Source organism: Cyprinus carpio, chromosome B8 (assembly GCF_018340385.1).
Source record: "Cyprinus carpio isolate SPL01 chromosome B8, ASM1834038v1, whole genome shotgun sequence".
NCBI lineage: Eukaryota > Metazoa > Chordata > Actinopteri > Cypriniformes > Cyprinidae > Cyprinus > Cyprinus carpio.
In genome coordinates this window covers 18,445,656-18,589,834 of record NC_056604.1, presented here as the reverse complement: position 1 = coordinate 18,589,834, position 144,179 = coordinate 18,445,656, and the positions used below count along the sequence as shown (strand labels likewise).

At 37.0% G+C, this 144,179-nt stretch overlaps 2 protein-coding genes, 1 long non-coding RNA gene and 3 pseudogenes across 5 annotated transcripts; 3 read left to right on the top strand and 3 right to left on the bottom strand.

Moving 5' to 3' along the window:
- Nucleotides 1-11,140: 11,140 nt before the first annotated feature.
- Nucleotides 11,141-26,047, bottom strand: LOC109046995 (annotated as a pseudogene).
- A 6,325-nt stretch (nucleotides 26,048-32,372) lies between these two features.
- Nucleotides 32,373-35,311, bottom strand: LOC122138150 (annotated as a pseudogene).
- Nucleotides 35,312-35,437: 126 nt separating this feature from the next.
- LOC122138149 lies at nucleotides 35,438-43,878 on the top strand (annotated as a pseudogene).
- Nucleotides 43,879-47,435: 3,557 nt separating this feature from the next.
- On the top strand, nucleotides 47,436-49,071 carry LOC122138148 (beta-crystallin B2-like). The gene is made up of 5 exons (XM_042729097.1): nucleotides 47,436-47,439; nucleotides 47,471-47,522; nucleotides 48,039-48,171; nucleotides 48,495-48,637; nucleotides 48,771-49,071. Exons 1-5 carry the CDS (start codon nucleotides 47,436-47,438, stop codon nucleotides 48,937-48,939), a joined length of 501 nt encoding a protein of 166 aa, XP_042585031.1. The 3' UTR covers nucleotides 48,940-49,071.
- Nucleotides 49,072-50,754: 1,683 nt separating this feature from the next.
- On the bottom strand, nucleotides 50,755-87,401 carry LOC109092105 (calponin homology domain-containing protein DDB_G0272472-like). 3 transcript variants are annotated; one of them, XM_042728975.1, is made up of 13 exons: nucleotides 87,040-87,401; nucleotides 83,117-83,210; nucleotides 80,551-81,859; nucleotides 79,950-80,028; nucleotides 75,155-78,562; nucleotides 74,785-74,907; nucleotides 57,938-58,053; nucleotides 56,234-56,387; nucleotides 54,514-54,682; nucleotides 54,202-54,341; nucleotides 53,214-53,350; nucleotides 53,006-53,095; nucleotides 50,755-51,544 (listed from the first exon to the last, which is right to left on the bottom strand). In XM_042728975.1, exons 3-12 carry the CDS (start codon nucleotides 81,849-81,851, stop codon nucleotides 53,014-53,016), a joined length of 5,709 nt encoding a protein of 1,902 aa, XP_042584909.1. In that variant the 5' UTR covers nucleotides 81,852-81,859; nucleotides 83,117-83,210; nucleotides 87,040-87,401; the 3' UTR covers nucleotides 50,755-51,544; nucleotides 53,006-53,013. The 3 variants fall into 3 exon arrangements, with proteins under 3 accessions (XP_042584909.1, XP_042584908.1, XP_042584910.1); XM_042728974.1 differs by having other exon boundaries at nucleotides 87,078-87,401; XM_042728976.1 differs by lacking the exon at nucleotides 87,040-87,401 and adding an exon at nucleotides 83,530-83,633.
- A 9,114-nt stretch (nucleotides 87,402-96,515) lies between these two features.
- LOC122138136 lies at nucleotides 96,516-98,450 on the top strand. Its single transcript, XR_006155338.1, has 4 exons — nucleotides 96,516-97,171; nucleotides 97,508-97,573; nucleotides 97,706-97,777; nucleotides 97,956-98,450. It is a non-coding gene; the product is annotated as an uncharacterized LOC122138136 (long non-coding RNA).
- Nucleotides 98,451-144,179: the final 45,729 nt, after the last annotated feature.

Sequence of the window (144,179 nt, the reverse complement as noted above, 5' to 3'; positions counted from 1 at the left end):
TGTCATTTTGTTGAACGAGAAGGATAACAAGTCAATGCTAAAGATGACAGGCCCAGTCACCACGCAAACGCCGATGCTGGAACTGCTAGCTCTGTGCTAAGAGTCTCGACGACTGAGCAAAGGCCATGAGTCTGAAACGGCCACGTGAAACCGGAAAGTTATCAGTTGCTGTCATGAAGGATCTGTCTCTGACTCGTGAGTGAGTTGTGGTCTGGTCTTTTACTGTAGACTCCTCATCCAGATGAGTGTCTATGGCGCGCATATGAGCGAGTGAGCAAAAGCCTGAGGGGATGGATTTAAACAGATGCTACAGAATGCAGATGGCAGCTGGGGATGAATTGTCTTGAATTGCTTGTTGGATGGGCATAGTCGGCCACGCGGTTTAGATATGTCTTTTCTACTTTTCTTTTGTGTATCATGGGCTAATGTTCTCTCTTTCTGCCCTCTATCAAGTCTTTCATGACTAATACTGTATACTTCAGCTGCACATAAATGGAACAAAAGATAATATAAATAAATAAACTGAACAGAAATAAATAAATAAATAAATAAATAAAGCATTTTTCTTGACAACAACAAGTAAACCATCTGTTGGTTGACTTCCTTGGAAAGTGTAAACACTGTAACCTTTGACCTAGTAATGTCAATGTGAATTCTCATTGCAACAATACCAACATTTCAGTGCTTGGAATTCTGCCTTCGATTTTTTTCTCCCTTCGAACTTGCAACTCAACATTTTTCTAACTTTGTGCACAAACTGATGCAAATCCTTCAGTTACTTCCCCATGCTTGCCCCAAAACATCTTCTGTCTAAATGTCAAGTCTATGTAAGTTTAGTGAGCAGATACGAATTTCCTCAACAAGGGCGGATTGCTTTACTGCAGCAATAAATGCAAGTGTACAGCAATAGATGGTCTTAAAGGGATAGTTCACCCAAAATTGTAAATTCTGTCATTAATTACTCACCCTTATGTTGTTCCAAACCTGTGAGACCTTCATTCATCTTCAGAACACCAACTGAGATCTTATAGATGAAATCTATGTAATTTATTTTATGTAGCTACGAGAATACATTTTGTGCACAAAGAAAACAAAAATAACAACTTTATTCAATTACTTATTTAATTAGTCACAGAATTTTCAATTTTGGGTGAACTTTGCTTATCATTTTTGTTTTATATTATGTCATTACTATATTATTATAATTTGAAAGAGCATTTGGGTCAGGTTTGTTTTGTTTTGAATGAATGGTTTGATTTAATTTATTTTGTTTTGCGTGACAGTCAGATACAGTTTGCAGTTGCTATACTGAATCTTACCCATCACAAAATTGTCTCACTTTTCTTACAAAACAGCATTTTTTTCAGTGTAAAGTCTAAAAATAGATCAATTTGAGATGAATATTTAATGGAAAACATGTTGAAGATTAGCTGATTAGGCTGTTGGTTAACTGAAACTACATTAAATGATACAAAAGCAGTTTATTGAGTGAAGAGAAGCTTTTCCTCCACTGACCCTCCATTTAAAAAGGCCTCTGGTCTTCCTGTGGGTACAGGTTAACGGCGTTTGCTGGTAATCCTTTTGGGTTTTGTTGGGGTTTTTTTTTTTGTTTTTTTTGTGTTTTTTGTTGTTGGTTTGTTTTTTTTTTTTGGTTGTTTTTTTTTTTGTTAAATAAATAAGGCAGTGCAATTACCACAGTGATAAATTCAACTCACTTAACTGTAGGGGGCTCCAAAGTCACAAAAACACACAAAATTGCAACTACACCATTGCTTTAAAGGGATAGTTCACCCCAAAAAAGAAAATTCTATATCATCATTTACTCAAGTTGTTCCAAACCTGTATGAGTTTCTTTCTTCTGTTGAGCACAATGATTTTGAAGAATGTCGGGTAACCAAACAGTTGCGGAACCATGACTTCTAGAGTATGGAATAAAATACTATGGAAGTCATGGGCTTCCGTAGCGCTGTTTGGTTATGCCAGAATTTTTTTTTTTTTTTTATTATCCCCTAACTGTAGAATTCTATTGCTTCATTCCAAAAAACTTAATGCCATATGGCAGGGAAGCAGCACTTAGGATAAACCGAGAAATGCACTACACTACTAAGGAGTGCTATTTGTATGACGCATTGATTTTGCACAACAAATCAGTCCTTTATGACATAGGCACTAGTGAGGCAGCTTACTAGGTTTTGGAACAGAGCTCATGTCTTTGCAGATGCACTGAATGTTATTCACATCCTCCCTACACGGTAACCATCACTGCGTGCTGCCCACAGGGCATCGCCGAGGCACTGTGCAGAATACAAAAAGTCCCGTGCTCGGTCACCGAGCATGAAATACTAATCAATTTGGCATTCCGGTAGGGCTGCTAGAGTTTGGCTGTGGGGAGCAGACTGCCACACACAGGCAACAGGTGCAAACTGACCACCTGTTCTGTGTTGTTATGATGGACAAGCCTCAAGCAAGGAGGGAGGGGTGAATACCTGTATTTTTCACCTCAGCCTTCCGTTCCCTCGCTTTCCTCACTTTTCTTCATTTCCCGAAGGTGGGTGCGGATGAAAGGGGAACGAAGACGTGCCAATGTGGCCAGTGCAGCCAAATCCATCCTATGGTTTCATCTTTTCAGTCACGTGCAACATTCTTCAGTGGCTAGATTGGCAGATTTAGCACTTAGTCAGTCATTGGTCTAGTCAAGCGTGTTGGCAAAAAATGGCCTTGATACCATTACACACACGAGGGGGTTATGCAAAACAAGCGCGCTGTAGCTCCAGTCGTGTTGTTGTAGAGCGCACCAGTACTAGTCGAGTCATGGGCAGAGCTGACGTGGGCTGGTGCAGTGGGGTAATAGATTGCAGGTGTCACGCAAAACCGTTTGCTGGCACTTTCCTCCTGTGCTCATGCTAGCTGGATAGACGTCTTAGCAAAAGGTAGGAGGATGGGGGTGAGACTGAAAAATGGGGATAATTGTTCTCAGCTGCGTGGGTTCTGAATTGTGGCCATTGCTCTCAGCACAATGCCTTTCTTCTTTTTTCTCCTCTTGCTTTTTTCCTCTCTTTCTGTCATGCAGCCAGTGTGGCACTCGACGTTGACCTGTCAGTCTACAGAACTTGTCACAATGCCGTTGGCCACAGAATTGTGGATGTATTGCATAGGGGTGTTGAGTGGTAAGTGCGCTTGAATCGGGTTTGGCGTGTTTTGTAACGCGAGAATGGGGGAGTTGGCAGCGTGGCCCAGTGGCCCTTTTACGGTCAACATTTGCACAGGGTCGAGGTTCGGTAGCCTTATTGCCGTCCATCTGAAGGCCTGGGACTTAAAACTATGCATAATTTTGATCTTTTGTTAAAATTTTTGTATGCACAAATGGCAGATTTTGTTTAATACAGTGAGCGTATTAATGAAGTAGACGATACAGGCTATAAACTTCATTCAACAACCATCTAAATCTAAAAGTAACCATTGACATCATATTTACACATGTGACGGTTGCGTCTAGTGTTTTACATGATGACAGACAAACAACTTATTGGTCATTAAAACATGCTTTCTGTAGAATGTCTGTGAGGTCTTTTTTCCCAAGGATCAGCGCATCAATTATCAAAATCTTTTATTTTTTCATAGCTTATGGTTGTAATGCATTAGATATATAAGGGATGGATGTACAGCTGGGTATACTGCCAAAATAAACCTAGACAGGAGAGCAGGTCCTCGTTGTGTCAGCAGGGTCTTGGTTTATTAGAGATAATGGACTGACCTGACTGACTGAACTGACTGACTGTATGAAAAATTGGCCTGCCTATTAGACAGCGACCTTAGCAGATAAACACAATACATGGACATGAGAAATTGATTTGATCTTACTTGTTAATTGTCCTGAATCTCTCTCAAAACAAAAACGTAACGAAAAAAATAGTCTGTTGCTACATTTAAAAAACTATGAGCCCAGCAAGCAACAAGACAATGGAACGATATTAGTTATAAATTGCTGTTGGCTAATCTGCATTCAAAGTCTTACTCTATTTTTAAGATCTCTGTCATTCAGTGCTATGTCATTGTCTCGCGTACTGGTCCATACAAGGGATGTTTTCATTTTCTTGCTACTGGAGACTCCTGAGCTTCCGTCCAACTATTAAAAGGTTTTATGCGTTATTAAAATTTATACTGTGGTTAATACTGTGGTTAAATCAATATTTTTGTGTCAGTCAGCTAGTTTAGGGTCTCTTCTGGTTTTATGAAGGCAAATTTAAGCCTTTTTAAAGACCATGTCTCACATGGTACTGTATGAAGAGGATTGAGTGAGTAAAGACCTTTTTTTAGATCAAGTAAAGAATATTTAAGGAATAAATTGAAGGAAACATAATATATAAAAAATTTAATGTAAATGGGAGCACACAATCACTTCAGAGTTTGAAAATACACTTCTTCCTACCAATCTCAATTACTTAGGTCAATGGGTCAGAAAACAAGGGCTTGTGGAAGAGGCGAATTAAGACCCTCACTCAAACTGTGTAGTTGTAACCAACGTTTTTGGGTTTCACGGAAGATGCACTAATCAGCTTTAACAACTTGCATTGGTATGAAAAGACGACCAAAGGATACAAATGAGCAGCCATTATAAAAATATTTGATTGCTCAATGATTGACCAGTTTTGAAATCTGACTAGGGTGGCAATTTGCTGTATTCGGTTCAGTTTCTTACATAGGTGTTAACACTTTTAAATAAATACTGATGGGGTGTGCATGAGCTGGAATATGCATTCATTTTCCCTCGGTAGTACCTACACACACACTGTAGATCTGCGCTCTGTGTGTTTTATGTGCTGCTATTCACCTCTGCACAGCAGTTAATCATATGGGGCAGGTCTAGCAAGTGTAGTCTGCGGCAGCATGTGGTTATTTGGCTTTAGATGTAATTTAAAAAAAGCTGATGAGATGGGCAGCACCAATTCCCGAAGGACAGAGCGCTCCCTTTCTGTGACCTCATATTAGAGTCTATAAACACATGAGAACATGTGATTTTTCTTAACAGTATAACACCATTCCAGCTGAGCTAATCAAGATGTGAAAAGTTACCTCAGATATAGGCTGTTATAACTCTAATCACCATATATAACCTCAAAGATTGCACAGAGCAAGATCAATCTACCATGGCGCTGCTGTCCAGTTTTGATGTTATTGATGTTATTCACGTCTTGACTGCGAGTCAAGTACTGCAAGAATTACTGTAGATCATGTTCATTTGAAGAGATAAAATAAAAAATATTCAAGCCCAGCATCATATCATAGGGCGTTTCTAACACTCAGTGCACTTTTTTTTTAAATATATATGCAAATGCAACACAATACATCTTTAAAGTGACAGTGACCCCTACTTTGGCTGTCATCCTGCATGACGACACAGTGAGCACAGGCTAGAAGTGATTTGGTGGAATGCCTGGAATGCCAGACAGTAAGCCAGGGGAGAGGCACGATCGGTCCTGGATGCGCCGGGCTGAGGCCTGCAAGCTGTGAGCTCGTACCCTAGAAGCATACACAACCACGAGAACAAGCTAATCAAGGGTCGGCAGGATTTTTACAGAAGGCTACAGACAAGTGAGTGTTTGTTGGGTTGCAGGGTGACTAATAAACTCTGCAGGACATCGGGCCACTCCAGGAACCGGGACGTGCCTACCCCTGGATTAAGCTATCAGAAACAGCCCCCCCCCCCCCCCCCCCCCCACATTGGGCCCCATTCCCAGGGTGTTGGAAAAGAAATTCGTTCCATTTTCTGATGTCACTGCATCCAGCCGTGCACGAGAGGCAGGTGAAATAGAGCAACGGACACGTGATATGTATAACAAACGGTCCACTGGAAGGCGAGTTGTGATGAAACCCAAGTGCAGCTTTTATTTTAAAGTAATCCAAACAAATGAAAGAAAGTCTGACTTTGCCACGAACACAGACGTGACAAACTCAACCAGCAGTAGGTTTCACGGATACAATACATAGACAAAGGACAAAGCAACATGAGGCTTAGTTTATATCAAACAATATTTCAGGTCACTGAACAAGAACCAACCAATGAGAGACAAGACACATGAACCAAAGAACTAATAGCAGGATAACATGAGAGTTGCGTTCGACTTCATGCAGCGCCGCGCAAACTGATCGCAATCTGACTTGAAGCAGTGCGGCTGGTTAGAAATTTGGTCGGCACTTGAGCCGGTTGCCGGACGCCACATGACTGTCACGTGTTGGCATCAAGCTACCGCGAGAGGGTTTCCAGAGCAGCCAGCCGACTCAGCTCGCCACAGTTTCTCCAGAGCGACTGCTAGGAAGCGCTTGATGACGACACAGCTTGTTTCACAAATTGGCCAATTTCACCACATGAGACAACGAGCACGTGTGTTTCAGAGTTTAGTTCTAAATAAAAACTATAATAATGGCCACAAATCTGTGTTTTGTAGAAACTTTTTTTACTGTAGTCACACTGTTTATTGCGTCACGTTTATCATACAACCCTGATAAAAGCACATATGTCCCCCACTGTGATTAGGATTTAAATAGTATGTTGAACTTTACTATGTTGAACTTTAGTCTTGGAAACGATGGCGCTGTATTAAGCAGTATATAAAAACTGTGCTCTTGTGCTCATGAAAACATTTCTATACACATCGGTGGTATTTGACAAATATGCATGGTATTCACATTCATCTGTAATAAAAGTGATGCATCACATGACTAGACAGGGACCATGACTAAACTAAAAACATGAAAACATAACAAACGAAAACAAACCCAAAAAACCCACCTTACAATATGAAGGTGCAGTGGAGTCAGAAACTATTGGAGGCGATCACTCATCTCACTCATGAAAAAACAACAACACTCAAGTTTAAATAAAAGCACATAGGGCGCATGACAACCCCACTGTGGCATAGATATCTTTATACGGTGCATTAGAAAATGCAGAGGGACGAATTGGAATTTAAAAGGCGGGCCGCTGAAATATGAAAACGACTGTTTAAGTTTGGCCCGCTCTGGTTAAGTTAGGTGCTCTGATCGATAGAAAGTGTCACTGGGGAAATTGGATCCACTGGAGCCAATAACCACCCGATAGACGCTGAACGCTGTGCATTCCTCATGTATTTTATTGATCAGACCACAATTGCTTTCAAAGTGGGGTTCAACGCTGTAAGGTTATGCTTCCTCGCTTTCACCAACACATGTACTAACCATGCTAATACTGGTTAAGTAACTAAAGAATTTGGTTTGTACTTACATTGAAAAAAACAAAGCTCTTATTTTGCATCTGGAAGCAGATTATATATCCAGATAGATTTTAATGTCCATTTAAGCAGATGGCTTTTTCATGTAGAGTGCCTACATCTTGCTCTAATTGGAGCAAACAATGCCGGTGGGATAATCTGGGTGTGAAGTATTTTGCTCAAGGGCACATAATATGGACAGGACAGTAAACTCAGTACCTAAACACTTCAACTGACTGGGATGAACATGGAACCTTTATTTTAGCTTCATGGTTTACCTTCACTACTAGCACCTTGAGCACAAAGTCTTCAAATATATACTATATTATATAATATATATATATTATATATATTTATGATATATATATATATATGATATTTGAAATTTGATCATTCTATTTGATTTCCCCCATGGCACCACCAGTGGGTTATAAAGACACAAAGAAAACAATGTTGTTTTGATCTGTATGATTCGATAGGTCCAACAGGTAGGTTTTTTTTTATTGATTTTGTTATATATATCATTAAAAGGAAGGGTATATATTTATTATTTAGATATAGTCGGGTTAAGGACGACCTAAGGACATTTTAGTTTGGGTTTTTACCATTAATATCCAGGTATATAAGATCTTATTGTAGACAGTGTCATATGGTGGCCATGTGGTTGTATTACTTTACATCGTTAACATCTGAAAAAAAAAAAAAAACTATCAGTACTATCTATTTTTTCAGAGTTTCCCCACATTAAGACTCGCGTCTGCTTAGATGTCAAGTCCTGGTTTAAAGAAATCGGGGCATTAACAACTTTTGGCATGACGGCTCATGGCTCTCTATCTAAAATAAGCTTGCAGGCACTATTATTTAGTTCAGTAAAGGAACACTAAGGCACATTTCAGGTACATTTCAGTTGTGAGTTTTTTTTCCATTAATAATTTCAGGAGCATACCACTGAATACATCCATGTCGATTTCTGTGCAACAATAAGAGAGAAAATATTTTTTTATATAACAAAAACCAACACACCCTGAAGCTTCGACTCTCTCACAACGGGACCCACACCATGGGGGGGGGGGGGGGACCCCCCACTCCACACCTCGCAAGTGTTTTTTGGCTCCCTACCTGAGGAGAAACAGGTGCCCCCTGTGTTTACCAACCTATTTGTACACAACAAGGAACTAGGCCACAGAGTCGTGCTTAGCAAGCTTTCATCTTTTTCAGCATTTATGCAGAGCTACATCTCACACCAGACTCCCAAAGCTGGAATAAGTGCATGCAGTGCGAACTTTATTGACGTCTTTAAAGTCTGTACCAGTTGACCTCCGTTAATGAGTTGCAAAACTATGCTAAAAGTTTCCAGTATGCAGATTGCCACCACACTCTCTCTTCAGTCTGATGGCAGCAGATAGCTTTAAATTGCCCTCACGTATGGTTTGAACCACATCCAGTCTAATTATCAATGATGAGCAATATGCTGTGTGCATTTAAAACATGGTCAATGTACCGTAAAATACGTTCAAAATCTGTTCACATTCATGTGCAATGCAGTTTAATATTCCTGGAATGCTCTGAAAGAGTAAAGAGACTGAATTGATAAGGAGCTGTAAAGTGTTTTTCAGACTTTTAAAAGTCTCAAGACTGTGTGGGGCTCATGAACCGTGGCGCAGGGAGCCCAGCAGCATCCTAACAGTGGCCCCAGGTTTCCCTCTGCAAGTCAAGTTATTATTATTCATGTCCTCCTCAAAATAGGAAGCCAGTAAGAGGGAAAGTCAGAGTCTGGCCTGAATAGTACAATGACACTCGCTGGAATTCCCTTGTCCCATTCATTAGCGAGCGAGGATTAGGTGATAGTTAGGGCGCCGTCCATTTTGGGAGAGATCTGCAGGACTTTAATTACCTGTGTGAGCTCTCGTCACAGTCCAAAAAAAGACAGAGAAGAAGGGCTATTAGGGCCCTGTGTTCAACCGAAGCTAAATTACTCTTGATTTACTACCGGATAAAATCAACTTCGCCTTGTGGGATAGTGAAGGTCATAGTAGATACGCTCGTGTGGTATTCGGACACTTAATGGGAAGTTCACTAAGAATGCACTGTGCCTGCTGATAGCACTGGTGTCTTTAGCAGATTTTGGTGTATGCAAATCAGTTAAGTGGCAAACACGTTTACAGAAGTTTGTGCTGAATGCAAATGCAGATCTTAAGGGTGGTTCTAAGCGGACTACAACACATTCTGGCTATACTTTCGCAGATTCAGACACCTCAATTGTTTCTTTAAATGCGAAGGTTTGGCTAAATAAAACGTTTATTCTATAATAAACTTAATTTACCATAGTAAGGAGACATGAATTTTAAAAAAAAAAAGAATATTCACTGTGCATTGCTACTTCAGTGCATTTAGCGACTGGCTAAACCAACCGACTGGTTAAATAATGCAATCTAACTGCCCTGGCAAAATTGTAAAAAGAAAGGTAGTCTATAATAGGCCTAAATGACGTAAAATAAGCATGCTTGCGCTCAATTTTTATATATATTTTTAATTAACTGCGCATTGCTATTTTAGCACATTTAGCTACTTGTTAAATTGGATTGGGCAGGTGATCATCGAAAACCCAAAAGTGGGCTTGTCTAAAGAAATCCAATCTGATGATAAACGATTAATATCACGCGGCGATGATCGCAATGGCAAACAGCGATACAATTGTGAATACGGTGCAGTCTAATTTATATAAAAGAAGTGTTTGCACATCACATAAATATTCTGCACATCGCTACGATGCATTTAGCTGGGTCTTATCTGCTAGGCTTTAGCTCATTAAAAACTAAAAGTGTGAATAAATGGCAACTTTTGACAAATATATGTTTTAGATCAATACAGCACAATGTAAATGCTCCGACAAATAGCTTGGTCTGTTGTGAATAAGGTGCAATCTTGCATAATCCTAATTTACAGTCTCAAGACACAGTCTTATTTTATTAAATAACTGGTTTGTGGGTGGTTGTGTTTTTTTGGCCAAAAGTTGACAACAACTGTTTTGCATCACTTTTACTTTTAGAGCATTTAGGTAGACGTTTGCCAAGAGTGGGCTCATCTAAATAAATAAAACTTTATGAATAAATATTCGTTATAAATATAATGCAACGATAATCGCAATGGCAAATAGCGATGCAAGTTGTGAAGAAGGTGGAGGTCTATGAGCCTAATTTACTTAAAAAGTGGCAAATAAAATGAACATAAACATTCTCTGTGCATCGCTAACGTTTTTACATGTTTAATTATAAGTTTAGTTAGTTAGTTTGAGTTTTAGTTTAGTTTTAGTTTACACTAGATAAACAGGCATTCTTTAAAAATCCAACAGTGTGCTCTATATTAAATAAAGTTTTTACAAATAAATGTTCACCCTGATCAAGAATAGATGCAAAGGTTAATTGCGCTGGGGAAAAAAGCAATGTTGTGAATAAGGTGTCATCTATAATTAGCCTAATTTACACAAAAAGACGAGTGTTTGCACTTAAAGAATATACACTGTGTATGGCTATTTTAGTGCATTTAGATGATTATGGATTTGGGGTGCACTTAAACAGCCAAAATTGTGCTTGTTTGAGATAAACTGTGATTATTTCACACTTACCATCATTTGAAGAATAAACATTTACATGATCAATATAGCACAATTTAATAACACGTCAAATAATGATGCATGTCCTAAAACAAGCCTAATTTACATAAAAAGTGTGTGTCTGTTATTCAAATAATGACAAAAACAATTGCCAGTGCAATTTTAGCGCATTTGGGTTTTAAGGTAGGCTACAGTGATTCACCCCCAGAGAGGAACTGGGAACTATGCACACTCACTTATATTTAACTTCATTGTCCTATTTGAATGATGAAAGCAGTCCTTAGTTATTCTTTTGCACTCCTTTCACCATAATGTTATGCAGCGGGCAACACTGTCCTCTGGCCTCTTCCTCATTGTCCTTCTGCTTTGAAAGCAAGGCCCTCCTGGGGGAGGTTTAGGAACTGCATAGTCGGCAGCAGAAGAAGCAGTGTATGGATACTCATGCCCGCTCGGATCCATTACTGTGCCCAACATCTTCCAAAGCATGACCTTTGACCTCCGCCGTGTTCATCATAGAGTGATGGAGGCACACTTGGAGCCACACCACAACCCTCTGTGTCATCATAAATGTGCTCCACTCTTTTGTAAGGATGTGGTTTTCTGTTTGAGAAACGGGTTTCTGATTGCAGCCGGTTTCATCTATAATGTCATAAAGTGGTTCCTGTGTTTTCCTATATTGCCTTCTTGTGCATTTTCACAACTGGGTTCTACAAACATGGGGTGAAGAGTTTGATGCAGACAAAAAATATGAGTTCCCATAACGTTCTTGGAAATGTTTGTCAAAGGGCAGCGAGTAAGTCAGAGTCCTCAGGGTTGGAGCATGGGGAACATCTATCTTTTGGTTCTCTCTTCTCCCCTGGACTTCCCCGATCTGGATCAGGGGCCATGGCCCGGGAATACAGTTCTTCAGCATCCTCACTGTTGACCAAGGGACAGCTGCGGAAGTTTTTGACCTGGCTCTTTCGTGTGGGCGGGGGCCTGGCGTCCAGGGTCTTAGTTAGGCTCTTGACTCCGGGTCAGAAGTTTCTCTGCAGGGGCTTCAAGTCTGGTTTGCTGGGGGTTCCGGGGGGTTGTTTGGATCCATCTCTGATTGCTCCGTCAGTCACCACAACTGTAGATCCATGCCATCTCCTGCCACAGCTCTCATTTGAGGTGAAGGGGCACGGTATCTCGCTCCCCACCGGTGGACCAGTGATATTTGCTTCTGAGGTAAACTGACTCTGTGTCGAGATTGTGATGGCGGCCTCTACAGATTGGAAGATGCTGTTTCCCTTGCTTTGTGTCGAACTCAAAGTTGCCTTCCCCCGAGTCGCATCTTCGCCCAGCCTCAAGGAGAAAGTTGCCTGTTTGTTGAGAAAGGATAATGATACATTTATTAGTAGTAAGTAGTAAAACGATTGGCTATAAGACCACTAGACAGCTCTTTCAATTTAATCTTCAAAAAACAATGATGTAGAATACCATCCATCATCCCGGGTAAGTTGGGTTGGGGTCCGTACGACATTATACGCCGTAAATTATTTTGAAAATGGTCCACGTACCAGGCTGAATTTAGTTTGATTGAAATATGGTAAAATGGTAGCTAAGCCTGCACATTTTGAAGGATTACATCAGAAACAAGTAATGGAAATGCCTAATTATCGCGCATAGTTAGGAGAAAAAATTCCATAATTCTGAAAAAATTTTTATAGTGCTCACTTGAGGTGGTGGTTTTTGACGTGAACAACAGAGTTAATGTAAAAAATGGCAGATAGAAATGCATTTTGCTGATAAATCCTGACATACAGTAGCAAACATTAAAGCCACGTGTAACTAATCATCTGTTTCCCCTGATGGGTGTCTTTCCAGTTTTGTTTGTTTGGATTTTGTTTTTTACTTGTTAAGGTTGTAAGGTTAATTACGAATTACTAGACCTAACACGTTATGTTTGTCAACTGCTTAAAACTCAATAATTGTGGAGCACCCCCTAATTCGCTTTTTTTCGTCTTTTTTTGTTTTTTTTTCTTGCGCAGCAAACGGGGGGGGGGGGGGGCATAAGGGGTCTTTTTTGTTTTGATTAAAGACGTATACATAATCTGAAAGCTGAATAAACAGGCTTTCAATTGAATGTATCGTTGTGTTATGATAGGACAATATTTGGCCAAGATACAACTATTTTGAAATAAAAATGTAATCAAATATTGAAAAATCGCCTTTAAAAAAGTTGTCAAATGAAGGTACTAGGCAGCGATCTGCAATTACTTAATCAAAAATTAAGTGTTTAATACATTTATGGTAGGAAACACTTTTACTAAATATTTTCATGGAATATGATCTTTACGTAATATCCTAATGATTCTTGGCAGAAAGAAAAATCATATAAATGTTTGACCCACACAATGTAAGCTTGATTGTCTATTGCCACACCCGCTACTTATGATGACTTTTTTGTGGTCCAGGGTCCAATTTATCCCTGTGATGGCAAATCTGCATTACTCCAGTTTTAAATGTCACATGAGCCTTTGAAAAGAAACTGGTATATCAATGTGGAAACAGGTGTCTATATTTAACATTTATGTTGAAACCAATGACAATTACATTTGTTGCAGTCCTAGACCACAATGGATAAAAGTGTAACGCTTTTAGGCGGGTGTTATTATTTATTTTATTTAACCGTTAAGTTTAGGCGAGTGTAGAATGTCGTTTTATAGTACTATGTGGTATCAGGTTCGTGTTCAACCAGTTCAGTCCTAACAAAATGAGTTATACAGTATACTGTATATGATAACTGCTAAACGTGATAACTTCTGCCTTGGGCATTCTCCTAACCTTTTGGGGCAACATTCTTTCTGACATTTGTTTTTTTTATTTTTTTTTCACAAGGGAGTCTGTGCGTATTAAAAATAGACAATCTCATTCAAATGACAATGTTTTTTAACCAGTGCAATATCCCCATCACTCTACTGGGGCATTATGAATGACAGAGACAGAGCACACACCCTCCCTAGCATTACTGAATGACTGCCGATCAATGTCAAAGCCATACCTTGTCTCGTCCGAACCTGCGGAGGAAGCGGTAGGGCCAGGAGTACGAGAACCTCTCCCGTCTTCGTGTTCCTTCGAAGAAGGCTATCAAACTCATGTTCCGTAACAGCACTGTTCCTTTCAGGCCACATCTCTCAGAAGCCTCTGTACGCCTCACCGTCACCTTAAAGTCTTTCATGAATTCCTTGCTGAAAGACAACAGTCAAGGAAAAGCTTTACATAAAACAATGTGCCAAAAGAACACAACATATATTCAACCACTTGACACTTTTACTTTCAGATAAAAATAACAGTGGATTCAGCGCACTTGCGGCCTTCTGAAGGCTAATGAGTGTCTTTGCGGTTATATCTTTCAAAACATTTTTTAAAAACTCTTATTAGCGAAACTATATCTGATGGATAAACCCAAATCGGGTGTTCTCATAATCATAAAAAATGTGTAACTGTACTAAAACGTCATGTAATATTTACACAGCTTTTTCTGGTGAATGAATTGGAATATACTGATTCAACTCTTTTTGGATCAGCAGATGGTACGTATCAGAGGTCATTGTCAGATATGTACAATATTTCATAAGCAGATTTCTTTTGATCGAAATGTCGCAATATTAATTATTTTTACAGAAGTGGTACAGATTTAGCACATGCACTGCCTGGGAACGAAGCGTCTTATTAGATGTTTTCTCGGTAGAAAGAAAGGTCAACCACCGCCCATTCATCTACTGCTGAACCCGCAGGGTGAACTGTGTGGTGCATAGGATTCTCGCATCTGCCAGCTGCTGCTCCAGAGGGATTGTCTATGTAAGCGCTCACCATGCAGATGTTTTTTTTTTCCGCATGAAAGCAGACATGGGTGATGAAAACTCTAGTTCGATTTTCCTGAGGTGAAGTGTCAGAAAGAGATTTTTGCTGCATTTCATTCAGTCCAAAAACAGTCGAACCCCCCCCTGATGTAACACTGGGCGTCTATTAATTCAGCGCTTTGCTTAAATTTTATGTAAAATGTGAATGTTTCTTCACAAAGTCTGTATAGCCCAGGAATTTAAAATTACTCTGAAATATTATTTTTCATTATTCTCCTTCAGAATTAAAAATAAATAAATAAAATACAAAAACTATAGTTTTGGGTGATATTTGTAGGATTTTCCAGAATTATATTAAAAAGATTCAACGAGTTTCCTTATATTTAAATATTTCTACCTTTATATATATAAAATAGTGTAAAAATGTAATAGTATTTTAATTTACGCATAAGTTTGATTTGGAATTGTACACAAAATATTACCTTGTCACTGCAATATTTAAATACTTTTAAATATTTTTAATGGATTATTTCATATGTCTGTTTAGATGCTTTATCTAAATGTAATGCCCTGATTTTTTCATATACTTTAAAAAAAACTCGCTTATTATGAAAAAATTGTTGAAAATTGAAAGTGTTGGTCTGGAATGAGGAGATAACAACCAAAGCTATAAACATATGGTTAAAAGGCGAGGCAGAAAAGAAATTTAACCAAAAACACAACACCAAGGCGTAAACAACAACAACAAAAAAAAGAAGGAGATATATGAATATTAGTTTAGCTACTTTTATAGTTTTTATTAATATTTTTAATTAACATATATAACACCAGTTTATTCAGTTGTCATTAGAAATTTTTTTTTTGTTGTATTATTATTTTGTTTATTAGTATTTTAATACAGTTTAATTTAGTTGTTGTTGTTGTTGTTTTTTCTCCAACTTATTTTAGTGTTATTTTAGTATTTCAACTTCAGGCAAGGGTTAGTCTACCAGGGCATACATATTTCTAAATTTAATTTAGTTTAGGTGTTGTTCTTCTGCAACAGTTTATATGCGTTATTTTATTTAATGTTTTATTTTATTTCAGCTCTATTTCAACTATTCAACTAACAAAACAGGTCTTTAACAGTTTTATAGTTACAAATAATAACCCAGGAAATAACACCCATTTGCATGGATTAGGTAGACATGTTTTGTAAAAATCATTCATTCATGTTACGGGTATTTTGGCTTTTAATAAATAGAACACCCGTTTTGAGACAAGAGAGGGAAACAACACTAAGAAGAGAGGAGGACGAGGAATCAGCAAGAGGGACCGGAGCTGGGGCTTGACCTCGGGTCGCGAGGTGCAGCTCTCGCATGTCATTTGCTTCAGGCCATGCATCGGCATAGTTATGTGAAACTATTTTGCAAATTGTGCCAATAATCATACCAGAAAGGGGAAAGAGAAGAAGAGACAAAAGACAAATGTCTGCGATGTTGTTTGGAGGTATCTTTTTTTTTGTTCGTTTGAAACGTGGGCTCCTACCAGCCACAGTTAAACTTCATTGAGAGGAAGTATGTACCCTTTTCAGAAAACAATGCTAGCATTCTGTTTGCAGCCTGTCATAATATAAGCACAGCCTAAAATCACCCCCTCTAAAATGAACGTCACTTCTCTAAAAACACCATCCGTCATCTAAGGCGAAAAACATGGCAAACTTCCTGCAAAATGTAACAAAAAAGGCACACTATATACAGACTAGTGTAAAAATGCGACTACATTTCCATATTTTACATTTTACACCTGTTGTCACTGAGCGACAAGTGGTAAGTTGTCAAATGCAAAGATTCTCTCACGTACTGCTCTACATTTTGGCGATGCCACCAATTCACAGCACTGTTTTGTGGTCGTAACCCCCCCATTTCCACAGACGACCTCATTTGGCATAACACACTCTCACACTTTTATCTCTGTCCCTCCAGGTGTGTGTTGTGTTCAGGGAAGTTGTAAAATCTAAAAGGTACTTTGATGCAAACAGTGCATTTGATGTAGACATGAATAGAATGGGGTATATAGTCTGCAGAGCTCTTTCATTGAAAGATGCACAGCCCCCGGCCCTGCTGTGTTACAGGATAAGACAGAGGATTTGGCGTCCTGATCAGTTTGCTAGCAGGAGGTCACTATCTGTTCAAGCATAAGGTTCCAGTCATCCAGAGAAACCCTGATCTCTTCCACAATTTAGTCCTTTTAGTCAAAAAATAATCGTTCTTGAGTTATCAGAGCAAAGCTTTATCATTATTTTGAATGCAAAGTAAATCATGTCTTTGTGGTTTTGACACTGACAGATATTTTTTTAGACACAAATGATAGTCCGAACTGTTTTGGTTTTTTTTTATTATTAATATACATTATTCCTTGTTGTTAAGGATACATTAAATTAATTAAATGACTCACATTGTATAATGTTTACCCAGTAGGTTTCTATTTCAAATAAAAAGCTGTTCCTTTTGCACTTTCTTTTAATAAAAAATAAAAAGAAAAATTCAACACAAATGTTTTCAACACTTATAATACTAATAAATGTTTCTTGAGCAACAAATCAGCATATTTAAAAAAAAATAAAAAATCAATGAGATTGATATACAATGATTTCTGAGGAATCTGTGATACTGAAGACTGGATTAATGAATTAAATTAAATTAAAATTTTAAAAGTAATTTAAATAACACATAGTTTTTAAACTGTCATAATATTCCCAATATTTACTGTACTTTTGTTTCAATAAAAGCAGCCTTGGTGACCATAAATAGAACTTTTAAAAAACATAAAAAAAAAATCTGCTTTTAAACTATAAGTGTCAATCTGGCATCGAGAAATAAATTGGCTGATTCAAGATGAGTGATGCTTTTCTACCTCCTAACACTAATGTTTTTAAAAAAAAATCTGGCAAGTGGTTTCATATACTACGCGATTTTGCTGTTATTTGATGGTGGTTTACAGCTTTTTTAGTATCAACTAATTTTCGCCATAAGGGGTGTTGATTCATGGACGATTTTGTGTTGGTTGTGTGAAATGTTGCATCCTGGTGTAATATCTGTATTGTGCTGTAAATAATGCCAGGTAGGGTTTTACAGCCTTACAGTTCCCCTCTGGCTCGCTGAATTCCTCGCGCACTCACCCCGTTTACCCTGCTGTCGCTTCGACAGAACCAGGCCTTTCATGTGATATTTAAATTGAAACAGATGGATTTGATAAACCGTCTGAATGTGAAACTCCCCCAAGCCCGACAACATCATAGCAGGACACGACAGCAACAGAATTGCTGAAGCTCACACAGGACAAATGGCCAACTTTTTGCAGACTGAAATTAAGTCAATTAGTTGTTTTTGACATGAGATCATTTAAATGCCCGTTTCTGAATGCGGGGCAATTATCAGGAACATAAATCACGCCATGAATTAAAACAGTCATGGTTTGTGTTCAAATGCCCAGTGAAGTTTGACTGGCTGGGGCCTATTGCCTGGCATCTTCGACTTCCGTGTTTTTTTTTGTGCTGCACTTCATTGACTGTCATCTTTGTCTGAAAGCACAATGTTTTGAGGACTTCCATCTTCTCTTAACTGTCATCTGTGCTGTGCTGTTAAAAGTCTGTTTCGCCTCTTTTTTCACAGTGTAATACCAGAATGAAACATGTCCAATGAGAGACTTCCTATATATATTACATATAAATATCAAAGGAATTCCATTACTTTTTATGTTTGAAGAATATATATATATATTGATATATTAACCAATGACATACTTTTAGATCTATTAAATTGAAAAACACAAATATTTTTTAACATTACAAATGTTTTATCTAAATAAATGCTGTTCTTATGATCTTTGTATTCATCAAAGAATCCCCCAAAAAATGCATCACACTCTCCACAAAAAAAAAAAAAATTAATGAGCACACCTGGTTTTCAACATGACAATAATAACTAAAATTATTTGATTATTCTTCAATTAGATTAGCAGCAATTATATCCAGCATATAAAATGATTTATGAAGGATCCTGGTGGACACTGAAGGCTGGAGTAATGGAAAAAAAATTCAGCTTTGCCATCACAGAAAGAAAATTACAAAAATGAGTGAGCATAAGAACATAAAACTTTCAAAAAAAAAAAAAAAAAGCCAAAATTTTTGAATGGTTGTGTGTGTGTGTGTGTATATATACACATAATTCCAATGCAGAGTTATCTGTATTAACTCTCCATTTTGCATTTACCAATAGGTCAGAATTTGATTGATGAGATCAGATACAGCTTTGACGTACAAGAACCTGTCTGAATGAGAAATATGTGCATGGTCTGTTAAGATATACACACAGCTCTTTATCATTATTTCACATAATTGCAAAAGAGCCCACTACACTCCCTCGTGAAATAATGTTCTCAAATACTTGCAGCATTTGATGAAATGAAATGAAAGATGAGTTGAAATGAAAGTATCTGGTGTTACAAAGAACAGTACACTATACCAACCATAAAAAACAGCACTTACCCAGCATTAATGAAGACATTAAAATAAAAATGGATGAAAAGGAAGTCAACGGGGCACTGAACACTCTTGAGAACTGCAGGATATTGCGCATTTACACAGATAGTGGTCAATCTGCAAAACAAGGCGGACACTTGGTGATATTTTTTTCCACCACAAGAGAACTAAGATGAGCCACAACTTTTCCACTACGTAACAGAGGAATGTTAAGAAGTTAGCTGTTGGTTTACAATATTTTCACAGCACAAAATTAACTAGAGGGTGTCAGCCTATCTCAGCAAAAGCTGGTCAGCTAGAGACGGTGTACCAATTGGTTAGTATCTACATCTACTCCTGCCATGAGGTCTATTTTTTGAATATGTTTCCACAGAAACTGCCAGTAACTGGCCGTGACCTTTGTAAAGTACTTTACCCAGATCTCTGAACCAACTCATCCATCAGAACAGCTCCACAAGCAACTCCTCTTGTGTGCATGCATTCATATTAGTGGTTTTGGAATGATTTTGTTGTAATTTTATGGGTTTGTAACACTGTACACTTCCTTACCAGTTCTCTCGCTGCAGTAGAGAGTGTTGTCCGCCATCGTGACGTCATCAGATTCAGCATGTAAACTGTTTCCTCTCACTGCTCCTCTCTCCGTCCGCTCATCTACAATTAACAAAAACATACAGCAGTTTAAACCACACAACACAAACTTTAAAAATGCAGTTTTGGCTTACCATGTTGATTCACTTGGCCTATAATAAACATACAGCAAAAATAAACACACACACATACACACATTATATATGTTTGTGTGTATATGTATATATATGGTTTTTTTTTTGGGGGGGGGGGGGGGGGTACAATGACAAATTAGCTCCACAGTTGCTATTGTTAACAGCTCTGATATGGTGATCACAGGCAACCACGGGTACAGTATACCTCAAACCATTAGATTCACCTTCATGCATAACTTTGAGATCCACAGTTCTAAAAAACGCTCACATTTGTTACAGCACAAAACACAATTATAGCAAAACAATACCTCAGCAAAATAGCACTTTTTTCACACTGTTTAGTCCCTCTAACCAGCAAGTGTCAGATCATTTTCACTGGTATGGTAGATGGAAATTCTCTTTGCAACTTCTTTATTTTTCGCACCAGCTGAAATGCTGTTTAATCTTCACCACAAGGCTTTGGACAAACGGCCTGTTGTTGAGGAACCACATTCCTGAGCCAACAAATTTTCTCCAAAACTGAGCCCAAGTGATCATATTATGTTGCACACAGCAAGCCCTTCTCAACATAAAGCCCCTATTCATTTTCCCCCAGTGCATTACATCAAGCTCTTCCATTCCACAGCGTTCCTCATCATCAACAGCCACAACACAGCTTCCACTGTTGGCTTTCTGTAGCAGCCCACTCCAGTTTCAAATTCTCAAAGACAGCAGCCTTTTTTTAGGCAAAAGCTAAAAGCTGGAGGAACCTGAGACATCAGCACTGTACGTAATCTCAACATTCCCATTGGTCTATGCCAAGCATGTTCAAATCCATAGCTGAATGATTCAATTCCATATCTGGCAAGCAGCACTCTTGCGGGTTTCTCATTCTAAGGTGTGGGGATTTGAAACAAACCTCTAAGCGCAAGTTTAAAAAAGTTTTGGTGTGTAAACTCGTCTCACATTGTTTATGCTACAGACATGATTGATAGATTTCCAATCAAAGAGAAGCCAATTTCTCATCTGGCAGACAGAGCTGAAAATTCTGACTGAAGAATTGGCTCCCATTCTACTCATGATTTGGAGTATGAATCTACAGTATCTATCTACAGTATCTGTATTTATCTGTCTATCCATCCATCTATCAATCCATCCATTCATCATTTACCTGTCTGTCTTATCTATAGTATATAACTATAGCAAGCCAGGCTCATTCAAAATACATGCCTCTAAATGCATTTCTGCAGCACTGTTATTACGTACCTAGGCACGTCTTGCTGTGTTGCACTATAGTCTCTATGTATCTTTCTGTCTATCTATCTGTACATCTATCAGGCCATCCATTGTGTTTATTTACCTATCTGTCTGTTTATCTATAGTATCTAATTACAATATCTAGGTATCCATCCATTCCATCCATCAACCTATCCATTTGTCTGTCTCTCCATCTACAGTATCTAAATACAATATCTATCTATCCATTCCATCCATCTCTATTAATTTTTCCTATCTGCTTGTCCTTCAATCAATCCTTCTCTCTTCAATTAAAAATTTTAATTTAATTCCATTTAATGACTGATACATAAGTAGTAATTAAATGGGGAGGTTTAGAGGCAATTTCATTCAATTCTGAAAGGTGCACAATTCTTGCTGGCAGGCAATCCCCACAGGAGGAAAAGCCATTCATATCTAGGGACCAAAAACACTTAGGAACCACTCACATCTATTTCAAAAGGTGTTCAAATTGTAGTTAAGGTGGATATGAAACTAAAGAGAATATAAAAAAGTGTTAGCAGTATCAAAAAAGTGTGAGGTTAAACCACTATAGTACAGTAGGTACTGCTGGAGTGTTAAAATGAGAAGTTTTAATTAGAGAAGCTTTCATAAGGGCGGACCCTTTGGGTACAGGCCCCTTTACGCAGAACATACTTCTTAGCCCATGTAATGTTACAAAGCATTACTTTAACCCGTGGCCAGAACAGAGCGCAAGGAGTGAAGCTTAAATGTTGCAACCGCTGAAAGAGAGCTTACGTACCTCTAAACATCCATTAAGTCAATGTTACTTGACAGTTACTTCCTTTATTGAACTATAACCGTTACTCACAACACAATATATACGGTACAATGAGATATGAAAACAACTTCCCTTCTTTAAAGACAGAAAGAAAGAAAAAACACATTCAATGGAAACAGAAGCTCTTCTTTGTACAACAAAAGCAGCATGAGAAGCTCCATGAGTCACACAAGCAAGTTTCTGATCAGCTTTGAAGGGCTTTTACATCTGCTGAGATGACAAAAAATCTTGGCAAGCTGCTGCAGTTTGAATCCTCACATATGCCAGAAATTTTAGCATAAGCAGCTGACAAGCTTTCAGCAAAGACAACCTCTATAGTCTTAGCTGATGGCAGAAGTAAACAAATGTCTGTTAAACTGGCATGCAACAGGACTCAGGAGCTTCAAAAACATTAAACTGAGGTTACAAAGCCTGAAACAAAAGACAGGACCAAACCTGGAAACTTTGAAATAACCGCTATACACTTTTGCAATCAGGTGTCAAATGAGGTGTTGCACCATAATATTCCAAAACAGAAAAAAGACAAAAGCAGTGTTAAACACTGGAAAGAAACCATCGCACAATTTTAAAAACAGTGTTAAATACCGGAAAGGGCGATTTCACACAGTTTCTGGATCCGAGTCTTCAAGTTCAGCAATCTCAACAGCAAAAATAAATGTCTTTTCAGTTGTCTCCCCACCCAAAAAAGGTCCACACCAAAAAGGTCCACAGTGTCAATCCCGTGGACAGCCTTCAACATCAGCCTCCGATGGCGTCAGGAGCCCGGCCACGAATGCCAGTCATTCATTTTTACGGCGGCACCTATAATAAAAAACACAAAAATTGAGATTTTATTAAAAATGTCAAAAAATTGTTTTGAAATGTTTGCCAAAAAATATAACTACACATCAAGCATTTAAATATGCTTCCAAGATTTGCAAATTGTGTGGGTTGTATGATGCATGAACATTTTTTTTTTTTCCAGGTCTGATCATTCTCCATATGCATTTAATTGTCAGAAGATAGCTTTTTTGTGAAAATCCTAATTTGTATGGAAAAGGGGATTTTTGTTTGTCATATTTCGTAGCAGAAATGGGAAAAAATTTAATGGCACCTCCTGCAAAGTGTTTGTACCATGTCTGCCCACACATCCTGTGCATAAACCATGTGCATGACTCCCCACCGAGTTTGATTGTTCATGTACCGTGGCACATCAATGATCTACATCACTCTCCTCAGATACTCCACATCTTATTTGTTATGTTCTCACTTGAGCCAATCTGAGCTACACGGTTTCTTGCTTACCTTTTTGTTTTCCTGTTTACGGCTGGCTTTCTCCAGTGTGTTGCCTGCTCCGTCTTTAAACTCAAAAAACTCAAGACGAGAGATGGAGCAGGAGCTCTCTCGGTACAGCACGGACCAGACCTTACGCCATTTCTGAAACAGAGAGGAGATAAATTGCTGAAAGTGATGTAAACTGTCACACTTTATTATATTTCAGGATGTCTAATATAAAATAACATTAGAAGAAAGCACCTTACATCTGTAAAACTTATTAAAGCCATAAAATATCATCTTGGGACAAAACCTGACTCATATATTGATGGGTAGGCTGAATCACTGGGTTGTATGATTTACATTTGCAAAAGTCCAACTTGCCCCCCCCCCCCCCAAAAAAAAAATTACTCATCCTGTTTTATAATCTCTTATAATCACATCTCGTGTATATATATTCCGAAAACATATATGAGACACATATATATATCGTGTATAGATATAATCATTTAGAGTATATATATATATATATACACATATCTATAGATATATTACATGTATATATATACATATACATATATATGTATCACATGAACATATATATATATATATATATATTATATATATATAGTTATATATATCTATATATATATATATATATCCTATGTATGTGTACTATATATATATGGTATATATTATACTAATATATTACTGTATGTTGATATTCGTTTTGATTCTCCTTCATGGGTATTTAGAAAAAGTTACTTTTGACATGCCAAAACGTTACTCACATGCACTACACATGCATCTATAAATCACATATGATGATCCCTTCTGGTTATTTGACAAAAAGAATAGATTAAAAGGGTGAGATATCTTACCCATTGACAAACCCTACTCTTCCCCACAGTAAAACAAAGTTTTCATAATGTCAGTGATATTACCAACAATTCTGCACTTGTTTTTGACCTTAAAACGGGAAGTGGTTCATGTAACAATCCTTCCCATAATGTTTTTTAAACTAAAAGTCACTAAACAGTCCAATGGGTAAAATGTGTACACTTCAATAAGAAACACATGTAGAATGCCAATTAAGGTAATGACAACTTATTCAATTGGCTGGTAGGATGGTAGGATCATATGAGCATCAACTGATAGCATTTAAAGTGTGAGATTCCGGAAATACCCGTAATAAGATGAAGAGTTTAAAGAATCTCGGTGGTACGGAGATTACCTACTATTTCAGAGAGATTCATGGCCTCAAACAGCACATAATCTATTACAGATGCAACACACACCTTCTGGTTTCCTAAAGAGACAGCCCTGATCCTATTGCTAATATTAACCCACTTTAATGGACTCCAGCAGCCCATAAGTCCTCTAAATTATGCCAACAGGCTATTCCTCTACTGCAGTCCCATATGGTGGAACCAATAATTAATATTATCAGCAGCATCTACAATCACCCCAAAATGAAGTGAGAAAATGGTTTTAACAAATGAGAATATGGACAAGTTAAATTGTGATCATGTTCACAGTTCAGGAAGTTTGTTCATGACAACTGCGCCAGTGTGCTTAATATGATTCATGAATTCCTCTCTTATTGTAATAGCTCAATAGACATGGAGTATTTGTCCACAAACATGTGGTTCAAATTAGGAAAAGTGAAGGCTGCTAATTGAAATTCATAAGCCCAGCAAGCTGCACACAAATTTATAATGCAGAAGTATTTTTTCCCCAATGATATTTATCTTTTTCATTCACTTGTGAGTGCAAATATAATTTCTGTCACACAAACTATTACTAATTCAACTAATTAATTAAGTTCCCCACACTGTAAAAATGTCATACTTTTAATGGCAAAAGACTGTAAAAATGCTACCTGTTAATTATAGTTAACGATAAGCTATTGCATTATGATTTTAATGTTAACATGGAGTTTTATATGTGTGTGCATGACCCTGTGTGTACCTTTATATTATAATATACTTCATCTTGTGGGAAAGCTCATTGCAATGAGCTGTGATTCTACTGAACATGTGGCTTTTTTTTTTCATGACCACCTGTGTCTTTTGGTGGTTGTCAGTGTATTATGGTAAAGTTCATAACTGATTTTAATACTTCAGTTGGCTGTTATTTTAACATTATATCAGTTAATGAAATAATTTTTAACTGTAAATGAATGCAAACCGAATTGCAAAATGGTTGATTTACAGTCCACATTAAAGAGAAACAACTGAAGTGATATATGCTTGGAGTACTGCTCAACATCACGGGTACATTAGTGATTCCTTTAGGCCTTAATGTTTGGACAGATACTTATTAACTGTAAATAGAATAAAAACAAAATCAAATACAATAAAATTATCTATCTGTCTGAAATATGAACAGCTGCGCTGCAATATTACAGACAAACGCAAGCAAAATTATAGGTGTTATACAGGAACTAAAGAAGGGCCAAATGTCCAGTATTTTGCAACAAAACATTTTGCAATTATTTGAGATAAAAATAAAAAAAGACAACAGCCATCAAAAGTGTTTTTTTTACGATATTCATGGATTTCACCATTTAATGTAATTTATGAAATGGAGCAGCTACAACCTACGGTCCCAGGCCAAATGAGTCCTTTTTAAGTACAGCCTTCATTTTTGTTCTATGACAGTAGTTCCACACACATTACTACCGTAAAAGAACACGATTGTTCATTGATATAAGCCCCCTGGTGAGTAAAGCAATCTGTCTTACCTTCCCAAACCGCTGCTGTTGTAATACAGCATCCCCTTCTTTCTAAATATCCTCCTCCATTTCTCTCGGTTCTTGTCTCCGAGGGGACCCAGCTCCTTAAGACTGTCTCGTCTAATATATCATACTACTTCTGCTAAACTTGCTTGTGACGCAAACAGCATCTCCAAGTTCCGCCATATCTACTTCCTGTATAGCCCAAAAGAGTTTACACTTTCTTTGCAGAACTGTGCAAGAGCATCTGTAAGAGCCAAAGCCACAATGATTACTCAAGATCGAATGAGTTTCCTCATGTTATTTTGCACCCAAATGAGAAAGGAAACAGCATTTGTACTTTAAATTGAAAACATCACAAAACGTTTTTAAACCCAGAAAATTAGGCAGATTATATTAAATGAAACATGTTTTTGCATCATTACATGAGGCCTGAGCGTTTCCATATTGTCTCTCATATTATTTTGTTGAGAATTTAAGCAGTAAATATTGCGATATAAGAAATATGTTTGTGTGTGTGTGTGTGTGTGTGTGTGTGTGGTGTGTTGTGTGTGTGTGTGTAGTGTGTGTGTGTGTGTGTTTGTTGTGTGCGTGTTGGTAGTATACACTTTGTAAAGGCCTGAGATACAAAATGTATTTAAATAAATGTATTCAATCATCATGTAATAACGACCCAATGCCAAAGTTCTATATTAAGCCTCTGCCTTTTGGATTGCAGCATTAATGCAACACAGCTGTCAGACCTACAAACAAACAAACAAACCCCTTTTTTCCAAAGGAAGTCTGCATTTAGTTAAACCGAATCAAACAGAATTCTGTCCACGCAAATATTTTCTGAAGAAAATGAGCTGCACGAATGTGCTAAAATTTGCCTCCGCGACGATACACTGTTGTGGGTGTTTTCCAAGTCATCGTTACATACAGTGTTTTATGAAATGCTTTTAAAATCTTTAATAGGCTATATAGTTATAGGTTTTTCTGGTGGTAGCTTACTGGTCCTAAAGTAAATATCCTAACTCTCTATAATATTCAAATCTCTTCGTTAATGCAAGTTTGACTCATTCAATGGCAAAAATAAGCCATACAGTGGGGGATGAAATCTATGTCGAGGTTTAATGCTTAAGGGTTCGTTTATACCTCAAATCAAAAATATGAACAGCAATAAATAGACTACATGCTTCCAAGTAGTATCTTCTCACTGCCCTCTAGGGCCTCCAAAAGCAGTACTGCACATGATCTAAGCATCACAGAACCGCTCACACTTCATGAAAGATCACTCTCTGCGGCACATAAATATGTTTGACCGGGTATACCATCACAACTTTTCTGTAAAGTGCCATTTAACAACGAGATGATTAAATTGTAAAAGAGTACAATGAACAATAATAAACAACTGGCAAACAAGGCAGAAAAGTAAAAGCAAGAGAGACTTTTTTTATGAACATTTGTTTGTCATTACCCCTTCTGATGTTGTTTTGCTCCACCTAACAGATCTCTCTGTTAGTACTTCAACTTATATTGCAACTAATGCAACACGTAACCAATGACGGCAGAAACTGTCAGCTTTGTATTTTTGCCTCATAAGCTCATTAGTCTGTTATTCTTCCTCAGTCATGAACATGAACTCTTCCTGTTGTCTTTCACGCTCACTTTATTGATTACACTAAATCCACTCACAAGACTGATGATCTTTCACACAGCACATGGATCTCATTTTTTCAACAAGACTGGTAGGAAAAACAGGAAAACTGGAAATGACTTTAAGAGTCTGGAACTACTTTTCTTTATTTAAATCAGACAGAGGCAGCTCTTTGGGGAGCGGAGAGGCCTTTTTTAAAGTGGCTATCATGGTTTAGTCGGTTAGCCGTACAATGAATGCTGCCGGGGGATTTGAGTGCCTGTGGTGACTGAGCTTGATGAAGACCAAAAAGAGACAAATGAACAAAGAACATTTTGTTATTTTTGTGTTCTTCGCCTCAGAAACTATGCTTTCCCAACCAGCATTAACTTAGCTATATGAATTTATCTGCATGTCTTTGTTTTTGGTTGTCTACTGCATTTCTTAAAGCTATTTGTTTGAATTTCAAGCCTTTTTCGTCCTCCATCTCTGTGCCAGTAATGTCTTTTCATGACACAGGATATTAGCGGAATTCTTGGGCAGAGAAGGGAAGCCCCTCGCTGCTGGCTCTGGAAGTTCACCACGATCCCCTGAATATTTCTACAGTTTTCCCATAGAATTTGTGGGAAAAGAAAAATAACTGGTTGCAATGAAATTGAAACCGACAACTCCCTCAAACTACTGGAAACTATAGATTTTTGTCTTGTGAACCAGTGGCGGCTCGTTTTGAGGTGAAAATGGGAGGAAGACTATTTAATGTTAATAAAATTAACAGTTTATTTCAGTTCATGTCTCAGAATGTGTATTTTTTTTTTTTTTTTTTTTTTTTTTAATTTCACAGTTGTAACAACCATAAATTGCTAATGAGGCTGGAAAGCGCTGCAATTCTATTGCAAATGTGCCAAATGTGCGGGATAAAAATGTAGATTTGTAGAATCGGTTGGCGTGGTTAAACAGGCAGCGATGTAGAATCGGTGGTCAGGGTTAAATATGCAGATATTATATTCATTCATTTACACACAGACTGATATATTTCAAATGTTTATTTCTTTTAATCTTGATGATTATAACTGACAACTAAGGAAAATTCAAATTCAGGATCTCAGAAAATTAGAATATTACTTAAGACCAATACAAAGAAAGGGTTTTTAGAAATCTTGGCCAACTGAAAAGTATGAACATGAAAAGTATGAGCATGTACAGCACTCATACTTAGTTGGGACTCCTTTGCCTGAATTACTGCAGCAATGCGGCGTGGCATGGAGTCGATCAGTCTGTGGCTCAGGTCGGTTATGAGAGCTGCCAGGTTGCTTGATAGTGGCCTTCAGCTCTTCTTGCATTCTTGGGGGTCTGGCATATCACCGTCTTCCTCTTCACAAATACCCATGAGATTTTTCTATGGGGTAGGGCGAGGTCAGGCGAACGTTTGCTGGCCAATTTTGAATGGAATTAGTGAAATAAATTAACTTTGGTGATGAGATTCTAATTATATGACCAGCAGCCCTGTAATGTACAACCGCTAGGTGATAGAGAAGGGGAGGCAGAGGAGGCCGGGGGCAGAGTGGGTTCTCGTGCCTCCATTGGTAAAAAAAAATTTGCCAATCAGCATCGAGTGTATTTCAGTTTCAGCCGCTGATGAGTGTTGAGAAAAGAAAACCTCGCAGAGGATGGCTAGCCTCCCTTCTGGTATCAACCAGCTCATCATAGAGACGTACTTATGTGCTATTAGTTTGAGGTTTGAATGTCTCAACGCTGCACTGATAAGTGCACAAAGTACTTATGATGAGTAGCGATATTGAATATTTGATCGCCATCAGATTTACCAAGCTGTCATTCAAACAGTATATATACAATTTACAAAAGGGGAAAAAACATCTTCCGCTGGATATTGCTACAGCAGTCGGCTTAATTAAATGGCACCACCGGCAGCTTTCTTTCAACACACGGACTTTTAAGAAGGGATGGATGTTTGCTTCAAGTGATAGGACAGGTAAGTGATATTATATTATCTTGTTGTACAGTATGTGTGTCGTTTTCTTTACATTTTCTGACTAAAAGCAAACAAAAAAGCCATTTTAAACAAACCGGTTAAGCAAATAATAATAATAATCGGCAGGGATCCCAGACCAATACAATTAGTGTGCCTCCTCTATTTTAAAACCCACGAGCCGCCACTGTTGGGGAACTGTCATTCCGACAAAAATCACAAAGCATCAGGATGTAAAAAACTTAGAGGAATAGTTCACCCAAAATTAAACATTTGTTGAAAATGTAGTCGTCCTCAGGCCATCCAAGAAGTAGATGAGTTTGTTTCTTCATAAAACATTACATCACTACTCAGTTGGTAAACATCTTGTGAAGTGAAATCAGTGTGTTTGGATAATCCAATAAATCCATCATTAAGGCATTTGAACTTTACATTTAAATCTTGGATGGCCTGAGAGTGAGTAGTGAAGAGAGTGACAAGGGGCCCAATGGAGATCCTATTTGATATATCCTACCCATAAAGTCAAAAAACTTAAGCGACGTCCAGTAGAGGTGTTTTGAGTTTTTCAGAGTGTTTGGTTGTATAAGGCAAGAGGAAAACGGCTCTGTCCCAGGGTGCTCTCAGTCTGAAATGATTTTAGACCATACTACAGGCTAATTGCTTTAAAACAGTTGACTGCTGGGTGGAAATCATGCAAAATGGACCCTTAAACCACATGTTGCTTTACATTTGGTTGTGTTATGCACACTGTTTTTTGGTGTTTTCACAGAACTATTGTACAGTACATTAATGTAAAATACCATAAAAAGTTCTCCAATCCTCTGATTAGAGGTTGAAACAACCATAGTGTCAAAATGTGAATCTTTTACACATTTTACATACTGGGGTAGCATCTAAAATGTACCCTAAAATTACAGGCAGAGCTGTTACATAATTATTTGAGTTAAAGCGCACCAGAAAACATCACTGAGAGGGCATGTATACCATGACCGGTTCTGTTAAGGTACAGGTCTCTGACCACTAAAAGGTGAAATTGATTGGTTAAGAGATGTTTACTGTTATCAATAGTCGCCTGATAGTGTTTGTTGTATTTTCATCAAAAGAACGTCCAACCTGTATGCAAATGTACCAAATAATAGGATCCCTGGGCTTTGTGTCCTAAGACAGGAGATCATAAAGATATAATTCAAGCCAGCCTGTGTGCTCGAACTGCCTCACCCAGATCTGACCTACACACACACACACACACACAAAGAGAAATACACACACACACACACACACACCACTGTGGAAACATACATAAACTCAGCAGCTGATACACATTCTGCTTTGAGTAGAACCGGATGGATGGATTGTGAAGAACTTTGCACAAGAGTTTGCACAAATGTCCAAGCACATATTAGACAGCAGCAAGTTCTTTCAAACAACAGCGGCCTTTCAGAGAAGATAAGACTATGCATTTTAGTGATAGGGCCAGCAAGTGAAGGTCTGAACTGATTCATTCAGGAATTAAACTATGGTTGCATCTCAAATGAATACTCCTTTTGAATAAGTATTACTTGCGACTGTGTGAAAATTCTATAGCATGAATGTGTGTACGTATGAATGTCTGGATGTACTACATTCGTCATGTTTTTATTGTCCTGTGACCTACCAGCATCAGTTGGTGTTTGCTTCAGTGCTATTCAAAAATCCTCTCCCATGCTTCATGGGATAGAAAAGTGTGAATGGATACTCTAAATTCAGACATATTACTCACCACACTGTTTTTCACCTACTATATAGTAGGGACCTATGCATATGATTGAGTCATTGAATCATTCATTCAGCAAATAAAAAAAAAAATCGCTGATTCATTCAGGACAGCAAATGTTGTTTAGAAATGTATAACAATAATTTTTCTGTGGCGTTGTTTGAACTATTTTAGTATTTATTTTACTTTTTAAATGGACAATGTAACTAATACTGTTGTGTACCTAATGTATAAGTTTACTCAATTGAATTCTTTTATTGAGCTTTTGTATAAAGAGTTATACTTTTTTATAAATACAATTACAGCTTCTGCAATTAACTATTTGTGAAATGGTCAGTTATAGCATTCCAGTTCAGTATATTCAAAATGTTTATATTTATAACACACTAAAAAAGTAAGGTTTAGAACTGCAATTATAATATGAAATTATCAAAAAAAATGTATTTTTCATGATCGTGCAGCTCACATTCAAATTTCACAGTCTTCATGGTTTTGTCATGTGAAAACAAAGAGGACATTCAGCTCCATTAAGCGACGCTCTGTACGGATGTCAGAGCTTCGAGCCAGCTTCCAAACTACTCCCGTCTCTCATTGTGTGTTTTCATCCCTGTCTAGAGAGCTGTGCCCTTGGGGAATTGATTTAAGATTTCTGCATAGACGGCCTCCCTGTGTGATAACCAGATGTGAGAAAAAGATCTGGCGGGCCCCGCGATGTTTGTTGTTACAGGCTTACTTGTTTGTTTTTCAGAGGCATGCTTGAGGTGTCTTCGGGCCATGTCTCAAATTGAATGGCTAAAAGTAAAAAACCTTGTTTTTTTTCTTGTGGGATCGAAAAGATTTAGGTACTAATCCCTGTCACGTCCTGCAGTCCGTCATGAGCTCCTCGATTTCATTAAAGTTTTGTTCCCAATAGGGAGGTACATCTCATCTGGGTAACAAAAAAAACAAAAAAATTAAAAAGATTATAAAAATAACGAGAGTGTCTATAATGTATGTAACGCTCATGGAACAAGAAATATTACGGTAGCCCATTAGCTCAATGTCGACTGTGAACTGGTGGCAGGAATCCTAAAATTGCTGGGTCTGAGACGAGGCCAAGCTCATGTCGAGCGACTAGCACTGCGGTATGTGCCAGAATCCATCTGACTGGCCTCTTCGATCGGCTGCCCACTGGTAAAGTGCATATTTCTGAGGGCCACCTCGTGGACTACAGGGAAAACGACCACAAATGGAAAGAGGCGGATGTAGATGCTGCACATACGTTTTCCTATCTACTAAACAACAAATTCTTTGCCAAAGCTTCATTACTAACTTACCAGTCGCCAATCGTAACCATAACACTTCAGTAACATTCGACTGAATTGCCTATGAAAAGCTGGCTGACTTTCTTCCACATTTTTTGCACTACTGGTGAAAATCTGTGTATTCTTGATAGATGGCGCTGTATCATTTGGGCCAAATATAGCAAAATTAAAATGTACTTGCTCAGCGCACCATCCAGAGGTATCCTAAGAGTTTGTTGCGTCATCACAAAAGATTGGGAAAAAAGAGCATTATATCACTCGACATAGCGGCCCTGGCAGTCAAGGGGTGCCCTCAGAATGAAACAGCTGATACAAGCAACACAATAATCCACAATTACTCGACATGACTCCAGTTCATCATTTAAAGAGCTTATAAGATGCATGTATTCGTAATAAAACAAAGCCAGCAGGACATCTTTTGACTTCAAGACTAAATATTTCCGCCGAGCTATCCATAATATTGCCTTTCCTTCTCCTGATGGAAAAACTCGTCTTGTCTAAACAGAAGAAATATGCCAAACAATCATCAACAAACAAGTTCAAAACAGTTCTAACAATATGTCATTGGATTTTATGTGGGAGGACAACAGATGGAAGAAGGAATTGTTATAGGGGATTATTGAACTTGTATTTTTGACCAAGCAACAATTAAATGCCTTAATGTTTGATGGACTGGAGTCATGTGGATTATTGTTGATTATTGTGAAGGTTTCTTTTTTTTTTGTCTTTTTTTCAGCTGTTTGGACTCTCATTCTGACGGCACCCATTCACAGCAAAGGATCCATTGATATGCAAGTTATGTGATGCTAAATTTCTCTAAATCAGTTCTGATGAAGAAACAAACTCATCTACATCTGTGAGGCCCTAATCAAGGTTATATATCACTTTAGAGAGTTTATGTTAGAAGTACTTTACCTGAACAGATATGTGGGGATCATCACCAGGTAAAATGACCTCTTTTCCATCTTTCCTCCATTCTACTAGCGCCATGGGAAATGCAAACACTTCACAGAGAAATGCTATACTGCTGCCCGTTACATTTACCAGATTATGCGGCGGCACCTTGATGATGGGGACTTATCAGAAAAATAGAGAGAAAGGGAAGAAAAAGTCATATCAGGGATCACATTCAGAAACCACTTCCCATGTCAGTCCAACTTAAAGAGCTGTTTAAAGGTCATAAATCTCATCTTTAAAGTCACTGGGAAAATTATAGGGGCCAGGTCCAAAATTCCCAAGTGCTGGCCCAGCCAGAGAGAGAAAAAACACTCTTGAGATAACACTTCAAATCACTTGTGAAAAGAAAATAAAGAATAAGAAAGAGACAAACAAAACAAACAAACAAGTAAAAAATGATATAAAGATGCTGATTAGAGGAAGAAAAACATTTGTGACATCCCTGATTATGAAAAACAAATAAATAAATATTTGTTTTAAGATAAAAGTTTTGAGATAATGTTTATTCCATGCATTAAATAATAATAATAATAAATATTAGTTTGAAAAACACTTGGGATACTCCATGTAAATAATTACATAAAAAAAAAATGTTGGGTGAAAACATTTATGTTCTATTTATTAAAGAATGAAAATTAATTGATATATAAATAAATACTGTTTAGAAAAACACTACTTAACCATGTCTATTCCATGTATTAATGAAAGAATGACAAAATTTATTTCAATATCAAATTAAATTAAATAGTGTAATGGACAAAAACACTTAATATAACATAACATAAAACGTAACATAACATAAGGTATGTTGAACATAATTCCACTATAAATAAATAAATAAATGCTGCTTAGAAGGGGAAAACATTTGAGACACCTCTCTGATTAAATAAATAAATATTTGTTTAAAAAAATGATGTTTATTCCATAGAAGTAAATACTGGAGATAGCTACTTTTACTCCATGCAAATAAATAAATGTTGGAAAAAACACTTTTAAAACATTAGTAAAAGTATGCATTTATTAAAGATAAAATACTTGTTGGGGATAACATTTCCATGTATTTAAGAAAGAAAGTGAAATAAAGAAACACCTAAATAAATACTGGTTGGAAAAAAAAGCTTGTAGGCCATTCATACCTGTCCTGCACGGCCCGTCGCTCACATTGAGTCCAGGATTAGAATAAGCCGCTTCTTTATATTTGCAGATATTCATGTAAAAGTCTGTCCGTCTGAGCCACACAGAGGTTTCTGGAACAAACACACACACTGAGCTTCTGCCTCCTCTGCGTCTGCTCCATCCGATCGGTCCAGTTTGCACTCCAGGTTCTCTCCGCACAGTCCATAATAGATGTTTTCTCTGGCCGAGGTCACAGGTCTGTCCCTCAGGTTGGCGCACTGAGAGCAGCAGCCGCAGCTGTCCCGCACCAGCCCGCTCTACAGCCCAGCGGCAGCGCGGCACAGCTCCGGCACACACTCCTCACAATGCTGCGTCCTGTTCCCCTCGTCAAACTCACCCGTGTCTTTGTAATAGTCAAAGGTGGCCAGATCCTCGTCCATGTAGTCATCTTTGTAATTTGGGGAAACCGTCTGCAGGTCTGATGCTCAGAACCAAAACGGCAAAACATAATTATGTGCATTAACATCGTGAGAGCTTATGTCTCGTGGCCAGGCTATGCATGCAATAAATGCAACTCTTTCCCAAAAGCTGCGGCGTCATCCCCCGACTGTCGTTCTGCGTGTCTCTACTTCAGCCTCTCAGCCTCTGAAACCATCTGTGGCTAAAGAAAATAAACACAGCTATCCTCCCCCACTCCCGCGAACTCACCGCTTCGTCCTATTGGATGCCAGAGGAGCAGGAAAAAATCATGGTGAATTTTTGGAGTTTATTAGAGGTTTACGAAACAATAATTTTTTTAACGAGTTTAAGAGTGTATTTAGTACAGTGTTAAGGTGTAGATACTACATATGGTCCTTAATACTACATATGAGTTATGAAATAATCGCATTATCCAGGCGCATGTAATCCGAAGTAAGTCAGGTCGGTCATTGGTGTGGAAACTAACCTATAGTTACTGTTGGTTATTTTTATAGTTCGTTCTTGGAGTGAACCGGCTTTAAGTGTGCCACACCCAAGCTACTGGGTCCACATTTACTTTATTATTAGCTTTCTGGCGTTTTACAGGTGACTATGACTCCCTCTGTTAATATGGCGTCTATAATTAATTAATAATAAAAGTAAATAATTAATTACACAAATTAAACAATACCACAATGCATTGAAATATTAATATGCACTAAGTTCAAAATATTGGTCAATGCTAAATAAAACCATTACCATGAACGACAAAACATCTACTTCAGCTTATATTGCAGGCAATTAAATGGTGACCTATTTCAAACAGTGAACTTGTCCAGTAAAGTTAATCACAATAATTCACAACATCTATTTATATAAATAAATAAAATCTAACAATAAAAGTTTTTTGTTTTGTTTGTTTGTTTATTTTTTTTTCACTGAATGACATGTTTTTTGTAAGAGCTACATTTACCACCCCAAAGGGTAGAATTATCAAGCATTTCAGAGCAAAAAAACTCACTTTTCTGCAGCACCACGCGGTCTTCCAGGAGCCATTTGATGATATCACAAACTGCTAAATAACTATCAGTTTTTTATATGATTTCAGAATAACTTCTTATTCCTGTGAAACTGAATGACCTCAGACAAACTGCATTTTTTGGGACAAAAAAGTCCCCTGGTTATTTAAATACAAAAATAAATTAATTAATTAAAATTAAATTAAAATAAGCATAGTTCCTTTTAATATAAAGGACTATATTGTTTAAACTTGGCATTTTATATGTTTATGGTAAAATCAAAGAACATTATTTCCCCCATATTTTGACATTTTATTGTCACAAAAGTTTTTTGAAATATGAAATTAGACAATTTACTTCTATTTAAGATGTTTTTACATATTTAAAAAAGACTTTTGTAAATGTAATTTCTAATTTGATGCAGACACCAAAATGGTGACATCTCACCTTTGACCCATACTTAAATTATTCCTAACATAAACAATGGATATATGCATAAGAGCCATGAGCAGAAAACTTTTTTTACTTTATGATTCACACACATGCAATAACCAAGAATCATCAACAAACCAAAGAAGACTCCCCTTTCACAACTACAGGAAAAATCCGCCCGCGCCCCACACACACCCTTTTGTCCTTTTAATATTTGGTTTTCATTGTATATTTTTCAATGGTTTTCAAAGGCAGTCATAAGCAGCACAGGTATATTTGTAGCAAGTGCCAAAAATACATTGTATGGGTCAAAATTATAGAGTTTTCTTTTATGCAAAACCATTAGGTAAAGTAAAGATCATGTTCCATGAAGATATTTTTGTAAATTTCCTACTGTTAATATATTAAAACTTAATTTTGATTAGTAATATATGCAATGTAAGAACTTCATTTGGATCATTTTAAAAGCGATTTTCTCAATATTTTGATTTATTTGCACCCTCAGATTCCAGATTTCCAAACTGTTTTATCTCGACCAAATATCGTCCTATCATAACAAACCATACATCAACTGAAAAGCTTATTTATTCGGCTTGCGAGTATAAACCAATAGTCAAAAGAATGTGACCCCTTATGAGCTGGTTTTGTGGTCTACGAGTCACAAATCGTAGCTCCAGTCCACCTGACCTCTGCTCCTTTGATGTAGAAGATACTGAAAGGGGCAAAATATAATTATTTACTTTAGCTTATGTAACATCATTAAGCGTAATCCATCTCTGTCATAGTCATAAATGTAGTAAATTCTACTATTCTGTGTTTTCTGTTCATTACAGCTCTAAAATAAATATTTGTTTCATAAAGATTAATTTTTGGTTCACCAGACCAGAGTGAGAGGGAGGAGAACAGACTCAGGTGAGGAGGGGTTACAGAGGGGCTGTTAAAGTGACTGCTGGGAGAGCAGTTTCCGCGTCCACTGCCTTCTCAAAGCATCTTACAAAGACACTGTCTGACAGATTTTGAAAAGGAAACATGGTCACATTATCTGCTTGTCCTACTCTTGCTTTCCAGTCCAGTGGTCCTGGGCTCCAGGAAGACCCTCTTCTGCCTTTCTCTGAGCACACCTGGACTCTAGAGCACAAAGGTGCTCGCTGACTGAAGTGGGGATTTGATGAGATCAAAGGGTACCATCTTGTTCGAGAGCTTCACAGTCAACACCAACGGCTGGGTCGGTTTTGGCTTCAGCCCCAAAGGAGGAATGACTGGAGCCGATGTTGTCATTGGAGGAGTTGGACCACGGATGGCAGTTACTTTACGGTAAGACTGATAAATTTCACAGTGATTTTACAACTCATTTAATATTCTTTTGTATTCAATTTGATATTTTGTTCTTTATGTTCTTGATTTTTATTTATATTTCCAAATTTTGTATTTTTTTTAGAGTGGGTCTCCTATTCTTTCATCATCAAGACAGACTGATAACTGACAATAAGTCCTTAGGGGCTGCAAATGCAAATGAAAATCAAAATATCAAGGTCGGTTGGGATTCAGGAAATGTGACTGTCAGTTCCGATGTCTTCCTCCATCAGCGTCTCCGCGCAGCACAGCAGTGTAGCTTTTACATTGTTGATCCAGCACATGCGCATTACTGACAGCTACAGAAGTGAAGCCCTCCATCTCTTTCAGTTATGTTTGTCTTCTTTCACTTGCATGCAGTTCAGTTTATTAAAATGCATTTGATCACAAAAGTACCGCAAGATATGAGGCAGAAATATATATAGTTAATCAGTGTCATGCAAAGAGATTTTTCACCAAAAAGCAGCATGATTACAAATGTGATATTCATTTTTATAAAAGCAGTTCAATAATCCAAAATTTAATATTAAGACGCACTTATATTTTTAGACACAATATTGACAATATTGCATTTGTAACTGCAAGATATTAAATACATTCATGTCCACCATTAAACAGTGCATAAAAATGTCCCTTTTAATGCAGCTTCTGTGTTTTCTCTGCATTGCAAAAGATTCATTTTGTCAATACTGATTTCACTGCTTGGTAAAAAGCCCAAATGATTTATTATTCTAATTGACTGATTCAGTTTAGAATTTGACTGAAAAGATGATGCACACTTTAGAATAAATGGCTTTATAAAGGGTAAAAATGCCAATAAAAGGAAAAATCAATTTAAACTGATTGGAAAAGATTAATTTCTGTCACTGCTGTGAACTGAAAGATTAATTTCTATCACTGTTGTGAACTGAATCCAAATCCAAAAACTGAAAGAGATATCAGCACAATAACACTCAACAAAATATCCTCTAATTATCGTTATCAATAAAATCCTAGAAAATATTGATTGAAATATTTTGTCAGTATCACACACCCCTAATATATTTATAATGTTTTTGTTTGGAAAGAAAATTAAAATAAATATGAGAAGTGCCCTTTTTTCCACTTGAGCCCCTGCTCCTCAAAATGTCTGTGCACGTACCTGAGTCACATTTAATTAATAGGGATGTGGGCCCAACGGTATTATCAATATTCAAAGTATCGTGACATGTTTATCAATTATCACTTGGTCTTGATATCATAGGTGGTCACATGGCCCGATATGAAACAATAGCAAAAAAGAGTAGTTTAAAGCAAAAAATGATATACCTATGAAATATTAATTTTCATTTATTTTACAGTAAAATAGTTTTACTATTACTGTCATATAATATAAAATTGTTGTTGATGTTATTATATTCAAATTTGTTTGGCTTCCTAAAACACCATTGTGAATGTAATTTTTTATTATTATTATTATTATTAGACCAATAAACTGGATTTTTTTTTACTAGATATTCTAACATATGCAGATGCTGGTAACATTAACCTGATATTAATGTAAGATCTCGAGAGTCAAAGTGTTAAACTGATAGCCCCAGATTGGAAACTGCAACTAAAACTGTAACTACAGCATTACAAAAACACCTGTTGCTACGCATGCATACATGCTACATTTCTCTTTCCTGTTTTTTGGTATTCAGGACCGTCATGCTGGGGGGAATTCAATGCCTGTGGTTGACCAGCAACAGAACTACAAACTTCTGTCTCTGACTGAGTCTGATGGGAAAACAGTCATGAAGTTTCAAAGGTCTATCGATTCCTGTGATAAAGATGATCTACCCATCACTGTGAGGCTGTTTAACCATTTTTCTTTTTAACTATTCTTTACAAAGTAAAAAGTAATTCAACACCAGCATGTATCCATCCCCATTCATTGTTTGTTAGATGTACTCTGCAGTTTTATTCAGAAAACAATGGCCGGTGGAACCAGTATGAGAGATTTTGACATATGACATATGAAACATATTTGCTAATAATAATATCAAATGCTATAAAATCGATTATTGTTATTTTTAGTGTTTATGCACATATAGAATAAGATTTTTTTATTTAGAATTAGATTCTATAATTTTTAAAATTTAAGCAAAAACAGAAAGAAAAAAACTTTCATAGCTTTGTAAAGCTTTTTCATTTAGCTTTGTAAAATTATGCTCCAATATGTACAAGAAACAGAAACATCAGTCTAAATGAGAACGCAAATTCACTCTCTGCCAGTGGGTGGCGCTTATGGTGCAATGGCGTTTAGCATTTCCTGGGTTACAGATGTAAACCTTTTTCTTTCCGGAAAGGCCATTGTACACTTCAAGGTCCTTGCACACTGATTCGAAATTTTTGGTTTGCGTTTTTTCTTTTCTTTTCCATATTCGTCATCTTTTCCTATCAAAATGCTTGCTGTGGATGCGAAAATGCAGAAAATCGAAACTGATTAAATTTTTTTATGACAGACGAAAGTTTCGGAAGCCCCAGAAACTTTCATCCGTCATACAAATAAAATAAATACAAAATATATTGGACCAGGTTAAATTTTCTGCATTTTCGCACCTGTAGCAAGCATTTTGATAGGAAAGGATAACGAAAACGAAAAGTACAAAGAACGCAAAAATTTTGAAAAATTTAACATTTTGGACTCAGTGTGCAAGGACCTTAAGAGTGGCTTCTGTCTCATCCGCATTCAGCTATTTTTAGCTATACAAAAGCACTCGATTTGCTGCTTGATTTTGCAAATTGGTGTGTATTATCTTAATTATGAACACACTGGTTTGTAGTGCAAATTTCCATTTACTGGACGTTGTTATTCTATGTACATATGTACAGATCTATGGTCAGTTCTCTTCAGAGATACATATAAATATAATAATACAAACCTCCACCCCCAATTAAATATTTAGCATTTTCTTCCAGTAGTATTTCACTAATAGTGAACAGAGCTGCTCTGCCTGCTGCCTCTTTGTGTTAAGATCTCTTTAAAAATTGTATTGATTTTGAAAGTGCCATATAGCCCACCATGAAACTGGTAATCAGCCCATGCCTTATGGCACTGCAAAACAAAACCAGCAATGTAAAGGAATCCACACAATGTTAGGCCCACTGGGATCAGGGCATTTCTAAGAACTCCTACATTACTAAGTATCTGTAACTAAGTAACACACTGTTGACCTTGTTTGTCAAGGAGCTCTCAGCTGCACTTCAGAAACACTCCCTAAACTGAAAACATGGACTGTCTTTTTAAACTTAAAAATCCTGAAATTCTAGATCAAAAATAGCTAAAAAAAAAAAAAAAAAAATATATATATATATATATATATATATATATATATATATATATATATATATATATTTATTTATTTATTTATCAGTGGCATTTAGCTGCAGTGTCCATGTTGCCAAAGAGCTTCTCATTTCATGTAAATGATCAAGTAAAAGTGATTATTATTGCATGATCAGGATCTCGCCATGAAGCTGATCTATGCGTACGGACAGACTGATGACATCCACGTACCACAGTAACCGAAGAGGCACCAAAGGAGTTGAACCTGTTGAAGTACATGCCTCACGTCAACCCTCCAAACAGCAGCTTTTTTGACATAACAATGGTCAATGTAAGAAAGATTTTTACTTTGTTGTTTTGCTGTTCTGTCTGTAAAACCAATTTTTGTTTCTGACATTTCATGAACAGCATTTAAAACTATTTGAACATATTTTAAAATGTAATATATTCAGGTGAAGCAAAGCTGAATTTTCATCAGCCATTATTCCAGTCTCAGTGTCACATGATCCTTCAGAAATCATTCTAATATGCTGATTTGGTGCTCAATAAACATTTATTATCATTTTAAAATGTAATATGATGAATGAGTTGGTGCTCAATAAACATTTATTATCAATGTTGAAATTTATTGTTTCCTTGTTGAAGAAAAGTTGTTGAAATTCTTACTGTTTCATAGCCTACTTTGAATAACCTAGTAGTTTACAAAGATTATCTTAATGATTTCTCTCAATTAAGGAAAGAAAACCTTTTCGAAGTGCTAGTAAACGTGTACTTTCACTTTACATGTTGCTTACATTTACAATCATTTCAGTTCACTGTACCAGCCAAGCAAACCTACTATCACTGCAAGATCATGAAAGCCCCGACGTTTGGTCCCAAACAGCACATTTACCGCGTGAGTTTATGAACTTAACACACACATTATCTATCCAATGATCTGTCAATCATCTTCATCTCTGACTTTCTTTCATTATTTCCAGATTGAGCCAGTGATCGAAAACTTTGACCTTGTGCATCATCTGCTGCTGTACCGCTGCCCTCCGACTGTGTGAGCCGCTTGAGGCGGAATGTTATACTGGAGTGGATGGGGAGTGCATGGAGGTCGTGGCTGTGTGGGGAGTCGGTGGAGGGGTTAGTCTCACCTTTGACTAAGGTTTAAATCATTTTTATGTGAAAAATAATTTTATCATTTTTAATAATAATAAGTCATGAATTACTTGAAGAAATGTTCGTTAACCGCTTCCGACCACATCGTTTAAAATCAAGAATCGGATCAGTTTGGTTCTTAAAGGGGTCATCGGATGCAAAATTCACTTTTACGTGTTGTTTGAACATAAATGTGTGTTGTCAATGTTTCTACACATCCACCCTATAATGATAAAAAGTCCACTCAGTGTTTTTTTTTTTTTTATCCCTATAAATAATATCCCCCTTTCTCAAATCAAGCCGTTTCTCAGCTTCTTGGCTGTGTGATGTCACACAGACCTAGGCCCCTTCCACAATTTTTGACTGACACCAGCATTTTACCTTAGACCTGTCCTGAGTGAACTGTCATCAGTCTGCCATTGTTTTGACACCAGAGAAGGAGTAGACAAGAATGTCTCCTAAGTGATTGAGATGTTCTGTTGTTGAATGTAATAATGAACATAGCAGTCGTCATTTACTTCCGACATCTGAGCCGCTGAAGAAGCAGTGGGTTACGTTTGTTTTTGAAGGGAATGCACCCCAGGACTATGTCTCCTAAGGTTTATGGTTCACCACTATCGTTCGTGATCCAGGCTCACCTCCAGAGAAGTGAGGTATAACGGTTAATGGAATCTTTGCAAATCACCTTTTTCCTAATTAGGTGTCTAGTTAGCAAGTTTCCGCTTGGTTAAAGTAAAACCGTCTAATGAGAACGGTCTCCTCAACCCCTCCAGCGCGGCGGGGGGGTTCACCAGAGCTCATTAGCATTTAAAGGAACATGCACTGCAATGGGTTGTGTGTAAACAGAGCAAAAATTTTATTGTTTTACACTACTTTTGAGAAAATTATAACCAAAGTAAATTGGCTATAGACTTTTCTACTAAGCCCTTAAAGACTCAACAAGAGGGTGTCTCTCAAACTTGACCTCGATGGACCTCCGACAGATACAGTTTTTCTGTAATTGATTCTACTGAAATAGGATGATATCATTGTCTGCGCGATTTTGGGGCCTTTTTCTTGTCACACAGTTAGTATTATGGCAAACGTTGAATCAATTATGTCTTTGTGTTTCATTCCGTTCTAATTTTTTTCAAAGGCTATTTGAATTTATTTGATTGGTTTGGGGGTATGACATCTGCCACTTGGCGGAATATCGTGGCGATTTTTTCTACAGGCTTGAGTGCCTTAACAACAACCCCAATAAAAGTGCCAGGTCAGTCAGTTCATTTTACAAGGTGAACATAACACCCTTTTATGAATTTTCAGATCTTTGACGTGAGTAACTCAGAATTCCCGATGTTGCTGTCCTGGGCACAGGTCGAGCTTGATAAATCTAGGTCTGCCGGTTCTACTACACCATCTATGAAACTTACCGGCTTGTTCTGCAGCACGAGGTCCTTGAGGTAGCATCATCCTGAGGGATCCGGGCTTGCGGTGGCACCTGGGTATGCCCACGCCAACCAAAAGCCAAATCCTTCCTCACGTCTAGCATGTGTGACCTTGCTAATTATTCCAAGGTGTAGTAGTTACAGCTTCTCTTCTTTACTCCCTATTCATCCTGATCAGTAGTTTCAGACACGATCCGGTGTGTTCTGTGCTAAGACAGGTGCCTGGAGCGACATGCTATTCAGTTTTCCCCCCTCCCCCGCGATTCTGTCACACCATTCAGTCAATGCGTGGCGGACCGAAGGCTGCGAGTCGGAACTATTCAGGTAGACGTTGTTAACCTAATAAATAGTTAACCTTACTTATATAACTGTGTTGCATTTCTTTCTTCAGTGATTCATGCCATAAAGTTTACTGCACCCAATTAATGTTTTATTTGTATCTTTCTCACTCCCTCCCTTTTTTTTTATTTTTGAGCGTAATTTGACTAGTGGGCTGACGCCTTCTAGCGCAAAGACCGATCTATCTCACGCTGCGCGGATGAAATCTATGATATTTGACTATCAGAAGGTGACAAACTTAGGTAAAACTAATACAGTGAAGTTGGTAAGAGCTTTATAAGGTTTCCAGGGATTTTCAAAGCATAATTATCAAAATATATCCCATGCACAACTCCACATTGCCACATTTTAGAGACGGTAATAGTCTATCTTTTAGTATGTAATTATTGTGCAATAAGTAAAATAAAGTAACCTCTCGCCGACGTCTTTTCAGTGCTGTACTAAACTTTGCTGGGTTGGAGTGCACCCCCTAATCCTGTCAACTACCTAAAAACCGAGGACATCATCTCACATGGTGTTGGTCTTGCATTTACACGCCGACGCTCATATGGTTTTTTCTTGTGTAATGGCATTTGTCTTTAAATTAAATCCAACTGCTTCTCATTATTACACAGTTTCAGAGCCTACGTGGATGCAAGGAATTTGTTTATTATGTTCCTTGATTATGTGTATGAGTGCGTCTTGCCTTTTTTCAAGACCAGTGAAAGCTGTTTAAAAAAAAATAAATACCCAAATAAAAAATAAAAAGCATTTTCAACTGATGTCTTTTATTATTTGTAGAATACGTAAAACTTCAGCCTAGACCCTATTTCCGGCCCTTGCACCCCTATCCTCCTCCCTAAATATCCTTCCTCCAATTCATTTTACTTTCTTTGACTTTCAGAAAAAACAGAAAACCTCTTCCAGATACAACATCCTTCATATAGTGCTCTATTTATCTCCTCCATCTAACATAGAATGAGAAAGACTATTCTGGCTGTGTAAAACATCTCCCTTTCTCTTCTGGCTGCCCTCCGGTGTGCTGGTTCTCAAACCATACAGTCGCAGAATGTGTTTGGTGGCATTCATCTTTACCGCTCCAGAGCCCTATGACTCTGAAGCGCGCTGTGCGACGCTTCCCCCCCTGATTTAACGTCTTCCAATCCGCGTGAGGGAGCAACAGATATCGTCCCTCCCTCTACCTGCCCCCCCCCCCCCATAATCGAATTGAAAACCCTATCTTTATAATTACATTTAGCTTTTTTAAAATGTGCCCTACATGATTAAAATGGGTCCTTACTCGCGCGCTTCATTTTCGCACGTTATTCGTCTCAATATACTGTTTTTACCAAGACTTTGGAAATGGCACGGGACTATCAGCTGAATACCAACAAACACTGAACGAGTACTCGTGACCAGTTCAGCACAGTTGTGAAAATCACTGTAAGTGCCTCGGAAACACCCTCCAAAATCTCTGCTTCCTGTTCAGACCACAATCTGCATTTACCTGACACACTGTTCCATTTGTATTTCCCGAACAATGCTGCTTCATATAAAGGGACACTTTCCTGATCTTAAAGGTCATCCAACCTGCACCCTGCATAGTGGCCTGGGTGACCAAAAATCTTGCTTGTTCTACCGCTGCTGCACATGTTTGGACCAGTGCCGTGGGCTTCCCTTTTGAAACAGCTAATGCAACATAGCAACTGATGTAATCTCGTCTGAACGTCTGAATCATTAAAGAGAGAAAAAAACCCTGGCTCACAGTGACTGAACGATGAGCAGCTATATGTAACTTCTTCCTTTTTTTTTTTTTATAAATCATTAAAAGGAAATGGACTTTACACTTTACTTTCATTGGTTTACCTTGGCGCCTTATTACATTCTTACAATATATAAAACTTTAAATATAGGGTGGCGGGATATGTCTTTGCACTTTAAACTCAATGTTTGGTCGTCACATAAACCTTGAAAAAATAATTACCATTTTTGAAGCCAGGATATTCTCACATTTTATTTTTTTATTTGTTCTTCTCTTTTACTTCCTTATTATTTTATATATATATATATATATCTATATATATATATATATATACCCTATTACCCTACTATCCTATAACTCTATATATATATAATTCATATTCGAGGTTTCGATTTATTAGTAAAATAATGTCTGCGGGAAAACAAACAATATAACTTTTACTGTATATTTGAACAGCTGTATTTTTCAGTATTTTTTTTATTTATTTTTTTTGGTTAGGAAACATTTTGTGTTTAATCCTGTACAACCGTTTATAAGTGATGCATGTCTTTGATAACCGCAAAGGTGACCCTCCAAGCCAGCATGTTCCTCAAAAAAAATATATTCATTGATGAAAACCATAATATGATTTGGATTGTGAAACACATTTAGTGCACAAACAAGAGTCTGAAACTCTCACAGGATTTCAGAGTATGGAACATTACAAGATTGCATCAGCCTCTCTCTTTCAGTTGTTAACTCTTGTTCCAGGTCCTGGACTCTTGGCACAGGTTGTGCTGAATCATGGGATATGAAACAAAGCCTGGCTGGGCGAAAACTGACAACTAATGAAATAACTTTGTGGGGTATCAAAAGAAAAGGGAGGGTAGGAAAGCCAGGTGAGGATGTTTGGCTGGTATTCTTCACAGCCCTCAGTGCCGCGGTCAGCCTCTTAGCGACCTGACTATGAGAAAAACATGTTTTGGCCAGTGTTTCCGCCCCTGAGCTGAGGTATATATTACAGCTGCTGATGACACCCACCGGATGGCACACCCGGAGTGGTAAGATAGCATAGATTGATTTATTATTATTACTAGTTTGTGTTCTTTTCATATTTTCAGATATTTTAGCTACTTAATTGTGAATGCAAATCTACACATCAACATTGTCAAGTCATGCACTCTGATGCTTTTGCGATATTTAATATTACCCCACAACTGACACTAATAATTATTGTTGTGCTCCTATTTTATTACATAATGTTATCTCCGAACAAAGCTCATCACACACTCCATATGGTTCACTAGGCAACTGATCACCAGAACCCTGCAACCAAGCAAAAACAACCAGTTGCCAGCAACTTCAAGGTACAAACACGTTCCCAGAGTATGTGTGGTGTGAATAACTCATCAGTTACTCTTGCTTATCTTCCTTAATACTTTCTCTCCCGTCTTTTGATTCATAGTTGGTCATCTACGAACAGGAAAACTTTCAAGGCCTCGCCCTGCGTCCCCAAAATGAGCTGACTGAGCCCTGTCAGACCAACATCCAGGAGGCGGCGACGTGGCGGAACGTGGGGCTCAAATACTGGTGCTGTGTGGAACGTGCGTGTTGTGTGTGAAGACACAGGAAAAATACGCACGTTTGCGGGGGTTTTATTGCGTTACATTCAATAAATAAGAAGTGAATATTGAATAATGTACATTTCAAACATAAATTGTTTAATTTGTACGGATATTTTGTTTCCTCTGCCAAGGATTAACAATTCTAAAAGACAGCGACGAACAGCCTTAAGGCTTTTGCTTTGATGTCAAGCAACACAATTACAATGCATAATTGTGACTGTAAAATATATATATTTTAGGTATGGGAGTATATATTTTATTAGCCAATTTGATTATTACACAGATCTGGCAACCCTGTTTCAGACACACTGAAACAACTCCATACCACTCACATAATCTGTCAACACAGACAAGTGGACTGATACAAACAGTGAAATGTATCAGTTCTGCTGGACTGTTATGTCAGTTTTCTTGGTCTTATCAGATTGGAGAACTGTTATGTAAAGGAAAGTGAATGAGCAAGCAAAGTAAAGACTTATACATCTTTTGTTCCAGGTGGGTGGGATATGAGCAGCCCGGCTGTAAGGGGGAACAGTATGTGTTTGAGAAGGGTGAGTATCCTCGCTGGGACGCCTGGACCAACAGCAGACGCAGTGACTGCATCGTCGCCTTCCGCCCCATCAAAGTGGTAACTAACAGCTATCTCCAGGATTATAAAATTGTCTAATATATACAGTACCTGTCAAAAGTTGGGATTCATACTTAATTATGACTTATTTTACATATATGAAAATAATAGTTATTGTCATAATCAAACTATAAAATTGAATTATGGAATTATATAGTGACAAAGGAAAACTAATTATTAGCTTCCCCAAGTCCTCTGGACATTCTCTCACCAGCATATCATAAAACTTTTGAGTCAGGTGTGGTCCAAATGTGTATATTAATGAATATTTCCCAATGAGGGGCTCTTAATATTCTGTTCTGCACTTCCTATGTCCTTGCAGGGACAGCCAGGAACACAAGATCGTACTCTATGAGAACCCAAGCTTCGCTGGGAAGAAGATTGAGATCACAGATGATGATGTTCCCAGCTTCCACGCTCATGGATACCATGAGAAAGTCTCTTCAGTTCGTGTGCAGAGTGGCACGTGAGTAAAACGCTGACACGAGTATAGTGAACTCACATTTAAGACCATTTCTGACACTTTCCAGGCTAACCTTTAAATGTTCTCCTGCATAGTAATTGTTTTAGCTCATTTCTTGTTGTTATCTTGGTTCCAGCTGGGTGGCCTATCATTACCCAGGATATAGAGGCTACCAGTACTTGTTTGAGAAAGGAGAATTTAAGGATTGTGCTGAGTTTGGGGCCGTGCTGCCTCAGATCCAGTCCGTGAGGCGCATCCGTGACATGCAGTATCACCCAAGAGGGGCCTTCCAACCCTCCACCTGAGTTCCCAGCACTTCTCCTCAAACCCTAAAGATTTCCTTACTCTTCACCTCTGAATGCTTATCTTTGACTCTTTCAGTTGCGTCAGTGATTCTGTTTGCTACTGCTGAGAAATAAATAAGTGATTTTGCGTTATGAATGTTTCTGAGCTTTTATTTGGGCATTCACTGTTTTATAAGTAAATTTGACTTTTTGAAATCTATAGCTGATTGATTCTTTTAATTGCTCCATGATTAAAATATTGCATTCAGTGTATTACATTTGAAACTGACATCTGAACCTGCCTCATATCAAAGATTCAAGATTATTCACAATTCAAAACACGTTCATATTTTTTAGCTAGGAAATCCCATTGAGATCAATAATCTTTTTTGAAAGTCTCTTTACTCATGTCTCATTGAAGACCATTTATTTGATCAAAAATATAGTAAAACAAAAAAAAAAAAAAAAAAAACAAAAAAAAAAAAAAAAAAAAAAAAAAAAAAACCAGTAACTTGTGAAATTATTACAATTGAAAATAGTTTTCTATAATAATATATTTGAAAATATCATTTATTCCTGTGATGGTAAAGCTGAATTCTTCGCAGCCATTGCACCATTCTTCAGTGTCACATGATCCTTACTGAACCCCTGCTGAATAAAAGTTTCTGACCCTCAACGTCTGAAAAGTAATATACATTTAAAAATGTATGTCCATAATAAATTAGCAGAGTTTGCATGTCTTGGTGTATTTGGAATATTCTGATTATATGTTTAATAGGAATATTCCAATAGCTGTGAACCATGTTAATGTCTTTTCAGAATGAGCTTTAATCAGAATTTGGACTATTATGTGCACATTAACACAGAGTTTTCTGGCAAAGATGGTGTTAATGGATGAGCTCTTCCCAGTGGCTTTATAGCCTTGGAAAAAAAAAAAAAATTTTTTTTTAAAGGCTCTAAAAACACACTTTTTTTTTTGTTTACAAGAATTAAAATAAATTTTTAGTCAATTTTTATTATGTATTTACAGTATTGGACACTGGCATTACAACAGTGCAATAAACATATTTACAGTCAAATTTAAAATAAAAAGGACAAATTACCCTTAAACAGACTATAACAACTATAGGCAGACAATGAAAAGAAGCTGATAATAGAAAAAAACAAAACAAAAAACAACAACAACTATAGGACACATTACTCACATACCATCAGCATACCAACATCACAACATTGACATCACGTGTGAAGACACATGCGTAACAAACGTGACTACTGGTCAGAACCGCTGTTCATTAACAGGTGAAAAGTGCTTGTTAGGTGGGAGTGGCACAACGGCCCAGCGTTTTTTAAAACACGGTAACAACAAGTGTGCAATGTAATGTGAAAAATCAATGTTTACAGTACTTTGACATTTCAAATTTCCCATAGCAAACTAGTAAACAAACAAACAAAAGAATTCATGATGTATGTAACCAAGAGTGAGGGACACAAATGAAACTTTTCTCTTCTGTATTAATTCATTATCTTATAAGGGAAGAAAAACCAGATTTTTATGCTCATTGTGCAATTTCCCATCAACATTTTTAGCCCATTGTTTAAGCAAGTAAAGTATTGGGATAAAAAGAAGAGCGTAAAGTGGAATGACTGATTGTACATGCGCAATTTTTCCAATCATGATATTATTATGGATTCAAACATGATGGAAGATATGATGGAATGGTGAAAGCTAGACAAACTGAGGCAGCACACAGAGCTTTGCATGTCTGAATGTCTCAAATCTGAACAACAACAACAAAAAAAAGAAATTAGTTATTAAGAGTGAAGACGTGAAAACAAATGATGAACTAAATTCATTCAGTGGCGCATCCAAACAGGTTCCCACACGCACATCAACACACATACAGGACCGCTGTTCTTAAATGAATTTTAACTCCATTTTTGATCATTAAAAATTAACCATTTCCTTTCAAACTAACATTCATACAAATATAACATTCTGTGTTTTACATTTCATCATAACTAAATACACTTTCTATACAGACAGCTCAGCTTTGATTTGTCGACTATTAAAGTTTAGAAATAAAATTGTGATCGTCTATGGAAATGCATGTGCAACTGATAACTAAAACCATCAACTGAAAAGAAAAAAAAAATTAGAATATGACAAACAAACAAAAAAAATAAAAAATAGCATGAAAACTGTACTAATATGAACATACAAGGGTAAACCAACATCATACTCCAGTTATATGAAGCACTTCAGGTTACTCGTAGGTGCATGTGGTCCCACAGTTCTGCTATAAGGTGTTATCTCGCTCACTAGTGGCTCTATGCAAAAATAATTATCTCGAATGACGGAGAGCTGACGAGAAACTTGACAACGCATAGATTGACACACACTTCACACACAGATCTCTGCTTTGCCCTTTAAGTCAGTCAGAAATCTTTTAGAAAGGCACCATGCACATGTACATGACTCAGGCTGAAGAGGAAGGCTTGAAAAACCAACGAAACAGAAAGATGTTGTAGTCAGCAGCAGCAGCAGACTTCCCGTCAACTCCAGGTCAAAGGTTAAGGCTTCTGTCACAAGTTACAGCTACAGATACTGCAGTTATAAGGCATCCTGAAATGATGGGGAAAACACACGGGACATGTGGTTTGTGTTAGAGGACACCGAAGTAAGAGACTCTGTAATAATTAACAATAAGTAACAATACAAGTTACAATTTTCCTCCAATACAAGTAGTACAACTTCATTATGTCTTACTGATTTTTAATACAAACACAAAAAATTATGCTTTACTAGCCTGACAATATGTCATGTAAATGCCTTACTCTATGCATTTTTAAGGGGTCAAAAAGGTCATGAATTGTTTAAACAAACTTGGTAATCATGCATAAATTTCCTTGATTTGTTTATTTGTGTTCTGGTGGCTTATTTAATGACAATTCACAGAAAACGCAAGTCATATGATTGGCTTTTGTAGTTCTAGGAACTAGCCAGCATGATGTTTCCTAGAGAACCGATTTCTCCCTCGGGCCGTTTTCCTGTTGCATTCTCACTGGCAGTAGGAACTCTGAAGCAGCCGATGGTGACATCTGGTTACACTTTATTTTAAAGTGTCCTTGTCACAGTGTAATTAAACATTTAAGTACTGAGTAATATTAATTAACTATATGAACTTACTATATGGTTAGGGTTAGGATTAGGGTTGTGTGCATGTAATTATGCATAATTTATTGTTATTATAATAGTAAAGTACATGTAACGTGTAACAAGGACACCTTCGAATAAAGTGTTACCCGACATCTTTATTCACAACTGGTGAATGGAGGACGCCGTGATCGGAGCTGTTTCTGTTGTGTGTCATGGGTTTCGTGATTACAGAGATGGAATGTGAACGCACGATTTATGCAATTGATAAAAAGCATGAAAATCTGACTAAATATCCTATGACAACTTGCAATGTAACATATCATGGAGGCTGAGAAAAGAACACAATGCTCCAGACAACAGGAAGCTAAGTGCCATTAGCGCTGCAGCATGGAGTTACTATTTTTACATGGCTTTTTAAAAATGACTACTCTGAAGTAGGAGCTAAATTAGTTCCCCCAAATGGAGTCCCTAGAACTAAATACATTTAGTGGAAACTTCCACCAATAGTTCTAGGAACTATGAAAGGGTTCCTCCATTGCGAAAGCCCCTATAGGTTTAAAACAACATAAGGGTGTCCTTTTTTGACTGAACTATTCTAAATGAATGTATTGTATCTAATAATCATGCCAATAATTTAAGTGGAATCATTTTTAGCTAGCATGTAGGGAATCATTTGTATTACTCTACTTTAACATTAAATGTTGCTGTCAAATATTCAAAGCCCTTAAAGGAATCTTTATTTGATCTATTGCTTGCAATTAAAAAAAAAAAGAAAAGAAAAGAAAAGAAAAATGTAACATTTTTTAATAAAGTGTCAATTTGTTTTTGCTATGGTATCAAAAATTGGGTTTAAAAAAAAACAACTACAGAAATTGTGACTAGCCTAGTTATAATGTAATTGCACATACAGATAGATAGACCATTTACCTGCTTGTTCAGGCTGTACTGTCGTTTTCATACTGACTCAAACGTTTTTTAGTCTTTAGTTCTTTCAGCCACTGAGGTGAGGACTCTTCTCTGTGAGGGGATGAAGAGAGAAAACATATCAAAAACATGCCACACCATGATAGTCAGTACTGCCAAACAAGAGACGATTCTGAGACTTCCTGATGTCTATTGAGCTAAAAGCACTCACCCATTCTCTTTGCCGCCAGCAGGAGGCAGCACACGGGCGGCTCGAGGCAAGAATGGAGATTTGGGTGAGCGTGAGAGCTGAGAGGGTGAAGGGCCGTCTGTCTGATTGTCCGACTCTCCTCTCTTCTTTAGCTGATTCTGAAATGAATGACCGAATCTCACGTCAAACAAGCTCCAAACAAATTCATACAATTATAGCCTGTAAGACCTAAAACAAACATTGTCAGGAAGGTGTTTAATCACCAAGATTTATATATTTTTCTTAATAAAAAGTTATGAACTGCAGCCATGTATATCATATTTGATATGCAAATTTCAGTCTTCAACATGATCAAAACTTCACTGAATTTTCTACATTCCTTCTGTCGTCTGATTTGACAGTTCATACTGTTTTAGTAAGTAAAAATGATAAATATAACCTTCAGGTCATAATATTCACCTTTTTGCCCCAACTAAGTATTGAGTGCTGTACATGCTCATACTTTTTATGTTCATACTTTTCAGTTGGCCAAGATTTCTTAAAATCCTTTCTTTGTATTGGTTTTTATTAATTTTTATTAATTTTTTGTGATATTGTGTTTTTGGTTTTTTTTTTTTTTGTGTTTTATATATATAAATTTTAAGAGAAAAAATTTTTGATATATATGTGTGTGTGTGTAAAATGTATATAATTGAATTGTTTAATTTTTTTTTTGGTTTTTGTGTGGTGTTTGTGATTTTTGTTGATTTTTTGATTATATGACCAGCACCTGTATATATATACCTCCTCATTTTAAAACACCACCGCACGCCACTGACGTATATATACACATTTGTCTGTTATACTGTATATCACTGATTAACATTACAAGCTTTCAGATTTTGTCTAAAGTTTCAATAAACGGTTACATTTCCAAAAATGAGATTTTCCAGACTTTTATTTAATTTGTCAGGCTTTACAAGGTTATGGAAATGGAAACAGGTGGAAAAAATCCCCAAAAACCCCTCACCTTGAGAGCAGATGGGTCCATGCCAGGGAAGAGCGCCACTCTCTGAGGCTGAGACATGGAGGAAGTACGGGATTCAATTCCCTTGGCCTGCTCCTCAGAGTCTGACTCCTCACCCTGCTTAGAAGAGCCTGTCTTCTCCTCTACATACAGAGAGAAAGACTGGCGTAAATGCAGAGGACTAGATTTTATTGACTTTGCGACAGTACAAAGACAATTATGATCTAAAGAGGACTTGTGTCCTACAAAAACCCAACCTCATGGGATGAGCTGTGCAGGCACACATGCGTCTCACTGCAAAGATGTGCGTAATACCTGTTGAGTCCTTATAGCGCCATTCATCATCTGCTCCGGTTCCCTCGGGTACTTGTGATAAGAGGGCACTGTGACGGTTGGCTCGAGAGGGTGGGGCTCTGCGAGTGCTCTTCTTGTTCAAACTGACCCTGGCGCGTAGTGCGCTAGAGTCTAACAGTGTTGTGGGGGTCTACAGACAAAGACAGCGACATGTCAAACAAATGCCATGTACAGTTTTGTGTTTGCATTCAAATTTATAGAGATCGTTCTCAAAAAAATGAAAACGTGTCATCATTCACTTGCCTTCATGTCATTCCAAACCTATATGACTAAATTTTTCTATAAAACACCAAAGATAATTTAAAGAATGTTGGTAATCAAACCATTTTAGTTCCTATTGACTTTCATTGTGTTTCTTTTCCATATAATGGAAGTCAATGGGAACTGAAATTGTTTTGGTTACCAACATTCTTCAAAATATGTTATTTTATGCTGCACAGGAAAAAGTCAAACAGGTTTGAAACGACATGATGGTGAGTTAATGATGACAGAATTTCCAGATTTTGCATCAACTGTCCTTTCAGTGAGACGTGAGAGATTTCTGTCAACCCACTTTAAGTCCATTCCACCAAAACTTTGACACTTCAAAAAGTTCATAGACACTGTAAAAGTAATCCATATGAATTAAAGAGATACTCCACCCCAAAATGAAAATTTTGTCATTAATCACTTACCCCCACGTCGTTCCAAACCCGTTAAAGCTTTGTTTGTCTTCGGAACACAATTTAAGATATTCTGGATGAAAACCGGGAGGCTTGTGACTGTCCCATAGACTGTCAAGTAAATTACACTGTCAAGGTCCATAAAAGTATGAAAAGCATCGTCAGAATAGTCAATCTGCCATCAGTGATTCAACCGTAACGCTATGAAGTGACGAGAATACTTTTTGTACACGAAGAAAACAAAAATGATGACTTTATTCATCAATTTGTCTCCTCTGTGTCACTCCACATCAGCTTAGTGGCATTTTTGGCGAATCTGAGCTGTACGCAGGTAGCGTACACTCTTCTGTGTCAGCCGCGACACAGGATGCGCTGTTTTCTTTCAAATCAAGGAGTAAATATACGTAGAAAACGTATCCTTGTGGCGATACCGAAGAGCGCACGCTGCCTGCGTACAGCTCAGATTCACCAAAATGGCACTACGCTGATGTGGAGTGACACAGAGGAGACAAATTGATGAATAAAGTTGTTATTTTTGTTTTATTCGCATACAAAAATTATTCTCGTCGCTTCATAACGTTACGGTTGAATCCCTGATGGCAGATGGACTATTCTGACGATGCTTTTCACATACTTTCTGGACCTTGACTGTGTAATTTACTTAGCAGTTTATTGGACAGTCTCTTTTAATCCAAAATATCTTAAATTGTGTTCCGAAGATGAACAAAGCTTTTACGGGTTTGGAACGACATGGGAGTAAGTGATTAATGACAAAATTTTCATTTTGGGGTGGAGTATCTCTTTAAGTGGTGTAATCAATTAATAAAAGTCTAAATTCAATCTGTTCATTTCTGTCATGGACTTTGACACAAACCTCTTACATTTCATTAAAACTATCTTAATTTTGTTTTGAAGATGAATGAAAGTCTTATGGGTTTGGAACAGTATGAGGGTGATTAAATAATGACAATTTTCATTTTTAGGTAAACTATCCCTATGGTTTAAGGGTGAAGACTGACCTCTGGGAATGGGAGCTCTGTCTGCTTTTGAGGAGACGTGGTCAAGCCATCTGGTGTGTCAAAGAGATGGGGCTGTCCGGCTGTGTGGGGTGGGGTGGGCTTCCGTGGAGATGGGGTGAGGTTGTCATCAGATGAAGGTGTAGCTGGAGTGAGGCTGGGGAGTAGAAAAGAAATATTTGAGCACACTTAAATGTTGTCTGTATTTGTGCAGAAAATGTAGAAAGAAAGCAAAAACATGACAGTAAAACTAGGTTGCTATGAGGTTCAAACTGAGCTTTTTTATCACACCTCACCAATGTATGGCCAGTGAACTGTAAAAAAAATTAAGTAGCTAGATTTATGCATAAATATATTAAATGTATAAATACTACAGTGTACATATTCATGTAACTATTAAGATTTCTGATTATTTATTCATTATCATATTTTTCCTTACATATTTAAATTGTCACTTGTAACACAAGATGAACAAGAAACAGCAGCTCAAAAACGTAGACAATGTCCATATTTGTTCCCAGTTGAAATGAACACTAGAGGCAACATCTTTTTGCACAACTTTTCAGCACAACTTTTATTCCTTTTCACACAAAGGCTGCATCAACAAATGGGTTATTATATCACTTTTGCAGTTTTTAACACTATTGGGTAAGTTTAGGTTTGGGTTTGGTGTAGGGGATATTTTCCATCACAATAGATCATTACCTTTTAGTGACACTTCCCGGATATTTGAATACTGAACAGCCACAATACGTACCTCAAGCAGCTTAATAAAAATGCAGCAATACGTGCCTGTACCAACGTAATACAAACATGCGACGATCACATATTGAAAGTGTGTTTTAGGTGCCACTCTGTGGACATTTCCATTTGAAACTGTCGTGAAACGTGCAGTAAGGTATGTAACTACAGTGCTGCAGGAATGTATATAGAGGCACATATTTTCATGAGCTTGGGTTACAGACTTCTGTCTGGCAATGTATGCTAGACTTAAACTTACAATACGATCCTTACAATTAACTATGCATTCAATCTTCCTCCTATAGAACTAAGTTCCCACCCTACATTTTTTTTTTTCTTTTTCAATAATCCATTATACTCGGATTGTATGGCAAAATATGGAATAAAAGATCTGTCACTACTTCTGTTACATCACCACTTTAACAGCAGATGGTTAGTAGCCCATTGATTTTAATTTGATTTGCACACGTCATTTATGCCTACATGAGTGCTGGTTCATATAATTGAATTTAAACCATGTATAATTTGGCAGTTCCTAATAAAGTTACCGGCCAACTGTGAGTACTGAGCGGCTACATCAACATCCCTGTTAAAAGACAACACATATCCACCCATCCAAAGATCATTTGAGGGCACAGATACAACCCATCCAACCCAATGATTAACATACTGTATATCAGCTCTCATTTCATCTGAATCCCTTGCATTAGTCACTGCTGCAACCAAACCTCTCTGACAAGCCCAGTCTGATCTATAATGAAGATGCATCTGCCTTTGTGTCTGTCCATGAGGTCATTATAGCTCTGTTATAGATGACCCACTCAAAAGATGCAATTGATCCTGGTGTTGAGTTACAAACAGTGACTGCGGATAATTTGGAGTCATTCATGTACAGTGTATATGTTAGTTTGAGGACATAGACAGTTGTTTGATGATTTTATATGGTTTTGGGAGGCATGTGTTTACCTGTCATCTGTGCGAAGTCCTGTCTCCCATGTGCCGTACTGGCTGTCGGTCTCCTGCACCAGATTGTCTGTGTCTTTATTCTCCTCCGGTCCTCTACCATACTGCTTTACCAGCTCCTGTAGAGAGAACAAAGAAAAATAAAAAAACAAAGCTACTAAATTAATATAATTTCACACAGGGATGTCTTTTTTTTTTTGAGGGAGTAACAGTTGCTGATGGGTTGACGAGACAGGAAATTACCAAAGAAAAAATAAACAACTTAAATTTCATTCAACTGTTTGTGTTTAGTATCCATGGAGACCTGTGTTCAAATCCTGAAATAACACAGCACCTTTCAAAAGTTTGGGGTCAGTAAGATTTTTTTTTTCTTCTTAAAGAAGCCTCTTATGCTTATGTCAAGATCAAAAATACAGTAAAACAGTAATATTATGATGTAATATTTTACTGTTTTCTATTTTAATGCATTTTATTATCATTTATTCCTGTGATGACAAAGCTGAATTTTCAGCATCATGATTCCAGTCTTCAATGTCACATGATACTTCAGAAATCATTCTAATATAATGCTGAAGAAACTGTTTTTATTACAACCAATGCTGAAAATGTTGTGCGGCATTTTTGTGGAAACCTTGATAAATTATTTCCAGATTATTTAGAGAGAGAGAGAGAGAATGTACAAGTCTGTCACTTAAAAAAAAAGGATTTTCTTAAAAAAAAAAAAAAAAATCTTATTAACTCCAAACTTTTGAAGGATAGGGCTGCACGGTTATGACAAAAATCATAATTGTTGATTATTCCCTTGAAATTGTAATTGTGAATGATGTTTATACCATTGTTTGATGGAACTGCATGCCGGATTTTTATATGAAAATAAACAAGCTGAAATCACTCTAACTGAAAACCTTTTAGTACTTTTCTGTAGTATTAAACCTCAAAATGTCAACTATACTTAGGATTGGTTTCTTTAAATAAATAAAAAATAAAAAAATTTAATGGTATTATAAATGTAATACTAAAACTAAAATTAAATTAATAAGAAAAAGCCTTTAGATAACATGTAGAAAAAAAAAAAAAGCATCTTAAGCACACCGAATAACATAAGTGGACTTATGTGGCATCCATAATTGTAATCGCGATTAGAAATTCGATTAATTGTGCAGCCCTAGTAGTATATAAAACAAACTGTTTAATATCAAGCCGTTTTGTTTAATAAAGCCAAAAATACCGGAAGTGAACTTGACAGTCAGTGATCATCATGGGTTTTTCTGAATGGGCATGATGCTACCTGTGGAAAGGCATGAATGAAGATGGAGAGGGAGTTTAATCACCCTGCAGCACTCTAAACAGCCACCAGGTGAAGCTAAATCTCACACTGAACAACCCAGTCACAAACCCAGCCACTCCCTTTAGGGGTGACATCACAGCACCAGAGCTGGACATTAGCCAATCACTGAGTGAAAAGATGCAATCCACCCAGCGGGACATAAAACTGTCTTGTGTGTATCACTGAACAGAACAACAGGACTATTAACCCTGATCACATTTCATCTACAAATCCTGTCAGCACCGGTTCACCATCCTGTAACAAGAAACAACATTAAACTGGCATCCTGGTGTCATAACTGGGCAGCTGCTGCTATTTTCAGGCAGTAATGTAATATAATGTAATATACAGCAAATAATTAGCAAATTTAACAAGAAGCAGAGTCACAAAAACTGTTAGTGTGACAGAGTGAAAATGAATGACTAGGAAAATGGGAACATAGGAACATACTGGTGAGACTCCAATGAAAGTACTGCAATGACCTCATAGACATCTACTGGTTGAACTGGTGAGCGCATCCACTCAACCGTGACTCTTTTAACGAGGAGACTACAGAGGGTACAGTGTATCTAACACACACACACACACACACACACACACACACACACACACACACACACACACACACACACATAGTCATCAGCTCCCTGATCACAACCAAAACTGTGTATGTGACTGTCAGGGGTTTGTGCCAATCAGAACTGAACTGAAAACCCTTTGAGAAGTTCAAATCAATTCCTGAATATGAGGAATATGAATTTGAAGATTTGTATAATTCAAATAAAACGTTTTAAGGTAGTTTTTAATAATAAATTAAACCAAGAATTACCTTAATATTAGTCATTTTGTTTCATGTGCATACTTAAGTATATTATTAATATTAAGCTTTATTTTTTTTTTAGCTATATTTTTAGTCATTTTAGTACTTAAATGTATTTTATTTCACTTTATTGCAAAGACAACGTTTCTAATTGTCTTAATTTGTTTTTCCATCTACAGTTTTATTTACTTTAGCTTTATTTCAACAAAAAATAAATAGTTTTAACAGTTTTATTTAACAATAACAACACCCTAGCATGTAATGTTACTAGTTAGTAAACATTATTTTTAAAAGCATTAGATGATATTAACAATCAATGGGTAAATTGCTAATGCTACCTATAACAATTTGCATTTAATATTTGAATACAGACACAAATCATATAATCACACTGATTGAAATTAATCTTTTACAATAAGTTTCAATTGATTTCTACCTTTTATGGGCACTTTTACCTTTATAAATAATTTTTTTTTCTAAAAGTGTGCATTATCTTTTGAGTCAAATTCTTACATTTTTTTATTTAGTGAATTAGAACAATAAGACCTTTGGGCTGTTACCAATAAAAATGAAATAAGTATCAACAAAATGAATCTTTGCAATGCAGAGAAAACACAGAAGCTGCATCTGAAGAGGCATTTAGATGCATTTACGCACTGTTTAATGCAGGACATGAATGCTTTAACCTGCAGTTACAAAAACATCAATAATGTTTTGATATATTAAACATAAACATTTAAAATTATTTAAATAATAAAAGATACTCTGAATGAATGTGAAATTAAAACTGCCAGTAGGTGGCAGCAAGTCACTGGTAATAAAGTCATTGGGATTGAACCGAATCATTTAAATGGTTGATTCATTCAGGAACTAAACACTCCCTGCGGATACCTCGAACAAGCAATCTGTTCTTGTTTGATTTGTTGTGGTGGACTTATGAAGTTTTTCTGATGTGTGACTTTCTTTGATTCACTGTAAATTCCTCTTTCTGCCATTCGAATTCAACAACCTGTGAGGCATGGCCAAGTCATTTTATATTCACATTTGTTCATGACTAGAAAATGGAACTAGCTAAAAACAATGAGACAATTATTAAACACATAGTCAGAAGTGCAAAATTCAGAATTTAAGACGACGGGTATCGACCTGACCATTAAGTCATTAGTATCCATGAGAGAGACTGTGTGTGTGTGTGTATGTGTGTGTGTGTGTGTGTGTGTGTGTGTGTGTGTGTGTGTGTGTGTGTGTGTAACCGAATGAGAGGAAGAGTGTGTGTTGAGGCTGTTTGCATTAGAGAAAACAGCACAGGATGTCATTCATCAGCTCTGCCTTTACTGTCAGGAAGAGTAACAGACAAAAGAGAGCAGTGAGAATCAGACTGGACAACATCAGAGCAGTTCTCCCACCTGACAAAAAGCTCATCTCACACACACACACACACACACACACACACACACACACACACACACACACACACACACACACACACACACACACAACCACACATTTAGCTTTCTATACGAGGACATAAAATCTTTTTTTTTTTTTTTTATAATGCTAATTATAAATATTCAGAAATCAAACCCTAGCCTATATAAAATTTTAAGTGTCTTTTTTTTAATAAATAAAAGAAGTTAATTCCATTTGATCAATTTTGTGTACATTTGGCTTCACTAAAATATTTTCTATTATATTATACTTCTATTATATGAAGTATTTTATATTAACAATAGCCCGCCCTGGTCTGTAGATATCAGTACCAGCACTGGCTACTAAAAAAAAAAAAAAAACATTTCAGTTGACCCCTAGTCAGAATCACACGCTGGGACAGACAAAAGAAACAGATGTCTGTGTGTACAGCTCAATAACAAGACAGCACACTGATTCAGACAACTCTATGATAGTAACTGCGAGAGTCAACAGAATATGAACCTCTAGTCTTACCAGAGTTACCTTAGTTGCCACCAAAATACCATTACTGCACTTACTGGGTAATATAATAAAACTGTGGTAACTAATACCAAGTCACCACTATCATCAGATAAAGATTAAATGACAGAAAGGTTATACTTGCACTGTTTCAAGTTGATTTAATAAAAATGCAGCAATTTTGGTATTTTGACCAAGACTGTGCTGTATTTATCTATATCTATATCTATATATTGTTATTACTATTATTTTTTGTAAAAGTACCATACTATGGAAATCAAATGGTTGCTTGTATGCAAGCTAATGCCAGAAACGGTATGACAAAGCTTCTCTTAATCGTTGTGTTAAGTAAAAAAAAATAATAACTGAATAACTAATCCAAATCCAAATCCAAATCACAGGGAGGAATTACACTTTTTACGCTGATCACTTGAGCAGAAAAGCCAAGTGGAATGTCTCAAACAGCTGGTGGCTGATTAACCTAAACTTTTAGCACGTATTGCAGCGCTAATTCATTAGCAACGGCAACAAAGACAATGCATCAGTGTTGTGGAAATTCTCTATTTCAATAAAGGTATGAGACAAAAGTTTTTTGAAGATGTATTTTCTTGCAAGAAAGGTCAACAGTCTGGCTGCAGAGTGTGACAAAAAGGCAACACCCCTACTCAACTCACAGACTGTAAGTACGTTTACATATTTAAGGAATTTGCCACTGATGATTCAAACGCGAGTTTTGAGAAATGTAGAGTAGCGCTTGTTGTTTCTCCGATCACAAATGCAGACATGGTTTTATGTTTACGTGGCGCGCTGCAATGCAACTCGTAAAAAGACAGTATAAGTCATTATAATCAGTAATTATGACCCCAGTGGATGCAACAAATGGCTCATTTGTAATGGGTTTTATTGTTTTTGTCTTGTCGCGACGGTGTTCTGACCAGGAGATGGCATGACAGTATGGTAAGGGGTGTAACATTTCCGTCACACGTTTGAGGCATTTGGCCAATCACAATGCACTGGATAGCTGGCCAATCAAAACACACCTTGCTTTTCAGCCCGAAGAGCTTTGTAAAAATCTATGCGTTTCAGAAAGGCGGGGCATAGAGGAGAAACAATAATGTACAGTATGTGGAAAATAATGTGTTTTTTGAACCTTAAACCACATAAACACATTTCATTACACCAAATACACAAAATAATGCTCTTTTTAGCAGCATCATATGACCCGTTTGAGGTGCTTAACTGTCCTCCAGATGTTTCTAAGAAGCCAGGACATCTAAAAAAGCAAACATTAAATTTTTTCTCGTCTCACACTTGTCTTGCACTTAGCTTTCCTGTTATGTCTCATCTATCTCATGACAAACTTAAGCACATTAATTAGACATTCAATAAAGAAAGAACACTCCTTAGTAGAGTAAAGCAAATAAAACTACTAATAATATGAATAAAAAATACATTATCCTCCACAATCAGCAAAATGTCTGTGTGAACTTTTGCACATCTTTGCATATATCTGCCCTCAAATACGCTGAAATGGGTGTGTTCGGTTATAAATCCTTTCATTCCTGGGTTTACTTATGGTAGGTAAATCTTTCAAGTCTCAAATAAAGCTCGCTAATAACAGCAATGCACATCCAACAGACACACCTATGATCTACCTGCTCACCTTGGAAAGCGACTGATTTTCTGCGCCTGCCGAACACACATAAATAAACACACACACACACACACACACACACACACACACACACACATATGCACGCTGAGAGGGAGTGGTACTCAGGACTAACATTAGTTGTAATGGCCTAAAGGACCACACTGACATCATAAGGGTGTAGGTCTAGATAGAACAATTTCTTATTTTAAAGGGCAAGGTCCTGGATAAGAACACTCTTATCTGAACCTTACAGTGTGAAAATAACATATACACAGCAGCAGCAGAGAGAGAGAGAGTGAGAGAGAACTTAAAAACCTCTCACCATCTCACTTACACGAACAGGAAGAGTGCGTCAGGGGAAGCAAAGAAACAATGAACGGATGGAAAGAAAAGATGAGAGGTAGAAAGAAAAGCATATAGTCCTCACTTTAACACCAACACACTGATGTTTGGACATTTATAGAGATGTGTTTGTGTTTCTATTTACACTTGTGAGAGTCTCATCTCCAAATCTGGATCTCCTATTTGTGTTTTCTCAGAGTCAACAAGAGCCTTTCTTCATTTCCAATAGTGCACGTACTGTACGTGTTTATTGGTGTGTGTGCACTTAGAGACTCATTTTCATCTCCTGGCATTCTCATAAAACATTCCCACCAAAGGTGTGGCTACATTTACCTTAGGAACAATCAAACATTAACTGCTGATATTACTGGGTTGTGAAGGAGCAGCGCAAGACACTTGGCAGACTGAATTTACATACATTGAATACAGCTGGAGAAAGACAAGGCTAATCTCTAGCCCTTGAGAATGAATGGCTGCTTTTTAAAAAGTTGACAAATAATATACACCATCAAAAAAGTACAACATTTTGGGGTCTATACGACTTCTAAATATTTTTTGAAAGTAGTCTCGTCCATCAAGGCTTTATTTATTTAATGCAGTAAAAAGAGAAATACTGTAAAATATATATTTTTAAAATAACTGGTTTATATATTTTAATATATTGTACATTATTTTATTCCTGTGATGGCAAAGCTGACTTTTCGGCATCATTACTACAGTGTTTAATGTCAGAAATCATTCTAATATGCTGATTTGCTGCTCAAGAAACATTTATCATCAATGTTGAAAATAGTCGTAATGCTTACTATTTTTGTGGAGAATTCTTCAATGAATACAAAGTTCAAAAGAGAAACATTTATTTAAAACAGAAACCTTTTATAAGATTATAAGTCTACTGTCACTTTTGATCAATTTACTGTGTCCTTGATAAATAAAAGTATTAATTTCTTACAATCTAACAGAACTAGAAACTTTAGAATGCTAGGGTATACTATATTTTGTATTGGTAGACACAGTATTAAAGAAAGCAGTTTGGTCTCTAGTGTATAGTTTTAACATTTCAATCAGAATTTACTGGTGCTTTTGCTTCAAATAATATGCTTCAAGTGCAGAGGCATTGTTACAAAGTTCAAACTATTCCCGTCAAAATGTCCATATCCCAGCTTGTCCATGTGTGATAATATATAAGTACTGCTGAAGGGGAAATAGAGCTCTCTGTCTGTGTATGTCACCGAGAGAGTGGTGACGGTCGAAGGACACAGGAAGCAGCCCATTATGGCTAGTTAATTCTGTTACAATGATTACCTGTTTTGACTGTTTCCTGTGACACTGTAACCAAAGATCAATGTACAGTACAGCTCTTCCTTTTGTTCAATACTTCTGACACACAAGCACACAAATAGAGTCTGATTGATGGAGGAAAAACCCTTGGCTGACAGCAGAGTGAATGAGCATTATGAGATGTGACATAACTGAAACTCAGCTATCGGGGGGGATATAATGTAGCTGAGAACCTGCCCACCAGCATTCCCTGATTTACTCAACCAGTACAACACCGTTTTCATCTGGCTTATACTGTATATACTTAAATACCAACAGGCACTGACTTTGAGGCACAACTCTAACAACATCACAAATACTTGATCTTTTGGTGCAAAACTGAGAACATGCATGCAAATGTCTAAGAAGTGTATGCAAACTCTCCTTGCAATGTACTGGCAGGTTTCAGTATGCATGAAACAGTATCCTTGCAGACGATGTTTCCATTTTGTGTCAACTGTGCTGACCTAGCTTTCCCAGAATGCCCTTCTGGGGTCACTGTATCTCTAAGCTTTTCTCATACCACTGCAAAGGTCAAGCAACCAACAAACACAAGCAAAGTAGGTGATGGAGAGGCACCGGGTACAAAAGAAAGAAAGTGTATGCAAAATATGGTTTAAAAATTAGGCTCTAGATGTAAAAGTTAATCCAGATCGAATGACATACGAAGTCTCTAAATACATCTCCTATATAAATGCTGTAAGCCTAATGTTTCCTCACCCTGTTCCTGGAGGCTCACCAACAGTACACATTGTGGATGTGTCCCTTATCCGACCCATCCATTTCAGGTCTTGCCCTGAACACGAATATGCCTACTTCCATACTATATAGTAGGCGAAACAGAGTATGTGATTTGAAAATTCATAGTATTCATAAAACAGTAGGTAAAAAGTACCCGGTTGACCTACTACGTCCACTGAGATTCTTAAGTGAGCATTCAATAAACACTTTACTATGCCATTAAGCCACAGGAAAGGGATGGGAATGTGAGTGAAGCAACTGACAGCACAAGTCCCACGACTATGACAACTTGACAGATTTAGTACCTGGCAGTATAATAATACTACAAACATTCATAATACATATAGAATATACTTTTTAAATGGTTATAAAGTTTGTTTCTCATCCACCTTAGAATATACTCAGACAATATGTGATTTTGGATGGACCACGGAAACCTCTACTAATAAGCTGGTGGAATCAGATTGAAATGAGTGTAAATCAGATGTGTTTAATCAGGAAGAGTTTTAAAATGTGTAGTGTTTGTGTGCTTCCAGGAACAGGGATGGGAAACACTGTTACAGCCATCAAAATGCCTCCAAATTCACCGCTTTTAACAAAAATAAATGTGATAGTTTTGGTAATTGAATCTCTGAACATGTGTTATCGTATTGTTTTTACTGTCCATATCTCATTTATAGACTTGCTGCCTCACTGCCTTATCAGGCAATGACTTTGCAGGTAGCGTTTTTACATGGAGGCACCTCATGAAACTAATTTTGGACAAGCTTCTGGGGCAGCGCAACGGTTTAATGATCTACAACAAAATAGAACGAGTTTTGGTGATAACTAAATGAATATTTACTATAGTACTGATTTCTCACTAGAAATAACATCAAAAGTGCAAAAAGTTATTCAGAAATATACATTTACACACAAACTGACCATCAAACGCAACTTTCAGACGCATTTGTATTTTTAGCTCAAAGTCACGGAATGGAACGCACAGGATTGTGGGATATCAAAGTCAGTGAAGGATACATCTATGCTGCCTTCAAAATTCGATCAGAAGAAGGTACCTGCGGAGACAGGAAGTTAAGCAGAATTTGGATTTGGACATGCCTTGATGCCTTCGTGCCTTGAAATGCTTCCTCCGAAGGCAGTATTTTAGAGCTTTCGGACACAGCCCTACTTTTTCTGCAAACTTCAGTTCCAACCCTGCTCCCAACACACCTGTTTGTAATTACATTCCTGATTATCTTAATTAGCTGGTTCATGTGTCATTGTGTCATTGTTAATTAGAGTTGGAGCTAAACTGTGCATGAAGGCAGACCTCCAGAAATAGGATTGAGCAGCAATGCTATACAGGCTTCTTTAAAGCAGGAATAGACAACTTTGGTCCTGAAGAGCATAATCAGACACACCTGCCTGTAATTTTTAAGCAATCCTGAAAACTTCTGAGGTTGGATTTGTCAGGTGTGTTTGATAGGGGATGAAGCTAAACCTGCAGGATGGTGGGTCACCAGTTTGGGAGTTGACCACCCCTGTTGTTAAGCTTGAGATAACTACAGAAGCAAGCTCAGTCTCATTTTCAGACAATGACAAAAGAAAGGCATAAAGCCATGGGTTCTCAACTCTGGCCCGTGAGATCCATTTTCCTGGAGAGTTCATCTTCAAACCTAATCAAACACACATGAACAAGCTAATCAAGGTCTTTAGGATCAATATAAAGTTACAGGCAGGTGAGTTTGATCATGGTTGGAGCTAAACCCATGCTTTAAGCAGTTTTGTTTAAATGGAAAGTGACCACCTAGACAAAGATTGAGGGCTACATGGTGCCAGGTGGGAAATCAGTATGTGCACTACTCTGTATTTGTGGTGGGAAAGATGGGTGGTTTTAGAAATGCTGATTTTGGGTAAAGCAGAGATAGAAATTGCATGTATTTCTCTTACAGAAGAGGGAGTGCTCGGCGAAGCCAGCGAGGTGGTTCGTCTGCGCAGGGACAAGCGCTGTTGGCTGCGCAAGCTGAATCTGCGGAAGGATTCACGGCTGCGATTGGCCAGACTGCGTAGAGAGGCAGTCCTCTTAAAGCCACCTCCGTCCTCTCCACATCCTCCTGCTGATCTTCTCTCCACGCTGCTGGAGACCAAATTGAGGGTGCCTTGAAGGGAACGGCGCACATTCCCCATCCAGCCCGACACTTGCGAGTGGGCCACCGACAACTTGTCGCCCAGGTACTCCATCTCTCAGGATTTAGAGTGAATAAATTTAATAAAGGTTTGTGTCCTCAATGTCAAGCTTTTTCAGTGAAGTTATTTAACTTGGGACACTGTGGACATCCAATCAAGAGCTCTTAAATGGAGTCTTTAAGGTCCAATGATGATAGTCCAATTCAACCTTTAGGCAAGTGGCCTCGATTTACAAGAGAATCCAGTTCAGAGAGGTCCGGTTGAAAGTGCATCTGTGTTTAAACTCCATGGTTGGGTAGCACTTTATGATATGGAGGAACTTTCTCTTTAGCCCAGTCCAGCAACTGAAGTGTTGTTCTGATACACCATGTCTCCAGAGCAAGGCCAGAACAGACTGTGCTCCACTCTGCAGTGCAGTACGATACAAACTGCAAATTGCCACCAAGCAGTTGACCGTGATCTAACTTCCAACAATGCTTGACCAAAGTTTTGTGACTATTTCAGTGGCATAGCTCAATGGCTACATTTTTCAATTACGAGTCAGAGATATATAGTAACATAAGGTCACTCAGGTACTCCTGATTTAAGATTATTTAAGATTACATGGAACTATTAGGCTCATGCATGACTCACTGTTGATAGAGTCATTGTTTCTACAATACAGCTTTCCGAGACATCATAGTAAAAGCTAGAACAGAGGACACTGGATTGTCCCAGAGATCACAGCAGTTCTGCAATGCCTCATGCTCAGTGACAAAGCAACAAAGTTATAGTTATTATGTAACCACAGAGGCACCTGCAATTACGTCCCTAAACAAAAAATAGAGTGGCGTGATGTCATGGAGGCTGATTCAATATGCCTTACTTACTGACCTGAGCAACTCTTTTTCAAGTTACATTTCAATCAATCAGTGCATCAATCGCATGCAAATGTTATTCACATTTAATTTCGAAACAACAGCCACGTCACTAGAAATGGTCTGAAATGAGCAGTGCACCACCTCTACATGAATGTTTGAGCGTCTTTTGAATGGATCTGTCAGCAGAGTCACATACTCAAACAAACGCTAGTCAACTCATGAATCAGAGCTGTCAAACACACACTTTCCCAGTCACGTCTCAAACCTGTCAGGCAGCGTGAGCTACTTCAACACAACTGCATCTCCCAAAAAGCATCAAAACTGTCCAAATGTCAAGTCAGAATACGTCTGTAACTCTCAATGAAGGGTCAAACGGAAAACTGGAGACCAAGATGAGTGTTTCCTTATTTCACAAAAGTCCAGGGTGAAAGTCTGTTCTTAAAACATGGAAATTACAAGCCAGAAGTATCCAGGTGATTTCGCAGGCGTTGACTGAAAAAATTCAAATACTGTTTCAAGGTGGTCTTTTCCTGCGGTGTCCTTAAATGTGTCCCTGCAGGTACTGGCAGGTATAGAAATGTGTCAGCTTTCCTGCCTCCGTCCCCCTGTGCTACAGGACTTGTGCTCAAGGAGAAAACAGAGGGAGGAGAAAAATGAGAGCAGAGACAGAGAGGGAGGGGTAAGGGAAGCCTGTGATATGAGCATAAGAGAGAGAGAGTGAGAAAAAGAGAGAGAGGAAGATATATGCACTGCAGTGTTCCCTGCTACTGTTCCAGCTTTGAGAGAGAAAGAGAAGGAGCGAGAGACAGATGGAGAGAGGTGCATTGGTTATGCAATATTGTCAGCAGCTCGTTTTGCTGAGAGCAGAAGAATGCTTTAACAGAATTTGTTAACAGAAACAAATAAATGGGACTAATGGCACATATCTGTGCATGTTTGGAGACATTCACTCTGGCTTGTAAGGATTTTAAAGCACATGGTTCCTGAATTAGTTTGCATTGTAAATGTACACAATCTGTCATGCAAACATCACTGATGACCAACCAAACCTTGCTGTTCTTTTTTTGGCCCGACATTTATTTCCATATTTCAATTTCAATTCTGATTTTGAGTTTTTGCAATCAACACAGATCACAAGCGAAAAGGGAAATTAACATTAAAATCTTTCTGGACTTCTTAACATATTTTTGGATTCACTGATGTACTGTATGAATTAAACATAATGAGTTCAAATGGGGGAAAAAGGAGAAGACTGAGCAAGTAAAATGCTGAGGTCCAATTTCGCACCCACTAGTGGACTGAGGGTGAATTACACTGTAAATGGAGAAAACAAACCTCATATTAACCTCTCCTGAGACCAAATCTACATAAAAAATAAGACTGATTTTAATAATATTTTATTAATATTATTTATTAATAATATTTTATTGATTTTATTAAGTCAGTTGTGTTTTTTAAACACATACTGTGGGCTTCAAAAGAGACATCATGTAAAGTCTAAGATTCAAGATCCAATTGAAATTTTGAAATGAAGTATGTTTGAAATATTGTTACCTAAAATGAATGGTGAAAACACGGGAAAGGAAAGGACATGACATGTGGCCAAGTATGGTTTCACATACTCAGGATTTGTGCTCTGTATTTAACCCATCCAAGTGCACACACACATTAGTGACTTATTTCATGACAAACCACACATCTTATTACAAGATAATCAGCATAGAGGCAAAGATTTAAAATACAGCTACGATATAAACTGACATTGGGAGGATCTGGCTAATGTCCATTTATCGATTAAATGCATACATTAGCCACAGTGCTGAGTGGTAAAATGATGACCATACTTTTATGAATGTATCATCACTAGAGTACTATCCTGTCAGCCTGTTTTTCAAGCGAGTCACAGTCATGATTCAGTCATCTGCCTGATGGTAAAACCACCTCAAGAAACGGAATCTGTTGCTTACTGCATTTTCTATAACTACTGTTTTGATCATACCGTATATTTATTTAGACATCACTCATAGGTTAGTGCTGCTTAGAAAACATATAACGTACATCGACAGTACAGATTATGATAGAGAGGTTTACTTATTCCACCCTAGTTTTGGAAAACTCATAATAGATCTAAAAGCCCATTAACATTACTTAGTTTAGGACAACTAAACACAAATCTTTTAATGTACTCCAAAATGCCGTCAAGCTACAGCTGTTTCTTCTTACTAATGTAGTGTAACATAAATGTCAAATAAATTTGGCCCCAATATGACAATACTGTGTATGTGTGTACACTTTATGCATGGTTACGTAGGTTTAGTTCACTTAACATGACATGACCCCATTTTTGGTTCCACCAGTCTACTTTGCCCGTTTCACTACCACAATTACATTTTAAAGGGATAGTCTTTAGCTTTTAACAACAAACAACAGCACATTAAGGTTTATTACTGAGCACATTACATCCTATTACTCTGACTACATCAAAATAACAAAGAGCAATTATAAAGTACAAACAGAACAAGTGGTCTAAATAGTGTGATGTTCCTCTTTAAACCACACAAGGCCCATTCAGGAAGGGGTAACACTGTTAACACTGACTGATGCTACTTCCTTTGTGTCAAACTTTACACATTTCTTTACACAAAATTACAGCATTCACAGGTAGTTGCACGGGCTATAACATATGTGGGTGTTTTAGCTTTTCATATATCAAGCCTTGAAACAAAAGCAGTGAGAAAGAGGATTCATTTTATTTGAGCCACACACAAAACTGTGTTAAAGCAAGAGATTTGTTTGCTCGATTAGTTTTGGAAGTTAAACAAATCGAAACTTATGATTTAAACTCCCTGTTTTCACCAAAACTGGCTCGTATTGTCACATGACAATCAAAGAGATGCTGTTGATGTGCAGATGATATAGAAGAGAACTGGATAAGAACTTGAATAAGTTTATTGTGCACTGTTTGAGACTGGTTTGGGCATTTACATTAACAGAACTGGTTCATAAGCATATAAAAAAAGATTAATAAGTGATCTAGTGCTGGGCAACGATTAATCGCATCCAAAATAATAGTTTTTGTTTATATAAAATATATGTGTGCCGTGTATATTTATTATGTATATATATAAAGACACACATATAGAGTACATATTTAGAAAATATTTACATGTATTTATTTATATTCATATAATTTATATTATATACAAATATAGCAGTCAACATTTGAAGTGGATCAAAAAAGTTAATCAAAGATGTCCTAAGACAAGAACGCATTTTGGTTTTAGGTTTCAGGACAACTTTCATGAAAGGTTTTGATCCACTGCAAATGTTGACTACTGTATATTTAATATATAAACATTACATTTTTCTTATATATATACATACATACATACATACAATTCACACACATATATTATGTACACAAAAACTTTTATTTTGGATGCGATTAATCATTGCCCAGCACTAGATAAAACCAATAAAAAATACTACAGAGGTATATGTTTTGTGCTATCTGGAGGGTGCACATAGCCAGTTAATAGGCGGTGCAAGCTGAATAAAATGTGTATGGTTTAAAAAAAAAAAAACTAATCTATCACATCTATCTATATTTAATGTTTCCGATACTGCATGAGTACTAGGCTCATATTAGCACAATGCAAACAGAAAATACTACTGTATTTCTAACAACATAATAATAGAAACTGAATGATTTTTTTTTTCTTTCAAACTGTACTATCTGAGCCCAAAACCCATATTGGATTAATTCAGAGATGCCTTTGGAGACAGAAAAAAAGAGAGTGAACCATCTGTCCACCTCCATAGTTAATTAAATAAACTAATCACCTGAACAATTAAAACTTAAAAGAACAGAATGAAAACAATATCTGTTTATTTAGCCAGACAACAGGAAGCATCAACACAGGCCTCACCTTGGTCACATGAAGATAATATTATTGAACAGAATGATATGCACAAATTACAGAGAAAGAAACAACTTTGCAAATCAATGTGCTGTAAAAAATAAAAAAAATAAACCGTCCAAAATGTCCAAAACGGCTTCATCCAAAAGTCAAACATCATTCAATCTATGATAAGAGATGTCACAGACCTCCACCTAGCATTTGTTTGTACTCATCTCAGATTGCATGAAGTGTTGTGGCATGTGTAACAACATTACCATCTTGACAGTAAAATAAAGTAAGCTTACCCAAAGCCACCAACAGCAGGAAGACAAGCGATAAGCCATGTTTCTATGAAGCAAATCCTTCTATTTAGCCCAAAAGAATGTCTTATAGTCTTTAGTTTTGTGAAGTTTATTAGAATGTTCATTACTTCTCTACCTCTCTCAATGTCTGTGTAAATCTTTTGTGCCCGTGAGCACACAGTGATGTAAAAATGATACTTCCTATGATGACCAATACTGAGAAACGATGAGAGTGGGAGAGCAAGAGAGAGAGTGTGCTTCCTCTTAAAGCCCACATGCAGACACCTACACAACAACAAACTCAAACGTTAAAATAAGAAACAAACTATCCATCCTGGAAATTTTCAAATAACAATTAAAGGTTGAGAGGATATTCACAGCTGTCAGATCAGCCCCATTTTATAGCCACAGCTAAATGTGAATCATAAAAAGCAACGCTGTAATAATGTGATTCATACAGCAGATGGCACTATGTGTGCATTCAGAGGAACTAAGGGGAAAAACAGATTAAAACTGCCTTTTGGAATAAGTCTCTAGTTAGAAAAACTTTCCTCTTTCCTGAAAACACATCATGTATGAAATTTCAATGAATCTGTCGATCAAAAACAAGACTGATCTCAAGCTTTTCAAAAAATTGTTTAAATTGGAGTTAATGTTGTCCATACATATGTTCATAACTTTTCACACAGTTGATGAACACATCATGATTAAGTCTGTTTTAGATTGATTTACACAATCTTACTCAATGCTAGCAGCGTAGCCGGGTTAGAAAATGCTCTGCCTTTACACAGTAACATTAAGACACTCCTTTCTGTCATCAGAATGCATTCCTGCACCACCCAGTCATACACACACAAATAAAACACAAGCTAGTTAGCCTCCATTACCAACAAGCATGCATATAAATACAAACATTCAGCTTAAATAACCCTCAGCCTAAATAACTAGTTCAGTGTGTGCTTAAACAAGTCTATTAAGTCCATCAGATATGGGCAAACATCATTAGCCAAGCACTGCATGCCAGAAAGGGTCATGTGACAGCTGTTATTCACATTGTCGGGGAACTCTTCCAACATCTGGTCTCTAAAGGTTGGTGACATCATCAGAAGTCAACAAGCAATCTCTTCATCCTTCATTTTTGAACACTTTCCATTAGAACATGGTAAAGAACTCGACTCTTATGTAAAATGTTTGCTGGTCCATGTGCAAAGTAGAGCTGACCGAAACTAACAAAACACGATCCAAACAAAACTGACAACAAAAGCTCAACTCAGCAGTGACAAAACATGCTAAATTTGCAACTGACCAAAACTTTTCATATTGATGCATTCCTGGGTAAATATTCAATAGAGTACCCAGCCTTAGTGCAAAGTGCCTGTAAATAGTTTTTTGAGTATGCGAGCATGTGTATGAGAAAATGAATAACATACAGAGAGAAAAATACACAAAAGAAAAGTTTTAATTCTGATCATGCTTCTACTTACCGAGGTCTCTCCACTTCTTTCTTTGTGTGCACTGCGACTTCTTCGAGTTCTCATGTGGGTAAGCGGACCATCAGCAGAACTTTCCGTGGGGGCAGATCTTCGACACATACTCCTTGAACGTTTCTACACAAACATAGAAGGGGCTACAGTCAAGCTTCTTTAAAGAATTCAAAGGAAATGCAATGCAACACAACTAGGGGCTGACACAATATTTGACCACTCCAAAGAACAGTTTTCAAAACCAATATTTAGGTGGTTCTACAATTCAACTCACTGTCAATACATTTCTAAACTCAACACGCACACACACAAAGACTATACAGTGGGAATTTGTGCACAAACATATATGCCAGAGTGTGCTTTTCCTCACCTGTTGTACCTTGTCCCTGTGCGAGGCACGGTTCTCCCTCTGTCCCTGGGATGCCAGCTCCCAGTTTGGACTCCATATAGGATCAGTGACAGAGAAGGTTGCAACCTGACTAGTGGGTACTGAAGTCTCTTTCTTAGCCAATGGCTTTGTGGGAGGAGGAACCAAAGCTCCATTTGACCCCACATTCAAAGGTTCTGAGGTCCAGCATCTCTCTGGGGTCATTATAGGGTCTACAGAGGGATGAAGACATGGTTGTGCAGTCAGCACAGGGGTTTGAATTGTTCCAAGACATGGTTGTGTAGAAAGCATAGGAGTTTGAATTGGTCCAGGACCTGGCTGTGCAGTCAGCATAGGAGTTTGAATTGGTCCAAGACCTAGTTGTGCAGTCAGCATAGGAGTTTGAATTGGTCCAAGACCTGGCTGTGCAGTCAGCATAGGAGTTTGAATTGGTCCAAGACCTGGTTGTGCAGACAGCATAGGTGTTTGAATTGGTCCAAAGCCTGGTTGTGCAGTCAGCATAGGAGTTTGAATTGGAACCATGGGTGGTGCAATATTAGGATGCAGTACAGGAGTGAAGACTGGACTCATGGAAGAGGCTGAACTGTCTGTCAAAATGTTAACCGAACCTCTATCCTCATGATGCAAGAGTTGCTGCTCAAGGCCAACAGGTCTGGTGCTAACTGGTCTTCTGGATCCTTCCATGGCTGATACCCAAAGGGGCTCATCTACAGCCAACTCTGCTTTAGTATGTACCCAATCATTATTTGGCTGCTGAGCAACAAAGGGCCAGTCTGAGGTCTCAATCAATGAGTGTGTTTGTGGCCTAGGTCTTTCTGTAGCAAACGGCAGTGAATGAGGTTGGGTTTGATGCAGAATTTGAGGTTGCAGAGGTGGCGGGAGTTGGGTTCTCATACGTTCTGCTGGGGAGGGCTGGAAGAAAGCCTGGGACTGAGGGTGAAACTGGGACTGAAGAGGAGACTGAACTTGAGATGCTGTTTGGGGTTGGAGAACATTTGGTTGTGTGGCCTGTGGGCGAGCTTGAATCACTGAACCAACACTTCCTGACTCTAAACCTCCATATCCAGTTGAAGAGAAGGTATCAGGTTGGGTTTGACTCCTGAATGAATCAATATCTAAGATGCCAGGTTTGTAAAGCTCATTAGGATGAAGGGAGGGCTGCTTCCATCGGGCAGTGGGGCTATTCTCATGGCTGTCTCGACCAGTCCGAAAACCAAGAGACACTGCATCCAGATCTAGAACTTTTGGCCGAAGAGGAGATGTAGGTATAAACTTCTCTTGCTCGGTCTCCATCCGATGCCTTTCTGATGCTCTCTGCCATTCAGACATTTTTTGTCTATCTTCTCGCTCTTTTTTTGATCTCTGTTTCGCTTGCTCTTGCTGGAGTTGCTTTTCCCGCTGTCTCTGCAGCTCAAAATCAAGAAGCTGTTGTCTCTCAAGCTCCTTGATCCTCTCAAGTTCTGCCAGCTCTTTCTTGGTCTCCCTCTCCTCTGCTTTTTGTCGCTTCCATTTCTCAATCTCCAGCTCTCTCTGTTTCTGTCTTTCAAGTTCTTTCTGCCTTTCAGTCTCCCACTGTCTTTCAATCTCCAGTTGTCTCTCCAACTCTTCTTGCCTCTCAAGTTCCCTTTGCCTGTCCAGTTCTCTCTGCCTTTCCAACTGTCTCTGTCTTTCCCTCTCTTGCTCTTTCTGTTTCTCCAACTCTCGTTGTCTTTCCAATTCTCGCTGTCTTTCTAACTCTTTTAGCCTCTCCATCTCTCTATGTTTTTCAAGTTCTCTCTGCTTTTGTCTTTCAATTTCCCTTTGTCTGTCCAACTCCAGCTGTCTCTTTCTTTCTCTCTCCATTTCCTTCCATTTTTCAAATTCTCTAAGCCTAAGCCTCTCTTGGTCAAGCATTCTATCTTTCTCTAGTTCAAACTCTTTCTGTCGTTGCCTCTCAAACTCTCTCTGCTGCTCTAGTTCTCTTTCTGCAGCCTTCATTCGCTCATATTCAATTTGTTTCTGTCGCTCCTTTTCTCGTTTCTGCTGTTCAATTTCCCTTTGTCTTTCCAACTCCCTCTGTTTCTCCCTCTCTTGCTCTCTCTGTCTTTCCAACTCCTTTTGTCTCTCTTTCTCTTTCTGTATCTCAATTTCTCTCTTTTTCTCCCTTTCAATTTTTTGTTTCTCAATCTCCAAATCTCTCTGTTTCTTTATTTCTTGCTGCCTTTCCAATTCCATCACCTTTTCAAACTCTGCTAGTCTTTGTGTCTCTATTTCTGTTTCCTCCCTGAATGCTTTTTGCCGTTCTCTTTCTTGTAATCTGTGATCTGTTCTTGGGCAAGTGTCATTTTTATGAGGTTCCTCTTGTGAATCTCTCTGCATTGCAGCTTCCAATGAAGGATTTCTTCTAAATGGAGCAATTGGATTCTGAAGACCCCACTGCCCTGATCTAACAGTGAAATCATCAAACAGAACCTCCTTCATCCCTCGTTTAATGTTCCCTAAGATTGCTTCCTCTTCCACTCTCTCACCCTGATGCACAGGCTCTTGAATCTGACCAGTCAGAGCAAAGTAAGTGGCTCTAGGTTTGTTCATTTGCTCTTCGGCTTCTAGAATCTTAGGCCGTTTGGGTGCTGCAACTTCCTCTCGTTCCCTCTCTCTGACTCTTTGTGCTTCTAATTGCTTCTTTCTTTCTACTTCGCTGTCTTCCTCCTCTTCCTGCAGTGCTGCTGCTGCAGCCATGTGCAATTCTGTCTGCCTCTGTATCTCTTCTTCCAACTTTCTCAACATCTCTTTCTGTTGCTCCATCTGAGATTCAATCTCTCTGTCTGCCTCTGTGGCAGTCCATTTCTGTAATGCCCCTACTCTGAGGTAACGTGGAGTGGCTGCTTCATCCTTTAGCAGGTTACCTATCTCATAGGTAGGTCTGTCCTCTTTACCTTGAGGAGCTGATCGCCGAGAATGCAGTGTGTGAGCTCTGTCCTCAAGGGAAGCGGTTGGCAAAACCTCACTAACAGCACGGTTCTCTCCAAACAAAGCCACAGTGTCAAAGACATGCTCCACACGTACAGGGCTGGAAGGAGAAACTTGTTCTCTATAGGTTGCTTTGACCAAACTACCAGGTTCATCATCTTCAAGAGCTTTAAGGGTTTTATCTTGAATACGCAAATAGTGGTTTCGCCTGGGCATGGGTTTAATTGTGCTTTCCTGCTGTGCTCTTGGGTCTTGTGAAATGTTATCCTCCATTACTTGAACATTATGCCTTTCCACCACATGCTCGAACATAGACGCTCGTACTGTTTGCACTCTGTCACTATCAAAACCAGAGTTGGTAGATAAGTCTTGAACACCTAGTGATGATGCTTTCCTGTCCTCTTGTTTGGTGAACTGCCCTTCAATCATGGAGTAATCAAACTACAAAATGAAATAAAAAAATCAATTAAATATATTTTTTACATGATTTCACTTGCCATTGATTCAATTCTTTGTCTCAGTCCCTTTTAATGAGTAAGCAAGAACCCAGAACTTGGATTGACTTGCAGACAGACAAGGTGAGCTCTGTCTACAATTGTGATCCTTAAAGAATCAGCCTTTGACAACCCCCATGTGTAATTATAGCTTTCACTGACAGTTATAGCATTTAGAGGTAACATTTTCTTTGCTCAGATATGAGCTATCATTACAATGGGTGTCTGTGTACATTATGTGTATTACATGACTGATTTAGAGGCACACTTTGAGAGGGAATAGCATATTTCTACTCCAAAGGGCAAATCATCCACAGAAAGAATGCAACACAGACTCATCTGAATAAACAACAGATTATCAAATCTGAGTTATTATTTTACAGAGAAAGGTATAAAAAGGATAACAAAAAAGAAGTACAAGATAGTGACATGAAAAAACTGATATGTGAATAACAAAATGTGAATAATAAAATAATACTACAAAGAGGGGATGGAGACTGAAGCAAACATTAAGGGCACATGAAAAGGGAGAGGAGATTGACGCGTGTAATGAGATCTGTATGCTCTTTGTCAAAGCTCTTAAAGCAAGGTGGGGCATGAAGGGGCCATAATCAAAGCGTCCTCTTCTCTCACAAATTGACCTTTCCCACCCCCTCCCTTCAAAGCGTGCATGTTTCATAATTGCTATATGACTAATGCTACAACTCAGATTACATGTCTTTTGAGTGCCGCACCTTCTGTGACATCAGAAGCACCTTTTTCAGCCTCATATGTTATTTCTCTATTCCTCTCCCTCTCTCTAACAAAGTGAAATCTTTCTTTTTCTTTTTTCAAGGATGATCAACATTTTTGGGGGGGCTGTGACCACAGTAGGTCAGTTACTGTCACAAATGTCAAAAAGGCCCTTTTCAAAAGGATTTTTCTATTCATTTAACAATATACTGTTTTACTTTATCAAACATGCGATTATCATAGAAAAACTGTGTCAGGGTAAGAACACACAAATACAAATACTTTTCTGAGAGTAAAGAGCTACAAGTTTTCTGTATGCAGTATTAAAACACTTATATATTTCTGTATTAAAATCATTGACGGCCTTTTGCCACAAATGTTAAAGGAAATGGAAAACAAGCAATTACAGTTAGTTTACTTAATTTGTGATAGACTTATCACAATTATAGTATACTCTGGTGTCATTTGTTTAAAAAAAAAAGTAAAATGTTAGATTTTATGGAAAAACTAAACTTCTAAACACAAAGCCTACTGTACTGCACCTTGCAAAGATGCTTTATTTGTGGCAGTATGATTAATAGCAGTGGTTCATATTCCCATACCTTTTTGTTTTGATCTTCTTCAACCTGCTGGGGGCCTTTGAGCTCATAGGAACTATGGCTTTCAAGCGCTGCTTCAAATCTGTAAACAAATCAGATTAGTTAGAAACAAATACTATATATAATACTATAGCCTTGATTTTCAGAGTAAAGAATGTGAATCATGACAAAAGCAAATGGGCATTAATTATGCTTTCTGTACCATCCAGCTGCAAACATGTAGTATACATCTTTGTGTACATTTGAGGGGGGAAAAGAAGATATGCAAGACGTAATTACACATAACGTCAGCAAAATATACATAAAGAATACCTTATGCACATAATGTAGATCCTTTACTATTTATTTTGTTGCACTAGTCATAAAATGCTTCCTTTGTACTTTATTCTTTTTTTCAGGAAGTAAAAGAGAGATGTTGCATACCACATCTATTTTATTCCCACATTTGTAAAAACCCAAAGGCAGTAAATCTACTACAAAACTGTGCATATTGAAGTATTTCAGTACATACATAATATTTACATACAACAAGAGGTTGATAACTGATTATACAACTCTAATTAGCAGCCCTCTGTAATGAATGTTGAAAACCACTGGATCTTACCTTTTAGTGCGGTCAGATACTAGGGTACGTGGCTTACATTGTGGCTTCTGGGGTGGTGACAGCGTAGTAGGCACTTCTTCGGTCAGTTCTTTGATTCGCTGTTTCACCCCCAACGCTCCATCAGTATCAGAGACAGACAGCCCCAGTGAGCGAGGCTCAGTCCCTGGAGTATCCACACGTGCCACTGAGAAGGGGGATGAAGAAGAGTCCAAAAGCAGACTAATGCGTCTCTTTATACTGCTACCTCCTGTATCCTCAGGTTTAGAGTCTTTCTTGGAGTTCTCATTTTTTGATTCAATCTTTTGAGTCCTTTTCTCAAGCAAAGGGGACTTTTTTGACCCTTCTGCCCTTTCAGCACTGTGTTCTTTCTCTTGAGTCTTAGCTCCAACACCCTCTAGCATTTGAGGAGTGTTTTCTTTACCATCCTCCTTGGTAGGTCGCCGGTTTAGGGACAGCCCAATTGTCTCAAACTTAGAGGTAAGATCAGATGAAAGGGGTCGTCCTTTTGTCCAACGAGGAGCAGGTGTAGGGGATACAACCTGAGACTCAGACATAGTGGGGCTTTGGAGAAACGCAGCTGAAACCGGTCTGGGTCTTGAACCTTTAGATTGGGGGCGAAGAACAGTAGAAGAACACGCATCCTTAGCACCAGAATCCTCTTTACTGTCCTCGTTATTAAGTCCAATCTCTGAGAGAAAGCCCACTGATTTAGCACGAGTGATTGAAGGGCCAGGCTGTTTCTTCGGAGAAGCAAAAGGCCATTCAGCACCAGGAGTGGAGGTCTGAAAATCAGTTTTGGGTCGAGCTGGTGAGGCTCCAAAGCTTGTTCTTCTCAGCACATCCCCGGTTTGGGTTGTTCTAAATTTGCTGGAATCAGTAGAAGCGATGGTTGGTGCTGGTTTAAAGGCCACAGGTTTGTTTGTTTGACCGCTGGGCTTCGGGACTGTTTTAAAGGCAGGTGGTACACTGGGTTTACTGGCTAGCTGTGGTTTAGGTGTGCTGGGCAGGTCTGGTTTGGAGGAAACTGGTCGACTGGGTTCAGGTTTTGGTTTTGGCTGTGGTTTAGGAGCAAGAATGGGGCGTATAGTGGGATTTTTCTCCACAGTGAAAGGTTTTGGGGTGAGTCTAGGCTTGGGACCCGGGGCAGGTTTGTTAGGCTCCGGGTGAAAAATAAGTGGCCCCTGGGTGCCACCTGAACTCTCCATCAAGCTCTTGTTGCTAGAGTCTATGAGAGGGCTAAGGTGCAGACGACTCCCAACCACACATGGCCGCCCAGCATCAACCTCAACCTGGGCAGCCATTGCACCACCTGAAACAAGAAACAAAAAAAATCCAGGGTTAGCTAACAAAAATTTGTCTTTTTTTTTCCTGACAGAGAATAAATTGCAGATCACTAGGTAGGGCTGTGCAAATAATCGAATGTGATTTTCATGCGCATCTCGTCAGTGAAGCAGGTTCTGTGATTAGTAGTAAATCTCCAGTACGTGCTGTTAGATGGAGCGGTATTTAATACGATTATGAAGGCGATTTTTGCGTAGCTAACTACGGCTCTGTGTGGTAAATGCCGCTCCATCTGAAAGCACGTGCTGGAGATTTACTACTAATCACAGAACCAGCTTTACTGAGAAGATGCGCATGAAAATCGCATTTGATTATTTGCACTGCCCTATCATTAGGATTTCAGTTATTATTATAGTTTCAGGTATTCAACTGTATCTGGCGATAGATCACTTTCTGCACTCAATTTGGTTGTCGCCAAATCTCTTTGCTGCTCATTTGCATAAATCTAAGCTCAGTTTAACACTATTTTGCTGCCAACTGTCATGGGCTCTCATTGGAAATTATATCCAGTCGCCTTATCGCAGCTCAATGCTGTCAGTGCCCTCCTATAAATTGGCGGGAAAATTCTTTAGTCAGTTGAAACCACTGACCAGTCTAAAATCCAACAAACTGAGCAGAATCTCTGCAGTATCATTTTACACCGCAAACAAATACAGTGTTCTCAGAAATGTTGTTGTGGTGGGGGTGTGTCTATGAAGCTGAAGAAAAATGCTCTCTAACCCTTTTCCTCTCCTCTGCTGTGGACTTTGCCTTTGCAGAAACAGAGCTTACAAGAGCACACCGAATGCTTTACTGACACATCATTAATCACGCCGTGAGAGTGCGTACGTATGGGTGTATTAAATCAGCATGATTGGACATTACCTAAAAGGGAGGGATCAATTTGCTGAATTAGGAGTCCAGACTGAGACCGGGTGTGTGCATAAAAAATCCTGCTACTACAGGCAAACACACATCTAACAAAAGGAATTCACAGGAGGATCCAAAGAGCCATAGTTGCTAATGCAATACACATGTCACTCTTGGAATCTGCGTACTAATACAAACACGTGTTCACACTTAGACTTTTACAACACACACATACTCACATTTTAACTAGAACGCAAGAGCTATTCATAACACATTCACATGCCTGTGTAAATGCACATGCGTTTGCCATGCGTCCCTGTGCCGTTATTAAATTGTGCTTTGTCTGCAGTTTTCCAACACCACAATAATAACTCACCTGCTTGGCTGTCAACCGTCTGCAGTGGAGCCCTGGTTTCTGTGGTAACCGCAGAGTGATGTCATATCATATGGGGAGGAGGCGGAGCCAGACTCTGTTGCAGGGAACACAGCATGGTTAGACACCGTTACTTCTGCACAATTAAGGTATCAGTGTCCTTTGAAGTTTTGAAGTCGCCACACATGCACACACATTGTCAATGGTACAGCTTGTTGAAATTTTTGAATATCATAATTGAAAAGTCAAATGAGAATGTAACAAAGACTTTTGAGACGCAGCACAGGCTCAAACATACAAACACGTATACAAAATCTACACAATTTTTGCAACATGCAAATTAGACTCAATCAGTCTCTTTTACAAACAAATGAACACACAGAAAGCAGACACACAGTTTGAAGCCAGATATTTACCAGTACGATTGACCTACATCTACAGATTACCAAGCAAACCAAAACATTTGATATGTCTCCTGTAGTGAAATTGTAGCTGTGTGGTTGCGCAAGGGGGACAGAAGTAGTGACATGGAAGGAGGGGGATGGCACAAAGATGAACACAAAGACGGAGAAACAACTGTGAAGGAAGAAAAGGAGGAGGATCCTGGTCTGAGTGCATGGACTGGCAGTCGCTTGTTGACAGGAAACGCCTCTGCAGCTGGAATGTTTAATATCTACAACTTAAAAACCAGAGTGTTTAGGGAAGTCGTTTCTGGCATCCCATGGAGACTCATTTATACACAAACATGATCTAGACATTAACCTAGAAATTTTGAAACAGATCTTTACACCTCTGTATTAATGTTAGCAGAACTTAAGTCAAACTGCAAATCTCAAAACTTTGAAGACTCCTTGGTAGTTATTTGTTTGCTTGTTGTTTAGTTAGTTAGTTATGGAAAAAATATGACCCAGATATTTCTTCATACTTTTTCCCCACTATACAGAAGAAATCACTGTCATAAATCAATCATCATAAAAATTAAGAACTTACTGAGCCCATGTTACAGTGAACGTTACTAATAAAGTAAAAAATTATTGGCCTAAAACTATGGTTGTTCATGCTTGTGAAGAGACATCTCATCAGTCACAACACAAAGTCTTTGTCATACTGTACGCAATACATTGTAACTGTGTTAAATGACCATTGTTAAAGACAAACTTGACGAGTTGTAAAAGACAAGACAGTATTTATATACTATATATTCAAGTGTCAAAAAAAATGGCACTTTCTGCTGCTGAATTTAACAATTTCAGGATATTTGGTGTCAGGTACAGCCTGATAATCAGGATACTATGAATGAAACAAGTTGCTTTTTATTATTGCATCAAAGGACTTTAAAAGAATAGTTAACCCAAAAATGAAAATTTGCTGATGATTTACTTATGCTCAGGCCATCCAAGATGACTCATTCGTAGATGAGTTTGTTTCTTCAGTGGAATAGATTTGGATAAATTACATTACTTGCTCACCAGTGGATCCTCTGCAGTGCATGAGTGCTGTCAGAACGAGAATCCAAAAACATCACCAGCAATCCACAAGTAATGCACACCACTCCAGTCCATCAATTAACGTTTGTGAAGTATGTTTTACAGAACTGGTATTGTTTTTGGCCAGAAGCGATGGTTTTAAAGTTAAAATGCCTTAATGATGAATGTTTCTTACAAACACGCAGCTTAAACACAACTTAACTGTAACAAGACATTCACTGATGGACTAAATCCTGTGGATTATTGTGATATTTTGAATCAGATTTTAGAGCTTTCATCTCGACGGCACATATTCACTGCAGACAATCCATTGGTGAGCAAATAATGTGATACTACATTTCTCCAAATCTGTTCTGATGAAGAAACAAACTCATCTATATCTTGGATGGCATTTTTTTCATTAAATTCCGTCGTAGACTGTCTTGATTTCAGTTTATAAAAAAAAAAATAATAATAATAATAATAATAATAATAATAGTTACTTTTAAATTCTTGAATACAATAAAAAGCATCTTGTACTTTCACTCTAGTGTTTAAGGTAAGATACTTTGACTTTTTATCGTATAATTCTTACAAAGTATCCATACTTTAACTTAAGTAAAAATTTCTAAATACTTTTACATGCAAGTGGTTCTAGGACAACAAAGCTCTGAACCTCACCCTCTTTTCCAACTTTGCAAAGTAAATCTCAGAGCTAAAGAAAAAAACACAAAGCCAATGCTTAAAAAAGTCCAATTAAATACTTCTGTGTCCTTAAAAATAAAAACTATTTTTTAAGCCATAATTGAAACTCATTTTAAAAATGGTAGTGAGCGCAGGTGATTGACAAGAATGTATCAGTTGTATAGTTTTACCATCTTTCAACTAACCTGGCAAGAACCCAAATCAGCAAGGACCAACTGACTGCCCTGAAGCCTTTTTATGCCACTGTGTTTCCTGTCTTTTTTTTTGTCAGCATGTGTGCACACAACTGACACTCTGGTCAGCCAGTTTTTTGCAGAAGGAAAATACCTTCCGTGCTCAATCTGAGCGACAGCACAAATGACTGAGAAGGACTGGCAGGGCTTCAGCACACACACATGAAGCTCATCACCTGAAATACACAGCTGACATCATTCAGCGTATTTCTGTGTGTAAATAACCAGCAGAGAAAATCATTTAAAGCACACCTGCTAGGAAAACCTACTGGAAAAGTGGAATTCACAAAGAAATGTGTGAATATCAAAAAGTTAACGGATATATAATCATGCCGAATTTGGGTGAATTAACTAAGATTCAGCTGAATTTACTTTGATCAACTGCCCAGACACATACACTAAAGTTCAACATTTTTAATGATTTTTTAGAAAGAAGTCTCTTAAGCTCACCAAGACTGCATTTATTTAATCAAAAATACAGTTTAAAAGTAATACTGTGAAATATTTTTGAAAATTTAAAATAATCTATTTTAATATATTTTTATATGTAATTATTCCTGTGATGGCAAAGCTGAATTTTCAGCAGCCATTACTACAAGCTTCAGTGTCACATGATCTTTCAGAAATCATTCTAAAATGATGATTGATGCTCAAGAAACTTTTCTGATTATTATCAAAAACTGTTATATATTTATATATATTTTCATGGAAACTGTGATTTTTTGGGGGGGGATTATTTTATGAATAAAAATTATTTGAAAAATAAATATTTTGTAACATTACAAATATCTTTACATTTACTTTAGACGAATTTACAGCATCCTTGCGGATTAAAAAAAAAACTGATGCCAAACATTTGAAAGGCAGTTTGGATGACACCATGCTCTTTAAAGAGCAACTCATGTACTGTATGCAAATGTTTCAAGACAGAAGAAAGCTGACTCAGAAACTTGTGAGACATACAGTGTCACGAGAAAGAAACAAAATCACAGACCATAACAAAAAGATCTACAGTTTGACTGACTGTAGGAAAACTTGATTAACAACTAACCTTACCAGAAATAAACAGCTACAGTAAAACTCAATGCTTATTATGAAAATAATAACAATTATACTAATAAACAAAAAATATTATTTATAAAAAAAATAGGAATTAATTATATAATTCTTTCTAATAGTGTAAGAAGCTTTCTCAAGATTTGCCACTTTGTTTTATTTCTATTTTGTTGACAAGCTATTATCATAATACTAATTCCATAATACGTTATTTTTCCTAAGAAAACTTCAGTTTTGCTGCAATAACTGTACATACAGTAACTATAGTATTTTGGCGTAAATTATGGTTACCATGGTATATTTGTAAAGGCAAGAAATGTAAACAGCTCGCGTGTGAGTTTCTTTGTTAGCTGGTTTGACTAGCCTGCTTCATTATTCCCATTAGTCTGAAGATCAACAAAAAGCAGCGTGCATAAAGCAGGTAAACACAAACACAAATAGAAGCGCAACATTTCACTTTACGCACATTTTCGTCAACTTCAAGCAGCCGTCTGTGTGTCCCACCTGTGTGTGAGCTGTTCGGGATGTGAGCTCAACCAAACCTCGCTGCTGTCTGTCGGGACAGACCGGAGCGAGCGTCTCTCGACCGCGGGTTAACGCTCGGCTCCACCGCCGGAGAGTCGCTCTTTATTTAGGTGCTCTATCCTGCATGAATCGTACCGGGACACCATTCCTCACATCCGTGCCCCTGGATAAACTTCAGTCTTTCTGTGAACACTATCACAGGCTGGTTCACACAAACTTCCCGAGAGAGCCGGAAGGCGGCGTGGGATCGCATTGCACGGAAGGATGGAGGATTTGTTTTGGTACGCAGGACTGGGACAGTGTAGTGGGGAGAGTGAGTCCTATGCCCCCCCTTGTGGGAGGATGATAAAATAGGCCAAGACAGGATTAGCCAAAGGAAGAAGGATATTGATCACGTGAGAGGTTTTCATTTCCTTCGAGCCTGTTGCGTGGTTGAAGAAGGAACGTGACAACTCCCAACTTCCCAACGCACTTTTTAATAATGTCAGATTAGAAGTTTCACTTAAAGTGCATCATTATGTTAAATCATTATGTTTCATTATTGTTTTGTCATCATTTAAAGTACACTTATTCTGATGTTGACTAACAGTGACTCTAAAAGCACATCTGAAGTATTTTATATTTTATATGACTGTAATTACGAATATTTAAATACATCACGTAGGCTAAAAGTTTAATAGAAATTGCCATAGTTTACCATAAATGCTTGTACATTCTGCATTTTATTTTTTTAATGTTTTATAATGTTTTAGGGGGAATAGGGGGAATTCTGAAATTATAACGATGTAATAAGGTCATACATAAGTGTTTGTTTGTTTGTTTAAATTGTGTCCTCAGGTTTGAAAGTTGTGTATGGGTGTAGTGGTTTTTTGACAGATAAAAGACCATTATAACTATTTTCCACAATTATGCCATCACTTGATATGCATGAAACAATGGGATTTAACTGCAAAGCAGTTTGGTTGAACCACACTGACCTCCTCAGATTGAATGTATTTTCTAAACATCTGCTATTCTCTAACCAGTTCAATCACTGCTAAACACACAAGTAAGCATATACAAAATTGTCATAATATTATGTGCATTCTAAGTAGCCTAAAATGAAATGCTTCACACACATATAGGCTAGCTTTACATTAAAATAATAATAATAATAATTTTAAACATGCACTGGATATGTCTCTTTTTGTAAATTCCTGTATGTAATTTACTATTCTGTTTTATAGATGTACAGGTGCATCTAAAAAAATGTGAATATCATGAAAAAGTTTTTTGTTTTTTTTAACATTTCAAAAAGTGAAACTTTCATATATTCTTGATTCATTACATGTAATGTAAAACATGTAAAAGTTTTTTGTTTTTTTTTTGCTTTAATTTTGATGATTAGAGCTTACAGCTAAATGTAAATGACCATCCCTACAGTATAAATTCTGGGCATCTCTTGTTCTTTTAAACCACAATAATGGGGAAGACTGCTGACTTGGTCCAGAAGACAATCATTGACACCCTCCACAAAGAGGGTAAGTCACAGAAGGTCATTACTGAAAGGGGTGGCTGTTCACAGAGTGCTGTATCAAAGCACATTAAATGCAAAGTTAGTTGACTGCAAGGAAGAAATTGGAAAGGAAAGGAAAGGAAAGGAAAGGAAAGGAAAGGAAAGGAAAAGGAAAAGGAAAAGGAAAGGAAAGGAAAGGAAAGGAAAAAGGAAAGGAAAGGAAAGGCACACTCAGACATCTTCAGGAAAAGGGCTAGAACTTCAGAAGTATCTTACCTGGGCTAAGGAGAAAAAGTCCTCTTTTCAGATAAGTCTTCTTTTCAGATAAAAGTCAATTTTGCATTTCATTTGGAAATCAAGGTCTGGGGAGGAAGACTGGAGAGGCACAGAATACAAACTGCTTGAAGACTTTAAGCAACAACAGCTGATGGAATGGCAACGGCGATCTTAGGTAAACTGATAACTGCCGTAGCCAAAGAGCGCAAAAATCACTAAGCAACAGCAACAACCGAGAGGACCGTGAAACATTGAATTATTTATCATTAGCATAATAAAAAAATGTCATTTAAACGGGCAAGAGAAAGCGTGCTTTTGGCAGTAAACAACAACTTATTGTCAGAAGAAGAGTTTTTAGTCTTGTATGATGCCAATAAGTCTAAAAACCTAGATTTACCATGCGCGTAGTAGCGACTAAGGCAAATTAGCTGTACTCCCGTAGTAGATTGTTACAATGTACACGTCACGAAGTAGCACTTAAAGTCACGCATGCGCAATCGCACTTTCTTTGCCATTGCTATTCCTTCAGCTGTTGTTGCTTAAAGTCCCTATCATGAAGCAGTCCAGCAGGGGGAGGGGAGAGCAATCGAACTCGGGTTCGATTTTTGTGAACGATTCAAAATCGTTTTTTGTGAACGATTCAAAATATCACAAACAAAATGTCGAAACAAGCAGTGTTTCTATTTTCACTGCTTTGATTTTCATTTATATTCTCTGACTGGAACTTGTTGATTGTTACAAAAATACAAATTAAACTAGTCATTTTTTTTAAATATGCTTTTTATTCATGTTCATTCTGTTACTCAGATGAAGGACCTGAGATATTCAGTCACTACATACGCAGTTTGTGTTCAGTAAGTGTTTTCCAAAATGGCGCTACGGTGATGTGGGGAGAGACAGAGGAGACGACTTGTTGAATAAAGTCGTTACTTTTGTCTTCTTCTCATACAAAAAGTATTCTCATCGCTGCATAATGTTATGGTTGAACCACTGATGGCAGATGGACTTTTCTGACGATGTCTTTCATACTTTTCTGGACCTTGAAAGTGTATTTTACAAACCCGATTCCAAATAAGTTGGAACACTGTACAAATTGTGAGTAAAAAATGAATGGAATACTTTACAAATCTCATAAACTTATATTTTATTCACAATAGAATATAGATAACATATCAAATGTTGAAAGTGAGACCATTTTGAAATGTCATGCCCAATATTGGCTCACTTTTTGGATTTCATGAGAGCTACACATTCCAAGAAAGTTGGGACAGGTAGCAATAAGAGGCCGGAAAACTTAAAGTGGACAGGTAGCAAAACAGCTGGAGGACCAATTTGCAAATTATTAGGTCAATTGGCACATGATTGGGTATAAAAAGAGCCCTCTTAGAGTGGCAGTGTCCTCTCAGAAGTCAAGATGGGCAGAGGATCACCAATTCCCCCAATGCTGCGGCGGGCGAAAAAAATAGTGGAGCAATATCAGAAAGGAGTTCTCAGAGGAAAAACTGCAAAGAGTTTGAAGTTATCATTATCTACAGTGCATAATATCATCCAAAGATTCAGAGAATCTGGAACAATCTCTGTGCGTAAGGGTAAAGGCCGGAAAACCATATGGATGCCCGTGATCTTCGGGCCTTTAGATGGCACTGCATCACATACAGGAATGCTACTGTAATGGAAATTACAAACATGGGCTCAGGAATACTTCCAGAAAACATTGTCGGTGAACACAATCCACAAAGCCATTCACCGTTGCCGGCTAAAACTCTATAGGTCGAAAAAGAAGTCATATCTAAACATGATCCAGAAGCGCAGGCATTTTCTATGGGCCAAGGCTCATTTAAAATGGACTGTGGCAAAGTGGAAAACTGTTCTGTGGTCAGAGTGAATCATAATTTTAAGTTCTTTTTGGAAAACTGGGACGCCCATGTCATCCAGACTAAAGAGGACAAGGACAACCCAAGTTGTTATCAGCGCTCAGTTCAGAAGCCTGCATCTCTGATGGTATGGGGTTGCATGAGTGCGTGTGGCATGGGCAGCTTACACATCTGGAAAGGCACCAGCAATGCTGAAAGGTGTATCTAAGTTCTAGAACAACATATGCTCCCATCCAGACGTTGTCTCTTTCAGGGAAGACCTTGCATTTTCCAACATGACAATGCCAGACCACATACTGCATCAATTACAGCATCATGGCTGCGTAGAAGAAGGATCCGGGTACTGAAATGGCCAGCCTGGAGTCCAGATCTCTCACCCACAGAAAACATTTGGCACATCATAAAGAGGAAGATGCGACAAAGAAGACCTAAGACAGCTGAGGAACTAGAAGCCTGTATTAGACAAGAATGGGACAACATTCCTATTCCTAAACTTGAGCAACTTGTCTCCTCAGTCCCCAGACATTTGCAGACTGTTATAAAAAGAAGAGGAGATGCCACACAACTTATTTTCCCCTTAAAATTATACATTTTCTCAGTTTAAACATTTGATATGTCATCTATGTTGTATTCTGAATAAAATATTGAAATTTGAAACTTCCACATCATTGCATTCTGTTTTTATTCACAATTTGTACAGTGTCCCAACTTTTTTGGAATCAGGTTTGTACTTGGCAGTCTATGGGACAGTCACAAGCCTCCCAGTTTTCATCCAAAATATCTAAAAGACGAACTAAGCTTTTACAGGTTTGGAACGACATGGGGGTAAGTGATTAATGACAAAATTTTCATTTTGGGGTGGAGTATCCCTTTAATGTGCTTTGATACAGCACTCTGTGGACAGCCACCCCTTTCAGTAATGACCTTCTGTGACTTACCCTCTTTGTGGAGGGTGTCAATGATTGTCTTCTGGACCATTGCCAAGTCATCAGTCTTCCCCATTATTGTGATTTGAAAGAACAAGAGATGCCCAGAATTTATACTGTAGGGATGGTCATTTACATTTAGCTGTAATCTCTAATCATCAAAATTAAAACAACAACAACAAAAACAAAAAACATCTGAAATGTTTTACATTACATGTAATGAATCAAGAATATATGAAAGTTTCACTTTTTGAAATAAGTTACAAAAAAATAACTTTTTCACGATATTCCTATTTTTTGAGATGCACCTGTACATCTATAAAACAGAACAGTAAATTACATACAGGAACTTAAAAAAGAGACATATCCAGTGCATGTTTAAAATTATTATTATTTTAATGTACTGGATTTTTTACTTCCATGAGCTGTAAGCTCTTATCATCAAAATTAAAACAAGAAATGTTTTACTTTGCATGTAATGAATCTAGAATATATGAAAGTTTCACTTTTTGAAATAAGTTACAAATTTATTTTTATTTATTTTTTTAATTTCTTTTCGATGCACCGGTATATGTTGTGGAAGTTACAGAAGGTGGCTTCGACAGGTGATCATCAAAATAAGTTTGTAAATGGAGGTATTTCCTGTAACTAGCAGAGGAGGCAGTTACACTTGAAATAAAGGCAAGTTTTGCATTCAGGGGGAAGTAAACATAATAGAAAGCTTTTGATTAAGCATTAAATATTTTGAATGAAATTTTTATATTAAAAAAAATATCTGAATTATTTATTGTATTGTAGCTTATATATTTTTAATGTAGATATACAAAATGAGCATATTGTAGGTTAACCTAGCTTCTCGTTTTGATATTTTGCAGTATAAACAACCTGCTGAACCAGTTTTGGTTACAACATATATGAGAAGGAAGTTTTTTGAAAATTTTTTGGTTTGTACTTCCTTCTAGCTTGATGCTTGACTCAGTCTGAAAGTACCTGTTGGGGAGTGATGAGAACTGTGTAATAATTAAAAGTCTGGTAAGACATTTTATAATACTTCTGCTTAACAAATACAAACTTAATTGTAAAATAGTAGTAACAAATAAAGTTTCATTTCAGCTCTTCATTATATCAAAGTACTGTATATTGTAAAGAAGTACTATAACATGTGTATGTTACATTATTGTGATCATTCTGTTTATGTTTTGTACTGTCTTTATTCAGTCATACATTACATTACCATTACTCCTACTCTGCATCTTTACATTTTTAAGAAAATAAATGGCAACTATATATTAAATTATATTTTAAATAAATGTTAATTAAAATGTATTATGTTAAATGATGTAGCCATGGGATATAATTTTACACATTATAAAATATATTAGACTCTACCAATACTTTGTTTCTAAATAAATATATATATATATCTATAGGGCAATATATATAATATCGTATTATATATACTTTAACATAAACATAGTATAGTATACAATCATATATATATAATATATATATATTATTTATATCATAGTTAATTTGCATAAGCTTACAGTTATTAGGAGATTCAAAACACAGACCAGCCACTAGTCAGGTGACCATGGCAAAAGTAGAGTATGAGCAAATGTGGGGTTTTGCAGTGTAATGGCTTTCTAACAACAGCATAGAGGTTATGATTTTAAAACCTGATTCTGGAAGTCTGGACAAAATATTCCAAACCTGCAACACTTTAGTCATGTAATGTCATTACATGTTGTTGATCTAATACAAGGATTCTCAAAAAAAATTTGTCTGTAATTTCCTAAAATATGTATTTGATGTTTTCTTGAGATTTTAAGCTAATATTTTCACAAATTTCACATGTTTGTGGTTTTCTGATGTTGGTTAATGGTCACATGATATGCAAATTTATAAATAAAATAAAATCTTGTTTAGTGTCCAAGGATTTGGTTATTGTTTTTACTTTAAAATTATTTATTTAAATATTATATTTTAATGGTTTAATTTTTAGCATATGAAACCCTGAAATAAAGGCATATTTAATATTGTTTACAAAAAATAATGCAATATTTTTTTCTTTTTATTTGTATTTTCATTTAAGAGATGGTATAAAATAGTCTTATTGAAATCAATGTGAGAAACATTTTGGGTTAAAAATAATCCAAAAGAAATCAAAAAGTAGTCAGAATACGTTATCTAAAATGTGTAATCTACATTATTAGGGGCCAAGCACCGAAGGTACATTACACCTATTGTATCCGTTAGCGTGATTTTCTTCTTCTTCCGCCGCAAGTCTATGGCAGCCCATAGAACCGCTTGGTGGGACTAAGTTGTGAAATTTGGCACACTAATAGAGGACAGTGAGAAAAGTCACCATAGCAAATTTGGAGTCTCTAACTCAAACTCTCTAGCGCCACCACTTGTCCAAAGTTGCACTTATGTTTATGCTAATAACTTTTGAACCGTAAGCCAGAAACTGAAAATTTTTCCTCTGAATCCTTGGCTCATGCCGAGTTGAATGAACTTCAAAATTCAAAAATCGCAAGGTTTAAATTTTTTAAAATTAATTTTTTAATTGTTTGTAAAACCTACTTTTTTCGAACTCGTCCTAGGGGCCGTTGCACACCGCCTAGGCCGTTGCACCGATTGTCACGAAAATTTCACCAGATTATCTTCAGACCATGCTGGCAAAAAGTTATGTAATTCAAGTTGATTCTTCCAACTGTTCTTGAATAACGTGCGAAAGAATTCTATGAAAAGCACGCAAAATGCATGACAGGCTATATCTCTGCAACGGTTAGGCATATTGAGACCAAACTTGGTGTGTGTTATAACAAGCATGACTTGAGACTACCTGCAGCATTTCGGCACTGTGCCACCTAGTGGTCAGGAGATATGAGAAATGCATATTTTTGAATGGTTGGGCCATATTTTTGAATGGTTGGGCCAAAAATGACAAAAACTGGTCTATTTAGATTCTATGAATCATGCCAAGTCAAATGATATCCATTTTTCTCATGTCAGCCATTTTGGGTGTCGGACATTTTGAATTTTGTCATAAAATGCTATAATCTACGAACGCATTGACATGTCGTTACGAAACTTGGTAAGCATCTTTGACACCATGCCCTGATGGTACTCAAAAAGTCAGCACCACCTTGTGGTCAAAAGTTATAATGAAATTTATAAAAATGCTAATAACTTTTGCTAACATTAGCCTATTGTAATGGGACTGATGTTGATAGATTCCTTGGATCATGCTGAGAACATCGATACCAATTTTTATCATAATTGAGTCAGTCTGATTTTCAATATATTTGACTCGGATCATCTTCAGACCATGCTGGCAAAAAGATTTTGTGTCGATATAAGAAACGGTTCTTGTTTAGCAAGTCAACGAATTTGCTGGAAAGATGCCAAACTGCATCTGAGGCTGTATCTCTGCAAATATTTGACATATTGATACCAAACTTTGTATGTGCCATTGTCACCTCGCACTGACCATGCCACATTAATTTGGTAACAGCGCCACCTATTGGTCAAAAGTGATAAGCCCAGAAATCATATTACTAGTGGTTGTATTTATGATTTGTCAGCCATTTTGACTAAAATAATCTTTAAATGGTTTTAATTACTCATTCGTGCAGTTGGTCTTAGGCTTGCTTCTGTATTGCTTAGAGCCGTAATTTATTTGCTGCTTTATTTTTTTTTTTTTTTTATTTTTTTTTTTTTTTTTTTTTTTTTTTTTTTTTTAATTTGATCAGATTACCCAGTTTTAATATTAGTGCAAAAATAAATCATTATAAATAATTATAACAAATATATTTGTTAACATTTTATTGTATATTGGAATAATAAATAAACAGAATGAAATTCAGGTGTCTAGTTGTCTACCTGTAAATTTTAGATTTAAGAGAGTAATATTCTTTTAGTATGTACTTGTAGGCTATATTTCAACATCGATATATTTTGTTTAATTGTTGTGTTGGTTAGTTAAATGTTGTATTTATTTGTATTTTTTCTTAATTTTGTATATTGTTTAAAGAAATTGTTTGAGGAGCTGGATCAGAGATGCCACAGAGCTGAAGAATGTGGACATTATGGCAGACAACACTGATGTTAATGTGACAGAAAACAACAGACAGAGCAAAGACTATCCTCAAAACTGTGAGTCATACAATACCTGAAAGAAAGCCTGTATTTATGACAGGAAGCTCACACTGAAATATTCTCTTTCAACGGTCCTGTGGTCTGTTCTTGTTTTCTAGTCAATGCTGAGAACAGATCAGATGACACTGAGGTACTTCTTTTTATTATAGATGAGTTTGGTGTGTTTTACAGTGTTAAATTTGATGGATTTATTTGATTGATATAGTTATTATGTGTTTATAATTTTCTGGTGTTCTTTGTGGTGACTGAATATCTCAAGTCCTTCATCTAAGTAACAGAATGAATATGATGAAAAAGCTCATTTTAAAACTTCATAGTTTATTTTGCATTCAATAATTTGTATTTTTGTCATGCTAATCTAAATTAAATTGTGCTTTAGGTGAAACAAATTTATTTTGCGAGTGTTATTTTTAACACTTAAATAATAGTCAGTAGACAGCAGTTTCTGAACAAACCTCTTTCCTGTGTACTGGACATTGTACAACCCCCAAGTCTTGATTCAAAACATAAGCTCATACCAAAATCAAACATTTTTTTTAAATCATTTTTTGTGTTTTTAGTTTTTCTTTTTTTGTTCTTTTCTGGTAATTTGTTAAAATGAGGTGAAGACAGTACAGATTATATTACATTGTATTATTTTGTAGTATTTGATCTTAATGGGTTTGGTTGCGGTGCGAAATATAATGGCATAACTAATTAACAGTAATTATAAGTTCAGAATGTTGGTGTTCTTAGTGACTGAATCTCAAGTCCTTCATCTGAGTAACAGAATGAACATGAATAAAAAGCATATTTTAAAAATATCATGACAAATTTAATTTATATTTTTGTAACAATCAACAACTTCCAGTCAGAGAATATAAATGAAAATGAAAGACAGCAGTGACAATAGAAACACTGTTCATGTTTTGACATTTTGTTTGTGATATTTTGAATCGTGTTCTTAGGTATATAAAGGTGCTTTCACACTTGGTTCGCTTGCCTGGTCCGAATCCGAGTTCGATTGCTCCCCCCTTCCCCTTCCCCCGCTGGACTAAATCATATTATTTATTTGGCTCCGAAACCGCGGTTTGTTTGCGTCATCAAGCCAGCAGCTGTTTACCCCGTTGCTTAGTAACAGCGGCGCAGGAAAAGGTGACAAATGCAAAACATTGCTCTCTTCACTTTTATATATTCATGTTTTTGAACCGTTCGTTTTGTTTACAAAGCTTCGGTACATAACGGCACTTGCGTCTGTCTTATCAATGTACTGCAAATGATCTAAAGAATGCTGAAGGCGAACAGAAATTAGATGTACAGCTATCTGTTTGCAGCACGTCAGTCACACTCGTCAGGAAAGTGAGTGAAACACACACACAAACACACATTGTTATCAAATTATACGTCATTACTAGCGGTTCACTTCCACGATTTTATACGACTGCATTCACATCAGCAGCGAACCGTACCCCAGAGCACCCCTTTTAAGCAGACTCGGGTACAGTTCCTAGTGTGAAAGCACCCTAATTTTATATTGTAAAGTGTTCATTTTAACAATCAAATACTAGTCAACTGATAGTAGTTTACATGTTTCTGACCAAACCTCTTTTATGGACATTGTACAAGTCATGATTCATAAAATAAGCGCATACCATAATGAAACATTTTCTTTTATCCTATCTCTGCTTTTTTTAGTCACATCGGTGCCAGTAACAGATGCTAGTATATCAGATGACTCAAGTTTTAAATGTTGGTGTCCTGGTGAGTGAATGTGTCTCTCAAGTCCTTCATTGTTCAGTTACAGAATTAATATAAAGGCATATTTTATAAACAATATTTCAGGAATTATAATTATATTCAGGAATATTTTTGTAATCAACAATTTCCACACAGAGATTTTCAGTCCAAACCAGAGACTGATGACATGCGGGGCAAGATGGAGTGAGAGAACAGATGATGACGTGTGTGAGTATTCAGTTGACCATAAAACACATCACTTAAACTGAGTGTAATGTAATATTAATAACAACAATAAAAGCTGCCACATGATCCTAAACCTCACAGGGTTTATGCGTTACATTTATTACAATATAAAGACAAAAAAAAGTTGGTTTTAAAAAATCTGATTACCTTTCCTTCACAGTACCTGAAAGAAAGACCTCCAGAAGCTCTATCAATTCAACTGACTCAGGATATGCTTCAAGAAAATGCACTGGCATTTTCCCCATCCCCGAAATTGATTAATAGAATAAACTAAATAATGGTGTTACTTCAAATAAGACCAGCAGACATAAACCACCACTAAAATGCAATTGTCCCCTCCAGTTGCCACTCCAGATATCTCAACCGCAATTCAGAAGAAATCATTTACACAGATCACTTCCACACTCAGAACAGTCATTCAGAACAGTTTCTCAATCAGAAAACATTAATGAGCTACTTTACAATGATCAGATTGAAATTCAATCAGGAACATTCATTATATTATCCATTAATCATAAATATTTCAGTTTATCTTAATTAATGATGCTAAGCATATATAAATATTGGTCACTGCTATTAAAGTTTATCAAGGGTTGTCAGTATAAAATCTGTGAAGAGCACACTAACTATTTTGCATTTAAAACTGGAGTTGATATTTAGTGTTGATATATGTTATTTTATTGTTTATTTTTTTGTTATTGTAATTAGTTTGTTTTAGTGTTATTTTTTGTGTTGTTTTTGAGGTGTTATTTTATACACTAATTGTTTTATGTTGGATTTGATAAGTATTTTGTTAATTATTACTTGTATTTTGAATAGATATTATTGTATTGTAACTAGCTACTTTCTCTAACTTTGAGTTTAATTCATTTTGTATCGAGCAGTTAGCTTAGCTAGCTACATTTTTTGAGGGAAACCACCCATTTTGACCTCATCTCTGTGAATTTAGTAAGGGTCTGAGCATTTTCTAGAAATGAGTAAATCAAGTGAACTTCAGGGAAAAAGCTAGTGCAGGAATTTGACATGAAACATTGTTACAAAATGCACAATGTAGATCATGCTGCATGTCACACACCAACACCCTTCTGTTATAAATATAAAAAACCTTCTTCACCTGCTGTGTTATTTTGTTTTGAGTTGTGGATTGGATCATTTGAAAGCAGTTGTTATTTATTTTTTTTTTTTTTTGTGATATATATTTTATGTTTTTTTTGAATAGGTAGGTGTTTGAGGATTTGTTTTTTTTAAAATCAATGTTCTTATACAAATTGTGTATTTTATAAAGAACTTTCTAAACTTAAATGCATTTTGTAGTTTTTTTTTTGTTGTGATAATATTATTTTTTTTGTTGTAATAATTATTATTATTAATAATTATTAATAATAATGATTATTCTTTTTTAATATATTTAATTATTAATTTTCATTAACATTTAAAACTATTCTGTGGAATGTTTTTAAAGGCGTTTCATCAACTAAACAATTTGTAAGTTTTTAAACAACAGTTCAATCCATTGAACACACTGTATTTCCCTCACACCCTTGTTTTTATTACTGTCAAAAATGAAATATGGCGCTACCCTGAATAAGGTCTATAAGAGCTGAAATCACTCTAGCTTATCCCAAATAGCACAATTCATGTGCACTAACCGACTTGCAAACTTACAATGTCTGTTAGTCCACAAGACTGCCAGGGTTGCTCAAATCCAGCCCTGGATGTCCACTGTTTAGCTCCAAACCTAATCAAACACACCTGACCAAGCTAATCAAGGTCTTTATAGTTACTAAAAAAATTACAGGTTAGGTTGTTAACAGCTACTTTAAGCAGGTAGCTTAAGTGCTTTTTTTTTTTTAGGGAAACCCCCCAAACTTTTTGAACTGGGCTTTATGAATATAAAAAAAAATCATGGGCATTTTTGCCAAATGTCTGCTATCAGAGAACATCTCTATCTTGATTATCATCTCAAAATCATAGCTTACATTCACTACTGGAAAAGGTTTAAATATGGAAAGATGCTGGAAAATTAAAGAATGTGCAGTACCTGGAAGATTTTTCTGAAGAACAGTGGGCAGTTGAACTCGGGACAAACAAGGGACTCGTGAAAACAACCATACTTTTAGATTACTTTGGTTGGTTAAGGATGATGCACTTATTCTGTTTTTAGATTTCTATAAGGCATTTGATACAGTAGAGCATGCCTTTATGTACAGTATGAAGCCTTAAGACATTTCAGTTTTGGTCCTAAATTTGTGAAAACTGTACAGACCCTGTATAAAGACATCACAAGTAATGTATCTTTGTCTTCTGGAACTTCACCACTTTTTGTCATTGGGAGAGGAATTAGGCAAGGATGCCCTATTTCTCCCTTTTTGTTTTTGTTAGTTGCAGTGCTTCTTAATCTTTTTTACTGTGAATTGTTCGAATACTGAGGGCGTCCAAATTGCAGACCGCACTATTTTGATTAGTCAACTTGCAGACAAAAGGCAGGTCCCTATTATATTAGAAGCTTTAAAACTGTTTTCGCATGTCTCTGGCCTTTCTGTTAACCAGACTAAATCTGAGATTATGACAATTCATCATTCTGATATATCAGATGTATGTGAAATTGAGGTAAAACAAATATAATATCTTGGTATTATAATTAATAAATGTCCACCTGAAAGAATTTAATCTAATTTTTCTAAATGTTTACTTAAAGCAAAAGCAGTTTTTAATTGCTTGTCTCAGAGGAATGGGCGTGTTCTGCTCTCCAATTAGGCTGAGGGAATTTCGAGGCTGGTATATCCTGCTCTGTCGTTATATGTCAACCCTAAAATGTGCTCAGATATTGATAGGGTTTTATTTAAGTTTATTTGGAAAAACAAAACTGAATATGTGAAAAGAAAAACTATTATTAGAACTTTTTCAGAAGATGGGTTTAATGTCCTTGATTTTAGCACTCTTAATCTTAACATTATTTTTAAAATCAGTTGGATTAAACATTGTTTGTCCCAAAGTAAATCTATATGGTTTTATATACCCAATTTTATTTTATTTTTTTTTATTTTTTTTTAAAGTTTGTGTTTTATTTTTTTTAATTTCGTGTGGATTTATATAAATTTAACTTCCCACATATTTATGTATGTTTAATAAGCCTTTAAACATAATTTTTCTCCACATTCTTGCATTCTAAGGAAAAACCAATTTGTGTTGTCTAAAAACAAGAGTATATTTTTTTTAAAAAAATGGTTTGACAAGGGAATTATATTTATTTCAGACTTATTGAATACTAACGGTGAGATTTATACTTATCAGCAATTTGTTTCTTCCTCAGGGATTGAATCTTCCTGATTATAATTTGGTTCAAAATTGCTAAATTGCTAAATCCCCTAAATTGCTTTACCTTGTGAAAATACAACTCAGTTATAATTAAGCTGTCCGACAAATTCCAAATCTTGTTATTGGAGGTGTTAATATCATGGATATTAAGTGTAATTACTAATATATTAGAAAATGTCTTACTCGAGATGTCAGCTGTTACCCAAAAGCACTCATAAAGTGGAAACAATTCTTCTTCATACCTCACTGAGCAAATATGGTCGGCAACTAATAAATTTTTACTGCCAAATAAGGCAAAGGAAGTACATTTTAAGATATGGCATATCCCTGTAACACATTTATTAACAATAAATAAATAAATAAAAAGCCTCTACCTTACCACCAATTTACATTCAGAAAGTCATGCAGTTTTGTGTAATTCCATGGCCAACAGACCAGCCACTAGTCATGTGACCACTGGATTTACAAATCATTCCACTTTTAAGGTGACATGGTTAAAACATTTAGAGTATATACTTAATATATTAAAGTCAAGTGCACTGTAAACTCTACAGCTCCTGTCAACTGCAAATGTTTACATGTCAAATCTAAATAATAATAATAATAATAATAATAATAATAATAAACATAAATATTACTGGTCTGATATGTTACCACATATGGACATGCATAATTATTTGCTGTTTTTATACTATGTAAATAAATTTGCAATTCATGCTTCCAAATGTGGAGACAAAAGCACCACTCAATCAATTAGACCATGGGATGAATACTTATTCAAGTTACTGCTGATGTGCAGCTGTGGTGTAATAAAGTAAAGTTTAATTTTAATTTAAATTTTAATTTTGGTTGTGGATGTATATATATATATAAATAAATCTTGCAAGACTTGGCTGTGTAATGTCTTTGCTGTTGTCATGTTTATTCATGTTATTCATTTAATGCAAGGACTCTTCATTGCACTTCATATTGTTTATGACAAAGAATGCAATATGTTTTGTATTCTCACATCAATATGGTATAAAATATTCTAATTCAAAACAATGTGACAAACAAGGTCAAAATATAAAACAAATCAAAGAGCAGTAAAATTGTATTACCTAAAATGTGTGATCTGATGGATTATTTTATTACATATCTTGAAATTTGTAATCAGTAACAGATTACAATCTGTAAGTAATTTACCCAGCACAGGAGATACATGTTGCATTAAACATTATTATTATTATTATCATCATCATTATCATCATCATTATTAAAACACATCGTTTTGAGGACTAATTCTCGCTATAACTAGTTGCTTATTTGAATGCATATTACTAACATATTGACTGTTTATTAGTACTCAGAAAGCACATATTAATGATTTATTTTGCATGACTATATTTTATATCCTTGAATCTTAACCCATACCTAAACTTAACAAATACCTTACTAACTATTAATGAGCAACCAAAAGAAATAATACATAATTATACCAAATATATGTTAACACGTTATTATATATTTGCATAAATACTTTTTGAACACAGAATAAAAAATAAAAAAACATTCAGTTTAGTTGTCCACTTGTAAAAAGCCGATTTGAAAGGTGAATAGTCTTCTGTTGTGTACATTTATGGCTATCTTTTGATATCCATTATACTTTGCCAAATCAGGGATCAGCTCAAAAATCAAATGTATTTGAATCTTTCACAATAAATATATTTTGCTGAATCACTGAGGTCAGGGAGCTGAAGAATATGGAAATGATGGCAGACAACACTGATGTTAATGTGACAGAAAACAACAGACAGAGCAAAGACTATCCTCCAGAGTGTAAGTCATACAAAGCCTGTATTTATGACGGGAAGCTTTGAAATATTCTATTTCAACGGTCCTGTGGTCTGTTCTTGTTTTCTAGTCAATGCTGAGAACAGATCAGATGACACTGAGGCATTTCATCCTCCAAGAGCTGAAAGTGGTACGTATGACTCTGCAAATAATCCTCTTTCATATGTAAGTCATGATTCATGCAAATAATCCTCTTTCATATGTAAGTCATGATTCACACTGTAAGTTTATACTATAGTGAAATATTCTTGCATAGTCCTGTGTCTTTTCTTTTTTAGTCAGTCCCGAAAAGACATCAGTGCCAGTAACAGAAGACAGTATCTCAGATGACTCAAGGTTTAAATGTTGTTTTTATTGTTGGTGTTTGTTTTTATTGAGTGTTTATATCATTTAGTTTATAGTTTTGTTGTAGAATTGATGTGCTGAAAAGGAACAATTTTCATTTGGTAATATTTTTGTAATCAACAATTTCCACACAGTCAAAGTTTTTTCAGTCCAGACCAAAGACCGATGACATGCGGGGCAAGATGGAGTGAGAGAACATATGATGACATGTGTGAGTATTCAGTTGACAACCAAACACATCACTTAAACTGAGTGTAATGTAATATTAATAACAACAATAAAAGCTGCCACATGATCCTAAACCTCACAGGGTTTATGCATTATATGTATTACAATATAAAGACAAAAAAGTTAATATGATTGCCTCTTCTTCACAGTACCTGAAAGAAAGATCTCTATCCATTCAACTGACTCAGGATATGCTTCAAGAATATGCAAAGGTATTTTCCCCATCCCTGAAAATGATGCAAGAATCAGGCAACACCCACAATTTGCATTTAGTAAGATTTTTGTAATGATCATTTAGATATTCAGTCCCAAACAACGACGGACGAAATGTAGTGCAGAATGGGGTGAAAGAACTTGATGACATGTGTGAGTATCCACTTAAACTGAGTATAAAGTTTTACATTACATTTATAATTCATAGTTTAATATTAAAAAAAGCAACAACAACAGTTAATCTAAATGTCTTTCCAACAACTTCTTCCAGCACCAACAATTCATTTGACTCAGGATAAATTAAATGTCCATCCCTGAAAATGCCAAACAGAACAAACAAAAAAAATGTGTCAACTACGAATAAGACCAGCAGTTTAGACAAAGTTGATTGTCCACTCCAGGTGCCACTATGACCGGCCATTAATTGAGAGATCACTTACATACTGAATCATCAAAGAACATTTTCTCAATTAGTAAACAGTAGTGAGGCACTTTACACTGAGCAGATTTCTGAAATGAAATTTAACTGAATATCCATTATCCATGAATATTTATCATAATATGGTATATAGCATATTTAATATAACATGTATATAACATATAACTAATGATCTGCTAAGCATTTTATGATGTTTGTTCATGTTATTAAAGTTGTAAAGCGCTCTCAGTATAACTTTTATGAAAAGCACGTAAACTACCCCACATTTCACACTGGGGTCTCTATATCATCATTTATAAGTTCTTCTAAGGTCAAGGCTTAGTCCATGAAAATAATTTGTATTGTTTAATTTTGACAGTATGACTTAGTATCTTAAGTTTTTTGTTTATATAAATATTTTGTAGAATAATTTTTTTGAATTATTTTTTTTTTTTTTTTTTTTTTTTTTTTTTTTTGGGGTCATATGATTTTGTTGCTATTTGTTCCTTTCTCTTTGGAGTGTTACAAACTCTTAGTGCATAAAGAAGATCTGTAAAGTTGCGAAGACTAAAGTCTCAAATCCAAAGATATACTCTTTATGAAAGTTAAGAGCTAACCACTCCTACCTAAAACGGCTCGTTCTAACACACCCCCCACATGTCTACGTCACGATGTGAAAAGATTTGCATAACACCACCAAAATGTTCACGCAAGAAAGAAGGCGTAACTTTTATATTTGCTGTTGCTGCCGCACCATGTAGAGGAGACGCTGTGTATTTAGTTGTGAAATCAAAGCTACTTTGTTTGGGCTTCCAAAAGAGGACACAACTAGAAATCAGTGGTTAAGTTGTATTTCAACACTGTTCCAGAACAGTTTCAACCCAAATATTCAGATGTGTGCAGTGCATTTTATGGAGGACAAAGACTGTTTTCCTGAACCAGTAGCCTGCAATGCCAGTGTCTGTTTTCTTTAAAGTGGGGCAATTCCAACTTTGCAAAAGACAGTCTGGCGCTTCTTGCTCACAGCCTGTATGTTTTCATATGTAAAGGATTTGCCACTGATGATTTAAATGCGAGTTTTAAGCAGTGTAGAGTAACTGTTAGTGCTTGTTGTTTGTCGTTTCTCGATCAGAAATTTGCAGACATGGTTATATGTTTAAGCAGCGCGATATGCAACGTAAAAAAGATGGTATAAGTCATTATAATAAATAATTATGTCCCCACGGGATGCAACAAATGCCTCGTTTGTAATGAGTTTTATTGGTTTTGTGTCATCGTGCCGGAACACGGCATAACAGTATGTTAAGGGGGCGTAACATTTCCATCACACGCTTGAGGTATTTGGCCAATCACAACGCACTGGATAGCTGGCCAATCAAAGCACACCTCACATTTCAGACCGATAAGCTTTGTAAAAATCAACGTGTTTCGGAAAGGCGGGGCATAGAGGAGCAACAATAATGTACAGTATGGGAAAAATAATGTGTTTTTTAACCTTAAACCGCATGTGACATTGCATTACACCAAATATACAAAATAATGTTCTTTTTAGCAACGTCATATGACCCCTTTAATTTTATGTAGAGCAGTTAGCTTTGCTAGCTACATTTTTTTAGGGAAACCATCCATTAACATTTTGACCTGGGCTCTGTGAATGTAGTCACGGCCCTGATCATATTGTTCAGAAATTAGTATATTTGAGAGTCGACTTGGGGGAAAAGTGCATACAGACATCTTGTGAATGTAGTCACGGCCCTGATCATATTGTTTAATTCAAGTCAAGTATTAATTAAATTGCTCAAGGGCACCTCAGACATGGTATTGCCGGCCCGAGACTCAAACCCACAACCTTATGGTTAGGAGTCAAACTCTCTAACCACTAGGCCAAGACTTCCCCCACTTCTCCCACATATTTGATATATTTTAAAGTACCAGTTGTAACATATCGTTTGTTTTTTATGTAAATATAAACTGTATGTTTTGTCCACTGAATAAAATTGCAGAAGTATGGGGATTCAGTTTTGTTGTTGTTGTTGTTGTTGTTGTTGTTGTTGTTGTTGTTGTTGTTGTTTTTTCCTGATGTATCATGCTGCATGTCACACACAAACACCTTTCTGTTATATAGAAATTGTTTTTTTTGTTGTTTTTTTGTTTTGACTTAAGGTCAAAAATATTTTCAGTGTAAAAGTCATTATCTTGACTACATTATTTAAAAAAATAAACAATTAAAACTGTAAATCTGTTTGTGTGACTGATTTGAAGATGAACCAGAGCTCACTAATAGCTTTGTTGTAAATTTTGTGTTTGAAATGTAGTTTCAAAGGCATAAATGTCAAATCTACATAACATTTAATTATTCAGAAAATTGCCTTTTTATTTTTTTGTTAATTTATATGTGTAATTGTTTATTAATGTATAAGTGTCATTGTACAGTCCATTATTATTATTGTACAGTCCATTATTATTATTGAGTACAACAAATACATAACTTTGTTTGAAATTATTAGGCTACACTATAAATTGTTTAACACGTCCACAAATGAAGTTAGCACTGTGAAAATTTTTGAATATTAATTTATAATTTTATATTATTCCACAAATGAAACTAGCCCACTGCAACATAGAAAACAACCAAGAACCAATCGGGGAGCAAACTTGGAATGAGCAATACCAAAATTTTTAAATATGATAAAGATACATTTTCTTACAATTTAGATACCGATACCAAAAAAATCTTAAATGGGTATGTGATTTTTCAAAATCATGTTCTTTTTTATGGTTATGTGATTTTTAAATATGATAAATTTTGTTTTTTCCCCCATTTTTCATAAGCTGAACTCAGGGGATCTAAGACTTTTTATATGTACACAAAAGTCAAGTCAAGTCAATTCTTCTTTATTTATATAGTGCTTTATACAAAACAGATTGTCAAAGCATCTGAGCAACATTAATTAGGAAAACAGTGTCAATAATGCAAAAATTACAGTTAAAGGCAGTTCATCATTGAATTCACTGATATCATCATTCAGCTCAGTTCAGTTCAAATAGTATCTGTGCAATTATTTGCAATCAAGTCAACGATAACGCTGGAAATGAAGTGTGTGATGAGTGGGGGCGGGGGCCGAGAGCGCGGCTGCCACGCACAAATAAAAACCAAACACAAAAATAAGCCCAGGCCTTGTTCTCTCTCGTCCTTCACTGTCGTCGCTCCTCTTTTTGTATCCTCCCGATCTCCTCCGTGGGACTCGAGACCGGTGAGTGGAGCAGGTGTCGCTCATTTCCCAATCACTCCACCGGCCTCGCTCCGTTCCCACGGCTCTCGGCCCCGCCCCACTCATCATACCGTTCTCATGGGTGTGGGTCGAGACCGCGACAGCGGCAAGGAACCAAAAACTCCATCGATGACAGAATGGAGAAAAAACCTTGGGAGAAACCAGAAGGCCTATTTCTTTTTTAAATATTGTTCACAAATCTGTCTTAATCTGTGTTAGTGAGCACTTTCCTTTGCCGAGATAATCCATCCACCTCACAGGTGTGGCATATCAAGATGCTTATTAGACAGCATAATTATTGCACAGGTGTGCCTTAGGCTGGCCACAATAAAAGGCCACTCTAAAAATGTGCAGTTTTATTGTATTTTACTGTATTGGGGGATCTGTGGAGTCCAAAAACCAGTCAGTGTCTGGTGTGACCACCATTTGCCTCATGCAGTGCAACACATCTCCTTCGCATAGAGTTCAGGTTGTTGATTGTGGTATGTGGAATGTTGGTCCACTCCTCTTCAGTGGCTGTGCGAAGTTGCTGGATTTTGGCAGGAACTGAAACACGCTGTCGTATACGCAGATCCAGAGTATACCAAACATGCTCAATGGGTGACATGTCCAGTGAGTATGCTGGCCATGCAAGAACTGGGATGTTTTCAATTTCCAGGAATTGTGTACAGATCCTTGCAACATGGGGCCGTCCATTATCATGCTGCAACATGAGGCGATGGTCGTGGGTGAATGGCACAAAAATGGGCCTCAGGATTTGTCACGATATCTCTGTGCATTCAAAATGGCATCAATAAAATGCACCTGTGTTCGTTGTCCATAACATACGCCTGCCCATACCATAACCCCACCGCCACCATGGGCCACTCGATCCACAACATTGACATCAGCAAACCCCTCACCTACACGACACCATACACGCTGTCTGCACTCTACCCTGTAAAGTGAAATCCGGGATTCAGCCTATAAGAGAACACCTTTCCAAAGTGCCAGATGCCATCGAATGTGAGCATTTGCCCACTCAAGTTGGTTACGATGAAGAACTGCAGTCAGATGAGGACAATGAGCATGCAGATGAGCTTCCCTTAGACAGTTTCTGACAGTTTGTGCAGAAATTCTTTTGTTATGCAAACCGATTGTTGCAGCAGCTGTCCGGTTTGATGGTCTTAAACAATCTTGGAGGTGAAGATGCTGGATGTGGAGGTCCTGGGCTGGTGTGGTTACACCTGGTCTGCGGTTGTGAGGCCGATTAGATGTACTGCCAAATTCTCTGAAATGAACATTCAACTCACAGGCAACAGCTCTGGTGAACATTCCTGCAGTCGGCATTTCAACTGCATGCTCCTTCAAAACTTGCGTCATCTGTGACATTGTGCTGTGTAATAAAACTGCACATTTTAGAGTGGCCTTTTATTGTGGCCAGCCTTAGGCACACCTGTGCAATAATCATGCTGTCTAATAAGAATCTTGATATGCCACACCTGTGAGGTGGATGGATTATCTCTGCAAAGGAGAAGTGCTCACTAACACAGATTTAGAAAGATTTGTGAACAATATTTGAGAGAAATAGGCCTTTTGTGTACATAGAAAAAGTCTTAGATCTTTGAGTTCAGCTCATGAAAAAATGGGTGCAAAAACAAAAGTGTTGCATTTATAATTTTGTTCAGTGTAGAAAACAAAAATAAATCATTCCACTTAAAGGCAAATCAGTCATGCCAAATGAGCCAGCTAAATATATTGGGGTGTTTTGGTGCAAACATTAATTAAAAGTACTGAAACAGTGATGCAGAAACAGGTGTGAAACTAATCAGAAAACATGGAAACTATACTAGCAAACAGAACACAAAAACAGTCTAAACATGTTCCATGCATTTATACTGTTTCAAAAGAGAAATCACCAAAGGAACTGGATCACAGAGGTCCAGTGATGGCAAAAAAGACAGGACAAAGCAAAGACTCCCTTTTAGACCCTGAGTCATACTTCAGTATACATACGTTTGTACGTAAACCTGTACATGTTGTATTTACAACATCATAACAATCTCCTTTTTTTCTAGTCAGTAATGATGACCCATCAATGTCAACAAATGATGCCAGATTGTCAGATGACTCTGAGATTTTACATTCTGCATGTTCAGCATCTGAATGTGGTGGGTATGGTATGGCATTGTGAAATAATATAACAATATATGAGCAATTAATAGTAATTATAAACTCAGAGTGTTAATGTTATAAGTGGTGAATGAAAAGGCATATTTTTTTTTTCAAACATCATTGAAACATTGATTGATTGATATTTTTGTAATAATCAACATTTTCCACACAGACAATATAAATGAAATTCAAAGACAGGAGAAATGCAGTACAGGAGGAGATTAGAGAACATCCCATAATAAGTGTGAGTATTCAAATGACCACGATGAAACACATGAGGTGATAATATACAATTTCATAGTTTTTCTTATTATTGGATTGTTTTAGATTTTTTTTTTTTTTTTTTTTGGTTTGTTATGAAAAAAATCACTTCTGCACACCTTTTCTTTACAGTACCTGGAAAGAAGAAAACTCTATCACCTCTATCCATTCATATGACTCAGGCTATTCAGTTTTTCATGAAAATGATGTGTCAACTTCAAATAAGACCAGCAGCGTGGACACAAGCCATCCCTAAAATTTAACTGGCCACTCCAGGTGACACCCCAAATATCTGGACTATGACCATTCAGACTGATCACATACTGTACACACAGAATCATGAACAGCTTGCAGTAGACAGTAACATGATACTTTAAGGTGATTAGATTTCGGAGGGAAAAAAACTGGGTGGGGGGGCATTTTTAATACAGCACTCAATCATTTTAAATCAGTAAACCAAAAAAAAACAAAAAGACAAAAACATTTTAAATCAGTTAATTCATCAGCCCTTTTTTGCTGAATTTGCACAAGCAAGCTGTTACTAAACTGTTTTATACCTTTAACATATACTGACAAAGTATATATAATAACACAGATGGTGAAGAGAAAGCAACATGAAGAATCAAAGTTCATCTCAAGTACAGGTAGCTTTTATTCTACAAGTTTAGGTAAATACTGATTTATAGAAGGTGCACACAAGTGTCATACACAAATAAAAATCAACATGGTAACACACATCACTAATTATGCAAATAGTGCAATAAATATTATCTTAACAACATAAGATGTAACATCAGGTGTGTTTAATTGGGGTTGGAGCTACACTATGCACAGTACCCCTCTAGGAGCAGGACTGGACACCCCTGAATTACCGTTTTTCCTCGTATTTAGTAAGGGAACATACTGTTAACTAATTAACAGACTCTTACCATAGCATTTTTGCAATCTTTTACCATTAAAATTACAATGTATGTATATTAAGATAATTTTGCACAATGCAGATCATGCTGCATATCAAACACCCTTTTGTTTAGTATGAGCACAGGAGTGGATGAATTTTAAAAGTACCTGGTGTGACTTTTCTGGGGGTTTTTTTATTTTATTTTATTTATTTATTTATTTTCATTTATTTTTTTATAAATAAGTATTTACATATTTATCCAGTAAATAAAGTTGTCCAAGAAATTAAGATTAGAAATTCTTTTTTAGAGTTTATTTTTTAGAACTTTTTTATCTTTTTTAGAACTTTGCCTGGTGTCACTGTCTTATAAAATATTAAAAGCATTTTATAATACATACTGATTTGCTGATTCATTCAGAAACAAAGCAAATGAAGCAAGTCTTTATTAATGGGTCACTGAATCATTGACTCATGATTGTAATATTTGCATTAAAGTGTGTACTTTAAAAGAAATGTGCATCTAAAAATGCAAACATTACAAAAATTGCATTTGTGTTAAAATGTGTGCATCTATAAAATATAAACTTGCATTAAAATGTGAAATGTGCATTACAATGTAAAAATGTCAAAGTAAAGACTTACTTGAAAGACTTGCGTCTGTTTCCCAAATCTGCAAATCTGCTCTTTGTTCTTCACATATGAAGGTGAATCCTTTCTGATTTACCTGCCACCCGAATATTAATTTTAGTTCAATAATTTCTTTAATAAGACCATCTGTGCATGTCAACAACATGCCAGGATTATGGTTTTGTCAGCTGGAGATTCAGTGTATTAGACATGTATGAAAATCTTTGTTCTAAAACACTACAATTATCAAACTTTAAAAACATGGAAGGATGTAAAACCTTCTAAACAGACTTGTGTCCATGTAAACTAATGTGGGCAAGTTGATTTGGTCGTATTAAACCATAATTATTACTTCTAATTTAGCATTCGTCCATTTTTAGGATAGAAAAGTTACCTGACAAAATATTTTGCAGGATGTCTCTTTAAAAGATCATTTTAAATCTCAGGTATAGTAACTGTTTACTATTTATACAACTTGTTGAACCAGTAATATTGGTTCTTGAATTCCAACTAACTATCATTTCTTCTACCTTTTTGTTTCACTTGGTCTGAAATTACCCTCTAGAATGAAGTGAAGAAAATGCATTACTTGGCAATTACAAAACCCACTTTCATATGTAAAATATGTCAAATTACAATTACAAAACCCACTTTCATATATAACATATGATTAATTTTTATGTCTTTTTAAAAACCATATTATGTTACTGGCATTTATATTATTAAAATCAAATTACGTATCATGGAAAATAAGGGTTGCACGAAGAGATTGATGTCACAGTAATCACAACAGATTCTAGTTTACATGTAATAGATATGCTTTTAAGACCCAATGCGCTGGAGAAGCTGAAGCTGATTCAGTCATTTGTGTTGTGGAATAAGTATTTACAGTGGCCAGCAGATAGGGCTGTTTTACTTGAAATCAAGATTTAAACATCTATTTTGATGAGTCTACAGTACATTTAAGAGGTACATCTACAACGTGTGTATAGAATGAAATCCATTAGCTTAACTGTAAATCTGTTAATAGAAGATTTTAGGAGTGAATATTCTTGTAGGATGCTATATTTTGATATCCATACTGACAGGGACAAAAATCTTAGCAAAACAGTAAAACGTAAACAGAAAAGTCACCACTCATGATATGCTTCAAGAAAAGACACATACCATTTACTTTTGCAACTTCTCTAAATAAAATCTAAACATCCAGTGTCAGTATGACGTTATATTGACGTCCAGTGCCTGCTGAGCAAGATTTACTTTGAAACACTTTTGAATCAGTAATTGCTAAATCTCTTGAATGTGTGGCCCTGCAGATAGCTCAAATTTGGTTGGTGTAAACGTACCTTAAGCTGGTGGGACCCCAGCAAGAAGAGAAGCTGGTCTGTTTGAAAGGAAGTCAAAGGAGGAGGAACTTATCACAAACTGATTGTCTGTGGAAACATCTTGTCACCTAATAAACTGACAGAAATGGTATCTAATGTCTGCCATTAGATATTCATTTTGGAGTGAATTGCTCCTTTTATTAACAGAATCTCTGGCATCACACATGCATCTCCCCATTTATTGCCTCTCATCAGCTTAAACAAACAGCATGCATGTGGTTTCAGTCCAATTAGACCATTCTGAAAGAAGATCTACCCCAAATAATAGTAGTTTTCAATAAGATAACAGGAAATCAAAAAGCAGAAAAAATTATTTCAGGTCTGCAGTGAAGAACCGTTTAAGGTACAATAACCAAATTTTCATGGTTTTTGCTCAACCAGGTGATAGATACCCTGCAACATGAAAGTAAATAGCACAGATGGCCTACAGAAAATTCACAACACAGATAATGTAATTAAATTTAGCACGAGAAATTTTGGCAATAATTTTAATTTATTTATTAAGGTGGTAGTATATTGTGAGAGGTATTTTGTTCTGAATGATGTGCTGCCTATATTAGAGGTGCTCATGCTGAAAGAAGCTACAGGACATCAGACTAACAGCACTAATAGTAGGACATTTTGAGCAGAACATAGATACGTCATTTTTGGCCTAAGGTAAGCTAGATTACAACCATCTACAGAGTAACACAAAATAAATAAACTGCATAACTTGCTGTACATTTAAAGGAACACGCCACCTTTTTTCCATATTCTACTATGTTCTTCCTTCAAATTAGACAAGTTGATACATACCTCTCCCGTCTCAGCGCGTGCACTCAATCGCTGTAATGCGCTTCGCCACTATGCTTGCGTTTAGCTTAGCACCATTCATTCCTTAGGATCCAAACAGGGATGAATTTAGAAGCCACTAAACACTTCCATGTTTTCCCTATTTAAAGACAGTTACATGAGTAAGTATGGTGACACAAAATAAACAATGGCTTCTAAATTCATCCCTGTTTGGATCCTAAGGAATGAATGGTGCTAAGCTAAACGTTAGCATAGTGGTGCCACGCACTACAGCGATTGAGGCCCTGTCCCAAATGGCACCCTAAACCCTCGCGGTCTCCCTCTGAGTCCGCACTTTCGTGACGTAATGCCGCTTTGACTGTCGGGTAGAGGTCTGCTGCGGAGCTTGCCCCAGTGCGAGCACACTTCTGAACGCTAAAATGAAAAATGAGACACCCTGCGGTTTCGTGGACTTAACAGACACGCGGCGGCCATTGCAAGTCTGGAAGACCACAAGTGCACATGAAGTGTTTCCATTTGGGACAGGGGCCTGAGTGCACAAACTGAGATGGGAGAGGTACGTATCAACTCCTCTAAGTTTAGGGAAGAACATAGTTGAATATGGAAAAACGGTGGCATTTTCCCTTTAAATAAAGACGAAGTCAGTGTGTGTGGGAACTTGTTTATTTTTGAATAAATCGCTGTCGAACGCGCTGTGAAAGTTGTGTGTGATTGGTGTGTAAAACATTGACAGAAGTAGAAATATAATGTTTTTAAGTAGGCAGTTTAGTTAATTTCCATACTAGGAAGAGAGCGAGCGAGCGAAAGAATTGTAAATGTTTGCGATGTTTTGAGATATTAAAACTTCCATAGTAACACTAATTAGAATATTGATCAAGCAGAACGAAGTGTGATGTCACCTGTCATGTTTGTCACCAAAGGCCTTCTGCGAGTTTGTCCAGACGACCTAGACTGCAGACAACAGATCAGACACTTGTTCAGGTAAACAGTGACTGAGTACAAGATGCTTATGGATGAGATATAAGACGAACTGCAAGTAGAACCCCCAAAAACTGTGTGGGCATTCTGTATGCTTGCGGAGGCTGCCTCGCATGCAAGGACTCAAACCAGACCTTGCACTGAGAGAGAAGGCCCTCTTTAAACAAGTCACTGGCTGGAAAGAGGAGAAAAAATGGTGGCCGTCAGATTTTATTGGTAATGTGCTTTGTGTAACCAGTCTAGTTTACACATCAATATTATGCAGATTTGAATTAAAAAATATATTCACATAAATTTAATGTGCTCTTATATGGTGAACAAACATCCTCATTTTCTAGGGACAGTCCCAGTTTTAATACCCTGTCCCTGAGTTGTATGTTCATGTAAACATGCATATTAAATAAAATGCACATTACCAATTATGCACAAGTATGTGCTAAAGCTGCACATTCATTGCCAGTTAGGCACACTTTAAAAATGTACAAAAATGTGGGTTTGGGTGCTTTCACAATGTTGGCCCATACAAAATATCATTATACAGTAATATATCAAATTCTATATATAGCAATAAAAAAGACAGTATTGTTTCTTTAATTTCTATAGGGTAAGTCAGGGGTAAAGTAAAATTATTCTTCTGGATACAGATGGCACAAAACACTTGAATGGCTGTGGTTAAATTCTGTCATTCTGTCATTTCATCTAAAAACATTTGCGAGATATAGTCAGTTAAAACTGTTTTTGAGGTTAATTGATCTAATTTTGTGTCTAGGGAAATAATGATGTGTGATGTATTATGTTGAATATCAAAGTTTATTTGTTAATGGGGGATTCGTGGACAGATGAATGTTTCTATGTTTGTGGACTTAAATTAAAAGATTAAATTCCTTTTGGGTAGTGGCATGCTGTTACTATTGCAATTAGATTTAGACGTCTTCACTTTTCATACAAATCAATTTTGGCATGTAGGCACAGTCAAGATGATCTGCGGAAGTTCAAACCGAGCATCAGAATGAGGAAGAAAAGGTGATTTAAGTGACTTTGAATGTGGCAGGTCTGACTATTTCAGAAACTGCTGATCTGCTGGGATTTTCATCTCTAGGGTTTATAGAGAATGGTCCGAAAAAGATAAAATATACAGTATGCAGCAGTTCTGTGGATGAAAATACCTTGTTGTTGCCAGAGGTCAAAGGAGAATGGCCAGACTTGATCGAGCTGACAAAGGCAATAGTTAACTCAGCGAGCTCACCGAAACTGGACAATAGAAAATTGGAAAAGGGTTGCCTGATCTTTTCCCAATGGTATTTGGTCTCAGAGAGTCAGATTCCCATATATACATGCTTGTACATTTATTTGTAATTCGCATGTCAGTTCATCAATGTCTGTTTTTATTAAGAGTACATCCTCAGGTGTGTTATAAATGACTTATAAGCCGGGGGATGGATGTTCTCTGGTGGAAGTGGGAAGACGGTCACAGCTGAACACACATCATTATGTATTCTATTACATATTTCAAGTGATCTAATCCACCACTGGATCAAATAAAGCAAATGTAGCTTCTCTGATTTCAAATTAATTCACAGTTTTAAATGTCCTCTGAGCTAATTGTATGTATTGTTGATTAAATCAGTCGTTGCTCACGCTCCATCACACACACACACACACACACACACACACACACACTTCCTCCTCTGCCATAATTAAATCTCTGAATGCTCCCATTCTCCAGGGGTCTCTCACTGCTTGAGGTGGGCTAAAAATAATCCTGGCCATTCAAGTCTAGACTTAACTCCAACCCTCATGAGCGCACACAAGCTACACATTTTTCAAAACCGTTGTTACCATCCCTATGCGTCTAATCTATTATTGCCCATTTTTAAGTCACAGTCTCAAAAAGTGTCTCTCCCTTTAGCTCATTCTGTTACTAAGCTTCCATGATATTGCTACTTAGCAACAGTCTCCAAGACAACAAATTCAGCCCTCTCCTCCTCATCTTGTTCTCTCTTTTTCTTCATTATTACAGACATAGTTTAGCTGTAAATGGTTCATCAACCCTAAACCTTCTGACTGTGTCGTGAAGTAAACAGTTTGCAGTGGTTTGAAGTGTTGGCTTGCAAACTGTACTAAAGCAATCTGCAATGTATGAGACCTTTTTTCTTTGGATTATGTCTATGGAGAGAGCACAAATCAGCCATCAAGCAAATTGTGGCTATTTTTTAAATGCATCTCAAATTAGACCTGCAGCTCTCCCTAAAACGAATGACACTATTGCAGCACCTGTGCGTCATTGGATTGTATATATTATAATGGTAGTTTGGCTAGATTACATTTCTTACTTCATCATAATTGGGACGAACGTCATTGGAATTACCATATTACAGCAATAGGAGAGCTGTTCTTCTGATTGGTCATTTAATGTTTCTTGACAACACAATGTTGTAGATTAATGGACAGCAACTAGCAAATGAAGAGAACAAAGTTATAATGAATTCTTAGCTTTCTGATTTTGTCTTTTTTTAAGAAGTTCAAACAACAAATAACGTTTTGTGGCTATTTTATGTGTCATGACAGATCGCTGTATTGCCTCAATTCAAGCGGCACGTGAACCAATCGTATTTTCATTTACTTAAAGCACAAAATAAACATGAATGAACATCAGAACATATTTTATTTCAACCATGGAAAGACGTCAATACAAGTCACAGTTATGGACTTTCGCGTTTCCATCTGTGTATGTTCTCCTGGCTTAGTTTCTTAATTTGACCTAGCTTCCTGTGTTTCCCCGTGATTGCCTTATTTAGTTCACCTGTGTTCAGTTAATTAAGTCATTAGTTCCTCTCTTGCATTTGTATAAATTCTCCTAGTTTCCTTCTCTCAGTTGCCGGTTATTAATGTGGATTTGCTTTTGCTTTGCTGTTTTGGATAGACTCTGGATCTGTTTGTTTTGCTGTGTTTTTTTTTTTTTTAAAACTGAGTGTTTTTTTTTTTTTTTTTATTTTTTTTTTCTTTTTTTTTGTTTGTTTTTCTTTTTACGTTTTTTTAAATTGTAAATTCAGCCTTTGTGAGCATGAAATACTTCTTTAAAAAAATCTTACCAACCCCTCAATTTTGAATAGTAGTTTATATTGAGCCCATTTGCTAGTATGTTTTTAATATGGACCCCTTTTTAATACATTATTTTTAAACAGTACAGTAAATGAAAATGAAACAGATATATTTTATGGTCCACATTTTAAAGGTGCATTTTAGAGCTTAACAGCCTCTATTAATAGTATATAGCCAGGGTATTATCAGAAATCTTTGGTTTTGATGAAATAAAGTAATATAGTACAACGGTGAATAAATATTATTAAATGACAGAGTTTTCAATTTTGTTAACTGTCCATGTAAATCCCGTTCTTTTAGATGGAAGCATCAACAAGATTAGCAATATAATCAAAGTTATGATAGGATATTTTTTAGAAATTATGATTTCAAATTGTTACCATGAGGATCACCATTAGAACTGTGCTCACAGCTCCTGAGGTAGTGAGGCTGCCCAGAGGAAAAGTTTCATTCAGACAGTAGAAATTATGATTGAGTGCGAGAGAGAAGAGAGATGGAGAAAACTAATGCTCATTCAGTTGGTCCAGTGGACTCATTAAACGCAGCGTAAAGGGCAGTGAGACAGCATGGTGTAGGACAGACACAGCTGCACAGACTAGCACTCAGTTAACACCATACATTACCTCATGGCTAAATGGATCATTACATGTTGCAAGATGTTGCATTTCTGGTAAAAGAATGATGCTGGATTGGCTGAACATTTGAGTTTAATGATGATGAGTGTATGTGAACAAGATTCTATGATATTCAAATATGATCTTTTAAAATATTACACTGTATTTCCTATCTCTAAATATTTTCTATCTGTATTTCCACCATGTTAGAGATTTGTATTGCATCAAACCAAATGATGTTATATTCTTATGGGGGAAAATACACTTATATAATATCTAATAAGGGGAAATTAAGTGTTGGAGGTGCTGTTTCTGTCAAAAAAAGTGTATAAACTGAACAATCTATCCAGTCGGTTGCATACTAAGCATTCTAACAGAAAATAACAGACCGACAAGTCTAACTTTGATGTTGCCTGACAAAGTCCTGAAAATGTTTCTTTAAAATAGTTTTTAAAGCCTTTTAAGATCAATAAAACATAAAAGAGTTGGATAAGGCTGATGGATGTAGCTTGAGGAATTACAGTCAAAAATCATCAGTAGAAGTCTACATGATGTTTAGATCATCCACTATGGGAAAACTGTAAGTCTGATCTGCTAGAAAAGATCAAGTAACCTGAGTGAGTACAGACTGGAGCTCTGTGCTGAGTTTGGTGGATGTAGCTCGAAGGTTTTAGACAAAACACTAATCCAATGCGAATGTCTGGAACAGAAGCAGGTTTTTTATATTTTTGAGCTATTCTTGCCGTTTTTGGATAGGACAGTCAAATAGTGACTGGGAGAAAAGGGAACATGTTCAAGAAGAGACCTCAAGTCAGGACTCTGTTGCTTAAAATACTGCACAGTATGTCTGAGCTCTACCCACAAGGCCATGGCTCTGACAGGAAGCAGTGTTTGCCTGTTTTCACTCACTAGCCATTTTATCAAAACCAACTTATCGTAGTAATGGCAAGAATAGTCCTCCTTTAACCTGAGGTTAATTGGCCCGCTCAAGATCACAATGGTGATAGGGGTTCTCTTGGGTTTACAGGTCAGCAGTTTCTGACATTCTGCATGAATTTTATCGCTTGAATTCTCATGAAGTTACCAGCATCTCTGCTACCGCTGCAATTTCCTTTATCTATAACAACACCATAATCCATCTAGACTCACCAAAACCACATGTAGCAGTAATCTCCTTTATGCTCTATCTTCTTTATGAGCACAGTGCAAAGCCTTTGTGGTTTTCTTTTACATTATAAACAGTACTTTTACTAAAAAAAAAGGAATAAAATCCAACCTTGAGAAAAATGTCATTAATATGTTAATGGGAATGTACAATGTGACAAAAATTTATTTTTTAACAACCATTTTTTTCAACCAGAAGGAAAATTTGTGAATAAATGAATAAATAAATACAACTTATAAACGTATTAGTTAGAATAATTAAATTAACTTTTTATTGAATTAAAAATGTATTTTTAATAAAAATCATGTAAATATAAAGACACTATATAATGCAGATATATAGGAATAGTACTTTTAAGGTAAAATGTGTTACACATATGTGCAGATATTTGATGTTGATTTAACATGATATTTTGTGAGTACTATTTATGTTGTGTTAATTTTTCCAAAAATCTTATTTGATGTTATTGCATTGAACTAAAATATATAAAAATGTACTGATTTTGCTTACACTGGGTATAACAGCTTCCCAGGGTTTATTTTTTTTATTTGTATTTGTATTATTTTTTTCTGTTTTTTTTGTTTTGTTTTGTTTTTTGTTTTTTTGACAATATTGGTACTTGGGAATTTTTTCCCCACCTTGTTACATTTGTGGCATTCCCAATCTACAAAACATTTGCGTATACATTTTTTTTGTTATGCTACCAAATATATTATCAATTATGGATTCAATCTTTTTTATCAACTTCCTTTCTTTCAATTAAAACAGGTTTTAAATTTCATTTTGGAACTACATGACTGTAGGCCTCATTGCTCTCAGCTTTTGCATCTCAGTTTAAGAGTGAACATTGCCAAAATTATTCACAAATAATGAATCATTTGTTACTCAAATATTCAAAACTACCACTTCAGCAATTGGAAGAACCTTTTTGCACAGTGGAGGCCTTTCCTCAAATTCAGATCTGAAAAATGATTGCCAACACTGGGATTTCTGGCATGCCTATAAGTCTTCAACATTTTAAAAATGTTAGATCAAATGACCTTAGAATCAACATTTGGACTTTGCACATACTGACCTCAGAACAGAACAGTTTTTGCATTTCAGGTTTTTTTTTTTTTTTTTCTCTCTGTTTTTGTTGCTATTTAGTGTTTTGGTCAGATTCAAACCAGAATATATTATTTCCTTATATATATCATATTTTCAAGTGCACTACTTCTGTACATTATGCAGTGAGAAGTAATCATTAAAATGTAAGTACATATAACCAGTGCATAACACAGAGTTCACAGTGATTAACTTCAGGCATTAATGGCATATCAAACTCAACAGTAACATTTCATTTGCATATAAATGTGTCACTTTAGTGCCGAAATGCATATTTAACAAAAATGGATGCACACTTTAGGGCATTATGTACTTACGTTCTTGATATTTTGCACATTTTAATATTGTTTTTTATCCTGAAGTGCTCGGTCTGCAGGAAAAGTTTCCCTGGAGCTTAAGTGCCTTGTATAACTCCCAATTATGTTCAGCAACAGTTTTGTTGGCAGGCCAAATTCTTTACTACATAGTCTACTTACACCTGCACTGCTACTCCTACTTCCTTACACTTGTTAGTCTGTTTTTATTTCGACGTGTGTTGTTTGTGTGTGATGGAGACAGAGACAGAGAGAGGGAGAGTGATTAATTGGCGTAGAAGCCCCACAGTCTCTGCTGCAATTTGGCAAATTGTAATTACAATTTGTTTGGTTTTAGAAATCTATAAAGATGTTTCCAGTTGTGCTAGACTTGGAAAATGCTGAAGGTGTTATATAGCTCCCATCTTATGTAACATCAGAATATGACACTGGCGTGTTAGACTATGACAGAAATTACTGGGTTGTGACATTTTTGCATTAGTCATGCATTTCAGTTCAAAACATTGCTGAAAATATGGTGCTGGTGATTGGATAGATAACTGGATGTATGACAGAAAAGCATATTTATTTTTTCTCTAGCTAGAATTTATTTCAAATATGCTAAATAGAGGTTGGAAATGGCACAGCTTAAGGAAATATATATTTTTTAAAACTGAAAATATATTACATATTACATAATATATATTATAAAATGTACTTTACAGGGGAAGAAAATGCATTTTGTTAAAATTAATTTTGGGTAAATGAAATATATACACATATAAGACAATATAAATTTCTGAATATATAGACATTCATAAGTAGTTGGTTCCTCAGCTATAACAGCTTCTGGGAAAGTTTTGACTGTGTTATGTTTTGTAACACTCTTATGGAAATATGATAATATTTTGTGATTATTTTTTATTTAAATATATATATATATTTTTTAAGGTTTTTTTTATATATCACTGTTGTGAGGATGATTGTTGGGGTTTTTAATATAAATATGTGTTTTTGTTTTGATGAAGGATGTTGATTTCATACATGTCCACGGTAGAGGACACCAGGACTAAAAGCATGTTTATTACACATTTTGGAAATAAGAAATTATATTTCAATATTCCTATGAAATATTAGACATTACTATGAAAAATCTTGACAATTATTACTCACATTATTACACTTTATTTTTTCATTACACATTGCCCCAAGAACACATTAATATGCAAACACATTAATATCAAATCATTCTATTATATCTTTCATAACATAGTTGCAAATCATCTTTATACAAATTTAGTAGATAAAAAAAATTATTGGTGGTTTAAAAAAAAATTTTTTTTGTCTATGCATGTTCACTCATGTCTTTTTAGTTAAAAAGAAGAAAAAAAGACTTGGCATAACATATAACATAACATATATAAAATATAAATATCATTTTTCTAAATTGTTATTTTTCCATTTTTTCTTATGCTCTAAACAATGTAATGACATGAAAAAATACTAAATTCACAAAAACTTTTTTTTTCCGGGCCTCAGGAGGTTAGGGACCTGCTTTGTGTACTTGGGCACAGTAATGCTGGAATAGAAATGTCCTTCACCAAACTGTTCTTACAAAGTTGGAACCACAGCGTTGTCCAGAATGTCTTGGTATCGCTGAAGCATTAAGACTTCCCTATGCCTAGCCACACCCCTCTGAAAAAACAGCTCCCGCCACCAAACTTTTACAAATTGCCACAATTCAGTTAAGGCAAGTAACGTTCCTCTGGCATCCGGCAACTGCCAGTACCAGCCAAACAGAGAAGTGGTGATTGGTTACTCCACGAAGAGGTTTCCACTTCTCCAGAGGCCAGTGCATGGCCGTGCTTTTACACCACTCCATCCAACGCTTGGCATTGTAAAATAATTGCAAATAAACTCTTCATAATTTTAAAATGATTTTTAAAAATCTATATTTACAACATTTTACAATAATTACAATATTTTCCAAAATACAACAAAATTGACAAAAAAGTAGTTTTTGTATGTTTACAGAGATAGTTTTTTAAAATATACTGAAATCTGTATATATTGCCATATGGCATACAATTCTCTATAGTAATATGAATTCTTCTACATTGTAAAAAAAAAAATAATAATAATTGCTGCCTTTAAATTTTTAAATACCATTAACTTAGTCTGTATATAAATTACAATTTTTTTTTTACCGGAACTGATAAGCATGAGTTGAATCTTGTATTAATTTTTTAAAAAGCTGATTATAGCTTAACCTTCTTGTTGATGATGATAAGTAATAATAAAAACATAGTGTTGTCATGAATTATTGGTCATATACCAATTTTTTACAAGTGGGATTAATTCATCTCACCAGCCAGGTGCTTGTTTTTTTTCATTCGCTCTAGTTTTTGTCTTTGCTATAGAGTAGGTCACAGTAAGAGGCAAAGGGGGGAACAGCAAGTAAGTGGTTACAAAATAGATGGCTTCTTTTGCGTATTTTTGGCTGTTTCTGCTTAACTATTCCTTGTGTGTGCCTCTGAGGCAGTTGTATCATGCAAATTGTATAGAGTGTGTCTATGCGTCTCTAACCCACTGAGACTAGCTGTGTTCCACCTGCAAACAAGAACTGACTGTAATTTCTTCTGGTTGCTTGGCAGACAGTGCAAGTGACGTCACGGGTTTGGGGGGGGGGGGGGGTGTTTGAACAGTGCAATGTGATGGTCTCAGAGACAGAGATGCATATACAATGACAAAAAGTAATACTAACTCCATTTTTTAACCGTAAGTGGGTTTGCAAACTATTTATGTGTAGCTACAGTAAACTAAATAATTTAGTTGAAAGTCAATACTCATTTCTTGTTTTTCATGTAGAGGGGCGCAACTGAAAAAGGCTTGAACGCACAAATCCTCTACGCTTTCGAGCGGACGATCAAGCGGCCAGCCAGGTTTGATTATGAAACGTGCATAAAAGGGGGATTCACTGAATCGTGACTGAACCCAGAGGTTAGCGCCTGAAGATTTTAATTATATGTGGTTGAGAAAACTGCCTCTAGTCGTTTTAGTCTTTGGGGTCATATACAGCGCATCCTAACAACAAGGGCAACCACATATGCTGTATATGCCTGTGCTGGAAATTGCACCTGCTTCTAGTATGTATACTATTGCAATATGCCTATTTTTTTTGGGCTAAGTTAGCATACTGTATCTCACTTGCTCAACCAAGGAGACTCGCAGGAATGGGTGCCATCAGAATAGAATCCACAAGTGGGGGGGGGATTGAAGGAAGTTCTCTGGGAAAGAGGTCCCGAGGACCAAAAGCGGGAGGAGCATCGTGTCTGAAACAGGAAAAATCGGCACGAGCGCCCATGGAAAAGGGAACATTCTACAACAAACATCAGTATATCTTGATTGTGGAAACAACGGAGCTGGGTTTTTGGGAGACACTATATGGATATGATTCGGTTTACTTTGGCCATAGGGGGTTTAATTTAAGGCGCGTCTGTAATACATGGCTACCTTGTTTTTCTAAAAAACCGTTTACAACTGGAATCTCCATCGACTACAACGACCATTCACACCAGAGGATCCAATGGTGACCAAGTGTTGTAATGCTAAATTTCTCCCACATCTGTTCAATGAAGAAATAATTTCATCTGTTGATTGTGGATTATGGTCAGATTGTTACCATTAGTAGTAGCTTCAACTGCCGGTACAGTTATTCCACAAATCTTCAATTCGTAAAATAGAGCGCAAAATACACACACACATCCCAGCAGAATGCTTTTAAAACCAAAGTGACTAAGCATTGAAGATACACATCATTTCAGTTTGGCCATGTCCCTGCGAATGCGAACTCATGTGCCGGACTTCGGCTTTGCGACCATGGTGCTAATATTCAAGCGACAGGACACTATTGGTTTTTTTACCATAATGCAGAAGGCGAGGAAGAACCGATCTCTCTTTAACTTTAAAGGAAGGGGAATTGTCACTCGGTTATGATCTGTCACGTGATGTCTGATCGGGGAGCTATAGCATTGGCTAGAATCTGCCACCAGTTGAGGTTTTATATGCTTCTTTCTAATCGTGCTCAAGAAGATCATATGACCTTCAAATGGATAAAGCCACGAGACATATTGTCGTCCAATCTGTCCCTGGGTGTCTCACAAATCACCAGCTCTTTGACACACAGCACCACACAGCCCACGGAAGACATGAGAGAGTAGAGGAAGAGAGAGAGGCTTGTGGCATCTCCCTCCCATTCCACTTGTTGACAGATCTGTCGCGGTGAAGCTGCTGCTCCGCTGTGTAGTGAGTGGTAAGGAAAGACTATTTCCTCCTCAGCCGCTTCAGACGGAGGTATCATCACAAAACACAATGCGGGGTGGATTCGATCATACGACCTCATTAAGCACAACGGCATCAGATTCCCAACTGGCTCTCGTATTAAAAAAAAGCTCTAAGATACAGATTGAAAAATAGCTCGTGGTTGGCAGTCAAGCGGCAAGTTATCATACTACCGATATAGATTACTTTCACTTACGCTAATAAATTATAAAAAAATATATTTCTAAATGCTGACTTGCATTTCTAATTCCTTAGGGGTGTCTGATACTCTGTATACGTGTCAGGTTGGTGCACTGTAGAAGAGAGTGAGGCATGAGACTGGCAGTAATCAATATAATTCAGCGCAAGGGGAGCTCGCTCAGCGCGTCCCCAGAGATCGTTCAGGTACGCGGGTGTCTACTTATCGGGGGAGGGGTCCGATTAAGACGATTTTGGTCTAAACTCATGTGTATTATTGATGTACGCTACAGTCTATCGATTATTATACTGGGCAGTGGCTGAATGCCTGACCCTGTCTCCACGGGGGGACCGACTAGATAGACGATGCTTCTCGCGTGCGCATGCTTCAAATTCGCTGAGATGCCCCTCAAGCAAGTTTATTCAAATTCCTCACACGGGTGAAATTTTTCCTATAAATGGACATGCTCTAGTAGTGAAGAGAGGCAACAAACACGTGGAGTTGAGAGCACCTGAAAGTTTTGTGACCAAACAACATACAGCTAGGTCGAACTGAGGTCGCGTAATTTGTGAGAGCAGTGCTGCGCGCAAGACCTCATAGTATCTAAGGCGAGCTTATCTCCCCAAGATTTATCTTTATGTCCCCCCTGTTTGTCTTGTGATTTATTTCTTGTCCTCTTGTTGGGGGGAATCTAAGCACAACTCTAATGTTTTGAGACGGTCTAAAACGAAAAAACCGCAAATCCATTTTATGCTTGCAATCTTTTTAAATGATTGGGTTGAGGGTCAGATTTTGCTTTGGTGGTACTCAAGTGATTATCTGGTTATGATGCCCTGCGAGTGGCTAATCACAGGCGTGTTGACTTCACGCAGCTGTTGGAGGGTAAAGAACGGTTTTTCCAAGCTTGGATGACTTTTTAAAACCTTGGACGCTTTCTGATGTCTTCATGTAATAACTATCCTCTCTCACATCCCTGCATGACAGGTTTGACATTTAACAGGTACCATCATCTTGTTGTATTGTCACGCATTTTAAATAATTGTGGTGGGATTAACTCTGGCTGGTACCACCCGGGGAGCAGATCCAGTGTGCTCTCCTGAGAGAGAGCTTTGATCTATACAACATACAAAACTAGATTTGGCATATGTTTCTCACATCCCTTCTGCCCTAATGAGTCTTACTGTTTGTTTTGTGCCCCCTGATTTTGTTTTCTGACCAGGGTTTGGCAAGAAATGACACAAATATTAGTAGCATAAGTGTGAGGTACATACAGGTAGTTTTCAGCATATCAATGTGTTCTACACATAAGGGCATTACATCCTATATTTGTGGTTTCGTGTAGGGGGATTTGCTTCAGCTTGTCAGAATGACTACGAAACGGGCGAGGCGCACCCACACCCAAAAAAAACAAAATGAATGCAGAACAAAGTAAACTCACACATATGTCCCACACATTAATGACTGTGGCCATAAGGCGAGGCATTTAGGTAGGTCAAGACATTTCTTCAACAAGCTGAGTTATAAATTCCTTCAGTGGGTAGCAATGTGGTGTTCTGACATGGACGGTAGTGCACACTCAGATGATGCCACCCCAAAAACCACTAGACAACAACAACCTGCTTAGCAAACAACACCTCACTGCCAAAAATGCTCTTAATCTAAGCGATATGGAGCATTTGGCTATGATCCCTGCGCTAGTCACAAATGGGCGCCTAAAATCCTTAAAGTTCTTTGGACCGGTGGGGGGCCGGATGCTTCAATAAATAAATAACAGAACTACAAATATCATTGTAATCATCTCTTAATTTAATAGATAATGACACACTAATATGAGTGAGCACAATATTTTATTCCATATATAATAGGAGGTTGCACTGTATAAAGGCTGGGCCTTATCGGGTATGGGCATGAAGATGTCTACAGTTGCAGCTGCTGCTTTTAATAACTCCGCGAACAGGGTCCCGATGCATCCATGCTGCATCATCGTTCCAGTGTGCAGCGTACACTGATTAGAAAATTTCCCCTTGATCTAAGCAGACATATTTTGGTCTCATAAAACTCTTATAACTATTAGAACCAAATCTGCAGCGAAGCACTCAATCTAAATCAGCTATATAATGCAGTTAGGCATCTATATCACGCACAACTACCTGCGGAAAAAAAACAAAAACGTGCAAGTTGATGACATAATGACAAAATGTCATTGTGCTTAAACTGATGACATTGGGCTTTGGTAGATAGAGGGACTATAGTAGGAGTTTGTTAGTGTTGTGTCTCGAGCACGCGGGGTTTTCGTTGAACTATCGACCTCACATCCAAAACGCTTTTAATTTGCTGTTCCATCCAATTTCAGATCGACACACGTGCTAATCAGCAGGGACCATGTTCCCCTCAGTTACTGGCACATAGAACCCAACACCATATTCTTCTCAGCCATTCACAGAAACCAAATCAAGTATATACGCATTAGGTCTTTTCATTAAGGGAAAGTGCAGTGTTCCCTCACACCCCACAACCGCACCAGTGGCCTGTTCCTCACTGAGTCCAGGGTGAGTGAGAAGCCTAAATAATAAATAACGTTTTGGGCTGGTGCGGGTAGCATCCTACTACTGCTAAAGTTAAAGCGGGAAGGAAAATGCCTGGAAAGGGGGTAACAGAATAATACGGAGCTGCTGTGAACCGGAGCTGCCGCTACCAAGACACGCTCCCTTGTATCCTCGTATAACATGATTGAACGTGTTCGGCCATGTGGTCTCAGTGCTTTCACACCTCTATTATACAAGCGCGCACATGTTTGTCATGACGGTAGCCACAGCGGAATAATATGGGCCTCGGTGTCTGTCTTCGAGGATCATGAAAGCTTCCGAGCCACATGCTCTATGTCCTTTGTTACGATACTGATAAGAGAACATTGGCTTTGGGGCCTGCTTCAATTCATCCCGTAACTAGAAATTGGGCTAGCTACAGGCTATGAAGCTCACTCCATTATGGTACCTCGCTTCTTCTGAGTTTTAATTAGTCGGGGGTTCGGGATATTACGGTGCACAGGGGATGTAAGCCGAGAACCTGGACAACGAGACTACTGCCGCGTCGCACGCTTGAAGTTGAGAGTAAGTCACAAGATAACGAGTAAATTGGAAGAATGTAGATTGAATACGAACAGCCTCTAGTTAATCAAGATGAGGGCAGATATAGGCTGAAGGCCCTCGGTAGAATTAATGCCTGAGTCAGGGTGCTATCATGTGTGGACGTAAGCGTGAGAACGTGTAAAGCTGCAACACACTGTTGCAAGTTGATATTTACTGAAGACTATAATAGCACAATGGATTTCCACAACCCAGAACATGCACAACCCTTGATGTGGTGGGCAAATAAACACAGTAGGCTCACTAATAGAACAAATTAATATGCCACCACAAACCACCTTATACATTTGCTTCCTTTTTCCTAGTCTCAGATGGTGGCACAGACGCTGGCACAGGGATTGGCAGAATGTATGACTGAAACGTCATCCGCAATTCTTTCCGCTAATTTATGATAATATGCTACTGTACTTAGACAGCAAACAGCAAAATGGTGTTGTTGTTTGTCAACTTTACAGAGCAAAATCCTCCTTCAGCTGTAGAGTCTTTTGATGAAGGATGTATTCGACCTGCCAGCGGTTAGAAAGTAGATGAGAAATGGTGCGTGTTCATCCATTGACTCGAACCCCTTCCTCTGTAGACCCATTATCAACAGACCGGGCGCGTACAGCTGGGCAGAGACAGCCATGACCAAAGCATTATTGAAACAGTTTTTTTGTTGTTAGTGATACCAGTCTCCATAAACAGCTGTGTCCATTCAGAGGTGCATCACCCGTTTGCTTCGACATAAAAAAGACAAAACATGCAAGGTTTAAACAAACCATATACACATTTTTGTATCATGACCTGCAATGGTACCCAAGATGCTGAGAGACAAAAAATAAATAATGATAAACTTGTTTGTGAATCCATGATTGGTCAGGGAGATGTGGGTAAGAGTTTCAGTAGAGGCACACATTAGTGCCATGTGTAGTCGTATTAAAGGAGAAGTGTTTGTTTTTCGTGGGTATGTTATCCGTCGCTGGTACTGGCCCCTTTTTGCATGGGGCGCTTTGAATAGAGTTCATGGGCATTGGGATATGCCCTCCTATCTGTCGTGTTTGCTGGCTGGTGGCCAGGTTTTGTTAGGTTGAGCCCCCTGTTTTCAAAGTCCCCGTGTGGCCTGTTAATAGAAGGCTTATTACCTTGTTTGTTTTTTAGATAGGGCCTAGCTGTAGCGTAATCACTGCTGGTGATCGCCATGTGTAATTGCAGGCATTGTCATTTTCATTGGGTGGGTATGGGGATTTTTAGTATGGCTTATTTAGCAAAGGTTCTTGCATAACAGGTTTGATTCAAGTGTACAGCAGGGCGTTGAGTGGTGTGGCAGCATAGTCCGGGTGTCCAAAGTGATCCGTTAATGAAAGCCTATACGTACAAAGTAACTGACTGCACTGCGTGCTCTGCAGGTGTTTGTATATAGTTTTGTCTGGAAGTGCATCTAAGACCGTCCGACCATCAGTTTATATATTGTTTTTGTATTTGTTTGTTGTTCGGATTTAGGTGGTCCTAGGGAGTTGTGCTATGGGTTTTAATATTTGGTTTGCTAACACCAGAGTGTTGTGCTGTTCATGGGTAGTTGAATGGCGGTGTTCAGAAACTATCTTAAGGTCTTTGCTGGCCCACCTCCCTCTTTATTTTGGTGATCTTATTGTGATTGTTACTTGTGTTTGTACGTTACTGGCATAGGCTGTTTGTTTTTTTTTTTTTTACCTTGTGTGAAGTGTTGTATCGGTGCTTTATAAATTGTATGTTTAATAAAGAGTGATTTTTTGTTTTTTTTATATCTGTATATGGGTCTGATTTTGCTCACCTTTCCCTTTGGCGCGCACCTGTGTCCCTTTGCTTAGGGACTGTTATGTCCCGGTGTATTCCGGGTGGTTGTAGTCAACTAGGACTGGTTCTCTTATTATTGTTGTCAGTCTCACAAACTCCACAATACGTCTCGGTTGCATATATATAATATGATATATATATTATATATATAAGTGTATATATATATAGTTCTGATAAGTATATAGTGTATATATATATGCCATATACATACAGAAAAAATAGCTTGCGGTAGTGGATAACGAGGAGTCGGGGCTGAGGGTGCGAAAGGGGGGTGGTGACTCAGTGGTCTAAAGTGATTGGGTGGGACAAAGTCTCAGGGGGGGGGCGTGGACATTCCCAGGTGGGGTGCGATATTATAGAGTAAACAACGTGCGATGTCCAATGGGGTACATGTTGGGTTGTGGGGTCAGGGGGGTGAGTTGTGAAGAGGGGGGCGGCTTCCCTGTAGCAATTTGATATGTTTTGTAAGAAAAATATCCATATTTGAAACCATTATAACCCTTTCTTTCACTTTGAGGCGGGGCTGCTAGCAATAGGTAGGCAGATATTTGTCCGGGTGGATGACGTAGGCCAAAGGCGCACCTGTCTAAGATTAGTGATGACCATGGAAGGCCACGGATGAGATACAGTGGAACCACAACGCCAGTCACAAATTAGAAGTACATAAACAAGTGATGTGTAAAAGAAAAAGTGTTTGTAGGATTTCGATATAAGCGCAGGATAAGAACTGGTTTTTTCGGTGTGGTAGAGTAGATGGAAGCTTTGCTTCCTTTGGCCTCTGTAAAAATCAAACGTTGGCTTTGTTTCGTGAACTCACATCACTGCACTACCGCCTGACATCTGACCCGGCAATAACTCCAAAAGGCTAGTCTCATCGGACCAGGCCCGCTGCAATACCCGTTAAGGGAAGTTACAAAAAATTGTTTATGTTGTTTTAAAAATGTATATTTTTCACAAAAATGCATCGATTCGCAACAGGAGGTCTTTATTCACCCCCGAGAACCGGAGTCTGTGTGAGGCAACGTTTAAGTTACAAAAATTGTTTATGTTGCCATTACTTTTAAAATTTATATTTTCTCACAAGAAATGCATCTTGATTAAAAGACTTAATTCTAACAGATGATGTAATCTATATGTGAGTCTTTCAGGAGGTCTTTGGGGGGGGGGGGAATATATACAGTATATAATTAAATAACAAACAGTAGCCAATATAATAAAAAAATAAATAATCTACTACCAGCCCTTAAATCCATTTAGTACTGATATATTGTGGCTCTCTAAAGACATTGAAGTGAAAATGCTGGAGGACTTATGTATGCACAAATGGATGAAATCGCTTGGAGCCATTTGTGCATCCAAACAAGGTACACTGCCCAGAACAATTGCTTTCACTGCCCCCTAACTGTTCCCCCGCAGCGACACACACTCATTCACAACAGGCTCTCACACACACACTGTAATAAAATAGATGTGTGCTCCCCTAGAAGACCTGCCACCCTACCCATACATGCATTATGGGATCTGCCGTCCACCCACTCACAGATGCACTAGCTCCAATAAAGCACAGAGAAGCATACGCTCTTTCTCTTTTCCTCACTTCTGCCACAGAGTAATGCAGCCACAAATAGCATTTCAGCACCTTCAAACACTGAGAAGCTACACAACACCCCTCTTGCTGACTATTAAGGGTTACTGTAGACATGCTCAAGTCCACTATTACAACAGCGGGAGGAACGTCAAGATGGATCCTCTCTGAAAAGGTCATTACTCCCTCTTGTGTGGAATCACGAATGAGCCATTTTTCTGGAGGCAGGTGGCCGCCAGAGGCATAAATTAACTGTCTGAATTTTCATGAAAGGGAGGGAGAAGAAGCTTTTGAATCATTCCCTTTTCTTGTCCCCCATCTGTATTGCCTCTAAATCTTCACCTTGGGAATATCAGAGAGCCTGTTTTCCCTCTTTTTTTCCATCAACTTTTCAATCAGGCCTCATCATTTCAGGCCGACAAGAAACAATGCCAGACATCTCACAATCCGATCAATCAGCGCTCAGTTGGGAACAGTTCTTTTGAGGATGCCAAGTCCTACATCAGGATTTGGGGGTTTTTCCGTGTTTGAGTTTAAATTTTGATTAATCCACAGTATTACATAGACATAGTGAAATAAACTGGTCACATATACGGTAACAGAGCAAATGTTTCGGTAAAGAAGGATGTTTACAGGTTGCTTAAGCCATTATGGAATCCAAAATGCCACCATTGTTGTTTTTTTTTCTGGTAAAACTTGATTCTAACTATAAGAGCTTTTTCCCTGGTCCCCTTGAAGATTTCAACTATTAAATGTTTAAATCTCAGAAAGGAGATTGTTTTTGCTTTATGTTTGTATGGTTGTCCTCGAGCTGGGATGATTGATGGAGCAGTATGCTTTGTGGTATAATCAGAGGGATTATATAAAGGACGGGATGTAACAAGGCAAAACTCACATTCTGTGTTTGATATTTAGAGAAACACCGTGTCACTCTCATGTGGTAACAGATCCTGGAGTACAGAGAGAACAGAGAGTCAGAGAGAGATGAACCGGGAAATGATGTACAGAAAAAAGAGACAAGGAGGTTGTTTTTTAGGAAAAGCAATACAGAAACTAGTGGAGAGGAGCAAGGACTGGAAGATGGAGAGAATATGATAAATCTGACATCAAGCGCTGGGAGGACAGGAAGCGAGAATGGGAAGGAGAGATTGACAGCAAATGATATATTGAGTGGGAAAGGCAGATGGAGTTGGAGCAGGTATCAGGAGGAATAAAGGAGAGGGAAATAGATCCGCGGAAGATATGAGAGGATGTGCGTTACTTTCAGCTTTATTTTGTGAGTGTGAGTTCGTCTCTGCAGAAAGAAGATGAGGGTAGTGTATCATTTACAGTATAGAGACTGACGCCAACAGGGATTGAGGAGCAGCAGGTGTGTGAGCTGATTGCGGGATCTTTCTTTGTCTCTCTGTCTCAGGGGAGAATTTGCACAGGGTGGTCTCAGCTAAAAATAAACTCCTACATATCTGTGGGACTCATTTCTGGAGCTCGAGGGCCCATCATTTGAAAGCTGCAACAAGTCAGGACTAGGTGCCAATCAGAGCGAATAGTGATGAACTGGTTATCAGGCAGGCCGTTTTTAGCTCATTTGAAGAAAAACTTGGCTGATACTCCGTGCAAGAAGCTCATGCCGATTAACACAATCCTCTCAATATCTGGAAATTAATTTTTTTAAGACAACCAATAAACAACCTTTAGCAACTGAATAAATGTAATAGGTCTACAAATAGATTCACTAAATCAATATCACCTAATTTGCCGATTTGATGTTCAAATACATCTTTTTGAGCTTCAATAATATTAAAATTCTTAATTAAATTATAGTCAATATTGCTGATATTTAGTCCAACAGCACTGAGACTTTTATTTTATTTTTTTAAAAGTTAAGATTTTTTAGTGAATCTTTGTGCAAGCTACATTGTTATGCCAGTAGGTGGCAACATGTGACAATCTAAATGTGTGAGTCAGTAAAGTGATTCAAAAATACTGAATCATTCAAAAAAAAATGAGTCATTTAATCATTCACTCAACCAATTCATGCTGATTCTTTCAGAAACAAAACAAGTTTTATGAATGAGTAATTGAATCATTCACTCAAGTGATTTGTTCAAAAACTTGAAATCATTTGGCTAGTAATACCCCCTTCTGATTGCTTTCGGATACATGATGTGAATGTGTGCAACTATTTCTGTTTTTTGAGGTTATTAAAAAGCAATATTAGGTCTAAAATGGAAAGCTTCCCAATATTAACTTTTGTTTTTCAGCCTTGCTTAAAATTAAACCCACACTGGCATTTTTGGTCTTAATAGTAGCTTGTTTATCTTTGCTTGTATGATGTTGCATATATACAGCCATTAAAAATCTCGGATGGGTGATTAATTATTCAGTCCGTATGTGGTTTCAGCCCATGATCACGTGTATCCTTTAAAAAAATTGTTAACAAGCTCTTATATAACAGTTGGAGTATATTTTTTTGCTGTTTGTTTTAGTTAGTTCTTGGCGTTTTATGTGGAGGGTGGTGAATATCTCATGCATTGATCTGCAGAGGCAACTTAACTGTATATCACAGAGCCCTTGACATGTACTGAATAATTGATCCATCCTAGCAGCATCCCTTCCTCACTCTCTCTCTCTCTTCCTCACTCTTATCTTCTCGTGTTTAAGGTGGAAGTCATCACAGCCCTTTTAAGGCCCGAAGCCTTTAGGCTTTGTCTTGAGTCAAAGAAAGGGGCTGTGGTGGATTGAATGAGGAACCATAAAGCCGACCTTATATTACAAGATACAGCACTAATGACTGTAGTAGCGCCCTTGCGGAGTAGAACTATCTTTTTAAGCATCTCCCCACTCTGCATTTCTTTGCCCTCCCCTCTGTCCAGCGTTAGGTTCCAACTTTAGGTTTTTTGTATTATAAATAAAAACTAAAGGGATGGCTTTTGGTCTGGAGGACATGTTTGATGCAAGGAGATGATCATGACCTTTAATCCACATGCTCAAGCATCAGGTTAAGCCATGCATGATTACATGGGATGTTACATTTTACTGTAATGTCATCTGAAGCACAACAGTGACCACCCACTTATTCATCCAGCCATAATATAGTATTGCTAAGGTAAGGATATATTCACATGAAACACGTTTTTGCAACCCACTGTGCTGCTTTTCTTCCATTTTTTTCCAGTGTGTACAGTACATAGACTAGACAGATCTTTTGCTGTGTCTTTGCACATGTCATGGCGTCCCTAAAAAATACAATGGTTCTGTTCAAAAGTTCACCTTTAAAAAGATATGTCTCTCTAGACCTTGACTTGAGTTTCTTCTTTTTCAGTGCCCTGTGTCTCATATATTTGTGTTTGCTCTGCTTTTATTGTTAAACTTGTGTTGGACTACTGAACTTGCATCTTGCCTCTTTTTGCAGCGTGTTGCTCATGCTCACAGCTTTCTGAAAAAGTTTTTTTTGTTTCCCTGCCCTGCTATTCCTTTAGTTTTCTATGTGACTTATGCTAGATGGATGTGTTTGATCGGCATTGTGCTCCCGTCTTGTGTCTTTTGCAGCGTTGTGTGCATGCAATGCTTTTTAGAACAGCTGTGTCAAGTTAAAAAGTTAAATCATCTCTAGGCCTTGCTTTTTTCATGTGACTACCCGGTGTCTCTCGCATTTTGTGTACCACTGCAGAGGTTTTCCAACTGGTTTGCTATGTTAACATAAAATGCTAAATAGACGTGTTTGACCACTGTGTTTGTGTCTCATGTATTTTGCAAGCGTCTTGTGTTATGACACAGTTCTAAAAAATGCATTACTCAAGTTGAAAAGAAATCTCTAAACTTTGTGTTTTTTGTTTATTTCAGTGTAAGAATGTAAGTAAACTCAGGTCTTATATGGGACTATAAAGTTCACAGGAGTGACACTTCATTTAAATTTAAAATGATGGATTTTGTGTGTGTATGAAAACAGAACTTACTCCCAAACTTGTGATAACCAATGCTCTCTCTCATTCATTTAGTATTGGCTATTTTTTGATCAAAGTAGTGGTATAATGACCAAAAAACTTATGTTTGTCTGTTTTACAAACCCATCCATTACACAGAAACAGAGTGCTCTGCTGAAGTGTTGCCATGGGATTAAAAAAAGCACCTTTGGGCTTGGCTCATAAAATAATCCAGTTTATAAAAGTTAATAAGCAGCAGGCATGGGTCTGGCAGCACAAATAAGTCCAAGTCTCATATCTCTTTCCCTATGATTTTCTTTTGCTCTCTGCATGCAAAAAGAAAGATATGAATAAAGGCATCATAAACAACTAGTTTGTTCAGCTCTGAATCCATAACACTAGGTATCATTTTGTAAATGCTGCTTTCACTACCTGAATTTTTGGGGAGTTAATTCTACTTGAAGAATGCGCGCTTGTCACTCCTGTAAAATTACTCAACTGTGTGTATAGAACAAGATTAAGCTCTGCAAAGGTCAAATGACAGCTGAATTCAGCCAGCAGTGTGTACATGGTCACACAGTGCTTCATAGTTGTGGGTCAGTGTTTCCATGGTAACCTGGCGACCTGTCTGATTGGTGTGGTCTTTTCAAATTGTGGGTAATGTAGTTTTCCACTAGAGTGGATAGTAATGAGATGAGAAAAAGAACTCATGATAGCTCAGTAAATTCCTCAGTTTGTATTGTAGGGTCAATCAATTTCTCTTTGTAGAAAATGAATGAATCTTAGTTAGTAACGCTTTCATAACACTACTATTTCCTTTCATACTACTGTACAACAATGTCGGACCAAAAGGAGCGCTGATGATAAAAAAATGTTATAACTGATTATATCATCAGAGAAAGGGAAAAGAAACATCTGGCGTGCTCTTAGACTTAACTGTCTTTCACTCATGGAAGCAGACTCAAGGGCAGAAGCGTTATGCATGTTTGATGGTCTTTTAATGGAGAACATGGTCTTATCAAGCGGGTCCCTCCTTCCCAGCACATGTGTGGCTTCACTGACATTAGTATGGGTTACCCAGCATTTAATTTATTTGTGGTCAATTCCAATCACTGGTTATAACAGGAGGTTAAAGAGCACTGTCTTAGGTTTTTGTTCAAAATAGCATACTATTGTACTACTTTTACTATTTTTGCAGTGTGCACAGTATGTTAATCTTTTGTGTGCTTACAATACCCTAAAGACCTTATACATAAGCAAAAATGTCATTCGCTCGACTTCACCTTCCATTTTCAGTGTAACTGAATCAGAATTATCAACCATGCATTCATAATGCATTCACATACTTTTTTTTTTTTAGAAATAGTAGGCTGTACTGTATATACTGCACAATATTCAGTACCCTATTCTAAACATACAGTTTGTGGGGAATTGCATCTTTTACATTTACTAAAATAATTTGCCTCCAAGGTATTGCCTGGGAATCAAACCCTTGACCTTGGTGTTGCCAGAGCCATGCTTTTCTGTTTGAGCTACAGAAACACTGTTTTTAAATGTGTCTGTGTATTTGTGTGTGGGATTCTGAGGTTGTTCAGTACATGTTTTTTAATGGTGACTCTGTACCTGATCTAATGCAGGAATCTTCCCTTTCCTCTGAATAAAAGGGTCTCCCTCAGGCTTTAATTATACAGTCCTGCCTCTGTCTGCTTCCCTGGCATTAAATGCTAAACAAGGACATGCTTCGTGTATTTGTAAATCTGTTGAATGAAGGAGTGACTGGAATGTGTGTGTAGTTGTTGAGTAAAAGGTATAAAGGATGAATACATGTTTTCTAAAGAAAATGAGATGAGGTGTGCAACTTGCAGCCATGTTGGTAGGTTGTTGTGGGTGGTTCCCAGCGCAGTGCTATTAATGTTGTTTTGATTATAAAAGAATTAGAGCTCTTAAATGAATCTTTTAAGAGAATGTTTTTGTTCAGTCCATGCACTGACTCTGACTGATGTTTTTGGTTCATTGTAGTGAGAGCAAATAGCTTTCTAGTGCAAGAGAGCATTTAATTGAACAAATATGCTGCCAAATATGCAAAATAACAAAATACGCCACCAAAACTCAACAAGTTGCTGTTATGCTTGTTCAGAACGGAAATGATGTCAATAATGAACCAACTGAATTGGGTTTCCCAAAGAACCTTTTCTTATTAGTGTAAAGAATACTTTATAATCTAAAGAATATTTTGACTATAAAGAACCTTTTGTCCAATTAAAATTTTTTATTCTTGAAGATAACTAATCCTTTAAAAAACTCCTTTATCTCAGTATTTGAAATATATGAGATTGTGCTCTGAGTAATGCTGTGTGTTTTGCTATGTAGTCACTTGGATGTTGTTAGGTGCCTGTATGGGACTGTATTCTAATCCATAGTAAAGACTTCATGGGGTTTTTTTCCCTCTCATTTTGGTTTCCTTTTTTTGTCACACAAGAGGTAAGAATTAACAAATACAAGCATATTAAAAATGCATTAAATGCCTGTTACATTTCTTTCGAAAACAGGATGAATGTTCTCAAATAAAGGCACAATAGAGGAGTAAAGCACATTTCTGTTTGCTTAAGTCTCCATTAAATTAGCTTTTGATGAATTTGGGAATTTTTTTTTATTCCTCCACCTGTGTCACTGAGTCTTTTCACTCACTGTTGCTCTTTCTTTCTCATTCCTCTCATTCCGTTCTCTTTTTTTCTCCTCCTGCTTTCTTTTTTTTCACTATGTATCTTCCTTTCTCCTCCCTCCAGATGAAATGCACAGAAAATAGCTATGCAAATTTTTTTCCCCTTCCAAACTGATTTCATATCATCTCTGTATCTTTCAATAACCCTCCATTCTCTCCGTCATTTCCCCCTTCTTCTGTTTTCTTCACTCCTCCGCTCTGTCTTCCCTTTCTTTTATTGTGTTTCTGGTGCTGCTCATTACGCTAATTGGCGTCAATGTATCTAAGAACAAAATCCAGTGGTGGATTTTTCCCCTTATGTTACTCTATATCTGTTTCTGCTGCTCCTCTCTCGTTCTCTCACTCACTCTGTCCTCTGCCTTTTCTATTTATATCTCAGCGTGGTGGGAGTGTTTGGTCAGAACGTTTACACTACTCTGTTTGCCTCCCCTCTAAAAAAATGGATCCTCCTCTACTGCTTCTTTCATCTCGTCCTCTCGTTTGCAGTGGGGCGTATTCTGCATTCCGTCCGTTTCCGGTGGTCGAAGGCACCCCACAATAATCGGTGTGGAATTAAAGCGTGTGTGTGTTTGTGTGCAGACATGTACCCATATGCATGCCTGTGCTTGACAGCGAGTGCGAACTGAATAGTGTGTGTGTGTGTGTGTGCATGGGGAGATGAAGAGCAAGGGAGACAGTGTTGGGTCAATTAGAGGGATCGAGAGAGATTATCATCGGCAAGTAGTATTACGATTATCCCACGACTGAGGCATCATGGGAAGGTTTGGGAAAAAATGAACTGAGTGGATAGAGCTACTAAAAGCTCTGAATGGCCCACACATTTTTTTTATGCGTTCGCTTCTCTTGACAATTTGTCTCCTGTCAAATTTAAATGAGCTTTATTTGCATGACTGTGTGGTTGCAAAATGTTGCAAAAGCATAATAATAACCATTACAAGGCACCGACCGGACGGCTTTTTCAGTATTCACAAATACATTCACAGTGATTTTAATGCACACTATTTTTGATCATAAGGTTTCCCAAAGACTGCCATCAGACTTGTTTTTTGATCCTATGAGAGATTAATATAAGTTTATTTCCATGAATCAGTCAGATTCAAAGCTTTGATACTTTTGCATCATCACTGTTCATGGTCAAGTCTTAAAGTGGCATATTTAAGTTATTAAAATGTTTTAGTAAATATAAATATTTTTATATAAATATTGCTGTTCATTTATTGATATATTAGTGAATTTAAAATGAAACGATTTAACTTTCATTCCTCTTTTCATAGTCAGAAACTAAAAAAAATGGGTTTGGTTTTACTACCTTTTACAAGTTTGATTCCTAGACACAATCATTGACAAAAAAAAAAAAAAAAAAAAAAAAATATATATATATATATAATATCATTTAAAAGTTTTGGTCAGTAAGATTTTTTTTAAAGAAATGAATAGTTTTATTCAGCAAGGACACGTTATATTAATCAAAAGTGATGTTTATAATGTAATAAAAGGTTTTATTTTAAATAAATAATGTTCTTTTGAATTTTTTATTCATCAAAGAAATCCGAAGAAAATATGAAGCAGGGCAACTGTTTTAAACAATGATAATAAAACAAATTAAAATGTTTCTTGACCAGCAGATCAGCATATTGGAATAATTTCTGAATAATCATGTGACAATGAAGACTGGAGTAATGATGCTGAAAATTCAGCTTTACCATCACAGGAATAAATAACATTTACTGTTTTTACTGTTTTGATATGCATGAGGACTGCATGAGAAAAATCTTACTGACCCCAAACGTTTGAATGTATGTATGATCAAATTCTGTAAGTATTGATATTGAGGAATTTTGGTTATATCAACAAGCTCTAGTGCACAAATTGCAAAAGAAGAACATATTTAAAAAAAGTTGGCACGTTTGTATGTTGTCTGTTAGATTGGCTTTCTCACCAGATGGGAAAGGTCTGAATCGTATTATGTTTTAATTCAGCTGAACAAATACGATGTCACTGTGTCTCTTTATTCTAATTCAAAGACGTTCTAATTTCTAATTTGCCATTTTTATCAGAAACCCAGTCATTAATCCCGATGACACTTTTAATTCAGTCTTCTTAGACTTTATGTGGCGAGAGCAGCGGCTCTTCCATTTTTAATTTAGCCGATTACGCTCACTGTCAGGATTGAACGGCCCCTTATTTCTAGCGTCTCACCGCAGCAGCTGACTGATGTGTCATTTTCTTTGACAGTCTCTCTCTCACCTGGTATTTAGCTCAGCTTTATCTCTATAAAAGCTCTCTCAGGATGATGACGGGGTTTTTTGAGTTTATGAAGAGCGAGGCAGCTCTCCAACCTCTACCTGCCATGCTTTTGTGTGTGCATGTAAAATAGGCTTTTGTCCTACCGTTTCCTGCTCTCTTGCTCTCTGCCGATCTTTTGGTGATGGGGTTTTTTTATAGAGTAAGAGTCTGAATAATTGAGTGCCGAAGGATGAACAAGCGGCGCTCTACTGTGCAGAAATGAGGTGAAGTACAGTATGTGTCGGGGGATTCCTTTAGTAAACAAGACCTGTCTTGGTTTTTAAAGCATGATGGTCATGAGGTAATCACTAGAGGCAGGGGTTAAATTGGACTGGAATAATCCAAAACCACTTCCACCACCAAATTACATTTATTGTCATTTTATTTATCCATTCCGTATGTGTGTTTGCTCCAGTCCAGGTTTTGTTGGTTTCGACACAGGTGATCCTGCAATGAGCTGAAATAACTCACAGTGGCTTTGAAATGCCACATTTTCCCATTCAGTTGTTCAAATGTTCGTATTTCTTCTCACATGCTCTCTTTCGTCACCTAGCAAAGGTCATCTGGGAATTAATCAGTGTCTTCAGTATTACATAGCCCAATTACAGGCTCTTCCAGTCACTATTCTGCCATAAGAAATGTTCTTTAGTCAGGAATGCAAGTGGTGCACATTGCTGTTTAATTCAGTTTATGTGAGCATACCTCAAAAGTTTTGGGTTTTGTAAGACTTTTTAATGATTTTTGTAAGTCTGTAATGCTCCCAAAGGCTGCATTTATTTGATAAAAAAAACTGTATTATTGTAAAATATTCTTGAAATTTAGAGAGATTGTTTTCTATTTTAAAATATGTAGTTTATTCCTATGATAGCAAAGCTGAGTTTACATTCAGTGTCACATGATCCTTCAGAAATTATATATGGTGATTTGCTTCTAATTTATTAATTTCAATGTTATAGATTTCTAGTGTCACTCAATTGCAGTTATTTTACCTGCGCAAAATAATTCTTTATGTTTGATATTGCAGACTGATATTTCTTATTATGTTATTTTAATGTATTTTTTGCAATCGTAACTGGTTTAGTGCAAGAGGTTTACTGTATACTGTTTATTTAGCGGCTAATGAATCGGATGTCTTGTACATTCACAGAAAAAAGCTTACCGCTGCAGCACAATGTGATAATGGTTTGTGAGGGCCCGCAATCTTTTCTACCAAGAGAGAGTCCTTGAGAGAAAATTACCTTTGAGTCTTGACAGATAAGGAGATGTCCCACAGGGGCTACTTCCCTTTGCTGCGTGATCACAGTTACATTATTGTAACGTGGCCTGAGATGTAGACAAGATATTACTGAGTGATGCCGATTGATTTTACAGTATTTAAATACTTAGAATTTTGTTTGACAGTAATTCGTTTTTTTAAATGTCTTTTTGCAGTTCTCATTCAGCATAATTTATTTTAAAGGCATAGGCGATTATTTTAAAGGCGATTTTTATATAAACCAAGAGAAGACTTTTGTTGTAAACAAAACTTGGTTCTCTCGAGACTAGCATATTCTCACTGGAACGCCTCTCTCTCATGAATGCGCATATGTCAGTTAACGGAAGCTAGAGATTAAGGTTTATAAATATGAATATTATTCTTACACAAATGCATTGATTCACTTCAGAAGGCCTTTATTAACCCCCTGGAGCCCGGAGTACTTTTTATGATGGATATATGCACTTTATTTTGCTTCAAAAGCTTGACCAGTATTTAAAGCCATTATAAAGCTTGGAAGAGCTTGGACATTTTTTTATATAACTTCAGTTGTATTTATCTGAAAGAAGAAAGTCATATACAACTATGGCTTGAGGGTGAGTAAATCATGGGCTAAGTTATTTTCAATCATGTAGATTCTTTCCTTAAAATGCTCCATTCTCCCAAAACAGTACTGTAAAACCAATACAGTATATTCAGTAACTGAACTGAGTAGCCAAATATGACAAAAAAATCAGCAATGCATTTGTTCCTCTCAGCTTTACACAAACCATCAATAAGAGTGAGCAGCGGCCACAGTGTGCAAGCTTAAAGCAATGAGTCGCTTAACAAAATAAGACATCTTCACACGGCACCCACAGCGTGAGAGAAAACAACGCTAGTTTTTTTCAAAACAAGACATAAAGCAGTTCTTCACCAGTGGAAATGTTAGCAAGTGTTGAGACTATGCGATTAATAGTCAAGATCTGTTTGCAACAGTGATGTAACATTCTCTCTGTATTGTTGTGTGTGATTAATTTTTGATTGTCCTATCCTAGATAAACAAGTAACAACAGTGTGCAGATAATGGTCAGCTTGAGAGATGCATTTGTTAACCTTATCATTCAGTAGAAGCTATTTTGAACGCAAGTATGTATTGGGACTGTCACAAGATATTTCTTCTGTCAGTGGGAAATGAAATCATGGTGTCCACCATGACCATGTGAACCAATAATATGCTTTATGAAATTGCTGTTCAAAGCAATGCTGATATGGCTTCAGAAACACTGGTTTTCATTACTTGTTGAGATGCTGAAATGAATCTTGAGAGTTGGTATTAATCAAAAAATGCAATGGAGGAAGGCTGTGCAAGAAGGAGACATAAATTGAACTATAGTGTAACCATACTTTCTGCCAAAATACCATAGTTAGTAGTGCATTTATTGTTACTACTCATTGTATTAAAAAATGAAATCTGCTGTCCAACTTTATGATGATTGTGGCTAGTACCAAGTTATCAGTTTTATTGTAATAATAACAGGTATTTTGGCCAGAAAGGTTGCTATGATAGAGTTTTGTCATTGTTAGAGAAAACGTATAGCTCAACACACCATTTTATTCCAGTTTGAAATGTTACAGTCTCATATAACAGTCTCAGATGTTAAAACTGTTGGAAATATGCCTCTATATCTCATTTTTAATTTATAATAAGAACTCCTAGTTCTTACGATGTGACAATGACGGGATTCTAAGAAAGAGTGATATAATCTCTAATGACAGATCATTTGATGACATAATTTCTGATTATGTCATAATTTTCCAGTGCTTTGTTATGATGTCAGTGTGGCTGATGGCAGGGTACATGATATTTTTCATATGGTTTTAGTATTTTGGCAGCAAGCTAAGGTTTAGATTCAGAGGTTAATATGAAACCTTTCTATGTCTTCCATATGTGCAACATGCCGCATGATAATTTATCATTTTGTGTGACCTGTGGCTTTTTTTTCTGAAAAAAAAAACAACCCAAGGACTATAAAAGCTAATTTTAGATTCATAGACTGATGTAAACATCATTTATTCACATCTCCTTTGCAAACAACATGACAACCTCCTGAAAATAATTATAAGGTTTAAAATTCATAAAAATGAATTCAG

Excerpts from the sequence above, each read along its gene's own strand:
- LOC122138148 (XM_042729097.1), top strand. Across the intron at positions 48,172-48,494 it reads CCTTCCGCCCCATCAAAGTG|GACAGCCAGGAACACAAGAT; the intron begins GTAACTAACAGC and ends TGTCCTTGCAGG. Across the intron at positions 48,638-48,770 it reads GTTCGTGTGCAGAGTGGCAC|CTGGGTGGCCTATCATTACC; the intron begins GTGAGTAAAACG and ends TCTTGGTTCCAG.
- LOC109092105 (XM_042728975.1), bottom strand. The coding sequence starts at position 81,851 with ATGGCTGCCCAGGTTGAGGTTGATGCTGGGCGGCCATGTGTGGTTGGG. Across the intron at positions 74,908-75,154 it reads ACAGGGACAAGGTACAACAG|AAACGTTCAAGGAGTATGTG; the intron begins GTGAGGAAAAGC and ends ATGTTTGTGTAG. Across the intron at positions 58,054-74,784 it reads AAAGAAGTGGAGAGACCTCG|GAGCTGGTAAAGCAGTATGG; the intron begins GTAAGTAGAAGC and ends TTCTCTCTACAG.